The 141,451-nt window shown below is 35.8% G+C and overlaps 16 protein-coding genes across 25 annotated transcripts in view; 5 read left to right on the plus strand and 11 right to left on the minus strand.

Annotated features, from left to right (window-relative positions):
- Positions 1–768, minus strand: part of LOC113771479 — a 1,463-nt gene extending 695 nt beyond the window's left edge. Inside the window, exons 1-2 of the mRNA XM_027316056.1 lie at positions 658–768; positions 1–571 (exon numbers count right to left, since the gene is read on the minus strand). The exon at positions 1–571 is cut by the window's left edge and continues 695 nt beyond it. Of these exons, the coding sequence (XP_027171857.1) occupies positions 1–571; positions 658–768 (682 nt within the window). The remainder of the gene's footprint in view (positions 572–657) is intronic.
- Positions 769–7,952: 7,184 nt separating this feature from the next.
- LOC113771491 lies at positions 7,953–9,214 on the plus strand. Its single transcript, XM_027316072.1, has 2 exons — positions 7,953–8,495; positions 8,588–9,214. Exons 1-2 carry the CDS (start codon positions 7,953–7,955, stop codon positions 9,212–9,214), a joined length of 1,170 nt encoding a protein of 389 aa, XP_027171873.1.
- Positions 9,215–19,685: 10,471 nt separating this feature from the next.
- On the minus strand, positions 19,686–28,134 carry LOC113777897 (protein DGS1, mitochondrial). The gene is made up of 14 exons (XM_027323131.1): positions 27,825–28,134; positions 27,319–27,433; positions 27,030–27,233; positions 25,430–25,567; positions 25,166–25,327; positions 24,607–24,801; positions 22,660–22,760; positions 22,487–22,576; positions 22,029–22,101; positions 21,927–21,955; positions 21,674–21,797; positions 21,249–21,359; positions 20,354–20,454; positions 19,686–20,168 (listed from the first exon to the last, which is right to left on the minus strand). Exons 1-14 carry the CDS (start codon positions 28,121–28,123, stop codon positions 20,048–20,050), a joined length of 1,863 nt encoding a protein of 620 aa, XP_027178932.1. The 5' UTR covers positions 28,124–28,134; the 3' UTR covers positions 19,686–20,047.
- Positions 28,135–30,602: 2,468 nt separating this feature from the next.
- LOC113771501 lies at positions 30,603–31,957 on the minus strand. Its single transcript, XM_027316082.1, has 2 exons — positions 31,673–31,957; positions 30,603–31,622 (listed from the first exon to the last, which is right to left on the minus strand). The coding sequence occupies exons 1-2, from the start codon at positions 31,955–31,957 to the stop codon at positions 30,603–30,605; spliced, it is 1,305 nt and encodes a 434-aa protein (XP_027171883.1).
- Positions 31,958–32,774: 817 nt separating this feature from the next.
- LOC113759802 (cysteine proteinase inhibitor A-like) lies at positions 32,775–34,196 on the plus strand. The gene is made up of 2 exons (XM_027302376.1): positions 32,775–33,056; positions 33,690–34,196. The coding sequence occupies exons 1-2, from the start codon at positions 32,955–32,957 to the stop codon at positions 33,882–33,884; spliced, it is 297 nt and encodes a 98-aa protein (XP_027158177.1). The 5' UTR covers positions 32,775–32,954; the 3' UTR covers positions 33,885–34,196.
- An 873-nt stretch (positions 34,197–35,069) lies between these two features.
- On the minus strand, positions 35,070–39,425 carry LOC113777984 (dr1-associated corepressor-like). Of its 5 annotated transcripts, XM_027323244.1 has the most exons (8): positions 39,247–39,425; positions 38,857–38,924; positions 38,677–38,750; positions 37,955–38,027; positions 37,706–37,799; positions 37,482–37,595; positions 37,333–37,390; positions 36,054–36,939 (listed from the first exon to the last, which is right to left on the minus strand). In XM_027323244.1, the coding sequence occupies exons 4-8, from the start codon at positions 38,007–38,009 to the stop codon at positions 36,472–36,474; spliced, it is 789 nt and encodes a 262-aa protein (XP_027179045.1). In that variant the 5' UTR covers positions 38,010–38,027; positions 38,677–38,750; positions 38,857–38,924; positions 39,247–39,425; the 3' UTR covers positions 36,054–36,471. The 5 variants fall into 5 exon arrangements, with proteins under 5 accessions (XP_027179032.1, XP_027179037.1, XP_027179045.1 ...); XM_027323231.1 differs by lacking the exons at positions 38,677–38,750; positions 38,857–38,924 and adding an exon at positions 35,070–35,712 and having other exon boundaries at positions 36,430–36,939; XM_027323236.1 differs by lacking the exons at positions 38,677–38,750; positions 38,857–38,924 and adding an exon at positions 35,830–35,844 and having other exon boundaries at positions 36,430–36,939.
- Positions 39,426–51,919: 12,494 nt separating this feature from the next.
- On the plus strand, positions 51,920–56,434 carry LOC113764899. Of its 4 annotated transcripts, XM_027308953.1 has the most exons (3): positions 51,923–52,108; positions 53,156–53,246; positions 54,280–56,434. In XM_027308953.1, the coding sequence occupies exon 3, from the start codon at positions 54,304–54,306 to the stop codon at positions 56,269–56,271; it is 1,968 nt and encodes a 655-aa protein (XP_027164754.1). In that variant the 5' UTR covers positions 51,923–52,108; positions 53,156–53,246; positions 54,280–54,303; the 3' UTR covers positions 56,272–56,434. The 4 variants fall into 4 exon arrangements, 3 of the variants coding, with proteins under 3 accessions (XP_027164754.1, XP_027164747.1, XP_027164761.1); XR_003467697.1 differs by lacking the exons at positions 53,156–53,246; positions 54,280–56,434 and adding an exon at positions 52,661–53,149 and having other exon boundaries at positions 51,920–52,108; XM_027308946.1 differs by lacking the exon at positions 53,156–53,246.
- A 601-nt stretch (positions 56,435–57,035) lies between these two features.
- Positions 57,036–64,096, minus strand: LOC113762312 (4-diphosphocytidyl-2-C-methyl-D-erythritol kinase, chloroplastic/chromoplastic). The gene is made up of 11 exons (XM_027305705.1): positions 63,767–64,096; positions 63,576–63,671; positions 63,409–63,477; positions 63,079–63,183; positions 62,932–62,988; positions 62,635–62,835; positions 62,202–62,294; positions 62,020–62,119; positions 61,058–61,157; positions 58,026–58,111; positions 57,036–57,429 (listed from the first exon to the last, which is right to left on the minus strand). The coding sequence occupies exons 1-11, from the start codon at positions 63,980–63,982 to the stop codon at positions 57,329–57,331; spliced, it is 1,224 nt and encodes a 407-aa protein (XP_027161506.1). The 5' UTR covers positions 63,983–64,096; the 3' UTR covers positions 57,036–57,328.
- A 5,533-nt stretch (positions 64,097–69,629) lies between these two features.
- Positions 69,630–77,891, plus strand: LOC113759853 (tyrosine-specific transport protein-like). Of its 2 annotated transcripts, XM_027302448.1 has the most exons (14): positions 69,630–70,027; positions 70,195–70,235; positions 70,548–70,640; positions 70,960–71,034; positions 71,599–71,648; positions 72,716–72,805; positions 73,608–73,664; positions 74,248–74,317; positions 74,951–75,052; positions 75,142–75,194; positions 76,139–76,289; positions 76,401–76,485; positions 77,172–77,300; positions 77,522–77,891. In XM_027302448.1, exons 1-14 carry the CDS (start codon positions 69,691–69,693, stop codon positions 77,704–77,706), a joined length of 1,518 nt encoding a protein of 505 aa, XP_027158249.1. In that variant the 5' UTR covers positions 69,630–69,690; the 3' UTR covers positions 77,707–77,891. The 2 variants fall into 2 exon arrangements, with proteins under 2 accessions (XP_027158249.1, XP_027158294.1); XM_027302493.1 differs by lacking the exons at positions 74,951–75,052; positions 75,142–75,194 and having other exon boundaries at positions 76,119–76,289.
- Positions 77,892–78,960: 1,069 nt separating this feature from the next.
- Positions 78,961–81,607, minus strand: LOC113771509 (putative late blight resistance protein homolog R1A-10). The gene is made up of 4 exons (XM_027316087.1): positions 80,980–81,607; positions 80,155–80,843; positions 79,918–79,975; positions 78,961–79,334 (listed from the first exon to the last, which is right to left on the minus strand). The coding sequence occupies exons 1-4, from the start codon at positions 81,605–81,607 to the stop codon at positions 78,961–78,963; spliced, it is 1,749 nt and encodes a 582-aa protein (XP_027171888.1).
- A 2,408-nt stretch (positions 81,608–84,015) lies between these two features.
- Positions 84,016–88,462, minus strand: LOC113761801 (magnesium transporter MRS2-3-like). Its single transcript, XM_027304942.1, has 6 exons — positions 87,996–88,462; positions 86,771–86,989; positions 86,521–86,649; positions 85,874–86,037; positions 85,523–85,769; positions 84,016–84,536 (listed from the first exon to the last, which is right to left on the minus strand). Exons 1-6 carry the CDS (start codon positions 88,434–88,436, stop codon positions 84,249–84,251), a joined length of 1,488 nt encoding a protein of 495 aa, XP_027160743.1. The 5' UTR covers positions 88,437–88,462; the 3' UTR covers positions 84,016–84,248.
- Positions 88,463–90,845: 2,383 nt separating this feature from the next.
- Positions 90,846–93,072, minus strand: LOC113757484 (probable E3 ubiquitin-protein ligase RHC1A). Its single transcript, XM_027300758.1, has 2 exons — positions 92,915–93,072; positions 90,846–92,184 (listed from the first exon to the last, which is right to left on the minus strand). Exon 2 carries the CDS (start codon positions 92,120–92,122, stop codon positions 91,136–91,138), a length of 987 nt encoding a protein of 328 aa, XP_027156559.1. The 5' UTR covers positions 92,123–92,184; positions 92,915–93,072; the 3' UTR covers positions 90,846–91,135.
- Positions 93,073–102,719: 9,647 nt separating this feature from the next.
- Positions 102,720–106,617, minus strand: LOC113763676 (THO complex subunit 7A). 2 transcript variants are annotated; one of them, XM_027307582.1, is made up of 3 exons: positions 106,490–106,617; positions 105,343–105,967; positions 102,720–103,070 (listed from the first exon to the last, which is right to left on the minus strand). In XM_027307582.1, exons 2-3 carry the CDS (start codon positions 105,934–105,936, stop codon positions 102,939–102,941), a joined length of 726 nt encoding a protein of 241 aa, XP_027163383.1. In that variant the 5' UTR covers positions 105,937–105,967; positions 106,490–106,617; the 3' UTR covers positions 102,720–102,938. The 2 variants fall into 2 exon arrangements, with proteins under 2 accessions (XP_027163383.1, XP_027163376.1); XM_027307575.1 differs by having other exon boundaries at positions 106,460–106,617.
- Positions 106,618–121,630: 15,013 nt separating this feature from the next.
- On the plus strand, positions 121,631–123,489 carry LOC113778884 (F-box protein At3g26010-like). The gene has a single exon (XM_027324398.1). The coding sequence runs from the start codon at positions 121,919–121,921 to the stop codon at positions 123,200–123,202; it is 1,284 nt and encodes a 427-aa protein (XP_027180199.1). The 5' UTR covers positions 121,631–121,918; the 3' UTR covers positions 123,203–123,489.
- Positions 123,490–124,032: 543 nt separating this feature from the next.
- Positions 124,033–127,011, minus strand: LOC113775146 (elongation factor 1-beta 2). Its single transcript, XM_027319908.1, has 6 exons — positions 126,786–127,011; positions 126,560–126,679; positions 126,279–126,354; positions 124,956–125,073; positions 124,515–124,628; positions 124,033–124,420 (listed from the first exon to the last, which is right to left on the minus strand). The coding sequence occupies exons 1-6, from the start codon at positions 126,869–126,871 to the stop codon at positions 124,257–124,259; spliced, it is 678 nt and encodes a 225-aa protein (XP_027175709.1). The 5' UTR covers positions 126,872–127,011; the 3' UTR covers positions 124,033–124,256.
- A 7,078-nt stretch (positions 127,012–134,089) lies between these two features.
- LOC113771539 (U-box domain-containing protein 19-like) lies at positions 134,090–134,872 on the minus strand. The gene has a single exon (XM_027316118.1). It carries the CDS (start codon positions 134,870–134,872, stop codon positions 134,090–134,092), a length of 783 nt encoding a protein of 260 aa, XP_027171919.1.
- Positions 134,873–141,451: the final 6,579 nt, after the last annotated feature.

Below are 141,451 nucleotides of genomic sequence, written 5' to 3' on the forward strand. Positions count from 1 at the left end.
TCTCCTGACCTTGATTCAGTGCCAGCGATTGTGTGACTTGTTCCCACCATAGCCAAAAGTTATGTTGCATACCCATTAATCCGTCCCACCTGACTGGTGCTAGCTTCCATAATGCCACAGCCTTGTCATAGAAGAAGAACAAATGCTCAATTGTTTCCATGTCTTCACCACAGCAACCACATCTACCTTCACCTCTGCGTAGCCTTTTCGACAGCTGTTCATTGACTGGCAGACAATTTTGTAAACACTTCCACATGAAGTGTTTTAGTTTGGCCTTCACCTTCAAGTGCCATAACTTCTTCCACACATTTCGTTTTCGTATCTCCCAACTTGTTTCTGCATCTTGGCCTGTCCTTCTACCTGTTTTTCCTTCCTGTTGCCTTGCTACAGCATAACCAGATTTGACGCTATAAATTCCAGATTTGGAATGCCTCCATACCAACCTATCCTTTCTTCTTCCTGTACTTATTGGAATTCCTTTTATGAGCTCGGCATCTTTTGTACTAAACCACTTGAGAAGCAGTTCATTTTTCCATTTCCCTTCCTCTATCAGCTCATTTACCCATTCCAACTTGCATTCCACAAGTTGTGTGGTTGATGCAAAGCCGGTATCTTAACCAACTATCCATCTGTCTCGCCACATACTGACTAACCTACCATCTCCAATTCTTTTCCAAAGACCATCAAATAGAAATGAGGCTGCACTATGAATACTCTTCCAACACCATGAGGCTGAAGTGGCTGGATTTTTGTCCATCCATTTTTCATCTCTCATATACTTCGCCTTCATAACCTTACTTACTAACAAATTTGGAGCCATTATGAATCTCCAAATTTGTTTTGCCAGTAAGGCCATGTTGAAGGCCTCCAAGTCTCTAAAACCTAATCCTCCTCTTCCCTTAACTTCTGAAAGCTTTTTCCAGCTTGCCCAATGTACACAGGTGTCTTTTTCTCCCTTCCCCCACCAGAATCTCGCTATTTTACCTGTGATTTGTCTGCACAATCCCCTTGGAAGTCTAAAGCAAGCCATCACATAGTTGGCATAGCCATAATCACTGATTTGACCAGTATTTCTTTCCCTCCTTGACTCAAAAGTTTTTGTTTCCAACCTTGCAGCTTGTTGTTAATTTTGTTCTTGACAAATGCAAAGACCTGTGTCTTTGCCCTTCCAATTGCCATTAGGAGTCCCAGATAGGTTCCATTCCTTGCTTCTTTGATGTTTTCTAATTCTTCCCTCACTCCATTCTTCCTTTGATCAGTGGTATTTTTGCTATAGAAGATAGCTGACTTTTCAAAATTTACCACCTGTCCGGATGCTTGACCATATCTTGCCAAGATGCTTTTGACCTTCCGTGCCTCCTGCTTGGTTGCTTAGTAGCATAGTAGAGAGTCATCTGCAAAAAAGAGGTGAGAAACCATCGGACTGTCCTTGCATATTTTGATCCCCGTTATTTCCTTGTTCACCATAGCTTTGTGAATCAAACATGATAGTCCTTCAGCACATATAATAAACAAGTACGGTGATAGAGGGTCTCCTTGCCTAAGCCCTCTACTCGGTTGAACACAACCTATCTTTTGCCCATTTAAATTGAAGGAGTAGGTCACAATAGATAGGCAAGACATAATCCATCTTACAAAAATTGGACAAAACCCCATTTTCATCATAACTCTCCCCACATATTTCCATTCGACTCTATCGTAAACTTTGGACATGTCTAGTTTAAGAGCCACAAATCCTACCCTTCCCTTTCTCCTATTTTTCAAAAAAATGCAGGATTTCATGTGCAACTACTACATTATCAAGGATTTGTCGGCCTGGGATAAAAGCGGACTAAGAGGTACTAATACAATGATGCGAGACCACTTTCAATCTAGTAGCTATAATTTTAGAAATGATTTTATACAGGACATTGCATAAGCTAATAGGTCTAAAATGCACCACAGATTCAGGAGTATCAACTTTTGGAATCAAAGAAATAATAGTTTCATTCACTGCTTTGAGCAAGTGCCCCGTATAAAAGAAACTCTTTATAGCTGCCACTACATCAACCTTGATAATATCCCAATAGTGTTGAAAAAATAGAGGAGACATACCATCCGTTCCTGGTGCTTTATTAGGGTGCATAGAGAACAAAGCTCTCCTGATCTCACTTTCCTCCACTTGCCGTATCAGTTGTTCATTCATATGGCTCGAAATAGTGCTTGGAGTTTCAGATAGGATGTCCTCAAAGCAGTCCGGGTTAGTTGTGGTAAAAAGGTCTTTGTAGTGCTCACAAAGTTCCTCCTCTATCTCATGATCCTCCTTGCACCATGTCCCATCCTTTTTCTGCAACGTACTGATCTTGTTTCTCCTCCTCTTTGCCATGACCGAAGAATGGAAGAATGCTGTATTTTTATCCCCTTCTTTGAGCCACTTACTCCTGGATTTTTGACTCCAAAACATCTCTTCGTCTTCATATGCTTTAGTCAATTGTGCTTTTAGATCATCAACTTGTAATCTTTTCCCATCATCATTCCTTGCTTTCACTTTAGCCAATTTCTCCTTTAACTCTTTAATTCTAACTTTTGAGTTTCCTTGCACATTTTTCCTCCATTCTAGAATAGCCATGCGACATTGCTTTATTTTTGTAGCCACTCTAAACATCCTGAACCCTGACTTCACCTTTGTCCATGCTCCTTGAATCACCCTTTTTGCTTCTGGATTTTGCGTCCATCTTTGATCAAAGTAAAATCTCCATTTTCTCCTTCTGTTTTCTGGGTTTGTATCCACAAGTAGCATTAGATGATCAGATGCTTCAGTTTCTAAATGAGTACACTGTGCCTTCTCATATCTTTGCAGCCATTCGGTGCTACATAAACATCTATCCAACCTCTCTTTCACTTCCCCATCCCCCTCCCAGCTATTACACCAAGTCCATGGCACCCCTTGATAACCTAAGTCAACCAGGTTATTGTCCTTGATAAACCTGTTGAACTCCCTAAAGCATCCTTCAGCTCTATCTCTTCCTCCCCACTTCTCCTCACTAGACCTCAAATTATTAAAATCTCCTACAATTATCCAATCCTCCCCCTAGTCCCTCATCCTATCCTCTTGATATTTCCACTGTTCTTTTCTAATGTTACTATCTGTGCCTGTATATACACACACTAACCCCCAGTAGCCTTTCGTATCCTTGTCCTCAACTCTAGCACTAATGCACCAATCAGTACTTACAATCTGGTCTAAAGTCACCTCATTGTTCCAAAATAATGCTAGACCGCCTGCTCTACCTATCGAGTTCACAAAATAGCTATTGTCATACTTAATCTTCCTTTGTACCTTACCCATAAATCCTTCCTCGTTCTTTGTTTCACAAAGGAACACCACCTTAAGAGAGTGGAAGTTAGTCACTTCCTTTAGCTGGGAAATTGTCAAGGGGCCTCCTGCACCTCGATAATTCCACACCACAACCTTCATTTACACTTTGGAGGCATTCGGGGGTTAGCCTCCATTTCCCCTATTGTACCATCATTTATTTGATCCAACTTCATTACCTTTAACTTCGGTACATTATCATCATCCTCCTCCATTGGCTGTATCCCTTGAAACATACCATCAGCCTTCCTTTTTGCACCCAAATCCTGCGATTCTTGCCCATTTGTATCTGCCTTTAAGGATGTTTTAGCCGGCCTCCCTCTTCTTTTAAAACTGCTTCTTTTTTCAGTTATGTTGTCTTCTTCCCCTGGAGTAGCCGTCTTCCTTTGCATTAGTGCATTTGTCCCCTCCCGCTTTATTGACCCTATCACCGAACTTTCACTTTCCTTTTTTGAACTGTCTATTTCCATTTCCTCATTATCTACTGGTGGGGTTACTCTGCTCCCTCCTTTTGTCCCTTCCTGCTCCCTACTCTCCTTATCCCCATTTCCCTCCACTAAGACCACTGCCAAACTTTCACCCCTTTGGTTTTCCTTATCATACTGCCTGTTGTCCTTTAGTACCTCTTCCCACCTCTCTTCATTTTGTCTCTTCATCATTTTCTCCTTATCCTCCCTTTCCTTCCCCACCAACACTCTACTATTTTTTCCCCCAAGATTTAATGTATCCTCAGACATTTGTACCCCAGTTTGAACTTCACCACTAAAAGACCTTGCCTCCACCCTCCTTCCACCAATTTCACTTTCTCCTTCCAGTTGTCCCTTTAAGGGAGATGCCATTATATTTTCAACTCTCATCCAGGCTCCATATTGCTCCTCCCGCTTCTCCCTCCCACCCTTCCTACCACCGTACAAGTCCTATCACTATGCCCAATGATACCACACCGGTAGCAGAAATCTGGGCAGCGTTCATACCTGAACTCAACCCACACTGCCTGGTTCTTAAAGTTGATCTTTGTCCCTCTAACCAGTGGTTTCGTTATATCTACCTCAGCCATAATCTTCATGTGACGACCCTCTTTCCCACCACTTGCTAGGATAATCACACACCTAACTGATTTAAAGATCCCTCCTATTTTCATACCCACTGCTCTGCTCAACCAATGCACCGGTAGGTTCCATAGTTGAATCCAAAGAAAGGAATGCTGGAAAAAACTATTGTTTCTATCATACCCCTCTACCTACTCCTTCACTATTAGCACCTGGTTGTCCATGACCCAAGGCCCTCCAGATATGATCTTTTTCTTCTCCCCTTCATCTCTCCCAGATGGAACTGGAATAAGTTAGGACCAAACTCAGTCACCTTCATCTTTGTGGGGTATCCTCATGCATGATTTGTAAAATTCTTTAACCCCGTGAAGTTGGCAATTTTTTCACCTATCAGCTTTCCTACCAGACTTCCTTGACACTCAGTGACGCCTTCTTCCAAGTCCTCACCACTCAGGTCGACACCTTCTAACTCTGTTTCAGACAAGTCAAATTTTTGAAAGGCTCTTTCTAGGGCATCCGCCATTCCTGTGTCGTGAGCTCCTTGAGAAACCAAGCACTATTTCTGAGCTATGAGTGACCCACTGACAGACCTGTGATGAATTGCAAAGAAGGACGAATGTGTGTTATCCGTACACCCTAAAAAACCCACCAGAAAGTCAGAGAGGAACTAGACTGAAAAAGCACAGGAACAAGAAGAACGTTAAGAAAAAAGAAAAAAGAAAAACAAATACAACTATCCCACTTCCGACCACATAACACTAAAGAAAAGGGAAAGAAATACGACTATCCAACTTCCGACCACATAAATGCACTAAAACTCTGTCTCAATGGATCATATCTTGCCCAGAGCGTTACTCCTCCAACTGTTGCCGGACTACTCAGATTTAGTCCCCTATTTTGAAGCCGGATTATTCGTGGCTTCTGGACAGAGAACATGAAAGCAAAGATTGAACTTAAGATATGATTTTAGATCTGAAAGGTTAAGCTTTTGAAATATGTGCTGTGAGTTTTTTCCTCACCCACTCTCCTACCCCGAGGAGGGAAACCTCTAAAGTTAGAGAGAGGAGCCCTCAAAGAGAAAGAAGTCACTTCTGGTCTAGTTGCAGCAAAAGTTATTGCATGCATTCTATATATGGTCAAGGGATCTTAAGATGTTCTAGTTTTTCAGAACATGCAAACTTCAGGAAATTCAACATCCCAAGTTCATAAGTTTTGTCCTTTCTATTATTAAGTTTCATCCAATTTTTGTCCATGACCTAAATATAGACATCCAAAACATTAGGACAGTATGCTACTCTATAATCGATCTACATTACAACCATTTTTTGGCCAAGAGTATCCGGATTCAAGAATTTTAACACACAACTATTGAACAAAAGAATAGACAACTTAGCTAATTAATTACTTCCCTAAATGCTTTCTTACACATGCAAATCATGCCATGCTTACTCAAACTTTTCCAAGCACAAACTCGTGCAATTTAAGTGTGTCTCCAATGAATTGGTGTACACGAATAAAATTCACAGTTACGCTAAAAATTGTGATAACAGATACCAAATATTTCAAGAATAACACCAACTAGAACAAAAATTGGACAGAACTCAACCGAACCGCAATTTAAGTGTCTCTCCATTGAATTAGTGTACACGAATAAAATTCACAGTTACCCTAAAAATTGTGATAACAGATACCAAATATTACAAGAATTACACCAACTAGAACAAAAATTGGACAGAACTCAATTGAACCACAATTTTACTTACCTGTAAAATTAAAGGATCCAGTGAATTTAGTTTATTGTGTGCCAACTTTCTTTCTATAAGAGCATCTCCAATGGTAGTGTAATGTCTGACATTGTAATGGGTTATTACACGGTCACCCCATTGTGGCCGTATAATACCCATTACACGTATCATCCTGATGATGTATGTAATGGATGGCCCCCATTACAAAATTTAAGAGCCGGACAAAATTTTGGCCAGCAATTTCGATCAGATTCATTTTTTGCAACGGTAAATTTGCAACGTTAAGTATGGATTATTATGATATCTTCGCATTTGAGGTATCAAATATTTAATTATTAATTAAGTATGGATTATTATGATATCTTCGCATTTGAGGTATCAAATATTTGTTTAATTTTATGCATAATTATTTTTCAAAAAATAAAAATATATTATTTTTGAGAGATAGAAAAAGATATATTGTTCCAACTTAAAAATTAATAATATCATTTTTAGAAAATTAAAAATTCAAAAGGTAAAAAATTTAATGAAAGTTAATACTTTATTTTTTAAAAATAATTATTTTTTAAAAATAACAAAATTATTTTTAAAAATTACTTTATTTATTTATGGGATATGAGTTATGCATTATTAAAATAAATATTTGATTTAATTGTGGACTCATGCTATTACATCTTGTGGAGTATAATCCATTGTGAGTGAAAGTGTAATAAAAGAGGAGAAAGTGGAATGCTGATGTGGCATGTGGATTACACTCTAAAGAGTGTGAACCATTATGGATGCCCTAAGGATTACTATAATACTGAACGTAGATTTACTATTGTCCTTAGATTTCATGTATATGGGATAATGAACAAATGCATTGATTCGCCCAGCATGTTTTGCTTTAGAATATCCTCTGATGATCTGTTGAATCAAAGCTTGTATTTTCAAAGTCAAATTCAGAATATGAAATACCCTAGACGTACTTTCTATAGTGACAACAAGATTAAGAACCGTTTAAGCTACTAAATCACCAATAAACTCTCGAATTGGGAGCTCTCTCTCTCTAACTGAGAGCTTTCTCTCCTCTGGTATGAGAGATTGGAATTTCAAAAAGACCGTTCAAACTTCAAAACCACAATTCACTCAAAAATCCACAAATGCTGAAACCAAAACACCACTAGATCTGCATCTGATATCCCAAACTCTGATACTAAAGCAACATTCATTGGGATGCTGAAGCTGTTAAGTTGAGATGTAGCAAGGGAACCACCAAGCATTTAATAGGCTTCATTTATGAACATCCAAAGCAGGAAATACCAATGCAGGCTTGAACACAACTGGTCGGATTGTCGGATGTGCAGTAATTACTCTTAAAACTCAGTAGTAAAACAAATGAGCCCTAAATATCCAGGTATTACAGTCATTAACTAATCTACCATGTCTTAACACTCACATGCATTTGCATAAGTAGTTTGTCTTTGCCAATCTGGTAGTGTACTTATCTAGTGAAGAAAGCATTCTGGTTTCCACTTCTCGCTGGTTTCTTCAGTTTCTGTTGTTTGTTCTTATATATAGCTAGAGAAACCCCACTTAGATTCGCTAAACTCCATGGCTGATGAACTGGAGGAAGTGTTGAAAAAATTTGCTCTGTCTAACTTAGAGCAGGATGGATCGTGGTTAGAGCTGGATGATATAAATACAGGAGTCACTGAGTGTAAGAATAGCATCATAGGGAAGATAAGAGGAGAAAAAGTGGCAAACTTTACTGGAGTTAAGAATTTTGTGACTGCTGCTTAGGGTTACCCCAAGGACTTCACTATGGCCGAGTTGGGACCTAATCTGTTTCAGTTCTTCATTCCGGATGTAGAGAGTAGATTAAGAATTCTTGATGGTGGACCATGGTTGATAGATAGCCAGATACTCGTACTCCATAGGTGGGAGGCACGAATTGAGGAAAACTTTGAGGCTTTTAAATTCGCTCCACTCTGGGTACAAGTATGGAATTTGCCTATTCACTGGATATCTAAGGATGTTGGGAGAAAGATTTGGAAAGTTTTTAAAGAGGTTAAGGAGGTGCTAATTCCCCATTCTGGGGGTAAGGATGGGAAACATCTTAAGCTGCTGGTGAATGCAGATTTGACCCAACCATTGTTAAGAGGCACAGCAGTTAAGATGGATGGAGTGCTAAACTGGATTAGCTTTAGATACGAAAGAGTGCCTGATTTCTGCTATAAATGTGGAATAATTGGTCACAGTGAAAAGAAGTGTAAAAATGTGGTGAACATTAAGAAGGGGCAACAAGAGAACCAGTATGGGCCCTGGTTGCGAGCTCAAATGGGAAAGGATCCCCCCATAAGGAAGGTAAATCCAGCTTGTATAATCCAGATAAACAAGTGTGAGGATTTCAAAATGGGGAATGGATTAGGAAAAGCTGTGGGACAAGTATAGAACAGGAAGCCTATCCTGTCAGGAATGAGAGTGTTAAGGACCTGGGCCTGACTAGAAGCATAGACATGTTGCAGGGTCAAAAGGAACTGCCTACTGAGAAAACACAGAACTTAGGTCAGGAAAATGAGGAGATCCTGGATGCACAAGAGGTGGACTGGAGTACGAAAATGGAGGAATGGAAGGATGAAGATAAACAGCCTACAGGAACAGAAGAAAGTGAACTGGAGATAGAGTTAATAGCAGTGGAGAATCCACCAGCACAAGGATTAATGGGGAACATGAAGTTGGAAAATAGGATGGAGAATGGCATAATTATGAGCATAGACATGCAGGTGGATGAGGATGATCCGGATCAGCTAAAAGGCAGTGGAGTAAGTAGGAAGAGAAACGTAAGACTCTTGAATAAGAAGAATGAAAGAGTTAGACAACCACTGATAGAAATTCAGAACTTGGAACCTAGGAAAGGGATTAACACTAAAAGGAAGCTACAGATTATGGATGAGGAAATGCTAGATATGGAATCTACTGAGCAGGCAGCCAAAAGAAACAAATCAGAAGGTAAGGTGGAGTGCAATGTTCAGTTTCTAAAGGTGAAAGGGACCAACCCATCATGGTCTCTCAATCAACCATGAGAGTTCTGGTGTGGAACTGTCAAGGTGCAGGGAACCCCTTGACAGTTCCCTACCTGAAGGAGGAAAATAGACTCCTCTCCCCAAGTATTATTTTTCTCAGTGAAACAAAGAACAGAAAAAGTACATGGAAAAAGTAAAAAAAAGTTTGAATTTTGATAATAGCTTTATTGTAGATTGTGACGGCCCCACATCCACCTAGGGTGTACCCCAGGGTTCGGCAAGTCGTCTGCCCAACTCTCGCCGGGACTCACTCATACACTTCAAGTAAAAATGAAAATAAGACAGCCAGAACAAGTGTAACAATAATTCCAAACTTAAAACATATCCTTATATACATTTCTATCTCAAAAGGGATACAACTCAAATATACAAAGATTCTCAATTCTTCATACATCCAACCCTTGTCAAGCGCTAGGGCGAGAACCATTACAAAGATTCAAAAGAACTAGACTCGGCTAGTCTATACAGATCTCTCGTTCTTGCTCGCATCCCTTGTTAAGAAAAACAAAACTAACAGAATGAGCTAAAAGCTCAGTGAGGTTTCAGACACATAATCAACTTAAACAAGGACATTAATCATGTAATAAAAAGTAATCCAACAAACATTTACAATATAAAATAATGATAATACATTCATTAAAAGGATATATGCTCACATGGAGCCCTTCGTTCATTCATTCCACCAACCATTTCCTTATTCTTCCAGCATTAAAAATAATTTTATTTGTAAGTGAAAACCCCTCCATTGTTCTTGCCATTCATTCATTCATTTCATTTTTCCCCTACTGGACACTAGCCAGTCTCTACCAGACTTCGTGGTCATACTCGAGTACACCAAACATTAACCCAGGGTCACTAATCGCCCGACCGATTCCGCTTCTGGCTCGAGTCGACCAGCAACGAAGAGCAATGGCCCAATTCAGCCAAAAGACTTACATTCATATACAAGTAGTATTTAAACATTTAATCATTTAATCATTGCAAATTTCACATTCATTTAGGTCGAATGCGATAAAGTACACACTCACCTAGCAAAATTCATTTTTAGAAATCATTGAAAACATTTAACATTTAATCCAACATTCACAAATAGTCACATTGTCACAACAATCCACATAGTCATTGGAAACATAACGTACAAAGAACACTCACCTATTTAAACAAAAGAACGTCCAAAGTATTCTTCCGGGTGATACCCTCAATCACCAAGGAACCCCAATATAATCAAAAGAACAAATTATGTTTCGGCCATTAAACATTTAAGTACTTCAACGAAAATCCGAATACTTACTAGTACAATATATAAATATGAGTTTTAAAATGAAAAGAGTACATTTAAACCAAAGAACATGAGTAACTAAGAGTTACCCCAAACCAACCACAAAACTACACTCAAAAAAAAAGATTTTAAAAAATTCCCGCGGAAAACAAATAAACAGTCTCACGTCACAATCCGACCAGAACTTGGCCGGATATCCGGCCGGATTAAAGGCAGTGAGCAATCGAATTTTTTTTCTTCTTCCCCTATCAATCCGACCAAGATTTGGCCGGATACACAACCGGATTTGAAGAAACATTTTTTTCAAATTTTCGTAAAGCTTTTTGTTTGGCTCGAAACTAACACATATGCAAAGAAATAACGTATAACAAGTGTTTTGGGTAAAATCATATGAAAAGAAAGATAAACAAACCCTAAATTCACACCCAAAGCCTCGCTTGATAAAATTAGGTTTTGCAACCGAGAAACCCTATGCAACTCTTCTTTGCCTTGGAAAGGAAATGAGTAAACGTTTGAAGTTCAAAACTTGACATTTGTATCTAAGTATCATGTTTAAAACGGTTGTCACATTCACCATGCGAAAATGTACATGTTCAAATGAAATCTAGCTAACCTTTAATCATCTCCTAACACCTTGTAAAATAATATCACTTAACACAAAAATCACTTAGTCACCAAAATTTTATCGCACTAGTGGGTCCCAAGTCTATAATGCACTTCAAATTTAACGTTCACTAACTTATACCAGGAAAATGATTTTAAAACTGTACTTACTTATAAAAATGTATAGAAAATTTTAATATTTTAAAGGACAGTATAAAAATGTAGGCAAAAATGAAATAATGCCTAGAAAATGTGAAAATTTTCGGGTTCTCACACTCTCTCCCCCTTAAGAAATTTCGTCCTCGAAATTTTTACCTTCAGATGACTCAGGAGCTTGTTGGTTGTCTAAGGCATATACCTTTGCCAATACTTTTGTTCGATTTCCTCTTTCATTCACTTGTTTCGGTTTGGTTCCATCCAGTGGTTGAGCACTATTCCCCCTGGGCTGCTTTATCGAGCAACTACTAATTTGGTGATCGCTACTCCACAAATCAAACATTTTCGCCCTTTCCTCCAACACTCATTCTCAGTATGATTTGTCTTTCCACAATATCCGCAGGCCAGGTGAGAAGCTACTTTTTGGCTTTCTTGAGAAATTTTCCCATGACCTATTTGACTTTCTTTGGTAGATCTTTCATCTAGTACTCCTAATGTCTATAGTGGGGGGTGAAGGGTTCACTTTTTGTACTTTAGAAGGCGCTATCTTTTCACTAGATTCCTCAGATACACTACCAGATGCACCTCTTTTCCGTGTTTGGAAGGCTTTTACCTGTGCCTTTGCATCCTCAATCCTTTGAACTTTCTCAAGAGCTTCCGTAAAGGTATTAATCTGAACCGCCGCTAAAGCTTCCTGGATTTTCAGATTCAACTCTTGTATGAACTGTCTCACTCTTCTCTGCTCCGTGGCCACCAATTCAGAAGCAAACTTGGACAGTTTAGTAAATTTAGTCTTATATTCGGGCACACTCTGGGTTCCCTGACGTAACCCAATAAACTCGTCCTCTCTCCTTTCTTGAACTAAAGGTGAGAGATACTTCTCGTTAAATTCCCTTACAAAGTTCGTCCATGTCCATGCAGTCTGTTCTCTTTCCCATTTTGCCCTAATAATATTCCACCATGCTCGGGCCGATCTTTCGAATTGAAATATAGTAAAGTTCACTTGTCTTTGCTCCGTGTAGTTTAAAGCCGCGAAGATATTAATCATTACCTCCAACCACTGTTCAGCTATATTCGGATCAGGCCCTCTATGAAATTTCGGAGGTAGAAACTTTTGGAACCTCTCAAGAGCCCTATCCTCTCCTATCTCAGGATTTCGGGGTTGATTCACTGGCATTTGGCCTTGTTGATCTACCAGTCGTGTTAGGATATTTGTCATTTGTTGCATCGCCGTCGCCATTTGATCTCCGTCCTCAACCCTCGATCCATGTTCTTGCTCGGCCACTGTTTCTCTTTCTTCTCTCGATTCTTGAGCTCGCTTAGTCCCACGTCCGCGACTACGTCTCCCTTCCATACCCTTTTTCTCTCTCTCTCTTTTTTTATTTTTTTTTCCAAAAGGTGATTTAGTATATAACGAAATAAATTGACTAAAGTAACAAGATATCTCACATCAAATACACAAGGAGACACACCATATAAACAAAGAGACATCTGAAGTTAGACAAATAGTCAAAGGCAGCAAGTACTATACATGTAGGTATTAACATACCACAGGCAAAAAAAGTGTAGGAACAATGCAAGGGCAAAACGAAAGAAAACGCGACTTGTCGTCCCACACTCAGTTAAAATCACCCCCGTCCGATCACTTACTTCACTTTCTATCCGAACTAGGTGCCCGTTAATCTCTTGTACTCACTCTAGCCAAACACGAACCTGTTCATGTTCCCCGGAATGAAATTCTCAAGTACATAGTATCGCCCTCAACTCTGCAGTACTGGGGTATAAGAATCCGAAATAAGATGATTCACATCTCGAGCTGGCCAGTACCAAGAGTAAATTATCTACAATCGAGATTCCTACCTGACGTCTCTATCTACTGTCCTCAAATACCATGATAACGATTTAAGGCCTATAACAATTCACAATTCATAACTTATGCTCAAAAGAGCACTTAGTCCTTCACACTTATTCACCACTTGGCCCAAACTCACTCCGCGCAGAGACCACGCGAAGCAGGTTCTGATACCACCTGTGACGGCCCCACATCCACCTAGGGCGTACCCCAAGGTTCGGCGGGTCGCCTGTCCAGTTCTCGCGGGGACTGACACATACACCTCAAGTAAAAATGAAAATAAGACCATCAAAACAAGTGTAACAATAATTTCAAACTTAAAACATATCCTTATATACATTTCTATCTCAAAATGGATACAACTTAAATATACAAAGATTCTCAATTCTTCATACATCCAACCCTTGTCAAGCGCTAGGGCGAGAACTATTACAAAAATTTAAAAGAACTAGACTAGGCTAGTCTGTACAGATCTCTCGTCCTTGCTCGCATCCCCTGTTAAGGAAAACAAAACTAACGGAATGAGTTAAAAGCTCAGTGAGGTTTCAGACACATAATCAACTTAAACAAGGACATTAATCATGTAATAACAAATAATCCAGCAAACATTTACAATATAAAGTAATGATAATACATTCATTAAAAGGATACATGCTCACATAGAGCCCTTCGTTCATTCATTCCACCAACCATTTCTTTATTCCTTCAGCATTAAAAATAATTTCATTTGTAAGTGAAAACCCCTCCATTGTTCTTTGCCATTCATTCATTTATTTCATTTTTTCCCTACTGGACACTGGCCAGTCTCCACCAGACTTCATGGTCATATCGAGTATACCAAACATTAACTCAGGGTCACCAATCGCCCGACCGAGTCCACTTCTGGCTCGAGTCGACCGGCAACGAAGGGCAATGACCCAATTCAGTCAAAAAACTTACATTCATGTACAAGTAGTATTTAAACATTTAATTATTTAATCATTGTAAATTTCACATTCATTTAGGTCGAGTGCGATAAAGTACACACTCGTCTAGCAAAATTCATTTTTAGAAATCATTGAAAACATTTAACATTTAATCCAACATTCATAAATAGTCACATAGTCACAACAATCCACATAGTCATTGGAAACATAACGTACAAAGAACACTCACCTATTTAAACAAAAGAACGTCCAAAGTATTCTTCCGGGTGATACCCTCAATCACCAAGGAACCCTAATATAATCAAAAGAACACATTATATTTCGACCATTAAAGATTTAAGTACTTCAACGAAAATTCGAATACTTACTAGTACAATATATAAATATGAGTTTTAAAGTGAAAAGAGTACATTTAAACCAAAGAACATGAGTAACTAAGAGTTTCCGCAAACCAACCACAAAACTATACTCAAAAAAAAATTTTTAGAAAATTCCCGCGGAAAACAAATGAACAGTGTCACGTCACAATCCGGCCAGAACTTGGCCGAATATCCGGCCGGATTCAAGGCAGTGAGCAATCGAATTTTTTTTCTTCTTCCCCTGTCAATCCGGCCAAGACTTGGCCGGATACACTGCCGGATTTGAAGAAATATTTTTTTCAAATTTTCGCAAAACTTTTTGTTTGGCTCGAAACTAACACATATGCAAAGAAATAACGTGTAACAAGTGTTTTGGATAAAATCATACGAAAATGAAGATAAACAAACCCTAAATTTACACCCAAAGTCTCGTTTGATAAAATTAGGTTTTGCGACCAAAAAACCCTATGCAACTCTTCTTGGCCTTGGAAAGGAAATGAGTAAACGTTTGAAGTTCAAAACTTGACATTTGTATCTAAGTATCATGTTTAAAACGGTTGTCACATTCACCACGCGAAAATATACAAGTTCAGATGAAATCTAACTAATCTCTAATCATCTCCTAACACCTTGTAAAATAATATCACTTAGCACAAAAATCACTTGGTCACCAAAATTTTATCGCACTAGCGGGTCCCACGTCTATAATGCACTTCAAATTTAACGTATACTAACTTATACCAGGAAAATAATTTTAAAACTGTACTTACTTATAAAAATGTATAGAAAATTTTAATATTTTAAAGGACAGTATAAAAATGTAGGCAAAAATAAAATAATGCTTAGAAAATGTGAAAATTTTCGAGTTCTCACATAGATGCTATGAATAGAAGTGGAGGGATGGCTCTTTTGTGGACCAATGATGTTAAGATTTCAATAAGTACAACCTTTACTATAGAGGCAAAAGTGAAAGATGAGGTGAAGAAGGAAAGCTGGTGGCTCATTGGAATTTATGCTAATTGTGACAGTTAAGTGAGGAGAGGACAGTGGGATGTTTTAAACAGAAGGAAATCAGGTTGGGGAGACAAATGGATTATCATGGGAGACTTCAATGATATCACCTCCAATGATGAAAAATAGGAAGGAAGAAAGCGAGATAACAGAAGCTTCAATGACTTTAGGAAGTTTATAAATTATAATCAGTTGGTAGATGTTTGGTTCGAAGGGAAGCCATGGACATGGGGCAATAACTGGTTTGGGAATGGTGAAGTAAAAGAGAGACTTGATAGAGGACTATGCTCCATTGAATGGTCACAATGCTATGAGGATGCAAAATGTACACACATTGAGTCTCATGCCTCATATCACAGCATGCTAATACTAGAAACTCATAAGGAAAGGAAGAAATGGAAAAGAAGGTTCTAGTTTGATAAAAGATGGCTTCAACAAGATGAGATTGAGGAGGTGGTGAAGGAGGCTTGGAATATCCCTTGCGATGGAACTAGATGGTTCAAGGTGAAGCAGAAAATCAAGAACTGTAGAGTAGAGCTGCTAAAGTGGAGCAGCAGCAAGAAAGGAAACTCACTTGAAAGAATTAAATGGTGCAAAAACTAGATTGAGGACATTAAGGCATCAAATGTAGAAAACAAAAAGCAAAAAGTGCAGGAAATGAAAGGACTGTTGAAATTGGCATATGAGGACGAAGAGGCTTACTAGAACCAGAAATCTAGATTAAGGTGGTTGAAAGAGGGGGATAAGAACACTCAGTTTTTCCATGCAACTGTTAAAGGAAGGAGGAAAAGGAATAGACTTCAGAAAATGAAAAAATCTAGTAGAGAATGGACTGCAAATGAAGAAGAGCTGGGAAGGGAAGTAGCTACATATTATGAGGATCTGTTCAAGAGTTCAGGGTCAGGGGAGTTAGAGGAAATCTTAGATGGGATTCCTGTTTTTATAACCGAACAAATGAATAGGGAACACATTAAAAAAGTGGATGAAGAGGAAATAAAGGCTGCTTTCTTCTCTATGGATCCTAATAAGGCTCCTGAAAGTGATGGCATGTCTCCCCTACTTTTTCAAAAATTCTAGAGCATTATTAAGAAGGATCTGATAAGTGCGATCCAAGGTTTTTTCATAATAGTGTCATTCTTAAAGCCATAAATCACAGTGTCATTTCCTTGATACCAAAAGTTGACTGTCTTACCGAGATTAAATAGTCCAGGCCTATAAGTCATTGTCAAGTGATCTACAAAGCTCTAGCTAAATTACTTGTCAACAGACTAAAGCCTTTCCTCTCTAGATGTATTAGCAAGAACCAATCTGCATTTGTTCCAGGTAGGCAAATTTTAGATAATGTCATTCTATCTCATGAGTTGATGCACTTTCTGAAAAATAAAAGACATGGTAGAGATGGTTCTATGGCGGTGAAACTGGACATGTCAAAGGCCTATGACAGGGTGGAATGGGATTTTTTGAAAGCCATAATGGGTAAGATGGGATTCTGCTCCACCTAGGGATGGATTAATGCCTGTATTAGTTCACTGACTTACTCCTTCAACATCAATGGGGAGCAAAAGGAGTACATCACCCCCTCTAGAGGCATAAGACAAGGAGATCCATTCTCTCCCTATCTGTTTCTTTTATGTTCAGAGGGACTATCTAATCTGCTACAGAAAGCAAAGGTGGAAAAGGAGCTAACAGGAGTTAAGATCAGTAGAGGGGCACCTACAATCACTCATCTGTTTTTTGCTGACGACTCCTTAATTTTTTGCAAAGCTAATACTCAAGAAGCTGGGAAGTTAATGATGATCCTCAAAGTATATGAAAAGGCTACAGGGCAACTAATCAACATGGACAAATCCTCAGTGTTCTTTAGCAAAAATACAACCATAACAGTGAGGAATGAAATTAGTCTCACAATGCGGTCAATCCAGCAGGTAGGACAGGGCAAATATCTTGGGCTGCCTATGATCATCACAAGATCCAAAGAGCAGGTGTTTGGCTTTATTAAGAACTCCATAGATAAGAAATTACAGGGGTGGAAAAACAAATTATTAAGCCAGGTAGGGAAGGAGATAATGCTTAAAGCAGTGGCTATGGCCATGCCAACCTACACAATGTCGTGCTTCAGATTACACACTAAGCTGTGTAGAGATATTAGTGCCAAAATGGCAGACTACTAGTGGGGGGATTCAGAAGGGAAGAAAAAGATGCATTGGATTGGCTGGAGGAAAATGACTGAGAAGAGAAGTATTGGAGGAATGGGATTCAAGGATTTGCAAATGTTTAATAAAGCTCTACTGGCCAAACAAGTCTGGAAGTTATTAACACAACCAAACTTGCTAGTCAGTAAAGTTTTAAAGGCAAAATACTATCCCAAACAATCAATCTTTAACTGCAAAGTGCCTCAGAATGCTTAATGGATTTGGCAAAGCCTATCAGCTGTCGGAAAAGAAGTTCAAAATGGCATCAGGAGGAAAATAGGAAATGGTAAAGGAACTAGGATCTGGGAGGACAATTGGATTCCAGATAGGCCTTACGGGAAACCAACTTCTGAAAAGCCTCAGGGGTGTCAACTAAAGCATGTTTCTGAACTGATAATCAACAACAGATGGAACACAGTCCTGATCTTCAAAACTTTCAACTCACAAGATGCTGAGAGGATCTTGAGAATACCTATAAGTCTAATAGGAAAAGAAGACTGCTACTACTGGATGCATTCTCAAAATGGACAATACACAGCTCAATCTGGCTATAAGACTTGGATGAAGGAAAAGGAGATGGAGGGCACAAGAAGGAGGAAGGGAGCTGGACCAAGCTATGAAGGAACTATTACTCAGGTCTGGAAAACACTATGGAAGCAGAAGGTGAATCAAAAAATGAAAGTGTTCATTTGGAAGTGCCTGCATGGTGGACTACCTGTTAGAGGAGAAATCCACAGAAGAACAAAACAAGGGAATCCTATGTGTGCAGGGTGTGGAGAAAAAGAAGAGTCAATTGAACACCTTCTGCTCCAGTGTACCAAAGCTAAGGAAATATGGAAGATGGCACTAGTGTAGTGGGATGGAATACAGCAGCTGTCGGATTGTTTCATCAAATGGTGGGCTGCAATCATAGAACCTCAAGAGGACAGAGGAGGGGAAGATAAGGTGAATCTCACTATCAACATTCTCTGGCAGATATGGAAAGCCAGGAATGATAGGGAGTTTAACCAAAAGGATAGGCAACCTCACAAGATAATTCAGAAAGCCATGAAGGAATGGATGGAGTTCGATGAGGCCAACAAAAGAAAAGGCTCAAGAAAGGACACTCAGGAAACAAGAATACATCAAAGAACTAAGGAAGAGCAGGATCAGAATGAGAGCCAACAAAGTTTGCTGATCAAGGTCTACCCACCAAGATAAAAGACAAGCAAGGGTGGGAATTGGGATCACTGCAACTGACTCCATGGGACAAATACAAGTAGGATGGACATTGAGGGAAAGAATGTCAACTGATCCACTACAAGACCAAGCTGCTGCAGTGAGATTAGCACTACTGAATGCTGTCAACCAAGGATGGAGGAGTATCAAGATGGAACTAGACAACAGGGAGTTGGTGGAATGCATAAAGGACACAAGGCACACCAACCAACTGCTGGCTACTCTAATCGAAGACATCCAGTTCTTAAGTAATCTGTTTCATAAGTGTTCTTTCTCTTTTGCTAATTCAGGGAAAGTAGGTAATATTGAATTGAGGTTGCATGCTCTAAACATCTTTTTAGATGAAGAACGGGTGAACCCCAATCTTAGGTGCTAAGCACCAATGATTTTTGTAGGACGGTTGTCCTTTTGATTGGACCTTTGTCCAAATACTGTAAAGTTTACGATGATATATATAAAGCTAACGTTTCGACAAAAAAAAAAAAAAAAAACTAAATCACCCCATCCAAAATCCCAAATCCACAATTTTGCAGTTTTTAAGTCTCTTTTTTGTCAAGTAAACAACCGTATGCTTTTTTTTTTTTTTTTAACCAACGGAACAACCAACAACCGTATGCTTGATTGAAGGAATCAATCCATATAGCAGACTAGAGCAGTAATTTCGTTCCATGCATTTTGTAAATTTGTTGCCACTTGGGTTTGGACAGCGTACTAAATAATTAGACAAAGAATAAGTGTCATGATTTATTTCATCTGAACCATTTTTTTGTTTACTCAGATAAGCAGTGATTGAACATGCTTTTTTATGTGCTTGATTGTATTATGACATCTTTACAATCACATCAGTTTGGTACATACTTTACCCTTCTTTAAAGAAAAAAAAAACCAAATATTATTTGCATAGACCCCTCATTTCTCTGATCTCCCAAAGCTATACTAGAGAACATATTCAAAAGCAGCTGTAGTTGTCCGAGTAATTTGTAGCCAATAAACAAGAATCCATCTTCTAACATTCTTTAGTCAATAACTTGGGTATATACCGCCAGAAAAGTGAGAGGAGAAAGCTCAGTTCTTTGCTATACCAAAAAGATGATGCCCCTGTGCTGCAACTCTTTCCAAAATTTGCAGCTTACAAATTACTAAAGCATGTCGGTAACAAAAGAAAAACCATCTATCAGTTCTCTACCAAATGAATGTCTTGCGTAGTCTTGCAAAATTTTGTGAAAACAATGTAGGTTCATTGTCGTTTTGGTGAAGGAAGCAAGCAGTCGTACACCCGCTCCATGCGCGATGTAATCCTGAGCTTATTTGCAGATTGAAGGCCTGGCTTCGCCAAATCATATATATCCTGTCTCAAACTGTTTAAATATACAATGATTAGCTCCATAATTGAGTGAGTGTCCTTTTGTCACTCTCTTTAATGCACGCAAAGATGAACAAAAACCCAGATGTTCATACGCCCAAATATGCAGACACACTGAAGAAGGACGAAAAAAGAAATATAGAACATCTAAGAGAAATAAAAAGATGAACTAGAACTAACCACATCCATTCACCGGTTGCTTTTGCATGCCTCTCCACAGCACAGTATAAGCGATCCAAGGAATACAAAACCAGCCCAAACATGCATTCAGCATCATTTTCCTTGAAAAAAATAGAGAAGACAACCTTAATTTTGTACAAGTCGAGGCAATCAAAGTTGTTTCTAAAGAGTAATTACCATCAAAGCAGATTTGTCTACGACTAAAGGAAATAAAGCAAATCAATCAATAGTAAAGCAGTTCGAAACAAAGCAGCATGCAACCAACCTAAATTCAGTAGTGCAGTCACAAGCTAGCAAGCACATGAACAAGATTTTGGAGGAGTATTCCAATGAAATATAGGAATGAAACAATTGAGAAAAAACAAAGGTTCTAGAAAAACCTAAGCAGTAGTCTGTATGACATAATGAATATTTCTTAAGGGGATCTATGAGGTGCGCCATGCAGGAATGTTTCCTGAGGGTATAAATGGACAAGAATGTGTTTGAGATTTATTAACAATTTTGTTACTAAAAACTTGATATGATTATTGAGGCAGAAATTACTACAAGCTTGTTCTCAAATAATTTAGGACCCTGAAGCAGAAAAGCTACTTTCTTCTGTTCTCATTTCCTTGCTTTTAGTTTTTCTGCCTGCAAAAGAGCTGGAAATCAGCAGCAGCACAATAGGTGCTTTTGGCTTCCGATTCTGCTTCTAAAATTAGAAGCAGTTGAGAACACACAGTACAGCAATGTTGAATTAGAAGATTCCTGCTACTGCACAAGTTCAGAGATTTCCAAGCTGAATAAATTTTATAATCAAGTCTGACAGTAAATCTGGACTAGCAATAAGCAATTGGTAGAACACAATCAGATAAATAGTTTGATGTCCGGACAAAACAATGAAGAGAGCAATTACCAGCCCTTGATCTCTGCAAGTCTGAATTTGCATAATCCCTCTCTCAATCTCAACTACAAGCAGCCTTCTTTGAATCCGAGCAACTCTCCCCCTACCTTCTGCTCTTGTATCCTATTTCAAGAGAAACAAGTACAGATATAGCGTTAAATAGTTTCGTAACACCTGATATAATTGTAGAATCGTAATCTTGGAATATGAGGAATGCAGAGTTCAAAACTATGCGCAATGCATGAACTTGTGTGGAAGTGGCAAGAAATGCCGTCAAAAGTATCTTGGCGTGTTCCATGGCCAGCGAAGTTTTGAGCTAGATGAAAGGGCTAGAGCATTTATACCAGGAACTATCTACTTAATTCTAACATGATACACCAAAACAAGCAAGCAAATTCTGTTGAACCTTTTCTAACAATAGAAAGAGTCATTCTGACCTGTTTAAGCCATGCGCGCACCAACATCAGCAAAATAAGGGAGAGAGCAAATGCTGGTAAAGCAGCCAAAATAGCAAAGTTGATCTCATTGGCCCTGAGAATCTGGTCTAACTCGAGCATTGCTCTGTTTAAGAATTTGGTAAAAAAGGTTTATGAGTGAGGGGGATAGCAAGAAAGAAAGGAAGAGCGACCCAAAATTCTAGTGACATTCTATTCAAACATTTCTACTCAAGATCTCAGTTATTCAACTCACGTCTCAATGTCCAGCTTTAGCTTCTGAACCTGTCCACAAAAAGGAGCTAAAGTCAAATGCTAAGCCAAAACTTACCAAATGAAACAGGTTAAGAGGACTTGCCTGTATAAGGAGAGAACGAACAAGTTCTCCCCCAACAAGATTCTGGATCGGATGCATAACTTCTTTCTCATACCTAAATACAGATGGATAAACTACTTCATGTCAATGGACAAGAGCAGGGTTTAGGATGGTGAGGTATACACATCATGTTGCAGATACTACAACCAGTATAGAGTATGCTAAGCATAAACATTAGTAACAGAGTAAGAATCCAATGTGCCCACTAATAATTAACAAACCTTATCCTGTTCACTGTACACAGCAGACTGTAAGTTCACGATATATGGGATACTAGTAGCAGACAACCCCAAGACTCTTCCCATTTAAAAACTAAAAGAAAAAATGAAATTTAAGTTCCATGTGAACATTAGTAAGATTTAACTACTGCCCACTGCAATGATCCACTGCCTACCATGAAGTTTCTAGCTAAACACACATTTAACTGGAAAAAAGCACACCTGCCCATGACAATTTCAAGCATTTCCTGGTCTGACGCATTCTGTGGCAATTTGTGACCTTTTGTCTGCTCACTGAAAGCTAATAACATTCTGAAGAGCATCAGTGGGTAAGGTCAGTTGCAGATCAAAAACAACATAGTCCATAAGGTACAATCATGGAGTCATTAACTAACCTGTGAAGAGAGTCAGCAGTAAACTGTACTTCTTCACGTTCCATTACACCCTTTTGCCTCTTCCTGAATGTCTCAAAGAGCTCATTCCTTATAGACAGAAGCTGATGAAAAAACACTCAATTAGTTGAACAAATTTTAAGTCTAGAAGACTATTATTGCAATTCATAACCAGAGAATGAGAGAGATGGAATGAGAAAAAGTACCAATTAGTTCCAAATTTGCAATATTATGAAATTATATAGTTAAATAATTCTTAACAGTGAGATAAGCCAACAGAAGTGAAATCACATGAGCTACAAATCAACACTTGAAAAGAAGCAAACATCTTTCATGGTCCACTGAAACTCCAGGTTCCAGGAAGACAGAAAGCTTACTTACCTGGGAAAGAAAGTAAAAGCAGAACAATCTCTAATTGAATACTCATAAATAAGTGACATGCAACCATATTTAAAAACAACACTGAACACTTCCACTTCAACAAAAAACAGTTGCACGTCAATAGCATAAATTAAAAAATAGATTAAATTCATCAAATTTGCAAAGCCAAAACAGTTTTCCAACTCATCCAAACCAGTTAACCACATTCAAACATTAAGACATGTTAATGCCTCCTACTACTGTTTATTCAATTGAATTTGTCCGGGAGGAGGAAGACACTTTTTCTTTGTTCATAGCAGTCAGAATAAGGAAAACAACCCAAACAAGCAGATCAGTGTGCTTTTTGACTCTTTTATAAGCTCTGCAATCTATTGGAAGCATATAGAGGACAAGATACGGAAGGCAGATCTCAACATTTCTAACCTCTTGTAACAGGTCAATCTAATTCAGGAGACAAAAAGAAAAAAAATAAAAATAAATGAACTTAGCCAAATCTGGCTTGTGTGGCCCTCTCCACCCCCAAGAAACTGGAATAGAGCAATACAATTTCCAGAAGGATTTTATTCAAGTTTATTAGTACGGTTTATGGAGCTGATGAACCTAATAATCTCCTTGATGATTACTAGCAAAGTATTTTGAAAATGTCTAATTTCTCCCTGAGGCAGTGCCCAAACTTAAACCGTTACTGTAAAAAAGTCCTAAGATTCATCATAGTGCCTAAACTTAGTCGTAAACTTATAAACTTAGTAGCTTAAACAAATTATGTAGTTCTCTTACATGGATTACCTTCTAAATAGGGAGTTACAATCTTTAATCATTATTTATTGACCAACTAAATTTAGGCATCTACTGACTTTAACGATAATATAACACAAAACTGGTCGAAATTAAACTATACTAGAGCCAAAGTGCACAAGTCCAGGCTGTACCAAGAACGAATTCATAGAATGAAAGAGGAGTTTAAATTTCTTTTGGAGTAATACCTTCTGAAGACAGTTATTAATAGAAAATTCTGGCACAAATTACTTTTTCAGACCAGAGAGAAGACTCATAATTCAAGATAAATAAGACAATAAATAACTGATTTTGTCGATTTTAAACAAACTTAATCCATGTGGTGCATCAGGATGCAAAGGAATAATAAGCTGCCAATACAAAGGAAAAGAGAACCAAGTACCTCTAGCAGGTTAAGCAGAATAACCTTGGTTCAGAAAATATTAAAAAAGATCAAGTAAACCTTAATTCTTTCAGAATTATCACCTTGATTTCAAACTAACATGCCAGTGATATTTACTAGCAATGAACGTCGAATCATGTACATGTCAAACCGCAATATTAAGGTCTTAACGATTCCAACAATAATCCAAGTCCTTGTTAGTTATTTTATTCCTAGTCGGCATTAAACAACCCCATGTATATCTACAAACTATGAACTTATACTCGGCAATACACTGAATGTCCACAAAAAATGTAAGCTAAATCTTGATCTTTGAAACTGCACATCCAATAAAGTGCAAAAAGGCCTAAAGGTTGTAAAAAATATACAGAAGAAAACCAGAGAAAGCTTACTGGCTGTTCTACATGATCATTCCAAAAGCTTAGTGTTGAATCCTTTGCCTCACTTATCCAATTATCAATATCAGAGCTCCCCATCAATCGACTATGACGAAGAAGCCATAACGAACAAAGAGAGATGCCAACAACCCCACCGGTATAATGCATCCAATATAAAGTCATTTTCTTTGGCTTTCGATGTTTGGTAACCTAGGACAGTAAATGCAAGGAGAATTTATTAAATAAGACAAACCACAAAGCTTATTGACTTTCCTCTGTCAATTATATTGTTGCCACAAATCTTCACTAGCTAATAACCATTCAAGGGACAAAATACATTTTTGATAAACAGGGTCAATGACAAGATGTGATGAAAATATTACTTGATGGAGTATATAGAGGCAATGAATATAAAATCAAATATCCCAAACTGACTTCTAAAGCAAATTTTCCATCAAACATCTTCAAGCAATTTGCAGTGAAACTATAACTCCTTATCCACCCAAAACATGAGTATCAAATAGATAGAAAAACATGTGAATCAGAAAGCACAATGTAGGGTACAAACTCTTACCAGAGTAGACAAATAAGAGTCCAATTTGTGTAGATTTTCACAGATCAAGTTAATAGCGTCTGTGGTTTCACACTCTGTCCACTGTGAGCCTTCCTGGTTTACTTCTGGAAGTTTCTCAAACATTAAAGGAAAGGAATAACTTCCATCAACAGACGAATCACCCTGCAAAAGGAAGTGAAAGAAAACAAAAGCACGTCATAAATTAATCTGTAACTGTACACATTTAGATTTAAGGATCCACATGGGTTATTTATGTGTCGGAACCTGACGCATGGCATGGAAATGGCCGATTGATGCCTCCAATTTCAAAAACAAGTCATTGACGGTGACCAATAAAGATGGCACCGACTTCTCAGGCTCCTTAACTAAATCCTCTCCAACTCTATCAGTCTCTGTGTAAACCTATTTGAACAGTAATCATAACTTGGTAAAATTGGCCAAATGAAGCCCCATAATATCAAATCCCAGTTCTGATAAATATAACAATCGGCAGATGCGGAAAAAAAATGCAAGTTTCACTTCCACAAAAATGATCAGTTCGGTTAACAGTAAAAGATTAATCTGATTCTCAAAATTTATCACAAAGAAGCATGAACTGTCTTTATACAGATTCTACATAATTTGAAACTTGGCCTTTAGCACAGGCTCCTAAATCACTCTAAGAACAGCCCCTAAAGGATTAAAACAAAGCTTACAACAAAACAAGAACAAAATACTCAAAAGCAATACTTTGGAGATGAACACTTCACAGGTCTGCAGTAAAGGAGGTCAACTAAATTTGAATACTAGACTAGCAAGCTAGTAGGCAATGGTCAAGTGGCAAAACCATATCTAAGTAGCTGGTTACGTGGCTGGTGAATCTAGAAATAGCAACTTGGTCTAACAAAGACATTAGTGCAGGTAAGCACATTTTCTAAATATACGTGATCCATAACTGTGAAAAATATATAGAATTGCTATTTAAGAAAATACATCAGAGCTAGAAAAAAATTAAGTACAAAGAAAGAGAGCAAGCGAGTAGCTTATTCAAGAACTAGACAATTTTTATAAGTGCAGTCACAAAGAATGACATCCAGAAGCAATATTATCACTCCAAGATCCTTTAGAAATCCCTTGCCACAACAAGAAGCTTTTTTTAAGCTAATAGCCTGTAAAATTATGACAGGCAGTTCGAATAGCCTAATAACGTCTTCACTCTAGATCAAACAACATAACCAGCGGGTAAATTCCTCAAAAGGTTCAGGGGAATCAGGCCAACAACAAAATAATTGCTTCGCACCAACAGCAAAATTTCATTATGTAGTCCCAACAGAAAGGTGCAACTCTTTCTAGTTCTCAATTGCTACACAGCCCTCTTCTTAAGACAAGAAGCAAAATATGCATGTGCAAACACACAAGTTCACAGAGAGAGAGAGAGAGAGAGAGATCAGGGAGGAAAAAATCCATCAACTATATAGCTCAACCAATTGAAACTGTAAAAGGAATCTCAAACTCCACCAAATTATTTCTTTGGCAAGCTGAAAGCTATAATTTCTACTGCCTGCAGAGAACCATGTTGCAATGGAAGTTGAATAAAGTCTAAGCATATGTACATAGGATCGTTACTCATTACTTCTGACGTCTGCTGTTTCTGAAATTTTTCAACAGAATATCTCCAAGAATGTCATCTCTTTACTCGTCTGAATGAATTTCAATATGGCTCTTAGCAGCACAAGAAGGCTTTTGTAAATAAATAATCTAATTAAGCTTAACGCATGAAATAATTCCATTTCCAATAAAAATCAGAAGGCCCTATCTGATTATAAATTAAAATCAATAACTATGCGTTCATTGCAAAGAGCGCCTACTCTTAATAGCAACAAACCTGTGCCAAAAACGCAGCCAAAAAGTATCTTAGATTAGTAAGGACAATAATTCTCTCAGACATGTAAGAAGAGGCTGAACAAGACATCCGCTGCATCCCAGTATGCTCTGCAAGAGAATCACGCATCAGCTGTATTACGCCATTGACAAAAGCATTTGGCCCTCTCTCACAGACCATGAAGTATACTTTTTGAGCATTTGATCCCTGAAATGAGATAAGTGATAACAGACCAAGTTAAGTACACTAAATAAAAAATCAATTTTTCACCAAGAAAACCATAGGCACTAACCTCCGCTCTAGATTGCCAGAATTGTAAGTTCTTCTGTATGTAATGCAAATTTAGAAAGACACACTCCATTACATCCTCCAACACATTGCGTATCTTAGATGCTTCTACCGTAAGCCTGCACGTATCAATCCACTCTTAACAAAACCACATGCTAAATGACTTTCACAAGATTACCTTCTGAAATGAAACTGACTTGCATACAATACTTTCAAATGAGATACAAAACCGCATAATCCATATTCTGAAATTGCAATACAATGACAAGATTGGATTTTACAGAATCATTCTAACAACAAAACATGTGAAATATAGCCACCATTGAGGCCCTTCAACATCTACTTGGTTATATCTTTCAGTAACTTTCTCAATTTAACTTCACTTTTCCAATGAATTAACATCCAAATAAACAGATATCAACATTTGTACAAAAACATTGTACCAATAACTTAAATATTATTACAATCACTATGTAAATGATGTATCTATGAACTGAATGGGAGGCCTACAGTGAAGAAGGAGAGTCCGGCGAAGAAGCCGGAGGCAAAGGGAGAGGAAGGCAAGTGGTGCGACGGCGTCGCTTGGAGCTTCCGCGAGTAGTACTAGTAGTAGAAGAATGATAAAAACTGGAAATTTTGGTGCGAAAATTGGAATTTGGATTAGGAAAAAGGCTGAGCAATCGGTTCCAGAAATAGTTCGAGTACAATGAGACTAAGGCTTTGACGTCCTTCATCATCGTCGGCGATAACGGCGTCACCGGCGACGGAGTCTTGGTTTTAGGTACCGCTGACATGCCCCCTTCCTCCATTAGTTTATGTAAAATTTTTTGTTACAAAGTGGAAAAAGAAGTGAAAAAGAAGAAAGTGTCAGCTGTTTGAATAGGAGCGAAGGGATTTATGATATTGACCTTGTCATTGGTGTAAATTACTAAATCTGCCCAATCCTACTAATTAATTAATTATTCCCTAGGGTTTAGTGTTAGTCACTTAAACCAAGTCTCCCTAAATTGATTACATCTAGACCCCTCGGATTTTGACTTGATAGCCACTAGAGCCCTTGAGATTTGAGTCTTTACCTCTTTTCTTTGCTTATAGTTATAGCTTTCTCAATTTCTTCTTTTCCTTTCACTTCAGGGCCACCAAATCAGGCCTACAAGTTTACCAATTCTATTTGTTAAGTCTAGGGTTGCAAGCGAATTGAATCGAATCAAACTTTGATTTAATCGAGTCGAGTCTTGCCTTAATTTTATCGAATTCGAACTCGAGTTCGAGCTCAACGAACTGGCAATTTTGAAGCTCGAGCTCGATAAATAAAAATAATTATTTTTTAAAAAAATAAATAAAATAATATTTTTTCTTAATAAATAATAAAATATTAATGATATATATGTAATTTTACTATTAAAATAAATAAATAAATATATATATATATATATACTCAAACTCGCGAGTTAAAGAGTTTAATATTTTGAACTCGAGTTCAACTCGACCCGTTTGAACTCGACTCGAATCGCTTGCAAGCGGCTCAATTCGTTTGCACCTCTAGTTGAGCGGTTGAGCCTTTATCAGATGCTGGCTTCGATTTGACTTCTCTATTTAACTATTTCTGATTACTAACTTTGTTACATTTATTGAGGACGTATATGCTTAGTAACGTTACATTTGGGAGATGAGAAATGGACACTGAGGGAATGTTTTGAATTGAAAGTAATATCCTTAGACAAAAAGAAAAGAAATTGAAAGGATTTCACTTCCATCCACTATCAAAAAGTTTTCTTGCCAAAAGTGGGTAGATTTTGAGAGAAGATAATAAGATTTTTCAATATGACATCTTTTTGTCATATATGGCCTTTATTATTTAACTAAAATTTTTCTAACGGGTATCTATAAAACATTTGTTAATACACATGACATCTTCCTAACCTACCATATATATATATATATATATATATATATATATAGACACACACATACAAACATATACTAATAATTATTATCCTCCCTTATATTTATTTACTTTTCTTAATTAATCTTATATTTTAAAAAATATGATGCTTGAAATATATCTTGCACCCGTTAGACAAACCCTTTAAAATGGCACATTTGTAAAGGTAGACATTAAGAATCATTTCTTTCCATTTTTCTATAACACCTCTACAAAAGGAAATTATTTATTTCTTTTCTTTTCTGAACTCCCGAACAACCTTGAAAGAAACTAGCTCTAACCTCTAAGTTTCTTTCCATTTTTTTGTCTTATTTTCTTTTCTTTCCTAACCGATCCTTTCTTTTCTTTCCTTTTCTATCCTAAATTGCCGAACCAGCTCTAAGAGATAGTATGAGGGTGTTTATTATAGTGGTTGTTTTCTTTTGGCTAGTAATATTATGAGGGTGTTTATTAAGAGATAGGTGTTTATTATAGTGGTTGTGAGCCACAGAGGGAATTGTAATTTTCACTTTACATCAGTAGTGAGTTTTGTGGCAAACATTGCCAGTAATAACTAACTCTATTAGACTGCCTTGGAACAAAAGTAATTCGGCAAGTACCAAAAGGATCCAACTCCTCCCTAATTCTATCTGCTACTTCTTTGCAATCAGAAAGGACAAGTATAGATGCTTAGTTTCTGTTTAATGCATATACCATTGCAGCTCTGATTGCCAAAGCCTCAGCAATTTCTGGATCTTCACAGTAGCTAACAAGTATAGCCCAAGTTGCTGTCAATTGTCCCCCAAGATCCCATATTCCAATCCCTAGGCCAGCAGTGTTTCTTAACTTATCAATTGCTCCATCTGCAAACAAGTTCAGTGCTTGCTTATCTTGACATGATCTTGGGATTTGGTTGCCTTGTTCTTGCTATCTTGTCTCCGTTGAGTTGGTCACCTCCAAGTTTGCTGCCTAAAATCATGCCACTCATCAACAGCAATCGTAGAAGTCCAGTAAGCCTTCTTGATGTGTCAAATTGAAGGCTACCTAATTCCCGCTTTCCATATTTGCCATAACAGATTTGCTGTCATAGCTATGTAGTCTTTCCCATCTTTCCTAGCTGTAGCCTCTTGCAAATGCATCCACCATTCCCAGAAGTTCCATCTGTGTTGCATCAAGCCATCCCATTGGAGTGAAAATGTTTTTCATGTATCCTGTACAGTTCTACAAAAAAAGAACTTGTGGTCTTTGGTCTCTATCTTTCTTTTTTTTTTTTTTTTCGGAACCGATAGATGAATTTTATAGCAAACCAAACTTTGCAATATTTGAGCAACGGCTCAACCACCTACACAAAGTGTACCATGACACTAAGAAGAGACAAAAATTCTCTCTTCATCCAAAACTATGCTTAGAGCATAACGACTAATGCTTTGACATAGAGACATATTACTATTTTTTCCTACTTCAAAAAAGCACATTTGAAACAGATTAGCTAGAGCAAGTATATCATCCACTAACGTGACTGTGTTCGGATTGTCTCCTTTCCCACTTTTCAGCATAGCAATAAGATGGTGATTGGCGTTTATGACTTTAATCCTGTGCCAGCCAAGCTGCCATACTTTGATGAGTGCCAATCGCACTGCTGCAGCTTCATCTTGTATTGCCAGTTGCGAAGTTCTGTCCACTAGCACCCAGTCAGCTATAATTCTTGTTCCATTCAGCTTGGCCACAACGCCAATTCCCATCTTGTGTCCCTCGGTTGCTTTCTGTGTTGCAGTGTGAAGTTCCACCAAGTCCCTTACCTCCATTCCTTCCTCCCTTTGCCTTGCATCTGCTGCATCTGTTTCTGATGTACTCCTAGCTTCCTTTCCTGTACCAGCTTCCTCAAACTCCATCCACTCAATACTTGCCTTTTGCACTACTTTAATACCATCCTTCTCTTTCCCTTCAAATTCCAGCTCATTCCTATCCTTCCATAGCTGCCAAAGTATGTTAGCAGTCAAAGCTAAATGTTGTTTGCCTTCCTTCCTACTCCTAGCTTGAGTTAAAGCTGCCCACCATTGCATAAAACAACCAGTTTGAGTCTGAATGCCGTCCCATTGAACTGGTGCAAGCTTCCATACCTTCTGAGCCTGTGCACAATGAAACAGAATGTGTTCCACCGTTTCTATCTTGTCTCCACATCTCAAGCAGCATGGTGAGCCTTGTTTCGTTCTCCTGAATATTGTTTCCCTTGCTGTTAATGTGTTAGTAATACACCTCCAAATGAATAGCTTAATCTTATGCTTGATATTCAGACCCCAAAGAGTTCTCCAAATTTGGGTGTTGGAGTCATCATAACTAGAACCTGAATCCCCTCTTACTCCTACTTCCTTCCTCCTCTCTTCCTTCAACAAAATTTGATAGCAAGACTTAACTGAGTACTCTCCATGCTTACTATATGTATCCAAAAGTGCTGGTCTCCAGTCCTTGAAAGGCTAATAGGTATCTTTACAATGTTCTCAGCATCCTCTTTGTTAAATCTTCTGAAAATGACACTCTTGTTCCACCTAAAGTTTGAGATCAACTCTTCAACTTTCTGCTCATCCGCATTGGCTGGAATTGGAGTTGTTGACTGTCCATTTGGATTGTTTGGTATCCAGTGATCCTTCCATATGCTTGTGGTTGTCCCCAACCCAACTCTCTTCCAAATGCCCCCTTCAACTGTATCTCTCGCTGACATTATGCTTTGCCAGAACCATGAGGAATTTTTGGGGATCTCACAGTTCAGTATATGTGCCTTGGGATAATATTTGGCCTTCAAAATTTTACTGACCAACAGATTAGGGAAACGTATCATCCTCCTTTGGTCTCTATCTGCTCCCCACAATTTTTGCACATTGGGATTCCTTTTTGAGTTCTCTTAAAGACAGTTTCGACTCGATTATGCTAGAGTTCGACTTGATTCAATTTGTTTTCAGTCCTAATTAAGAGAATCTTTTTAGATGGTATGCTTGACCTTCTCAACTTTGAGAAAGTTGAGGATTTCAATATGTGTTTCTATGCCTTACAAATATAACAATCTATTTCAATCAAAAACAAAAGTATGCAATTACAGGTTCAACCGCACTATAAAATTAAAGATCTAAGACGTAAAAACTCAGTAGATCTGCGCCATTGATTTTAAAATTCTGCAAGGCTGTTGAGGTACAAACATATGTTACTTTGACAAGTAAAGGATTTTTTTTCTTTTTTTTCAAATAAAACTGAGCTCCAACGTCTTTTGGCATTTTGTTTTCCAAAACTTATGGCATAAGGATAAGGCTGTCTCAATTTCTTCCCTTCCCTTTGAAAAAGTGGCAAAAGCTTAATACTTAAGCTAGCGCGTAGGAGATTATTCTGATATCCAAAACAAAACAATGGGCCATTTAAGAATCCGATCTAATATCGTACTTTTGCATCCTCCCAACCATTCGAAGCTACACGTGGACGGTTCCTTTCGTCCCGTCGAATCTGACCCGCGTTTCGTCCGTTTTCCGTTCTTGATTCATCCCACTTCACTAGTTTACTTCTCAATGCTCCCCAGCCCTCTATAAATAGGCTACTTCTACGCCTGAGTTCTCTCACTCTCTTCCTTGTCCTACTTTTTCTCGCACTAAGTTCACAGAAAAAGATAAGAAGGCTCTGTATTTGGGAATTTTGTTGAATTTTCAGTCGATTTTTTGTTTCTTAAAGAAGGAATGGCAAAAGTTGGTGGGATCAGTGAATCTAAGGGCAATGAGAACAGCCTTGAAATTGAGAGCCTGGCTAAGTTTGCTGTGGATGATTACAACAAGAAACAGGTGAGTAAATCAGAATTTCTTTGAATTTTCTTTTAGTGGGTGCTTTTCTGATGAATTAAGGAGGTCCTTGTTAACCTCTTTCACTCAGTTAGGAAAGGGAAGGGCTAGTTTTGGAGAGTGGAGAGGGAGAAATGGAAGCTGGCTGTTGTGGATTTTTGGTTTATTTGCGAATTTTTAGCTGTAGATTTGATATAATATTGTCTTGGGAGCTTGTCTTCATACCAGAGTAAATTCTAGTACAAGAAAAGGGCTTGATTATGGAAGGGTTGCTGTGGATTTTGTATTTATTTGTGAATTTTTAGCTCTAGATTCGATCAAAATCTTGTCTTGAAAAAAAAAAAAAAAAAAAAAAAGAAAAGAACTTGTCTTGAAATCAGAGTAAGTTTTAGTACAAGAAAATGGCTTGATTATTGAGCCCTAGTAATTTATTAAACTTATTATTGAATCAAAATGATCTCATATGCCTTCGGAGAATATAATCTTTCCCTCCTAAACTTGATCGTAGGATAATATAAAAAAAGAATATTAAATGGCAAACGTGATAATAATAGGCGTTTACTTTTTAGTGTCAGTTGATCTAGCAATGTGAACTGGCATGACATGTTTGGACTTTGGGCGTTGGATTGTTTGCAGAATGCCCTTTTGGAATTTCAGAAGGTGATCAACAGTAAAGAGCAGGTGGTTGCTGGTACCGTGTACTATCTGACCATTGAGGTGAAAGATGGGAATCAGAAGAAGCTTTATGAGGCCAAAGTTTGGGTGAAGCCATGGTTGAACTTCAAGGAGGTTCAAGAATTCAAGCCTGCTGCTGGTGATACTAGTGCCTGAATTTGCTTCTTAACAATGCGCTGTTGCCTATTTGCCTAGTAGAAATAAAGCTAACGCGTAAATGTCTTTCAGTTGGAAAGATTGGAGTTTCAAACTTGCTTAGTTTGTATATGCTATAACTCGTAATATTAACATGTTAGTAACATGTTATCTTATGTTGGATAGATGTTAGAGCAACATAATCTTCGCTGATGTTCGGTTCGATGTGATCTGATCCTGTGGTTTTTATACCACTCTGGCTTGAGTATCATTACCCTTTGCTCCTCTATGTGGCTCTTATTGTTGAAATAAAAAGTCATATTTCTCTTTTCACTGGTAAGCACTTTCATAAGGCAAGATGAATCCCTGAAAATTCTCTGGTCATTTAGCATCCCCAATGCTTTATGTTCTTCATTAAAGAAGTGTTTTAGTAGACTGTTATATCGTTCTATTAATGCCTTGAGCAATACAACTAGTGGTCCTTATCCTCTTTTTGTTACTTCAGAACTTGGAATTCAATCTGCACATTTTCTCACATCATGAAAATGCCAGGCGTCAATATGAATAGAAAATTAGGAATAACTCTTTTAATTGCTCCTCTGGAAACCTATGCCCCTTCACTTTTTAGGATGGATCGATGTCTTTGGCATTTTTCTTCCTTAGGCTGTAACAATGTGTAGAATTTATCTGTCTTGCAAATAATTGAACAACACTTGACGGGTAAGTCTTCTCATTTCTTGATTCATCAAGTATTCTGAACTTAACCATTTTGCTTCACTTCAAAATTGACAAATTGCTAAACCACTGTACCACAAAGTTGCAAGTATACACGTTGCAAATAGTTCACAACATGAAGTGATAAGATGGAAGAAGGCCAAAAATGTAGGCAGGAAGGTCTCTTGAGGGATCACCACATGATTAAACTTGGGGTTAACTTGCAAGCTTCATCTACAGTACTACAGAATTTCATGGCCAATAACGTATAAGTGGAAGAAAAGCCCTTTATTGTTTTGTTGTCACGACCAAACCGCATCAAACAAATGAACAGATAGATGGTGGAAGTTTTGAGTCTGTTTTCCCTCTCGCCCTTAATACCTGTATTTGTAGTTTGATGATTAAAGGAGAATCACTTCTTGCGTATTGACTCGTGTAAACAGAAATTGGAAAAACAGCCACAAGCCAAACATATTCTACGTTGGTGCAAGCTGTATTTGGGGGAAAGCTGTTTGTATCGATTAAAACATGAAGTATAATTGCAGTGACTGCAAGTTGGTTTGCTGTTTGAAGTCAGTAACAAGTTTTTGTTTGCTGTGTCACCTTGAATCCTTCCTCATCGAAGGATTATAAATCCATATTCAATCTGAGACTTAATTTACAAATACAGGGATCAATGAAGCCCAACAAATGCTATTTCTCTAATTCTGTCTGTAGTAGTAGGAAGAACAATGTGAAACTCAAGGCAACAACTTTCTTCTGCACCATTTATAACCCGTCAGGTTAAAGCACTTCGAAAAGCATCAGTTCAGGGGGCATTTCAAACAAGAAAATGCAATTTCCTATCAGTGTAATTCCATCACATGCACGTCCAGATGAAGTGCTACTGTTGAGGTCCTTGAATTTAGTTGAAAGCGATCTATCTTCGCTTGTCCGCTGGGTTCTAATTTCGCTTGTTCTTTGGGTTCCAACTTCAACCAAACCAGGTTGCCAAAGCGTCTTCCAAATGCAGTCTTGCAACTCAACCAATACTCACCCTCTGTGAAAATCTGCAATACAATTGATCCTTGGTGTGATATAAGTGAAACCAAACTTGTCAGGTCACGTTGTCCATTCTCTCTCGTGCTCATCTTGCCTGTGTCATGTAAATCATACAGCACAGGTACAGCTCAACTTCCACAGAAGAAAGCAAATTCGTCTTAGCTAGTATGGACGAATTAAACCACCTGCTAAACTAATATTGTCAAGCTGCTTCGTGCATCAACCCCTGAATGGCAGGAAAATCCATACTTGCAGTCTAACTAATTTAGTGAAATATAACTTGCTTTAAATCTCCAAGGAATGAAAGTTATAAATTATACTACTAGCACACCAGGCATTTCCTGACACTTTAGTAGTTTCCAAATCGTAAGCAATAGAAGCAAAAGCAAAATGGTATCACAGTGTTGATGACGAAATATGCATCGCCATTTGAAATTGAAAAATATTTAACGGAGGCCCAGCTTATACAAATATAAAATTGACATCCAAGGCAAATATTTTTATGGTTGAATCGATGGTTATCAACTATCATGTACTCAAAGGAGCTACAAATCTTAAATCTTAGGCAAGATAATTACAGAGAACCTAGGATACTAAGAAAAACTTGACAAAGTTAGATTGGTAGTAGCTGTTAGAGAGCACAACTACAAATAAAAATACAAAAGCCTAAGAAAGACAACCTCATTTCCTAATTCCTAACATGTCTAAAATACTTAACTAAGTTGTACCAGTCACCATGATTTTCTAATGCCAAATAAGATTTTCCATCTATGTCATGTGAACACTACCCAATGTCAAGGATAACAACTACCTGCTACTCCATGTTGACTATCAAAAGCAGGACAGCAGCAAGTTATCCCTCTTCATCATAATCTTCCTCTTCTTCCTCTATCCTCTGATTCAGTTTAGCAAGTTGAACAGGATCAATAGCCATCGATTCCATGTCAGCAAGGGACCAACCAGGGTACTCTTCAGGCCTCACCTCCATAGGAGGCTTTGCCGATGAGGTAGAAGGGGTTCCAGCTGGTATGGCTGCGGAATCTGCATTTTCATTCAGGTCCACATTAAGATCAAAATTTCGAACTGGTGCCTCGGCATTTTGCGCAACCAAAGAGATTTTCGTATCATCTGGATTTGCTCCATTATCCATTCTTTTGATATTTATACTTTTCTTGTCACCATTTTGTAGCGAAATGTCTAGGTCGTCTTCATACTTTTCATGCTGAGAAATTGATTCTTTCTCCAAAGTCCGATTAGCTCTACCACGACCTCTCCCTCTTCCTCTTCCCCTTCCTCTCCCACTGGTGTGGCCAGTCTCGGACTGCAGTCAAGAATATTTACCAATTAGGGAAAACAGGCATCAAATGTCATTACTCAAAGCTCCTAACTTCTTGTCAATCTTTTTTCTTCCTTCCCATTTTGTTTTAATAGGCACATTAAAAGCTACAAAACAGGATTAAAATTTCACGTTTTATATAGACTTAAAGTTGCAGAAAAATAAAGAATATTAAGTCTTAATGGAAAAGCTAGGAGATGCATCTTATTGCAGTGAGTACCAAACTGTGCACCCCTTATGCTTTTAGGGAATAGTATCAAAGTCACATCACTTATTGAGTACAACAACTCAAGAATCCCAAACATTTAGCATATCGTGAAACATTAGAGAAACCAAATAAAGAAACTGGATCAACAGATGCATGAAATATAAGCTCACCACGTGGCTCTTCTTGGCTTCATTGTCACTGTCGTTCCCTTCATCTTCAATAGCCTTCCTGCATGACAAAAGGTATTAGCACACAGCCCAAAACTTCGCATGTTAAAAATTTGCTTAATGAGAAACCAAACTACTAAAACCTCAAGTACCTTTTTCTAGCGGAAGATCCCTCAGCAGCAGCTTCTGAACCACCTAGGTCTGGTACCCTACTCACAATATCCCTCAGAAAGTCAAACACATTAAAGCTCTGCACACATTGTTTCCTACAAGTTAATTATGAAGTGTTATTATAAGAGGAACAGTTGCCAAAAAGTGCTTAACAGACCAGTGTCCTATAAATAAACTAAAACACAAGATACAGAAGAAAGCTTACAAGTGCAAAGAGTTAACTGTTTTTGCACCCCTCTTAAGAGTGATCTCATACGTTCGGTCACAAAGATCTTGCAGAAACAACTCCAAAGATTTAGCTGCCAATTAAAAATTTTAATTTACATAAAAACCAATACCATATAAAGGAAAAGCAAAATAAAAAATAACAAACAAAAAATACAAATCTAAATCATACAAAGAAAGAGACACCCTTTTGGGGGGAGGGGGGGGATATTCTCCCTTAACTACTTACACACTAGAAGAGGTACAGCCATAGCAATCTTCCCTACATCTTCATCAGCTTGCATAATTTTCTTGATCCTAGCCTGTGAAAGGAACAAGACAGTTAGATGCCATGTTCAGGAAAGGGCAAATTCAGTATGCAAACAATCTATATGTAACTCAAAAGTCTGTTGTACGGCAAATAAACAATCTGTTCTTAAGATTACCAAAGTTTGCAACAGTGAAGATTGAATACAAAAAATCCTAGTTCAAAAAGAGAATTTGTAAGCAGATGGTACTCCAAAAATACACTACTTTACTTAAACCTCGCAATAACCTCTGGCCTGTTCCTAGGCGTCATAGGAAAGAAAGGCAGAAATAAAAAATAGATTATTCCCTGAGAGCTTGTCCAATACCACCAGTACCAGAAATGAATCTCCTTCGCCTCCGAGATACTTCTATGCCAGCCGAGAATTACGAATCCGCTATGAAAGAAGCGGCAGACAGACTAATTTGGACGGTATTCCCTAATGATTAGCTTTAGGAGATTAAGGTCAGCCACTGTATTTAGGTTTCCTTATCTCAACAGCCATGAAGATCACATACTGTTTCTCCTTTAAAGTTACCAAACATGCACCAAAAAGTTGAAACAACCAAGATTGGAGAGAAAAGCCCTAGTTCAAAAATATCTTCAAAGCAACTGGGTGGTAAAGTACATTCCTTTACCTTAAACCCTAAAGTACATTCCTTTACCTTAAACCCTAACCTCTGGCAGCCACTATACTTGGGTAATCCTATCTCAACAGCTCCGAAGATCAAACACCAACCTATCAAAATCATAACCACAAGAGTACAACTCATATTTAAGCATATCTAAACTCGAAAAACAAAATTGCTTCTCCAAATTCAGCTTTGCGATACCTCTGAGCATACCTTACTTTACCTGCTAAAGCTTTCAACTTGCAAAAACAATAATCCCTCCATTCACCAGCTCCCTAAACCTACCCCAAAAACCAGAAGGGGCTCTCATAATTTACTTTCAAAACATACGCAAAAGGAAAAACCAACAGAACAAAAGAAAATTGCACAACAATTCATGGTTAAACTTACTACCAAGCTGCCTAAAATCCGGAAAACAAAAAGTATTCAAAGCTTCCACTTAGCTCTAATGCAAAACTTAGCCCTAATTGCTCTATTTCTCAACAAATTTAACAAATTCAAAACTAGAACAAACAAAAGGAAAAACTTAAGAACAAGAAAAAAAACCCCACAAAAAAATCTACCAAAATAGACACCAAAAAGCATACTGAAAAGAAAACTTACGGCTGGGAAACGAGTGTCGAGTTTCTTCCTCATGGCTTCTTCAAAAATCTAGAATTTTTGCGGCCCCCACAACCACAAATCGAAGTTTATCAGTTTCTGTTCCTTCTTATCTACATATAATTCCGTTTCCTGAAGGACTCTGTTTCGAGGTTTATACCTACAGCAAGAAGCCTTTTGGGAAGAAGAATTTGATTGGTTTTTTTTTAAATTTTTTTAACCCCAACTTTTTGACTTAGCGAAATTTATTTTTTCTTTTTTTTTTTTGGGTATTGCTTAAAATAGTAAAGACAAATAAATAAATGAAAAGGGAAACAAAAGTCAGTCAGGGGGTTTCACAGATTCGATTTTATCGGAAAAACCCCTATTCTTGATGTCATCAGAAGTCAGTCCTCCTCTTTTTATTTATACTTTCTAGGCTCTTGTTTTTATCTTTTCCTTGTTCTTTAATGAGTTAATTACAATTACATCCCTAGAGTTTCAAGTAATTACAAAGTAGTACTGGTATAAACTTGTTTTGGAACCATTTTTTTTTTAATTTCAAATTTCATGTTTTAATGTTATTTCATTCTTTGTGATTTAATTGCAACTAACTTCTTGTGAACACTCTGTGTGTGTGTGTGTGTGTTTTTGAACACTAATTACACTTAGTGTAATGACGTGATGATGATTGTGTAGAAATCAGTTAATTCACAGTTAACTTTTGTCAATAATAATGATTATCGACATATTATAAACAAATTGAGAAAATTTTCAAGGATGGTAATAGAAAATTATAATTATGCCAAAAGCATATTAGAATATAGGTGTTGGATCAAGTAAATAATTACAATTAATATTTGGGTAGGATTTTTATAACATGATATGTAAAAACTTTAGGAACATGAATAGCACAAAACACAATTTAAATAGAAAATTTTCATACTTATGATAAATGTTACAGCAAATCGATGTAATTTGTCAATTTTTCTTACTATGTTACGGAATATACTGATATTGTCTTCCCTTTCTTTTTTTTTCCCTTTTGTGAGATTTAAAAAGTGAGGAAGGAGAAAGGGGATTGGATCTCAATGAGCTCTAAGGTCTCAACCTTAACCATTAATACTCTGTTATTATTGTTCTTTGATAGTTTTTTTCTTTTTCTCAATACTTTAAATTGGAATGTCATAGTAGTAATTTTCCATATTTAAAGGAAAAGTAAATAGTAGAATATTTGGTCTTAGTATGCTTGCTAAGATTCTAGGTCTATAACATGGTTCTTATCAGTCACAAAATATGTAACAAGTGGGTACTTTCTCACAGATTTGGAGACTTTGAAGTGGTACATGGATACCATTATTTTTGCCTAAGCATCCGCCTCCTTGCGCAGTTTCACATCTTTAACAAAAGACTTAATCCCAAAAAAGTCCATTATAGTATTACTTTAGTAGCAAATTGCCTCCTGTCTTCAAGAAAATACAAATTGTCTCCTCTAAATTATGAAAGACAATCATGTTTATACACACATATACACACGCACGCACATATATATATGTGTGTATATACATATGTATATATGCATATATATATACATATGTATATACATATACATAGGATCTGTGTGTATCTGTACATATGTATACATAGGATCTGGAGTAGAGGATCTGTGTATATATATACATATGTATATACATATACATATATATATACACATACACATATATAATATATACAATATATATATATACATATGTATATACATATACATAGGATCTGTGTGTATCTATACATATGTATACATAGGATCTGGAGTAGAGGATCTGTGTATATATATACATATGTATATACATATACATATATATATACACATACACATATATAATATATACAATATATATATATATATACACATATGTGTATATATATATATTTCTTTGACATTTTAACATTTTGGCTCTCAAATTATGTTTTTCTTTTTCATTTTACGGAGAATTGTTAATTCAACAAAGATAAAAAGTCTCATGAATGATTAAATTAGACACCAAAAAGTTAATTGTTTTTTTTTTTGTTTCAAAAATAGGTTTATAGTTTTAATCTTAACAAAATCTGTCTCTTGCTTCCTCATACTCAAAACTCAAGAAAATCCGTGAAAATTCTACCGATGGAAAGAAAACTCAACATTTTAATTGGGAAATGTTTCTTTTAGTTTTTCCTTTTCTTCTTCTCGAAAAAATATATAAGTTGTTTTTGGCGTCTAGCTTTATTATTCATGAAACTTGACTCCTATTAATATAACAATTCTCCATAAAACAAAAAAAAAATTGGAGCCAAAATGCTAAATTTGGTATATAAAATTGGTTCTTTGGTGCCCAGAGGAAGAATTTGTTGCTGCTAGTTGTTGCCGAAACTGATAGGCTTGAGCCTTGATGGCACTTTGTTTTGCTTTTGTTATATGGGTTGAACCTTCATTATTTTGTTTTACTTTTATTAAGTTGCCATTGACTTGTTGAGTGAGTACTTTGTACTCATTACCAAATGACATGTGACCGAGCAATTTTGTTAATGGCTAGAAATGCAATTCACAATTTGTATTCATGGTTATAGTTCATTTTACTATGTTTTGTATTAAAATTCAGTTTGGTTGGTAAGTGGGATTGTCAAAATTAAGACAAAACTCTGCCGAAACTTTCCCAAACCTTAACACGATATAAAGTTATATCACATAGCATATAAATTATGACGTCAAACAACAAGAATAAACAGCTGCATCTAATAGCTAGTTTGGGAGGAAGGAAATGGATAGAAAAGAAAGGTTTTGAAAGGATTATAAATTTTTTCCATCTTTTGAGAGCAAAAGTGGGAAGGAAAAGAAAGGATTTGAAAAGACTTCACTTCCCTTTGTATATTGGAAAACTTTGGGCGGAAAAGGAAGGAAGGCCTGGTGCTTTAAATGAATTTTTCAATATGATAATATTGCCCTCAAAATCATGATACAAAAATTTTTAATTTCCGATGAGTCCCTTAACTTACTTAATTCATATTTGTTTACAAAAAGGGCAAATTTGTAAAGTAACTTATTTGAGTATCTTTTCTTTTCATTTGTTTTCAACTCCCAAACAAAAGAAAACTATTTACCTTCCGTTCTTTTTTAAAACTCCCAAACAACTTAGGTAGAAACTTGGATCCTTTCTCATCCTTTCTTTTCTTTTCTAACTTCTCCTTTCTCTTCTTTTCTTTTCTATTCTAAACTACCAAACTAGCTATAAAAGGCTATTTTTTTCCAGCAAATAGACCATTTTTAAAGTAACATTTTTGAGTCCCAGTACCACATGCCTTCTTCTTGCATTGTCAATCGACATTGCCAGTAATAAGATGTAACAACCTACCAATGCCAGTAGCAAGATTTTGGTTTTTCTTTTTGTTAATTTTTGAATTTCTATCTTCATTTCCCTATTGTCTCCCTCAACTTTCCTTAGTTCCCTTAACAATTAGACAATCGTGTTCTTAGCATACTTAGCTGGCATAGATAGATCGTACCATAAAAAGAATGAGATGTCTACATTCAAAATTATTGCATCATTAGTAATAAAAAATAAATACAGCCCAATTACAATAATTTAAACATTTGGCGAGTCACATTACACCGTAATTTTTACATCCATGGAACCTTTTTGATGGATTTGTTGCAGTCTAAGAAGACACTAGTACTATTTTGCACGATTCTTCACAACAGCACTTCACAATTTCCTTTCTATTGTAGTATTCATCCTTTCCTCAACTGAATCCTCTAACATGCAAGCTTCCATATGTCTAGCTCGATTTGCAGCTAAGGTTAACGACCCCATATCCAAATTTCTCCATTTGTTGTGCATTTCAAAGGAAGAATTTGAAGACGTTTAGTTGGAACCCGCAATTAGGGGTAGTTGGAAGAACCCTAATTTCTTTCTCTATTCTTCCACTGCCTTTTCTCCATTGGTGCTTTTATTTGGTCACTTGTTTTGTTTCCCATACATGAACCTATTTTCTTCCTCCAAACTACCCCTGACTTGTTGCTGATAAAGATTTTAGCTAAAAGACTTAATTCATGTGATAAAAACTTTTAGGGACCAAATCGGTGTTAGCGAAAAAGTTTCAGGACTAAACTGGTGATTTTCCCTACTTATTTCTTTCACAGTTTTAACCTTTTCACACTAAAAAATTAAATTGGTATACCAAATTTAATCTTTTGGCTCCAAATTTTTTTTTTTTAATTTTGTGGAGAATTGTTATATCAATAAGGATAAAGTCTCATGAATGAATTAAGCTAGTTACCAAAAATCTGGTTTTTTTTTTGTTAAATAAAAAGCTTATAGTTTTAATCTTAATAAAATTTGTCTCTTGCTTCCTCATACTCAAAACTCAAGAAAAATCATGAAATTTTGATCAATAGAAATAAAACTCAACATTTTAATTGGGAAATGTTGCTTTACTTTTTCCTTTTTTCCTTTTCTTCTTCTCAAAAAAAAAAATATAAGTTATATTTGGCATCTAGCTTTATTATTCATGAGACTTTGCTCCTATTAAAATAATAATTCTTTGTAAAACAAAAAAAATACATAATTTTGGAGCCAAAATGTTAAATTTGGTATGTAAATTGGTTTTTTGGTGCCAAAAGATTAAAATTGTCAAAGAAATGATTATATAAGGATATGATTGTCTTTTCATAATTTAGAGAGGCAATTGTGTGTTTCATGAACACGGAAGCCATTGCCCTTGTGGGGTTGGCATCCCACATCGGTTCTTAGGGGGGTTTGGGGTTGGGTTTATAAGTCCCCAGGAGGACCTCAAAAGTTGCCGGCTTTTGAGGTTTCTTCTGGGATTAGGTTTATAATTCTAACTTTCGTAAAAAAAAAATGAACACGGAAGCCAATTTGCAACTGAAGTAACCTTAGAGGGAGGCATTTTGGGATTAAGCCTTAACAAATTAAGTGTTTCTTGTCCACCGAACACAATAATAGTATATTTCCCATTTGGAGTGATTGTAATTTATTTGCCTTTTTATTTTTCTGCTTAATGTAGTATAACCAATATTTTTTGTGTCTAATCTTTCTCATTATTAACATAGGGACCTTTTCTCGTTTTAGTGCTCTACTTCTGCATCTCCTCTTGTAAAAAGTAACGATAATAACAATATTTAGTGTTCCAAGACATTGAAAGCATTGATTTAAATGTTAAAAACCTTTGTACCCTTTCACTTTGGTGGCATACCAAAAATATATGTAAAAATTAGGCTTTTCAAGACCTTCAAGGATTCAATTAAGTGTAAAAACCCTATTTAATCTTTAATAATAATAATAATGTTGAAGGTGTAATTAGCTACTTATATTCACTTCTCATATATTCTTTCACCAAATATAAATGAAAAAAAAATTACTTTACTTGTGAATTTAAAATGTGTCTACTCATTAAGAAATTCGTACTTAAAAAAACCTCCAAATAAATACCTATTAATTAATGTTATCAAACCACCATATTAATCCTATATAACACAAAATGCCTATTCCAACTTCACAAGTGAATGCTCATGCAAGAAAACTTGCTACTCCGGGTCTGTTTGCTTCAATGTAAGGAATTAGTCTAAAAAGGTGTTTACACTTCTTTTGTTTTTTAGTTTTTCTTTTCTAGAAATCATGGAAGCCCTAGTAATCTATAGATATGGTGAAGGTTTTGTTATCATGCAATTAAATTAGTTGTAACATATATGAATTCCAAATACTATCAATATTTCGGGTTTAATTGATTTGTTTCGACATGAGGGTTTATTAGTTCCTAACAATTGAAATGAGTGGGAATTTTTGGATAATACCTAAAAACTAGTTGGGATACATGTTGTTGCTGTACAATTTAGATAAGAATTTAGAAATAGCAGATTTTCTTTTTGTCCTCCCTTCCTTGGCAAAAGTGACATTTGGTTAGAAGGAAATTCAATAAGGTTTTGAAGTCCCAACAAATGTCTCATTTTCAGTAAGCATATAGCAGTCTATATCCAAGTCTAGTTGCATGTCTGCCCTACAGGTTGTTTGAAATTGTTCTATTTTCCTAATCCTATCCCAGTGAATATAAGTCAATCCATGTTTGACTTCATCTTTTTCTCCCTTTCCAACAATGAATTTGCTGTCTATTGTATGAAATTTAATTTTTATGGTGCATTCAATCTGCATTAGAGCTGCTAGTTGTTTTTTTTTTTTTAGAGCTGCTAGTTGCTTATCTAAGAATTACATGGCTTCATCAATGAAGTATTGGTTAATCATGTGAAATTTTTGCAAAGTTGGTGAAATTTGTCAACAATCTTGCATTTTTGACAAATGCATTTTGCATTCATTTTACCTCTCCTTTTCTTTTTCTATCATGCAATTTAATCACAAATGTCTCAATATTATCATCATCAAATAATCATCATTTTCATCATAAGAGTAGTTAGAAAATATCTCATTATTTCCAATAAATAGAAATACCATTTGAGCCATTTCATCTTCTTTTTCAACTTTACTTTCTGAATTGCAATCGTTCCAAGTAATTTTGAAGTTGTTGAAGTTTTGCGTTATATCTCCTCTTGTTTCTTTCTTTTTCTTCATTGGGCACTCATTTATGTAGTACATCATTTGACCACATTCGTACCATTTATCTCCTTACTTCTTGTTGTTGCTTGATCCTCTTTTTTTTTAAATCTTCTATTATTGTTAAAGATTTTCTTAATGGTTTTGATCATTTTCATCATCTTCTTCTTGTAATGCTTCTCGTGAGAGATTTTGAGTAAATCATCTTCTTCTTGAGTGATTTTGAGTGCAATGCTTCTCGTGAGTCTAACTTCCTCTTGATCTTGCAGTTTTGATTTTAACTTCAATTCATAAAAGATTAGTGAATTGACAAGAGATTCAATAGGTATGGAATTCAAACCTTTTGCATCTTCAACAGCCATAGTTTGAGGCCCTCTTTGATAATCCAATTTAGCACTTAAATTTAATAAATTCAGATCTTAATATGTTCGACACGTTTGATAACCAAAAATTAAATATCTGAAGTAATTAAGTGGCACTGAATTTTTTAAGCAAAACCTACTCCCAAAAATAAGTCATAAGTTATCCACTTATCACTGAATGTGATATATACTCAAATATATTTAATTTAATATTTAACAATTCAATAATTTAATGAATTCAGACTTCATATTTCAGTTTTTAGATTTCAATTTTATCAAACGCATCCTTAGTTTTCTAATCCTTAAGCAAAGTATTTAAATTTTTTTAATTTCTTTCACCCAAAGAGTATTCTTTACCAAGCACTTTAAGTTTTTTAATAAAGTCATTAAATCTATAATACACCTTATCATTATTTTTATGAGGTTCCAAATTAAAAGATTCATATTTAATAACAAGTAACGACTTCTTTAGTTCTCTAGCATCATTCCTACCTTCATAAATTTCTTTCAACTTATTCCAAATCTCTCTGGTCGGCGTACATTCTTTTGTCCTTGTAGAATCATTGGCATCTGAAAAATTATACAAAACATTCATGGCATTAGCGATGTGATTAACTTTGTTTTGAGTACTCAATTCATTTATAGTTTTTGGCCTAAATCTATCTAAATCTGCATCTAAAATGGTGGTTGCATAAGGTCTCTCATCAACTATATATCACAACTTAATATCTATAGATTGCAAAAATATTTTCACACGTTCTCTCCAACTAACAAAATTTACTCTATTAAACATAGGAGGTCTAGTAATAGATTGTTCCTCTGAAAATAAAGTATTATTTGTTACCATCTTTACTCCTAAACTGATTGAGTTTAATCTCTAGAAAATCAAATTCTGATACCAATTGTGAGGCCTAAAGCAACCTAAAATAGTGTTGTGTATTAGGTTGTTCATAAATCAAATTAGTAATATCAAATATTCATCTAATTTTAACTATCCAAATTAATCTAAGTAAGCACACACTTAAGTCAAGAAATAGCAAGTAACGATGGAGTAATTAAACTAGACACGACAATTAAATGAAAGAAAAGTAAAATAAACTAAAAGATAGATAAACTAATTTATAGTGGTTCGGTTCTGTTGCTGGCACCTACGTCCACTCCCAAACTTCACCAAATTTGGAATTCAATCCACTAAGAGATTTTTCCAGTGTTGGTGAAGAAAATCCAACTTGTACAAAAAAAGAATAGAAGTTGGTGAAGAAAATCCAACTTGTACAAAAAAAGATCATCCTTAAAAAAATGTGGGTAGGAAAACATTTACAACATATCAACAAGCACTAAAAAGAAAAGTTAGAAAATATTTTCACTGACAAACCAAACACCAAAAAGTTACAAAAAAGGGTATTTGGAAAATATTTTCAATGATTAACCAAATACTGAAAAATTATAGAAAAGAGAGTAATTTTTCAAGAAAATAACTTTGATGGAAAATATTTTCTTATTTTCAGTCCAACCAAATGAACCCTAAAACATAAGAAAAATGCACATTCACACATAACGCATCAATTCGAAATGACTTTACTAAATTTTTTGAACTTAGCAACTTGAAAATCTGAAAAACAACTGGAAATTGAATCTTTTCCCTCTTATAGTTTTTGCTAGCTACAGTAAAGCCTCCATAAAATAATAACCTTGGAACCATACAAATTATATTAATTTAAAGAGGTACTAATTAATCGATAAATTAATAATTTATTATTTTATCTAGTTTACTTACAATTCAAAGAAATACTGATTTAATCAACTAGAGTTTCATTTGTTTTATAAAAATATGAATTATTCTATTAATAAAAGAAGGATAAAAGTCCGAGAAATATAAACCAATCAATATGTACCTAATTTGCTAGTATAATTTAATTTTATTAATGTCTTCAATGTACATATGTAACTAATATAATTTTTCTATTATTAAAAGGTTAAAAAGACTTAGGAATACTAAATGACGGATGTCTACTTCTATTTTATTAAAAAATATGAATTTTTCTATTAATAAAAGAAGGCTAAAAGTCCAAGAAATATAAACCAATCAATATGCACTTGATTTGCAAGTATAATTTAATTTTATTAATTTCTTCAGTGGACGTACGTAACTGATATAATTTTTCTATTATTAAGAGGTTAAAAAGACTTAGGAGTACTAAATGATAGATATCTACTTCTATTTTATCAAATGGATATTACGTATACAAAGGACGAGGAAATCTTCTTATAGTTAACAAATACAAAGTGTTCTTACATATCTCATTGTTAATATATCATTTTCATCTAAAAGGTGCTCATAAATCAATCATGACTGATCAAATGTATCAAGCATTATGTGAGTATAATAGAGAGCATTCCACATGCACTTAAAAAACATTTACAACAATAGGTTTAAAAAAAAATAGACTCATATTTCAATAAAAATATGATATGTAATTTTAGTGAGTTATTAATTTATGATATGAATAGCACTAAAGGAATATGTAAGATTTTCAAAAAAATTATTATCTCGTTATTTTATTAAAATTATTAATTTAACTCGTTAGCTCAAGTTGGCACAGAAAAAATTATTATTTAATAGAGGTTATTAATTTATTGAGTATCAATTTATAGAGATTTTACTGTAATTTTATCCAAAATCCAAGCAAGCTTATTGTCTAAGTAGCTTATTCTATGTATCCTTCATGCTTGATATACTCTGAGGAGGTTACAAAATGAAAATACTAGAGGTGTCAAAATGGGTGACTTGGGCGGGTTTGGGTTGGGTAAAATGGGTAATGGGTATAAGTGAGTCAACCCATTTATACCCATTTAATTAGATGAGTATAGATGGGTAAGTCAAAAAATGAATTGGGTAACCCAATTACCCATTTATAACCCATTTATTTTAATTTTTTGTAAATTCATTTAAATTCATTTTTGCAAACTAAGTTATCAATTTATACCGCTCTTTGTACCCATCATTAGTTTTAAATATTTACTTATAATGTTCAATAAACCTAATTACCAAATTTTTTTCATTTATACTCTATTTCACAAAATTACATATTATTTAATAATTGAATAATAAGAATATAAAAATTTGAACTAAGTACTATAAAAGTTAATATAAAAATTTAATCCAAAAATTTTTAACCCCTAACATTTTTTCCATATATAAATTTAAAATTTCATTTTAGAAAGATAAGAAAAGAGGCTCAAATTTATCATAAATTGGTAATGCCGAAAAATGAGCAAGTTAACAAACTAAGAGAAAACAAAATAATAAAATAAAACCAACAAATAATAATAATAATGAAACAAAAGTAGTTAACATCATGACAAAATGAAAAATTTGAAAAAAAAATGGGTGGGGGAAAAGAAGAGATTTAGGGGAAGAGAATTTTAAATGGGTTAATTGGGTTTGATGGGTTATCCAATAATACCCATTTATTAAATGGGTATTATTGGATAACCCATTTATACCCATATACAAAAATTTAAGATACCCATACTCATCTATTCATGGGCGTGTATGGGTAAATTTAGTTAAGTGGGTTGATTTGCCACCTCTCAAAATACTAATAAAATAACAGCATGTATGAACAATAAAAGAAGAGGTTAATGTGTTCCAAACTGAAATACAAATTTTAGCAAAATTTTAAAAAATTTTGTTGGTCATACATTTTATTATGCTGAAAAGAAAAAAAAATTATTCAAGTTTTTTTTAAAGAGATGCTCACTTTCGCGAGAAAGGATATAATATCCCTTTCACAAAATACGAAAAGCTTCTCATATGAATAAAATACCCTATTTCCTAAGTTATATGTGCTTGATTTGTTATTCAAGTTGTAAATTAAATTTTAATGTTTACAATATCTCAAAGAAAAAAATAGAAAAAAAAAAGACAAGGAAAAATCTTACCAAATTCTAGATTAGAGATCTTTATCCAAATTTCTCAAGATAAAGATTGTAAATTTGTAATACCTTTATCCAAATTCCACGTAGACAGGTGTCCCATTTGTTACTCTTCGTTGCCACCAAAATATTATAAACTGATTTTCGTCATTTTTCATTATGTCTAATTGGATTGACTTCCCTAAGGGCTCATTATAATTACAAAAAACACCTTTTAAAACTTGAAATTGCAATAATATCCTTTTAGATTGGGATAATGATATTTAGACAGACTCTTCTTCCTCACACATTCTCTTAATGTTTTCTTAGGCCAAATAGACAAGTCTATAGAACATAAAATCCATTAAAAAGGTGTGCAAAAAGCATTTTAGGTTGCATAATATAATTGTCCTAAAGTTATACCATAATGCTGCTGAGACGTACTCTGGAGATTAATATCAACCTTAGCAATGATAAAAAAAAAAATAGAGATTATTGAAATAAAATGAATGAATAATCTAGTTAGTTATTATTCTACTCAAAGTTGAAAACTTTACCTACATTGGATTTGCTGTAAAATATCACTAATTTCTCTTAATTTAAAGATTCATCCCAATTGGATTGCTATTTTTTTGAAGTTTTTGTAAAAAAAAAAAAAAAAAAAACTGTATTCTAACAATTTGATATGTGTGAGATAAACAGGTTATTGATAAATATGTTCTCTTAATTTAAAATTTTTTTAAGAAATAACAGCAATCCAAACAAGGAGACTATTCCCCTCTCTACGTATCATATCATATAAAAGAAAAAATGCATAAGATCGTGCATATCATTCTTTTTGTCTAGTTAATTTCGTTTAATTCAATATCTACTGGTATAGTTTTTAACTTTTCTTTAAATTACTTGTACATGGACGCTTAATCCTTTTCTAGACCTTATGCTTAGTAAACTAGACTTAAATCTTTTTTTTTTTTTTGGAAGGAAACTAGACTTAAATCTTTAAGCACAAATACTAATAATGTCCTTTCCATGTGGTTGCACCACAAAGCTTGATTCATTGACAAGCAAAACTTAAAAATTCATTGAACAAACGAGTTCCTATCCCAAATAAAAGCTATCTCAATAGTTAAATTCCAATTGTTAAAAGTTTAAGTACAATTACAATTGGAAAATTTCTACCCCTATGGTATCGATTCTATCTAGCCAAGTCATGGAGCAATGTAAAGCTCACAAGCAGTCCAAACTATTCAAACCCTTAAAAAAAGCCAAAGATTGATCATCTAAATAAAAAGCGAATACGAAAAAATAGAACGAAGGAAAATCTTAGGGCAATTGCAGATTCAATGAAGGTAAGAAATAATCTTTGTCTAAATTCACAAGCTCAAGAGGTAAATGAAAATGTCGTTAACAAATAAGGGAATGCGATTACGATTAACAATCTGTTTCGGTTTTTCACCCCCAAATAAACCACAAATGTATGCGAAATTTTTTGTAATTAATCCAAAAATCAAGGGCAAAAACGTATAATAATAATAACAATAATAATAATAATCAAGCCCAATTCTTTTTTCAATACCACTATGGAGTAAGCTTTAATTTTTTCCCCCCAACTCCACCCTCCCAAAATGCTAAATTCCCAATCACCAAAATTCAATCAATCAATCCATCCAATCTCTCTCTCTCTCTCTCTCTCTCTCTCTCTCTCAATAACCAAAAACCCTAATTCCATCGATTCAGTTTCATATCAGCCTCGCATTAGCTATCCCACCCCCCAACCCCCCGTCTTTCTACTACCCCATATCCCGCCCCCCAATTCCCCTCCCCCCCTTTCTATATCCATATACTCATTCATATCTTCTCTCTTTTTTCTTTAATTTTTCTCTCCTTCTCTCCACCTCAAGCCCCCGTGCCTTCCTCCTTCAATTTCTTCACATTCATTCACACCATCACCGACTCAATTTTTCGATCGATCCGTCCCTCCATCTCTGCCATCTCTCTTTTCCGTTTCAGGTATCCAATTCCCCCCCGCCCCACCACCTGATCGATCTTTTTCTGTTTTGCCTCCTTATTTTTTTCCCCTAGGGTATGTGTATGCACGTGGATTTATGTAACTGTTGTTTTCTTTTTGTTTCTGATTGGTGGCTTCTGATTCCTTTTTTCTGTTAGCCTTTGGTGGTGTGGGAACTTCTGGTTTTTTTTTTTTTTATTTAATTTGATCGAATCTTATATGGTGGAAAAGTTGGTGTTCTTTGATCCGCATGCCCATGCCGCAGTTGAATTGCTTGTGTCGTGTGGCTAATTGTGCGATGGATCAATTTTTTATTAAGGGGAATTTTGATTGATGAATTGTTGAATAGGCGTGTTTGCTTGTAATATGCAATTGTATCATGTTAGTTTGCTTGAATTTAATTGATTTGTTGTGTTCTTCTGAGAATGTGATTGTTGGTTGCGAGTTTTTTGATTTTTTTGGTCTAATTTATGGTTATAATCGAATGATTTTGATTGTTTTCATTGTTTCTTGAGGTGGGCAGCTATTTTTTTTTTTTGATTGATTTTTTTTAGTTTTGAGGTTCTTAGCTTTGCTGAGGAAGGACGGCAACAATGGTGATGCAGTTTCTTGACTTTTTTTCCTACACGTGTATACAGTCAGGTACACGTGTATACAGTCAGGGGATTGCAATGTGTTCTTTACACGTGTACATACTCAGGAGATTGCAATTTGTTTATTTTACACGTGTACAGAGATTGAATGTAGACGTCGACCGACATCTAGTTGGTGCTTTAGTTACGTGTCTTGATTTTGTTGATGAAGTGAAGGTGGGGGCTCCACTTTTTTTACCCATTGATGTGTGTGTCAGTAAGTTGTATGATGTATGTTAGGATCATCAGCTATACGCTTTCTGTTACTTGGCTTCTAGAAAAATTTGTTTGACCAAACAAGTTCAATGTGCTTTAGATCTATGAAAAGCCGAAATGTTCTATCAGATAGCTGTTGGTGGATATAGGAGGATTTTAGGTTTGTATCTTTATAGAGGATATTCAAATGTGGGAATGCAGGCGTGTAAATGTTTTATAGTGTTAAATTTCTTTGGGAAGGAATGACACTGGCATCAAGATAGAGCCTCCTGGATAAGGCAGAATTTGCTTGGTAAGTGTGACTAGTTTGAGACGTCAATACGGAAATCCATTTCTAATCTTATCTCAGTAACAGAAGTTTGGCCTAGCATATATGCTTTTCTACCTGCATAGTTATATAAGTATGCTAAAACAAGTATGTCACTGAATGTAACGGTGGAGATAGTTGCACAAATAGGTTGTTTATTTAGCTGGATTTTATTCCGAGTAAGCATGCTTTTGAAAATTGGAGCGCCATGTAAAATGTAGGTAAGGAAACTTGTGAACTTTTGAATTTGAAAGCAGTTGGGAGAGTTGCAGTTTTTATGGGAGTAAGTAATGTGGAAAGAGTACTATTTGAATATTTAACGAGAAATTGACTGATCATTGGGAATAGGATGGCTAGTATACTATGGTAAAAAGCTGACTTCAATGGGTGTGTATGTCTCTGGATTCTTGATTAGTTTCTTATTGATTCTTCTATATTGCACACAATTTCTGTGGTGATCCTGTTTTGTGCTTATTTTTTATGTCACACTCACTGGACTTCATCCATTCCATTGTTTTTGCTTCAGTAATGACTACTTTTTAATACTTTACTCTTACGGGTCACATATGTACTTCGAAGTTATTTAGAATTCATACTGTTGCTATAGACATCAGTAACCTGGTTATCTGGAAAAGAAGCTGGGTGGAAGCAGTTTTGCATTCAAATCTTGCTTCTGGTTTGCTATTTCTGGTGTTGACATTTTGAGCCCTAGTTGGCAACTGAATAATTTTTGGTTTCCTGTTTGTGAAAATTTAGTTTTGCAGGTGTTACTTGTTATTTGTTTATTTCTGTCCTATGTGGCATCAGTTTGCAGAATTAGCACCACTCTTCTCGTAAATGTTTTTCATCACATCCATGTATGCACTTTTTTTTGTATTTTCTAATAGTTGCTTTTACTGAACTATGACATTTGTTGGAAACTGAAACTGAGATCTTGTAAATACCCTGTTCATTGCAGCCTCTTTTGCCCGTAGTTTGTTGCAGTTAAACTAAATTGGGTCTTGCTTACGGTGTGCAGGAATTAGAAATAGAGGCCGAGGAGATGTCTCCAGCATCCAAAGCTAAATCAAAGGACAAGAAGGCGGTAAAGGAACCTTCAAAGGCTTCTTCAAAGTCTTCAGGCCATGCTAACACAGGAGCTGGGGTTCCTGCTAGTGGATACAATCCACTTTTGGGAACATTCCACACAATTGAGACAGCACCATCATCATCCCCTGCCCCTCTTCATGTTAATGGTAGATTCCGGAATATAGATGAGACTGATGATCACAGTGGGAACTCATTTGGGACCGGTGTTGAGTATGATTCTGTTTCTAACAACGGTAGTTGGTCTGGTGAGTCAGAAGATCACAAGGAAAAAGCATCGCATCCACCTACCCGTCAGGAAACAGTACCTGGAGCTGACAATGATAAGCGAGAAAAAATTCGTCAAAAGAATGAGAGGAAGCATCAGCGCCAGAAGGAGAGGCGAGCCCAAGAGTTGCATGAGCGGTGCAGTGGCTATCTCATGTCAAGAAAGCTAGAAGCATTGGCTCAGCAGCTTGTGGCAATGGGTTTTTCTCAAGAACGGGCAACAATGGCTCTCATTTTAAATGAAGGAAGAGTAGAGGAATCAGTAGCATGGTTATTTGAAGGAGGTGAAGAAGCAGATAAGCATAGGGAACATAACCTTGATAGTGGGAGTAATTTGAAAATTGACATATCAGAAGAGCTTGCTCGAATTGCAGACATGGAAATTAGATACAAGTGTTCCAAGCAGGAAGTAGAAAGGGCTATAGTTGCCTGTGAGGGTGATCTTGATAAGGCAGAAGAATCTCTGAGAGTCCAGAAACAGGACCCTCCTTCTGCCCCACCTAAGCCAGAAGAAACTGGTGATCCACCTACCATAGGCAATGGCAAGCTTCCAGTAGCTGCAAGTCAGAATCCATTGAGGATACAATCCAAACCTTCTCCAGCAATTACCATACAGCAAAAAAGAGATGAGAAAGATTTCAATTACACCAGAATTGCAGTTACAACAGGGCCTCCACTGGATCCTGGAAACAAGAACCTGCAGTCGTTAAAAAGGATTCAACCATCAAAAATGGAGTGGGCCAATCCGCAACAAATTGGTGTTCCGGCAGAGAAACGGTGGCCAATTGCTGGATCAAATCCTTCTGTTTCTTACTCTTTGGCGTCATCATTGCAGGCCTCACCTGCACCTTCTAAAGTGGAAGCTCGATTTGTGACTCTTGGAAGTGAACTGAAGAATCTACAGATAGGGTCTGTCAGAGAACCTGTAATAGTAATGCAGCGCCCGCAGAACATGAATGTAAAGCAGACGCCTAGTACAAGTGTAAGTTCATCTTCACCTGGGACAGCTGTGGGATGGTATCCAAATAGTATGGAAACTTTGAAGCCCAATGGATTAATGCCCCCTGTTTCTGGTGCAAGAAGTTTAAGTCCAAACAGTGCAAGTACAAATCAGCTGTACAACCAGTTTCAGTATCAGCCTCAGCAGCAGTTTGTGTCGAGCAGTGGCCCGATGGAATCCCCAGGTATAAGCCGTGGAAATGGTTTATGGAGCAGAACAGGAGCATCTCCGACACTTGCTCCTGCATCCAATCTGGGTCTTTTCTCGGGGCTAGGCACTAATGGCTCGTCAGGCTCCTCATCTCCCGTGGACTGGAATACAGGTGGCTCAATGATGCAGTTAGATTACACCAACATTGACTGGAGTTTGGATCGTGGGTCTTCCATTTCAAGGCCGGGTGGTTTGTGGCCTGGGATGAACTCATTCATGCAAAATGAGGCTCCTCGTACATATGATTCATTTTCTTCTGGAATGGGTGTAAAGTCTGCCATGAGACCCGTCCTGTCCAATGGGAGTAGGGTTCCAATTGCAGGGCTGCAGGATGGAGTAGGTCCTTCTGAAACGTCAACGAGTGGTTCTCGTGAGTGGACTTCCCCCTTTGAGGAAAAAGACCTTTTCAGTTTACCCAGACAGTTTGTTTCCTCCCCCTCTCTGTAGGATGGCTGGGAGGACCTAAAACAATAAAAGGAAAAAGAAAAAACAAGAAACTGTGCTTGAATTTCATGTTGGTGTTGGTTCTGATGCTTTTGCCCGTTTGATTGTCATTGGTCAACCTTAGTGGAAAAAGCATCTTAAGTCTTCGTTTATTGTTCTTCTGGTCCTTTTCCTTGTCTCCAATTTTTTTTCCCATTTGTTTTTGTTTTATATATTTTATATTTGCCATAGCGTCAAAAATCATTGCATCTACCAGAGCAAAATAATGCTTGTTTCACTGATGTTCGAATTGTGCTCTGGAAGAGTGTAGGGAAAACCCCTATTGGCACTCGCATCATTTTGGCTTTTCTGGTGGTTTAGCCAATTTCCCAAAATTGAGGTATATTAGGTTAATGATTAATTGTTAATGGTTGCAAATGCAATTTTTGAAACTTAACGGCTACTCCCTTTAGTCCTCGCTTCCTAGAGTTGGTGGGATTTGGATGCGTTCGGGTAGGTTTAGTTGGTACATATTAGGCATCAACAATTAGTAGAAATTAGGTGTTTTTCTTGCCTCGTTCAATCACGATATTGACTTCAGGTGCCTATTGATGCATGATTGCAACACGTTGTATATCTTTCGTTTCTTTCTTCATGAGAAATGGGATTGAGCCATCCAAATCAAAGCAAAAGATTTGGTTGAATAGTCAAAGGGGAGACTTAATAGAATAGCAGCTTAGCAGAATGCAGCAACCTGGGTACTCGGATTTTCTTCAAGACAAAAAAAATACATGAGAAGGGCTGAACCTGCATTGAAAACTTTGCTGTCTTGTGAAAATCAAACATATTTAGATAATAGAGTATCCATATTTAAGTGTCCTTTTCAAAATGGCTCTTGGACCATTCCATTTTGAAACATCTCCTAAAGTTCATGGTAGGCACTATATAAATGAATTTCACAAATCTATGCAAATGAATTATGAGATGAGAATATTATGTCGACCCCCCTGCAGCCCCTTGAGTTCCATTGTCATGATACAGTTGCATTGTTTCCTTTGAAGCCAATTGGAAAGAAGCAAAACTATTCTGCTGTGCTGGAGAATTCTGTTGCTGAGGTGGTGGCATTTCTTAATACAGGTTCAGAGTACCACTGATTAGCTGGCCTAGTGATGAAATGGGCTTCTGCAATCAAATTGATCAGGTGTCAGAACAAGCTTAAGAAACAGACTCTTAAGACAAGTAGATTAATCTATTTTAAAAGCAGACAATCAAGAGGTCAATATGTAAGACTCCATCCTCCAATAAAAGTCAGTTACTTAGTAGGTAGAATAACACTTTAGGAGATGAGTACAGATGCTAATACATGGATACAAGAAATCTTTTAGGAGGCGGCATCTCATTTCTCAAGTGTAGGAGAGAGGAACTAGAGTAAATAACTCTTAGTAGATTGCATGAGCAGGTGATATTTTGCTTCACTTCAGGCAGGCTAATGTCATGCCCTTTCTATGATCTCTCTGAGGGTTAAGGGCATGATCGCTTTTCAACACCCTCAGATTCTTCTTTACTATTCTCAGTGCTCATCGTTCTTCTAAAATAAGATTACCAATCAGCTTACCCGACCGATAAACCTACCTGAAGCTGATAGTATGATCTCTTTGAAATGATATGAATACGTACCTCATGAAGTGCAATATAAGATGACTATGCATTCCATTTGTGCATGCAGAGACCGGATTTAGAATTTACTATGTGACTTTGATTGATTTGTTATGTCTCACCTGACAAGAATACATCCTTGTACTCATCATCATCATAGACAAATTGTGGGGGATCAGGAGAGCCAACTCCAACTATAGTGCTTCCGCTGCATAATAATTTGAGAGATGGTTATGCTTCTTATTCAAGGGTAAAAGTGGTTCTTGTGAAAGTACTCTCTGGCTTTTGCCAATCAAGTATTTAGGGTATCCTTAGCAGTCAATAAGACAAACAGAAGAGTTATACAACACAGTTGTACGTATTGCTGAACAATGAAGAGGAACAGATAAACAAATCGAATACTGAATAATGTGCTTTTTTTTTCAGTAGAAAAATAATGTGCTTTCAGATGAAAAAATGTTCGTGTTGAACATAGCCCCTTATATTTTGAGGTACTTGAACAGTATATGTTTGTTTTTAATTCTTCTGTCCATCGGACTCACACACCATTATGCTATCTTACTTGCAGCATCTTTACTCTTACAAAGCAAAAATCTAGGTTACACACACCTTTATGCTATCTTACTTGTTTCTTGGTCTCTCATGTGAATAATGTTTACACTTTATTTTGGACCAAGAATTCAATCAATCCTTAGAACTCAAGACTCAGCAATAGTTTAACTTTGATTAAACTGCATGAGAGGCAAATTGTCTTCAATATATTGAGCTAAAATTAATTCTTATGAAGGGGGAGTTGGGTGAAGATTAATAATGCATTTTTATCATAAAAAATATACCAAAGAGCAGAAAGAAGGAGAAGAAAATCTCAACATAGTATTCAAGAATGAGATTTTCTCCAATTTGTGATGGTGCTGAAATTTAGATCCCAATGGGGATGACTCTTGATTATTACACCAAACTAGGGAGATCACATTCTCCATATTATGCATGTATTCACTGCATGTCTACCTTACAGAGTATATGAGTCCCACCACTATACACTCCTCCTCATGGCAAGTAGCAAGATTAATGAGAACAATTGCCATAGCTGATATTCTTCTAACCGTATTATATAGAAAAATGAGAATACAGAACATGTTTACAGCTATAGTTCTACTATGTGTACGGTGTGTTCAAGCTAAGTACAGTTAACCATGCTAGAGCTTGAGATCAAGAAAGACTGCAAAGAACCAGTTTCTCGCATGATTCAAGGAGGACCGGCAGGCCCACATTTGAGGGTTTTTTTTTTTAAAAAAAGCATGGGAGGGGTGGGGTATAAGAAGTGGGAGGGGGAACTATTAAAAGAAATATATTAATCTATATGGAGCACAAAACTGTGGTATGATGTATTACACATTACATTATATGTGTGTGTGTGTATGTATATGTGCATGTATGTATGTATAGTAACAGAACTTGTTTATGACAGGGCATGGTTGCTGAGGTTTGCAAATATTTTGAACTGAAGTTACTTATATTTGTTCTGACAAATCAGAGCTCAAGTTTTTCCATCATGAACTTAATTTAATGATTGTCCAGTATTAACAATCTTGAGTTGCATGGGGTATTGAATTATTTCAGAGTATCTCAGTTTGTTTGCAGCCATAATCATATTCAGCATTCAATGCTGATCACCGCACTAGCATCATCTGCTTGTTAGGTGAGCATAATGCCACACTTATTAGGATATTAGATGACACTACAAGATTATTACACATTATTCGGAGGTGAAATTCTTGCCATGTTAGCCTCAGAAATTGACCATCTCCCAAGGCATAAGTAATAAGCCTGATTGAATATTCTTAAGCCTTGAGGCATTCCCCCATAATCTCATTTGGATCTGGATCAAGTGAGGCAACACAAAAGAAGAAGTGCACAGTTTGAAGCTAGGCCCTATCAGAATTAAAATTGGTTTAAAGAACTAGGTTAAGAGGGATACTTTTTGTGCCAAGAGAGTAACTCAAATGATATCAGGTAGATGTGCATAGTTCAGCAATTCAAGTTGCATTTTCAACAAGACCATAAGAAATACTTTCTCAACTTCTCACATAGAGGATCAAGCTGATTATGAACACTTATAGGCAAAATAACTATCCCTTATTTTTCATTTCTTTTTTGTGATGTTTAACAATTTGAATCTCCACTTATACTTCTACATGGAAGAAAGAGGAAAAGCTCCTTGTGTTTCTTCAATGTTTGCAGAGGACCTAAAACTTGATGATCCGGATTATATTCAATAAAACTTTACCAATCTGAAACAATGAACACAAGTCTGCATCTAACATAATAGCATTGCAGACAAACATAAGAATCAACCTAGTGCAAACAGGTTACCAACATTTAAAGGGCTCCTTCCAGAACCTATTGCTTACAAATACATATTAAACTATCCAGCAGGATGATACATTTGTTTTTCCAGAAATATTAACCACAGTAGTCATCTCTTTACTATAACGCACTATACCATAAATCAAAGAAAAGCTTTGGTTATTGTGATAGAAATGACATTTGTCTTTAAGGATTGAGGTAGTTGTGCCCCAAGTAGATTGAACAAGCTTGGATCATAACAGGAACAGCCAGGTTTTGGTTAAATTTGAACCAGCATAGCTGTTCTTGTTAGTGAATCAGATGTCAGCCCAGGATAAGGTTTCAAAGAAGTACATCTGGTTTTCTCACAGATAATTAGTCTGGAGATCATAAAAAACTCTAAGTTTTGCAGAACCATCTATAAAGTGACACTAGCAAGCATCACGGTTTTTGGGGCTATGACCATGTCTTCCTTTGTTAAGATCAATTCCACATCTAAAATAGGCAGTCTAGAATGCGTGCACAAACAGATCTCATTTGAGATCATAAGAGTTCTAATCTTATTGTTAAGTAATTATGTTGCGTGCACAAACAGATCTCATTTGAGATCATAAAAGTTTCTGATCTTATTGTAAAGTAACTGTGACTCATTAACTGTTAAATGAACTATCAAAATGGAAAGGAAGTAATTTTGATCATAAATAATAAAAAATATGAATGCTAAAAATGAGACAATAGGATACTTTAGATATGTATTGTTATGTGCAAACACTTGAAGGTTAAGACATCAACGCGAGCAATGTTTTACCTCCCAGACATAAAAACGGCGTCATATTGTCCTCGACCAGCAGCACCTACACGCTGCTTCAATCTTTTCAGAGAAGGCAGGACTTCAAAAGCAGGAGGTTCTGCAACAGAGGCATGAACAGATGTTTAATCAACCAAGAAAAAATAGTCTAATTGAATATTACATGGTACAGAAGTATGCAATCTGTTTTGGATTTTAAATGTTTTTCTAACTGCAGGCGTTCCAGAGTTGTATGCCATGGACGAGAATTTGGTGCATAAATTCAGTTGCGAGTTCCTCTAGATGCAGCTAAGCTTTCATCTCACAGTATTATAAATCCAGATTCTAACTTATATGAAAAAGGTCCTTACAAACTAAAGCTGTTCACCACAGGATCTGTCTGCAGAAAAGGACACATGCTAAGCTGCGGCTTATCCCCCTAACCTTAACTCCATACTGTTGTATAAAAACTTGCAATGTCAATATGATCTTCCATGGAATCAGTGTCCGAGATTTGACACCTCAATGAAAAATTTACTAAAAATGACCACCTTTTCCCTCTTATATGAGCTCAGGAAGTACACATAACTGCTTAAGGGTCTTCTAATCATGCATAAAGTTTTCAAGACAGTTTCCTTCAGTTGCACAGTTGCTTCAAAATGTGAGCAGGCCTAAATTGGAATTTAGTGGACCATTATTACAGATACATAAGCAAAGTCTAAGCAACTCTTCATCCAGTCTAAGGATGATCCATGAGCATACATATATTGCATACCAGATTATGGTTGATCACCACCCATCAGCAAGTCATAGCATGTACCTAGACTAAGTAAAAGAAAACAATTTCCTTTTTTGTCATAATAAAGACATTTCAGTGAAAAAAGAGTTTAAGAGAGCAAATAATTTTGCTTACCAGAATTAAGTACATCAAAATAGACACCTAGATGCAGGGGGATGGGAAGATAACTTCTTTGAGTTCATACCTAGATCATTGACACAAACATCTTGAGATATTCCTCCTGTTGAGATCTTTTCTAACAAGATCAATGGGTCGATCTTGCTAGTTTCATCCAACCGCAGCCGCTGAGGTATAAAATGTTGTTTTGTCAAGATTCATCCAACCTACTGCCATTAAAGAATTTTCACTAAGTTTATGACTTACTACCTTGTAAACTTCAGCTGTAGAACATGCTTCTGGAGGTTTTATCAGAACCATTGGAATGTCATACCCTATCGGTGAGGGAATATCTTGAACAACCTGAATACATGTCATTGTTAGGGAGTATTCTGAGCAAAGCATTGACTTTCCTCCTGGCAAATATGCCATTATGCGTGCAGTTAATATTCTTTGCATGATAAACAAAACATACACTTCATAGGGTAGCCATAACAACTATGTCAAATTAAACAAGTAAAGGATCATTAACTGCAAAAGAATGTTTTTTTCAGAATGTGGAAAGTATTTGTTCAGGTTCTTGGGGGATAACATGCCAAGACTAGGTTGCCAGGAAATGCAAAATATGGACTTGGAGGTATATGTATGAAAATCAAAGGACAAAATTTAGTAAACACACTGTGCATGTCCAACTCAGACGTACCTCGCCTCTGCCTGTACAATAAGCTGCTCCATTGGAGAAAAAGAAAGGAATGTCCGAACCAATCTCACTTGACCATTCTTGGAGATCCTTTTCACTAGCAATACAACCAGAGAATTGATTTGCTGCCCATAAAGCAGTTGCAGCATTACTGCTACCACCACCTAAGCCCGCTCCAGTGGGAACCCTTTTATCAAGATGAACCTGTTCAAAATTTAAAAAGATAATTCACTCAAATTCAGCTATAAAACTTATGTGCAAAAGAAGTTATCAATCAGAAAAACTTATCACAAACTTTACCCAAAAGAAGTTGTCAGTGCCAGTCTTTTTCCTATATAGATTTAGGGCCTTTATTATCTGCGCAAGGGTGGGGCAAGAATGCGAAATTACAACATGAGACCAAAAAAAAAAAAAAACTAAACTCAAGACAAACGCTTTCAAGCTCACCAAATTTCTATCATCAAGGGGAACTCCTGGAGCATTGGTCGATAATCTGTCATTTGATTTTGACGGTGCTAGAGAGAACTTAATTTTGTCTCCTAGACTAATAACCTGAAGGATTGCAGAAGTCCAATCAAACCAACATTAGCAAACCATTCAATAATCTAAAATCACAGAACACTTGAAATACATACAACATAGGCCTTTCTAAGTTCTGTAAATATTGATGTGGTTATTTGGCGTTGTTCTAGTTAAAAAGAACATCTGCGTATATTTTTTCTTTCTTTTTGTTGAATACTAGATTTGCGAGCAATAGGAAACGGAAGGTACACATACATGAAAGAGAGATGCCAACTCATGATACCCATCTTCCCTTTTGCCAGTTATTCTCAGAAAAACATTTATCTGCATCCCAAAGACAGAAGATTTAAAAAGTAAAACAGACAGATTGAAACATAATCAATAGAGTCAATGCTGCAAGCAATAAACTTAGTTAACCTTACCTTGCAAGGTGAAAACAGAGTTAGCCTTGTAAGTCCAGCATTCTTATCCACTTCATCAGCTAACTTATTAAATTTATCCTCAAGATCATACACTATCTAAAACAACATTTGAAAAAAAGCCCACAGCTTTATTGTCAAATCTAGGCAAAAATACTGGACAAGAAAAGCAATCCACTAACTTAAAACCGTACCTCTACTTGCTTCTTGCCAGAAGTTGTTGAATCAGAAGAAGCTTTGACTACAAGGGTCCTTCCAAATTGGGATTTTTGTCCCAAAAATGATGACCCTTTTGGCCTATAAGTGGGAGATAGAGAAATACTTCCTTTCTTGAAAGAATTGAGTTGGGTTCTGCCATTTTTGCAGGAGATGTAAAGTTGCTGACCGCAGAGAAATTGAGCGGAAGCCATAACTGGGACAGAGATTTCTCCTGCAATGCTATGCTCTACTGTTTTGGGGTACTGAAACACATGGAAAGTAGGTGGGAATTTTGTTAACTAAAGGACAATTCAATGAGTCAATTGATATATGCTTTGTTTGAATATCCTGTTGGACTTCAAGTTGTATTTTTGTCCTATCCTCTCAGCTCCCAAAAAATAAAATAAAATAAAATAAAAAGGAGCAGAAATAATTGGGATTTGGGAGTGTGCAACTCGTGGGCTTTAGTTTAACTTTAGGGTTAATCATATTTTATCCCCTTAAAAGAATATTTCATTTTTCAGTTTACCCCATAATCTTTAATTTTGCTCACTTAACCCCCTTTAGGACAAAATTATCCTTGCATTATTTTGACTTTTCATTTACCTTGTTTTCCTTTCTTTTATTTCTTTTTCTCTTTCTTCGTTATTTAATTCTTTCTCTTTCCCACAAAAATTTTTACCTTAATGATTGAAATTAAAAAAGAGAAATTGCAAAGATCTATCTTCTCCTTAAATGATTAAAAAAATATTCAAATCACTTTCCTAAAATACAATTTTTTTAGCCTTTCAATTCTTTTAATTATGGGTTTTCCTCTTTCCTTTCTAGTTTTTCATTTTATTCTCAAGAAAATATCATAAAATGAAATTATTTTCCTTTCTTTTATTTTTTTTTCTCTTTCTTCTCTCTTTCATCCTTCCCAATAGAAATTCCATTTCAACGAAAATTTTTGTTTTGAGTTTGTAATTGCATATTTTCGGGTGAAGGTTTAAAAAGGCATCAAAAACTAATTTTAATTTTTTGTATGATGCCACATGTCACAAATTTCAATTGATGATTATTAATCAGGTCACAATTTCATCTTAAGATATTTTCTTGGGAATAAAATGAGAAATTAGAAAGGAAAGAGGAAAACCCAAAATTAAAAGAATTGAAAGGCTAAAAAAATTGTATTTTAGGAAAGTGATTTGAATATTTTTTTAATCATTTAAGGAGAAGATAGATCTCTGCAATTCCTCTTTTTTAATTTCAATCATTAAGGTGAAAATTTTTGTGGGAAAGAGGAAGAATTAAATAAAGAAGAAAGAGAAAAAGAAATAAAAGAAAAGAAAACAAGGTAAATGAAAAGTCAAAATAATGTAAGGGCAATTTTGTCCTAAAGGGGGTTAAGTGAGCAAAATTAAAGGTTAGGGGGTAAACTGAAAATGGGGTATTCTTTAGGGGATAAAATGTGATTAACCCTTAATTTTAACCTTGCACAATCAACAGTGGATAATCAAGGAGGAATCAGTTTCTTCCTTGGACGGGTATCTGGTCTGGTCATGTTTGTCCTCGTTCATCCTCTCTCTTAAACGTGACTCCGTGACTGTTAAAATTTTTATCTTGTGTCTTGGCTGTTGAAAATTGAAGTTACTGTAGAAGTTTAATCTTTAAGATTAAGAAATGAAAAATCCACTTAGGGCTCGTTTGGAATTGCGGTAGCTTATTGAAAAGTACTTCTCTAATAGAAATTTTAATAAAAGTACTTATAAACTGTTTAAATACTTTTAAAAATATTGTTTGGAGATATAGTTCAATAAGTACTTATTGTATTGGATAAGTTGTAATTTGAAAATTTTTAAAAATATTTATCTCTTTATTTGGTTCATAATATAGAATAAAATAATTAAATTTGATGTTTTATTTTTGAAATCGCAAAAACTATTCTAAAAGCTCCAAATTTGAGTTTTTTGCTAAAAGTGCTTTTAACACCAAAAGCTCTACTATTAATTTTATAGGATAATGTTCACCAAATATTTTAAAAATATTTTTAGCACCTAGAAGTGCTTTTTTATTAAAAGTACTGCAACCCTAAACGGGGCCTTAATCTAGATCACAAGGATATAATTTGAATTTACCTAATTATGAATCAAAATTTGCGTGCAGAGTTTTTACAATGCTATTTAAGGATTTTTTGGTGCAATTTTATATTCATTGTTGATAAGTCAATAGTTATATCCGATTGCGTGATAGGGGAGGAGAAAAAAACAATAGCTGTATTCCATTTTAAACTCTTTTATCTAAAATGTTTCTGCAAAAATGAATTTCTATTTCTTAATTTGTTGCAAATTTATCTTTTTAAGTTATTTAATCCACCAGATTTGTATTCTACACAATTGTATCATTTTGATTACACCATAGAAGTTAGTACTTACTTATAAAATTTCCTCCTCAAAATTCCTAATTTAAAAAATTAACTATTCAAAACTCGAGAAGTATCATTTATTAGAAGGAAGAAAGAATCATAGAAACAATAGATTCGAAAGAGATGAAAATTGATTCATTAATATAATTGACGGAATATAGATTTTATAAGAGATAGAGCCATTCCCCATGTAAGAAAAAGTAAATAACAGTTAATACATGTTAATTCAGTTAGTATGAATGAATCACTTCCTCTATGGAGATTATATTCTCAAATCTCCTTGTAAAAAAAAAAGAGTCTAGGACACATTGAGAGGGTTAAGTGGATATTTGATTTTAGGGGAGGCAAAATCCAATTGATAATAGTTCAAGGGGGTATGGAAAATTTACCTCTATTTGTTTTCAATGTATAATTAACAGGCAACAGTATAATACATTCTTCAAGTTGCAATAATTATTGCACTATTTCGTGTATTTTTTTTGCATTTGGTTAGTATAAATTAATATTTAGTGTACAAGTTATATCAAATATTAGTTTACACAAATTCATCGAAATAATACACCAAATATTATTAAATGATTTATACTATAACGAACGAAGTGTAACATAGAAATGTGTAACAGATCATGCGGGAACCTAATTTACGCAGTACGAGGGACTGCATATGCACTTTCACCATCCGTCTTACATAGTCACATTTGTATATACGGTGACAGATGAGAGTTTGATTTCCCTTCTGGTAAAGACGGCTTTTGACTTTATTTCAATTGCAAGGACTACAGAAGCAAATCAATTTACAACTTAGTGGGGTCAAACTAGTTCATCTCCGAGCAGCTGAGAATAGTCTAGACCAAAAGTTTGATTAAGTAGATAAAGCCAACCATTTGCAGTCAATAATTGTAGGAGTTTCCGGCTTTTTTAATGCACTCAAAAGAAAAACAGCAATATATATATATATATATATATATTGTTTTTACTATGTTTATTTAATGTTTTTTTTACTCCTTGATGGCTCGAATTCGTAATATTCGATCCACACAATTCATGCCGAATTGATGACTTCCATCACGTTAAGGTGACATTCAATCATTGAGTTGTATCCCTTTCCTGTCCATATCGAGAAATAAAACTGTCTAATTTTAAGTCAAAGGATCGAGAAAATCAAAGCCATTATTTTTGAACAACTTGGAGCCAGTATGTTTGTTTTTTGGGAATTTTTTGGGGGATGATAACAAAAGAAAAATGAGAAAGATGTCTATGATCGAGTCAATAACCATACAAACGGATAGATCGTGTCGACTTAGAAAATGGAAGATTTACAGATAAAATGTTTTACCAATTTTCTCGTACTTCATTATCATCACAATAGTTATAATTAACACGTTAAACTACAATAGTTATAATAGTTTTTCTTACTATGTTAAACTACAATAGTTATAATTAATTTAGTCACCACAATCCTTGATGTAGTTATAAAAAAAAACTCTGGGATATGACTGTAGAAATCATTGGTTATATTCAAAGGTAAAATGTCAAAGAAATTGATTTAAACTATTTTTATTATTGATAAAAAGATTTTGACTTCTTCAAACTTTGACAAGTACTTGGTTAACAATCTATTAGATCAAAAGGACAACAAAATAGATTAGCAAATAAGAAATTACAGATATTGCACTAATTTTAGTAATTTAAGTAGGTAAATTATCCTAACTGTTATCACCGACTCGAAATAAAACACAAATCAAGATTTAATTATCCCTAGCACGTCAATGGCCTACGTCCCAAACAAAAATGTAGGCCATCATTACACACACCCAGATTTCTATTATTAAAATTATTACCCTCTTCCTAAAGATAGTTCCATTGTTACAACTCAACAAGAGTAAAAAGTGAAACCGAACCATTTTTAAATCATGTGTCCATAAGATATCAAATAGAAGTATCCATTTCAAATATTAAGTACTACCCTTCATATTGCGTATTGGAAATGACAGACTGCATTAACAGACGAAACTTTCAAGTTAGGTCCAAATTTATATATTCAAAATCATCTACTATTACCAAAACAACATGATTTCTTTTTCTCTCGTGTTAATTTTACCTTCCTCCACAACTTTTCTTATTTAACCAAACAAGACAAAGATTAAGTATTTGCAACAAAGCAATCCATCCTTTCCTCATCCTTCAGTTCCACTTCCCTATCCCATGGACTATGTAGAGAGGAAGTGGAGCCGAATAGGGTGGTGAAACTTTGAAGGTTACAAGCTTTGAGACTTTTTTCAGTGTGTATTAACCCTGGTAAATACACTCACTATTGTTCAAAGTCATTATCTTTCTTTTCTATGAGATGGACCCTATACTTTTCGCCCTTGAAATATTGTGCATCTACTTCACCCACTCTTACAAATATTAAGCTGGCATTTGCATGTTTGTTGCACAAATCCACTGCCAATTTTCCTTTTTCAATCACCCAATGATCCCTTGGTTCTAAAGCATGCCAAGAAGTACCAAACCTAGCTTTCTATGTTAATGCTGCCCACCAACAGTGCTAGTAGCATTGTGAGTACTTTTTTATTTTTTTCCAACAAACGTCAATATATATCAGTATGTATATTAACACTTGAAAGTATAAGAGTTAATTACAAAAAGGGGTTTTAGGCCTCTCATCCTTCCTAGCTGTTTCTATTAACCAAATTGGGAATTCATTTACCCCATTCTAGGTCATTAACTAGCATTGTGAGTTCTAGAGGGTAAATTATGCGTAAGAGCCATTTTGGTACCGGGGATGAAAATGAGGGGCAATTGTGCATATGTTTGCATCCTTTTGTTATCGTGTCATCAATTGCCAAACCACAAAGCATGTACATGGTTCGTCTAGTGTGGCTCTAGCCAACCAAAACATTAGCTCATCACTTCCAACCTATTAACTTGGGAGTTGGGAGACAATAAGCAATTTGTTTATTGTTTATCCTGATTAAATTTTTTTTTCTCAACCTTAGTCTAACATATATTAAAATGACTTAGCACAATCTATAATATTTTTTTTGTCTAGTATATGATATTTATACACTATTCTTACTCTAATTTATATTAAAGAAGAGTTTGACTGTACAGTTTTTAAATTGAAAACAGGTGTCAGGATTTGAATTCCTTCCGAATCTACAAGTATAGGACTGCATTTCATACTTTGCTTGATGGCTAACTCATCTAATGGGAGCTTGTTCCATTGATTGCCCTAAATACAATTACAAAATTGCTCTTTATAATAGATAGTTTAAAGTTATGCCTTCTTTTCTAATTAATCATGCTAAGATGCTCCTTTAACTAAAATTATTCAAAAAGGGCAAAAAAAAAGGTTTTGGTACCACACTATCTTTCTATGTTTCCTGTACTGAGTTCCTGGCAGTGTACCACGTCAATGCAATTCTGCCACTCATTTTTGCCGCTGAGGACTCAAAACCTCAACTGAAAATTGAAAATACAGTTATAGACAGACCAGAGCAAGAAGGTGAACAAATGGCTATGGCCTTCTCCCTTTTTTCAAGCCCATCATCTTCTATATCATTATTTCGCCCAAAATCTCCATCCCATTTCAGTTCATCACCTTCTTGTATAAGAATTATGAAGCACCAACCTTCAATGGAAGCTTTTCATCCATTGCCGTTGCCAAGAAAGCTGGTGATCCGACACCGTTTTGCAGGTCGTCTACCTATGCAGTTCAAATCCTTCTCGAAAAGACAATCCACTGAACAAATAGAGCAAGCCAAAGCCGCAGAAGGAGAGGAAGAAAAAGTTTATGAATTTGAGAGGCTTTTTTCCAATCTTAATCAAGCAACTTTAAAAAGGGACCCCGGTAATTATTTTTCCCTTTGCATGTTTTCATTGCATTGCGAAGTTGATTATTTTCTATTCTTGAATTTTGCATAGTTAAGTTGAATTTTCACACATTTTCTCCCCTTCTTTGCAGTTGATAGTAGTGTTAATTTAGCTTAATCTGTCTTTGAATTTTGTTTTCTGTAGGAAGTCTTAGCAGTGCTATATTTCTAGTAGCTGGCACAACTGTAAGTAATTCTTCTACTTGGGGTTTGATTTTTGAATGCTGTGGATTTATGCACTACACGCCCAGATTTCTTGTCTTTAATTTTTGCTATAGAAATAAGCATAAGATATTGAATTACACTAGTGAAACATTCTCGGATAATTCTTGCTGGATAATGCAAGAAATTTGGAAGTTGAAAACTATTCAAATTTTTTGGACCTAGATTAAGCATCATTTGGGGGCTTTATTTACAATTAATATTTTAATAATATTTTTTGGTTAAAGGTTACAGGGAGATTAGCTCACATGAATTGAATTTACAATTTTTAAATAGGTAGGCGCAGGGATACTTGCAATTCCTGCAGTTACTCAAGAAGCTGGATTTTTGGCCTCTGCCATTGTCTGCATTCTCGGCTGGATATTTATGGTAACTAGTTCAGCTCAACTTCTATGACTATTCTCTATGAATAGCATTGCTTTATGTCTATGCTAAAAAGGCCAGTCTTGCTAGATAAGTGAATGAGACAATGTATATATATATATATATATATATATATATATATTTTTTTTTTTTTAACAATGCATACATTTTACCACAACATGGGAACCAAGAACATTAGCGATCTGCCATGTGAAGTTAGATCGAGGCCTCTCCTGCTCCCCAACCTCTAGGATTCTGCAACTTTTTGACACTGTTTCCAAAGGAATTATGCTTAGTAATCTTTCATAAACCTAAATCAATGCAGGTTGTGACTGGATTACTCATTGCTGAAGTGAATGTGAAGACAATGTGTGAATTGGGTTCTGGTGGTGTGTCACTGGTAATTTTTCTAACTTGCCTTGGCTTGAGTGGGCAAAATTTGGTAAGCTTATGTTGGCTAATAACTCTTTCATCAGGAATATATTCATCATAGCATGCAGCAGATAAGTTACATTACCTCCCACAGTTTTCCACAATTAGAATCCCTGCTATGAAAAAATTATCCAAATATGGTAGAGAAAGGTTCTCTTGAGATTCCTAGATTGTGGGATGAACATATTCTCGCTGAATTGATGAGAAGTAGCTAGCAAAAAACTTTATACTCTATCAATGACTCTGGCAAGTGGAAGACTAGAGACTGACTGCAAACTTAAAATGAAAGTTCTTTTCACCCACATAATTTAAGTCACTTGAAGGTGGAATTTTAGCGATGTTTAAAACAGTTTTGGCTAGTTAGACACATGTATCCTAAAGTATTACTAAGTTTTAATCTACCTATGTTTCCTTTATTTCTGCTCACTTATCAAAAGCTGTTGTCCATATATTTGTAACTGAACTGGATTACACTGTAAAGTTGCAAAAGCGGTAAGTATGCCACTCTTATAATTTCCTTTGGAATTTGTAGGTTTCTATGGCCATGAGAACTCTTGGGACTGCTGGTGTACAAATAGCTTGGTAGGCTACATCACATTGTTCTATTCTAAAAGGACAAATGCCTTGTTTGAGTTTCATCTGGTTATGTATAAATGGTCATGTGCTGTAGCAAGCATTTTCGTAGTACTAAATATATATATTTGTCTCTCGTCAGTATGTCATGGAAAGAGATATGAAACTTGCCAATGTGATTCCTGGAAGTGATTTCAGATTTATTTAAGTTTTTGTTTGGTTTTAGTCCTTTTTTTTTGGGCTTAGAGTTCTTTATCACATATGTTTGAGCAATATATGCCAAGTGAAAACAGGAAATTCTCAAAATACTTTAATTTAGAGTATTGTGACAAGAATTTGCTCAAAAAAAACACAAAGAAATAGATGTTAATGCATGTCCAGTACAGAATTTTAACAGATACACGGGATTTTATTGAATGTGTTTCTTCACTTATTGACCTTTCTAAATTTACTTATTCTGTAGTACTTCATCTTTTTTTTTCCCCATGGTTAAAATGCCCTGTAACTTATCGTAAATCTGAAATGGACATGCTAATACATAGATGGATAAATGGTATCTTTACATCGGGATACTGCATATGTTTTTATCAGATTGATCGGTTTAAGGCATGGGATGGTCAGGGAGAATAAGAGACTCTAAATCCTACTTGCCCTTCTAGTATGGCCTATAACTGAAAAAACACAGAACAAAAATTGGACATGCTCAGCGATACTGTGACATTATTTGCCAGTTACCATGTATTGGTATTTTGCTCTCAAAAAATGGTTTGACTGAATGTGTTTGAAACTGTGAACTTCTGTATGGGAGATTTCTTTCAAAACTTTATCCTCAATTGGTTCTCTCTCTCTCTCTCTGTGACATACTAGCTGTTTGATACTTACCATCATGCAGTACCATGTGATATGTGATGGAATAGCATCTTAAAAATATTTAGGCCTTCTATTCTGTTTGTAACTGATTATACTGTATTTTGTAATAATTTTTGCCTTCTAAATTGAGATCAATCTATCAATACTGCTTTTGGTACTCATGTTGCAATTTAACTTTTCTCACGACTCCTCTTCTTTTGTAACAGCTGGTCGTATATGTTCATTCATTATGCCCTACTTGTTGCATATGTCGCTCGTTCATCAGATATTTTGACAAATTTCCTAGGCGTTCCGGTGTATGTTTAGATTTTACCTTTACTTATATTTTAATACTGCTATTCACTTCAAATGCACTTTTCACTTTCTATGTGTCATCAAATAGCCAGGATTCACCATACTGGAAGCACAGTTTTAAAGGAAGCATCTTCTTCCTATTCTGAGAAGTAAAAAATGTAGAAGTTGGAACCTAATTAAAGTTTGAGGTCATAAGTTTTTTCAGAGATGCAGCTACCTTGAAATTTTACTAAGGCAATATCTTGTGCCACGTGGAGATTTTCTGCACATATGACCGAATTTATAATTTTGATTTCACTCTTATTATTCATTTTCTGTTATAGAAATCAATGGATAATATGCTATTATAAATTGATTTCTGGGTTTAACGTTGTGTATTACTCAGGTTTGAGTTAAAAGACAAATTGGTGCTACAGGTCCAAGAAAATTTTTTTAAGCATTACAAAATACAAACCCTTTACCCTGTGTAAAATCTCCTAAAGAAATGATATCTCAGAATTAAATTATTCTGGGAAATAATATATTACCTAATTTTTCATAAGCGGACAATGTTCATTTATGTCATGGAGTGGAAACTGAGTCGTTGGATTGGTCACTGATGGTAACTCCATGTGAGCCAATAAACCAAGGGATATCTAAAACGCAATGAACTTATTGCAATCACGAGTTATCTTACAACTTTCAATCTCCTAGAACAATTTTTAATGCACTAGTTTATATCTTGTAGTCTAAAAACTCTATTAGTGGATATAAGTATAGTGTTATATGCTTGTTAGGTGTTGATGGGCAGCATTGTGATTGCAGATGGGAAACTGCAACTTTGTTTTCACTCCTTTTTGGAGGAATTTGCTTCTTTGGCAGGTTGATATTACTTTGCCCTCTTTCTTTCTGGTGCAGCACTTTTCATTCTTGTCATGGTTCAATCTTCAAATTATTCCTTCTAGCCCTATAAATGACAGTGCCAATTTGCATATGCAACAAACAGATCATGAAATTTTATTAAAAACCATTAGTCCTTTCATCTATCAGCTTAGGCTTATATATGCCAGTCATGCTTGAATAATGTAAATACTTGATTATGCACTTGATAATGCCGTAAAAAAGGCGTTTATGTCTCTTCCCATGAAAAGCCCTAACCATCTTACTGTTGATTCACTCAACTAGAATCACAAGATGGCATTTGATTCTAGAGGCAGATCATGTTGCTCCTAAAGGTGCCTTTGAAGCTCTGACTACATTTGTGCTGTACTTCATTCTTGTAATTTTGGTAGCAGCCTTGTGTAGGAATTGCGGTGAACCCTGGCTCTTGACTAGTCTGTGTATGGATTGGTTGACAAAATTATCTCAAAATTAATATATGAACTCCACATAAAATTTTATATATCAGTGCATATCAACTATGGCTTTGCTTTGAATGTAACTCAACATTACCACCTTATTGTAGTCAGCGGCTTATTGGAGCAGTAAATGGTGCTCTTGTTTTCGGTATCATTGCTTCTTTCACCGCTCTTGTGGTAATTCCCATTCTAACTATTTCAAGCTGTTTTATCAGATTCTTCAATATGTGATCTTGCACGGATATGATACATTTCGATTCATGCAAGAAGAAGAAATTATTTGGATTTGAATGCAGTTACACACATGTGTTAAAGTGTCCTAATATTTGTTATGCCAATGATTTCCTAAGCAATTTGGTTTTTTTGCTATAAGCCTGAATTAAAAAGGTAAGTTATCATTCATCTGCATTCAAAGTTATGGCAAATTGTTCTCCAAAAGATAAGTAATTGCATTTTAATACCATGATCCTAGTGTGCGCATAAAAGATGCAAAATTCTTGGTGATAGACTTGCTCAAAATCTTTTCTTTATTCATGATTGATCTCCCTTCTTCTGAAGCTTGCTTCCAGTTCTGTTCTCAGATACTTCATCTTGATTTGGTCAGAGTACCATGATGACATCAAAAGCTTACTCAGATTAAAAATTAAATACTCAAGGAAACTTAGCAGTCTGTAGTATCACAACCAAAGTGTTACTTATCAAAAAGGTTGCTCTCCTAATTCTATACATGTTCAAGATAAAAATCTGTTACTTTTGCTTCACTACTCTTGTCTTGGCCAGATCCCATTAAACAATTATTGTACTATTTAGGTTGTTGCTAGTGGGGATTTGCACTGGGAAGCTCTTTTAAAAACAAACTATGAAGCTGCTCCTCAAAGTATACCCATTATAGCTCTTTCTTTTGTTTACCAGGTAAAATAACCAACCTATTAATGGATCAGTAGTAATTTCCAATACAACATTGTTTCAAGTTGATTCAGACAGATGCTCCTTTGTTTCAGAATGTAGTGCCAGTCATTTGCACAAATCTGGAAGGAAACATGTCAAAAGTTAGGTGATAACTCCAATCACCAGTACTTAATTGCCACATTTTGCTGAATTCATGCTAATATGGGTGTCAGATTACCAGAACATGTTATATATCTGTATAAATCCATGGACCTGAAACCTTTCCAATAAATCAAATATTATGGAAATAATTTAATAATGTAAATAAGATGATTCGAGATCTTGCAATATTCCCATACTTTGTTTCACGGTACTCGGGATTTAGTTCCTGACAATGTGCTGAAGTTTCCAAATTATACCATTGTGACTTCTATCCAGCCAAATAGATGTCGAACTAGTAAATGTTAACATCTATACATCTATGTGGGAGTTTATTCATAACACATGAGGATATAGGACCTAGAATTGCATTTGTGGGTAAAATGAATTGACCCTTTACTTGAAACGATAAACATTACTCTGTTGATGAGTAGCAGAAATTTCTGCAATTATAATTTGGAATTTGTCTTGATATGTGTTGCCTACACCTCATCCTCATTTCGATCAATACTTGGCCAAATTCTTCCATTTATTGATAAGACTCCTCATAATTGGGAATAGTATTTAGCTTTAGCTAAAGATAATGGGTTAAACTATTGTTCTCGACAATGTAAAACTGATGAATTAGCTATAAATTTGATTTACTGAGATTTGAATCAAAACTTAAATGGGGCGCTAAAATCTTTTTTTTTTTTGAAGAATCCTGTGCATGATTTCCTTAACTACAGCCAATGCCATTCGTCAAATATTAAGTGGCTGTGATCTTGATTACCTTGACTTTTTCTTCTTCTTCTATTTTTTTTTCATGGTTTCATAAAGATTTTACTTGACTTGGTTACCTTTATATGGTATCTATTCTTCAAGCAATCTCCGTATGGTCACAGCTAAAGATTTGCAGTTAAATTATGGGTGGTTATCTCAGAGACATTAGTATCTGCTATTAACTTGTAGGACAGCCATTGTGCTGGGCACAGCAATTCCCCTTGCTCTTTTTCTTATATGGAATGCAGTTATACTTGGAACAATCCCAGCTCTTGAAATGGGCTCAGACAAAATTTTTGACCCTTTACAACAACTGCGGTCCACAAACGGTGTTGTTGGGGTAAGTATTTGAAACATCCTTTTTTTATCCTTCTGTTGTCCATGTTGGTTGTCTGCTCTTAGGTCTAACCAATCTCATTTTTCCTGTCTGTATCAAAATGAAATCATGCAGCCTATAGTTGACATATTCTCACTTCTTGCAATTGCAACTTCCTACATTGGATTTGTTTTGGGTCTTACAGACTTCCTTGCTGACTGTAAGTGGTCCTTTTGTTCGTACCATCATAATAAGAATCGTGTTATCATAGAATGGAAAGATTAGTGTTTAATTTGTTTCAAGCTTACTTTACGTGAAATAAATTGACAATAAAGAGAGAGCATGATTTTATATCATCCGCATTGCTGCTTATAGTTTGTAGTACCAATGCTTATGCATCTCAATTTCACTGAAGGTGGGAGAAACTGAAATGAAAATAAAATGGATTAGGAACTTTTTCTTGTGTGCATGGCTTCAATTGGGATCATATATCTATGTTTTTCATTTAGGCACAATTATTGCAGTTCCATAGGTCAAAATGCACAAGTAGAATGTGAAGGGAGTCTAGAGCATTGCACTGGCAGAGAATGATTAGAACAACAAGAAAAGGGAACACATGCTACACTGGTGTCTGTTCTGTATACATGTACATAATGTTTGCAAAACATTTTTCTGCATTTTGAATCTGCCACACACCTGAACAGAGAATTTTGGGGTTAGCAAAGTCAAAAGTGTGCGCTTTTAGCTTTTATGACAGATAAAAATGGGCTGCTTTCTGATTCAGTCAAGCTAGGCTGCCTCCTCTGAAGTTTGTTAGCTGATGGAAATTGATGCAATTATACTGTTGAACAATAATGAAATATATGATAGTAATTTTCCTGTTGGTTGCCAATGCATCTAATGCAGTGCTGAAGTTGCCTTCTGGTCAGAACAGTCCTTTGCCATATATACTTACATTGGTTCCGCCATTGATACTGTCATTGCTTGATCCAGAGATATTCTTCAAAGCATTGGATTTTGCTGGAACATATGGAGGTATAATAGTAGCATGAATAAAATTCAAATTCTGATTCAAGTAAATTTTTAGTTGGACAAGTTTTGACTGGACATCACTAAGTTATCTTATGTACATGGTCCATTAGTGTGGACTTATTTATAAACATGTAATCAAAAGCATTGCATAAACCAGATTCTCCGTTCGTCTTAAAACACTCGTGTCCTGACTGGTCAGATACTTTTCGTTCATGGTTTTGCAGTTCTGGTTTTGTTTGGAATTCTACCTGCTGCAATGTCCTGGTCAGACAGATATTCTAAATCATCAGAGTCTCCCAAGCTCCCCCTGCTGGTCCCTGGAGGAAAGCTCACCCTTTCACTTGTGATTGGAAGTGCAGGGTATGTCATTCTTTCAGAACTAATTGAGAATCTTGGGCACCAGTTGTGAGAATCAAGTTGAAGTTCTTTCTGTTAGTGGGAAGAATTAACTGCTCACTTGAAATATCTGTAACATCCAATGTGGTAAACTCTCTCAAATTTAATAATTTTTGCTTCTCGTTCAACATTTACAACTCCAGTTGTGTTCCATATCTGGATTCTTTCTTTTCCCTGAGTGCCAAGCATATTTGGATATTATGGTTAGAAGGTAGCATAAGTGGAGAACTAGGGACGACTACATACGTGTTAAATGTTCATCGAGAGAGACAGAAGCTTCAGAATTTGAAACTCTCTTAGAGGATGCTGTGGAGTACACCTAAGTACATGGTGCAATATCAGTATGATTGGTTTTCAGCCCATCAGGCTCTTACGCAACAAGAAGTTATGGTCCCATCGTTCCAAAAGAGCAGGTTGTTAATGAATTAATCACAAAATTGTAAAATCAATTGACGTTCTTGACTCTGTCATGGCTCAAGATCATGCAACACGTCTCAACCTTATCACATGACTTGAGATGCAGTAACCGGTCTTATACATGTAAGAAGATGAAATAGGAAGATATTAAAAAGATTTCAAGGCAATTAGCACATTAGCCATTCTGTCTGATGCAAAAAATGTAACGATGCAATGACAGTCTGCTGGTCTTCTTTCATTTGAAGAGTACAGCAAAAAGTTTCAGATGCCCAAGCTATGGTACTTTAGTAGTGGTTACAAGATGTAATACTATGCCCACTGTGTTTTGCAGTACGTCTTACCTGCATTAGTTTTTGAAATACTCAAATGCTAGTATCTTTGGCCTTGTTGCCATAGGAACCAGTATGGGGTTATGGTTCTCCTGAAAAACGAGCCTCAGGCTTTTTTTTTCACCTATGAATCTAAGCTGTTTTTTCACCCTCTAAAATCTTGTCCCTAACTATGGAAAAGCACTATTTTTCCCATGATTGACTAATGAATCTGTGGCCAGAAAAGTTTGTTTAGTACGGAACACAAGACTCAGGTTGTGAGACTTATGGGTAGCACAATGTTTTCCTCATTCGAAGACTTTGGCAGGCCTTTAAACTGGATAGAATAGCATGTATTTCACCACAATGGATCAATAAGAATGAACTTCCAATGTATTTCATGTTTCCAACATTTTCTTGCTAACATGCGATCATCTCCATTTGATGGTATGGTAAGATAATTCACTTCAAACGCTTTCTACGACTAAACACTAATATTACAATAGTTGCAGATTTACTATCTTAAGCAAAGTAGGTAAAGGTTAATACATCCATAGAGGTTTCATAAGCACCTTGAGCCCATAATTTCCCATCTCATTTTGTTCTTCCTGAATTTGCTTTACTGATTTCTCAGCAGAGCAGCTACACCAGTGCACCTCAATCATTTCTAGTGTTGTTATATCTCCTAAGCTAGATGGGACCCCGTCGAGTTGCCAGCATTCTTTTACTAACAACCGCAGCAAACTAGGGAAAGGGTCATCAGAAGCATTCCAGAAGACAATGTCCACCCTGTCCAATTCCAGGAATTTGAGATTGAGGAATTCTCCATCCTCTACCACCCATTCTTTGCCCTGGAAGGCTGATCCATAGAGTTTAAGGACCTCAAGGTTGGGTAGTTTACCTGTCTTTGAAGTTTCTGTACAGGAGAGAACAAACTCTACCAATGAGCTTTTTCAGATTTTAGGGGAAGTTAAACTCATAGGGACATTTCAGCCTGCCAAAAGAAAACACCTTGAGTGTTTCAAGTTTATGTAGAAAATCTAATTCTGGAAGCTGATTGCAGCACCACGAAGAATCCCACGAGTCCAAAAACATGCAGCTTAATTTTTGAAGACTCGGTAGCCTTCTTAAAATCTTCTCCATGGTGTCATCGCCAAAACGAAGAGATGGTGTTGCAAACGTGCCTCAAGCTTGCCATCTTCCAAAGAGTATCTGGTAATTCTGCTCCATCTAGTCCTTGCAGTACTCGGAAGGAATAAAATTCACAGATCCTTGAATTGCAATGTACCTTAGATGAACCAGCATTTCTATTCCATTAGGGAATTTTTCCAACCCTGATGTTCCATAAATCCAGCACTCTAAGAAGTTTTAAAGTTTGAGCAATAAATGAGACATCACCACAGTAGGAGTACATTGATAAACAGACCTCAATTTCATCAGTGGCAACCATTAGCAATGACCGGACATCCCTGCTAGAAGGCCTCCACCTGTTTAAGTACTCTGCATGAGAAGAAATACATATCCCCTTTTGGTGAAGATTTGACGGGTAGGCATTCTCTAAATTAAGATTGTATTGTAAATCATTATCATGCCTGAAGTTTAGTTCATCCACTTTCAGCAACATCAAGAAATTTTCTTGCTTGGCTTTTTAGGTTTTTCCACACAGAATTTGCGCAAAGGTCATGAATTTGGCATGCTTTGACCCCTCCATTGCTTCTAGTTTTCGAAACCATTACCAGGCTTCGACCAATTAGATCCATCAGGAAACCCTCTGCTAAATCTTCCAAGCTTTTCATCTCTGTTGTTCTTACAAATCCTTCAGCTATCCACAACCATATTAATCTCCTGACAGAAATTTCTCTGTCCTCTGGAAACATCCCAAAATAAAGAAAGCATGGTTTCAAATGACCTGGTAAATGCCTGTAACTCATTTCCAATGTGTCCAAAGCCTTTCCTCCTCCAATATGTTTGCTTACACTTTCTGCAATTTCATTCCAATGATCTTCAGTCATTGTTATTTTCCTGAGAAGTCCAGCTACCAGAACAACTGAAAGAGGCAATCCTCTACACTCTATTGCAATTTTCTTTCCAACATTACATAGTTCTGGAGGGCAGATCTTTTGTTGGAACACGTTTTTCTGAAATAATTCCCAACTTTCTTCTTCAGTAAATAAGCGAAGATGATGTGGGGAACCACCAGGGTTTGCTAATAAAGCAATGTCATGGACTCGACTTGTGAATACAATTCGGCTTCCATTATGATCATCTGGGAAAGAGTTTCTTAAGTCATGCCACGCCTGAGGGTTCCATATGTCATCCAAGACAATGAAATACATCCTTCCTTTAAGACTTCTGGACAGGGCTTCAGCCAAATCATCAATGCTCATTTCCCAAACTTTGTCATTAAGCAAAACAATTCCATTACCTAATATGTCAAGCAATAAATTTCTCCTTACACAGTTGAGAGACACAACACCATGAGCAAACGTGGAAGTGAGAAATAATTGAAGGATGGTTGTAAATTTTCCTTGCCAGAGTTGTCTTGCCAAGTCCAGGCAGACCAGTGATGGAGATAACACCCAGTTCTTTCGAACCTCTTTGAAGCCGGTCTATTAACTTTTCTGCCTCATCTTTGAAGCCCACCACCTCTTCATCAACAAATTGATAATCTCGTGATAATTCATTATTAGAAGGCTTCGCAATTCTGTGAACAGTTTTCTCGTGCATCTTTGCATCATAGATATCTGTTACTCGTGGCCTCAAATGCTTAAACTTTTCTATGACATCCGATAACCACAACACATGATACCAGAGAGGGCCATCACCTGGAGCGACTAAATCAATGACATATTCTGCCTCATATGCTGCAGCTACAACACGATTCTCTAGATCTTCAAATTCTTCAACCTTCTTGCAGTGCTCTAGTGTCTTTCTGAGGAATGATCTCAAGAATATCAGCTCACTCCGTACTGTTTCAGTCTCATTTTTCACATAAGCAATCAGATCAGCCCTACATGTCCGCAGGTCGTCTAAGGCTTTTAATAAAAAATCGATGAACCCCAAAGTAGGAGTCTTGGCAAAAGTAAATGGTGATGACTTCAGAACTTTGTCATAAATTTTTCTGATCTCAGCCTTCACAAGTTGTGCATGAATCTTCAGCTCATCATTGATCAGTAAAAGCGTTTGCATGTCCTTTTCGTCTTTCTTTGACAATCAATTGCTCCTGCCTCCCTGGCCGCAGCTTCAATCTGTATTAAGAGTGAATTGAATATGTCAACCTTCTTGTACTGCTGCAACGGAGGATCCATTAGAAAACTTTTCAGGAAGCCGAGATCAGAGTAAAGGATTGCAACTTCATGATCTTGAGGTGGAACTGTGGGACCAGCATTGCACCTTAGCAGTCCCTGCACTTTTCCTAGCACAAAATCCAGAGCCACAAGGCTTGTAAATCAACCAGAATATCTCCTGAATTCTATCATTGAATCTTTTAGGACTTCCACATAAATCATTTTGATCTCTGGATCAATGTGTTTTATATGTGATATCAGATCAGAAAGCTTATTCTTAACATGTATTTCTTCCTGTAAGCTCTCCTGCCAACACAAGTAAGACACTACTGCTGCATCTCCAACGAGAACTTCAAGATGAGTCATGACATTTCTTAATCTGTTTTGCATCTCCAGCTTTACTGTTGATTCTGTAATCTTCTCTGCAATCTTCAGGAAATTTCTTTAAAATGTCAGCTGTTCTTCGAGTTTTATGACATGTCTCTCCAGCGAAACTAGTTAATTTGCTTTACGATAGCTAAGTACTTCAGATTCTTCAGCAATGGATTGATCAACTCTACTATGTGTTCATGAATATACTCAACATCTTCATCAGTTATAGGTATATTCTGTTGAGAACAAACATAATACCTACAAGATGAATTCATTGAAACATCTAGCCAACCAATTATTTCTAACATACCAAAAATCATTTCATCCACGGTCTTACCATCACTTGTTGGTCAAGATAGGTGCAATGCAGCAGAATTTACCACTTCTTGTATGTCTTTGAAAAAGTGAAGTGTAACCAAACTGTCTCCCTTGAACCATAATCCATCCAACAAATATTTTTATGAACTTAAATTGAATTTTAAGGTCTTGAATATAGTTCTCTGCAACATCACTTAACTTTCCTTGGTTCTCTAGCTCCTCAAGACGCTTTAGGATATCATCAATGGCATTGCTGGTCATGATGTTTGAATTGTTGATCAAGTTAAAAAACCTGCAAAGACCAAAGAAAGCACATAGAGGATCAATGTGCTCAATCCCATGTGGGATTTGGAAAAGCTAAATAAATAAAAGTAAGAAAGGATATTAATGATTGGATACTTACTATACAGCATATTTACTTTTAACTCATAAGTACCGAACCTCAATTAAGGAAAACCAAAGAGAAGAAAAGAACAAAGATACACACAACTGCTATGCTGCCGAATTATGTGCTCTTTAAACACAAGTTGTTGAAAGTTGTGTTTGGTTATTTTGCCAGAATTGAATTTGGGATTTTATTCTTTGAACATATTCCTCAAATTAGTTTAATCCAATTCTGATTCTCTTAAAGAACCTAAGACAGCATAAGTTTGGTGTGCAAGTAATTGAGAACCTATGACAGTGATGCAGCAAGAAGAGATGACATTATTAACTTGCTAAGCTTTACTAAAGACTGTAGAGGTCAAGTTTACCTGTATATTCTGAGAAGCTTAATATCAGTGATCTGAAGTTTGAAGAAAATGCAGAAGTGCTTCTAACGTATGCTACACAACCTGGAAGTTCTGCAATGCATGCAGAGGCAACTTTGAAAACAAAGCCATTTGGAAGCTACAGGCTATTCATAGATTGCTAGCAATATAGCCTTGGTCAATGCAAGTTACTGATCAGACATATTATAGTTCATTTTTTCTGTCACCAATGTTTTTTTTTTTCATGTAAAAACTGATATTGTTTTAGTCAACCTTGTTGAATAGATTAAAGTTTGGTTTATATGCTTTTCTTTTAGAATTGTAGGTGGAAATATTCTTACAATGATATTAACTTCTGTGTAATGTCTACCAAAAGTTTTTTTTCTTTCCACTGAAGCAATGGAGGAGGCAATTTATGATTGTTTGGGGCGACTACAAATTATAATTGCAGTAAAAAATTAAAAGGTTTATGGTTGACTGCGAATAAAAGCTAGAATGCATCTTACTTTAATACGTTGAGAGAACTGTAAATTAGTATTTCTTAAAATTCAATGTTTTTATGTGTCGAGTTTTGGCTTTCAGAGGTTCCAAATTTTTAAAATCTCTCTGAATGGATGAGACTTTAAACTCTACCATTGAGGGATGTAGCTTTAGTTCTTAAAAATGGTCCACTGATTTTAACCTACTTTGCAATTTTTTTTCTTTTGTTGGTCCACTGGATCAATATCTGTACTAATTGGTGCTTGCATGCGCAAGGTGCCAAATTTGCTGACAAGAAGCACCAAGCCTTTCCCTGCAGAGAATGTATCGACCTAGTAAACAAGGCTACAGAGTATGCACAGAAAACTGCAGACAGAGAAGGTAATCTGGATACACGAGGGACAAGATCTCAAGCTATTAATATTACCAATCTCTTGGCAGGCACAAAGAATTTATAAACCAGATTTATCGCCTGAGCGTCTGAGCATTGCATAGCTCTTATGTCAAGGCATAATATTTTACAATCAGCATGACATAAGCTACAGAAGTGTGTAAGTGAGCACTTTTTGCATATACAACATAACATACAGCTTTCAGAAAAAGGCAGTTTTATGCACTCCACGGTCACTCTATCAAGCGTCTCTGCTTGTACCAGATCATTGCAATCACATACAGGAATATGGTACCAGTAGTGCCACCGCCTACCGTCCATAGAAATTGTGGCATCCCAGCCTTGTCCTCGTCAAACAATTCAATATGGATGTTCATGCCAAAGATCCCAGCCACGACAACAAAAGCACTAACCACCAGGGTTGCAGTTGTCAACATGACCCCCATTTGCAGGAGATGGTTTTGTTTGTCATCCAGCATGATGTTGATGTAGTCTTCAGTATCATCTACATACTCCCTCAACTTCAAAAAACACAAATATTGTAAAATGTCATTTAAATCTTATAAGAAACTGGCTCAAGATTCAGGAACTGAGTCATCAAGGCTTGAAAAGCAATTTTGTTCTGAAGGAACTCAACAGCATATAACATTTTACTTATTTATGACAAACGACATCTCAAAAGGGGAGAAGAGACTCAGATGTAGACGATAGCAAATTGAAACCATACCAGAAGGAAAAACTGGTAGTAGTAAGTAAAGTAGTGCATATATAACCATGTTAAATTACTCAAAAGAAAAAAAAAAAAGGGAAATCATGCAGTGAATTGCATAAGTAGTCATCCAATGATCATATATCCTCATTCTTATACTTCTTCTTCTTTCTTTTTTTTTTTGGGGTCAATCAGCAACATCTACTCTCCTCCTATTCCTACTCTAGCCTAACATAGGAGAGGACCCAATTGGGTCATTGGGAAACCGCTAGAGACTAAACCACCATCGGACCAGACAGATGTACTATACACCCGTATGTATGCATTTGGAGAAGCCACATGTTAGTAGCAAAATGATGAGAGGCAAGGTTTGAACCCTTGACCCCCTAGCTCACAAAAACTTGAGTCTTTTGTGGTGGCCAACGCCCTTTGGGCCATTGGTTATCCTCATTCTTATACTGGCAACCATAATCATAACTAATATCAAGACGCATACACCTTTTCCAATTCTAGTGACTTGAGAAACTTCCCAGAAACAGTAGGGTTCAAGATCTTGTTTTACGGTTTTGATCGAAACCTTTCCTATCAAGTCGGAAGTGTAATACTTTCTCATTTCTATTTTGTATGCTAAAAATATTTTCTGTTTGACATCAGTTTGTCATGACTTAAAGATTAAGTAAATTTTCGATTAATGGTGAAGGTCTAAACTAACATTTGATCTTTTACTATTGTTTTCCTTCTCTTCTTTTCTCCAACCAAAATATATAGTCTTACAAAAGCATCAGTAGAGTTACATACCGTGGAGAGTTTATTCAGCGTGCCATCAATCTGGACAAAGTATGCTTCCAGAAGCATTTCAAGTTCTTCCACATCAAGTTGCTTGCTTATAGCACTTTGAGTTGTACTGGTACGTGTCCCACGACTATCTTTGCTAAGCGTCCGAGCAGCAGCAATCAACTGCTCCCGGGTATTGTCCATATTCTGAAGACCAGCATCATAACTGGTGGGACCCCCATTACCTTCATATGAAATGTTAGCACGAGTCCTGATATGAGAAACGAAGATGTCATTTCTAACACTTACATATGACTAAGGCACAAATAAAGAACATAAAGTTACATTTTATCCACAAACAAAAAGAATATACACCTTTCGTCAATATCCTGTTGATTAGCTTCATCATCCAATTCATCTTGCTCATTTATAGAAGAAACAGAGGAATCATCAAGCTGCTGTTGCTCAAGCTTTTCAGTCAGATACATCTCAGCCATATCTTCATCGTCATCTAGTAGATGCTCCAACTCATCCCTGACCTGTGATGTACGTGCACAATTGACCAGAGAAATCAACTAACAAAATTAATAGTTAGGATGTGTGGAACAACATTCAAGGAGGACATCGAAGCAGGATTAAGAAGAAATAATGAACTGAGCTCAAGATCACATGTCAGGCACAAGAAGCAACAAATTAAATCACAAAAAGACTAGGAAAGCTACAGAAATTAACAATTGTTATAGAAATGAGGAAATAGGATAATGCAGAAACAAGTCAAGTGTAGATCTAACCCATACAAAGAATAGCCACTAAAAAAATGCAGAGAAGAAATGGCTTGCAATGTATTAACCATTAGCATGGAAAAAATATCCACAGAATCATTACCAATAACATGCAGAAAAATCAAACTCCAAAGCAAGCATATTTAAAGAACAGAAATCATGCGCATTATTCAAGCAAAAGTAAATCTTCAACATAGACCGCATTTTCTTTGTGTAACTGCATCATAGAAATGCACCGACCTTTTGAACACGTCCAGTTATTGCAACCAAGCGACTCTTAATTTGACGAACTCTTTCCAAATTGAGAGTACTAATTTTTGTTGTCAACTTATCCAGTGCAGGATGAGCTTCTTGCTCCAATGTCCTTGCCTACATATATGAACACAAACAATCAAAAGGGAATCTACCTGTCAAAAGAAGCCTCCTACCAAATACCATTGATGGGAAAGGGAAGCAGAAGAGAAACAATGTGATAGTATAAATCTTTTACTTCATTGTCCAAGACACTGCAAGCAGCCTCAAGGCACGCCTCCAATGCAACAAACTCGAATGGAAGTAGCTTCAGTCCATCTCGATTTTCTGCATTTTGTTGCTTCCCTTCTGTCCTACCCTCTTCGTCCTTATTCGGGAAGCTAACATTCCTCGTCTGTGGCTCTTCCAAATCATACAAGTTTGACCAATCCACATCATTACCATTACCTCCAGCTTCCTTCACCAGATTCAAAAGCAAATCGCATTATACATTCACGCCCATAGCATACATATAGATATGCAAGATATTAAAAAAAAATACCATTCAAAGATACAGTTCTAGTTTCTCCCAAAGCAAGAGTGACTCATAATTTACAGATTATGCAAAATAGAGTGAAAAGAACATAACACACGAATAACGATGGACATAAACTAAGAATAAATACTAGAAGAAAACAAAGAAGTGTAGTTTTCATGAACATAAGCTCAAGATTACCATATGAAAATTAAAGAACTGCATGCTGCATCCCAGAAGCAATGGGACACCATCCCTTTGAGCTTTATATTAGTAGGTAATCGAGGAACTATTCATGTGCCTGAACTGGAGTGAGTGCTGACAATAGTGTATACTGATGTCGAAATTGAGATAATTGTCAGTAAGATACAAGACAACTATCACAACATATTTTATTTCCATTATCTTTATGTTGTTCACAAAAGACTTCGAATTCAGATACAAGATTTTCAAGAAAAATTTTATGAAAGAGCACAAGCAAATTTAAGATTCAATTCTATAATACATCATCCGATAAACTATACTTCATAAACATTCATTGCAATTAGCTTAGACAAACCCAAAAAGCGGAAAAAAACTATAACGTGGTGCTTGCTGTCCACACTCCACAGGCATACAAGTGCCCTAAATGACTAAGTTCCTAAAATTAAAGAACAGCCATAAGCCATATTATACAGACTTTTTGTACCATCAAACTATGTTTTCTTTACTAAATAATATAAATTAAAGTGCTAGTGGGAAAAAATCTTCAAAATTTCAGTGCAGCAAACATTAATAATTTCTTTAATCGCTCTCATAACCGAGCTGAATACTATAATTCTCCAAACAGGAAAAAACAGCTTGAAGATTATTCCAAATAAACAAGGAATTCAAGAAACCCCAACAATTGGTTTAAAATTAAAAAATTAAATACATAATAACATATTAGTATGTGAATAAGAAAACACACCTGGGATTTGGCTTGGTGATGACGCAAGATTCTGCGTTGAAGCTCTTCAGTGAAAGAGGTGACAGAGGGGCCTTGGGAATTGAGGAGGACTTCTTGGGCAGTGATGATGGCTTTTATGTGCTCCAGATTGATAACAATTGCCTTTTCACGGCCCAATACGGTGGAGGGGTAGGAGAGCAATGGATCAAGTATCCGGAGATCCCGCGCCGGAAGCCCCGTCCGCCGCATGATGGCGTGTTTTCCGGCCTCCACCACTTGGGTTTGGCCGCTGGAGTCCAATAGTAGCCATTGTCGGACCCCAGCAGCCTTCTTGCGGATGCCACCAACCCCGACGCTTGCGCCGCCTGGGTTGGCAGGGGTGATAGGCCGGAGAGATTCGCCGCCGCCACCGCCGTCGTCTTCCGGCGGGATTGTCCCGTACTTTGGTGGAGGGCCCCTCATCTTGTTAATCCACGTCTGACTTTCCTGATTTCCTATAGCAGTCGCGGGCTTCTGGTTCTCAGTGAATTTTCATGGGATAATTGCAGAAACCTCCCTTGAGGTTTCTCGTAGTTACACTCACCTCCACTGAGGTTTTGAAAATAGTATTTATCTCCTCTGAACTTAAGTTTTGATAGCAGATTTAGCCTATGTCTGAGAAAATGCTATTAAAAAAATCTTTTGAGAAGTGAAATAATAATTTTATTATATTTGTACCTTTTTTTATCTCTTGTGAGGTTGTATTAGTAAAAGAACGAAAAACATTAAAAGGTGTAAATAGTTAGTGAAACTGAAGAGTATATAAGGATAAAGAGAATAAGTTGCATTAGCAACAACTAGAAAAAGCAACTCAACGTATTAAATTGAGATGATAAATGATTGCTTATCTATTGTCTTTTGATTGCCACAAATTTTGAATAAAAAAATCCTTAGATTTTTGCCTTGATTTCTGTTTTCTTTTTCCTTCCGTTTCATGAATGCTTAAGATAAAATGAATTCAATCAAAATCCTATGTTTTTAGACTCAGACTGGGTATCGACTCGGCCGAGTTCAGGGGTTAGGGGTCAATGGGTTCGACCGAATTCGATCGGGGTTAAACCGGACGATGTCATAAATAAAAATTATTTAAAAATTAAAATATTGTATATAAAATACCTAAAAGTATGTTAATATTAATAAAGGTATATTCATATGTATTTGATATTTCAGATATATTTAACAAAAAAATACAAAGAAATTAGAATAATCAAGTAGCAATTTATATTATTTAATGAACGTTAACCAATTTAGAATTAAAATTATGGATTTAATTGAAAAATAACATCAAATTTTAGGACAACATTTATAAAGTATGAAATATTTGAGGTATATTAATAAGTTTTAAAAATTTAAGGGTCAAAACATAATATTAAAAAATTTAACCTTTTTTCAAAAAAATTGCTTGGTTGAACTGGTTTTTTCGATTTTTTCCCCGTCAAACCTGATTTTTGACCGGATTTAACCTGATTTTTAGTCTTTCGATTTTGAAGAACAATTCAGACCGGACACTTGATTGGTTCTCGGTTTGATCAGGTCGGACCGCCCGACCCGGTCTGAGTTTAAAAACACAGCCAAAACCATCTGCACTTATTCTCTTATAGAGCCTTGTTTGGAAGTTTCTTTCCCCTATATTTTCTTCTTCTGCTTATTTTCTATGCAGATAATATACAACTTAGACTTTCCTTTCAAGTTTGTTTGGATTGTGAATTATTAGAGATATTTTTACTGTAACACTTTTTGTGATGTGATGTATGTGAGATAAAAAGGTAATTGGGAAGATAAAAAGGTGTATTGGAAATTGTAATGATGATGTAAGCAAATAAATTTGGGGAAATAAAGCCCAATCCAAACAAACCACTGGAGCATCAATTAGCGCCATTTTGTAAGTGCACTTACATTGTCTATTCAGCCAAGAAATAACTGTTAATCTTGTTTAATTAATTATTCAGAACTTGTTTATTACCTTAATTTTTTTGGCCCCAAATTTGTTTACTAACAATCTTAAACTCTCAGGATATATAAGTAAATTTGCTCTATCTTATGTCAGTTATAGGTTCCAAATTCATGCTAAAGAAGGTTAGTGCTATTTTTAAAATTTTAAGGGAGGTGAGTACAACTGTCAGAAACTTTGGGAGAGGTTCTACAAGTATCCCAATTTTCATTTGTGTATTGCTTAGGAGACACTAGAATTCGACATGAACCATAAAAGCTATTCAAATTGAACTATAAAAGCTAGTTTGTTTAGCCCGCCAAGCCATATTTGAGTAGCAATTGATGACAACCTTAGTTATATTTTGGCTCAATCAACATAAAATTAAAAATTATATGTGAAAATATAAGGTGTTTGATCTCGACGAAAACTCTACTTGATAAAAGTTTCTTTGAACATGATTCAATACAAAAATAAGTTAAGACCGAACGCAGTATGAAACTCTTTAAATAAACAAATAAGTTTGAGGATTAAACCCCATTTAAACTAGTCTTGTGTCTCCCACTTGTTTAAATAATTTTATGCCTCCACGGCATGTGTTTGATTCTTTTTCCCCCTTGTTACGTGAATAGAACAGATTAAACTTTCCAAACCCTGCATCAACATGGATAAATATCCAATTATTAGAAAAGCAGGAGATGTCGTTCTTGAAAAATTTTAAATTTCATAACCATAAAATCCAAGCTATCTGAAAGTACCATCATGAGCTCGTTTCTCGAGCTCCTGTTATCCCTTGATGCATCTATAATGAGAAGAGTACGTCTCATTAAAGAGTTTTCACATCCCTTGCTGCATCCCTTGATTCCAGCCAAATTTTGTATTTAATTTCAATACCCCAAGGATAAATAGCAATAATCTGTGAATTATTCAGCCACACACTAGAGACGCTTGATATCAACCATTATTTTCTCAAAAAAGATTTAAAAAAAATTACACAAGATACAGTACTAATAAGGACAAATGACCTTTGCCATACCTTACCTTTGAAAGCAGACTGAAGTCCAAGGCAAGGCAAATACAAAACTACACACAAACCAGCTAGATTATATACTAAGTTATAAAGCAGAACTTGACACAATGGAGTTTCACCACAAAGTGCTGCCACAAGAGAGGGAGGCTAGCTGCAGTAGACTCAATAATTAAAACGCCATCCAGGGTAATATGACCTATTGTTGTTCTCTTCATTCATAGTGGTTGAGCTGGTTGCTCCTGCTTCATCAAAGTTCTGACTGCTTTGGTTTGATGAACGAAATGGCCACAAGAACGAGAATGGATTCCTCCTTCCCTGATTCTCCCCACCATTACCGTTGTTGCTCCCTCTACCGTTGCTTGGGTTAACATTCCTTGAACTCCTATTAGTACGAGAACTTCCAGAACCCATTGAAGGAAGCTCATCACGACAGACTGGGCAAGAATTGTGTTGAACCAACCACGGAACAATGCAGTCAGAATGGTAGATATGGTTACAGGGCATCTGCCTCGCTTCAGTACCAAGTTCAAACTTGTCTTTACATACGGGGCAATGGGTGTCGATGTTAAGATGCCTTTGAGTGATCTTAATTGTAGGCATCGCATCAATAGCGGAACGAGGAGCAGGAGCTGGACCCTGCCTGTCATGCAAGGCGAGTTGTTCAATTAACTCTTCCAGTCCAGGTCCCATAAAAATATCACGAAAATTACGCTGCCCCATCCGTGGACTACCATTGAATAGCAAATCAAGAGCATCATTATTGGAAGCATGAACAGGACCTTGACGGAATATCAACCATGGACCACGACGAAAAGCCATATTATGTTCAGGGACCATACCTGATCTTGATCTAATATCAAAATTGGTATTCCCACTTACCATTCTCTGCCTTACAAAAGCATCAAGTGCATCCATAATTTCAAATCCAGGACCTGAAAAAGGTTCCACAAATCTATCCTCAGAATCTCTATCTCTTCGAGCTCTAAAATGCTGACTAAGTTCTTCTACATCGCGGAAATTATTGCTTCTGACCTCATTAAGTTCTTGAACAAAACCTCCATCGCAATACGGACATACAAGATTACCACTTTGAAGCTGAACTGGTTGACTGCATTGGTAGCACCAGTGTGTGTTTCTTTGACTCGACATCCTTTTATCCAATACGTTAACTAGCCAAAACCTAAATCACAAGCACCCGTGCATAGGCCGTCCTGTACCAAAGAAATTAGAATTGAACTACAACTGATAGACTACAAGCAACCTCAAGATAAACAGGAGAGCAGCTAAACGCATGTTACGTTGCTAGGATTAACTAAGATTTGTAAAACTATTTTATAAGCAAAAATCATGTACATGCAAAACAAGAAGAATAAAACACAAACACACTGACAATTTACTCACTTCATCCACATCCAAAGACGATTTTTTTTTTCAATTAAAAACCTAATTTTATAAGCAAAAATCATGTACTAAAACGACTACCAAAAGAAGGTACAAATTTTGACTAGATATTCGCAAAAAATGAATGTTATGAGTGTCTATAACAGCAAATTTAAACATTTCCTCAACATTTCTAAATAAATCCATAATCAAAATGCAAAAAGGAAATTAGCTCTACAAAATCACAAATATACTAAACGTATCATTACCATGACTTCCCCCAACAATCTAAATTCAGACCTGGACACTATAAATAATTAATCACCACTCAATTTCAAAAGTTTCCTCCTTTCACAGAGAAAAGAAATACAAGAAAAAGCTTATCAAAATCGAAATTGAACTAAACAACTGAAATAAAAAATTCGAGTTATTTTCACACGCCATCGCAACAGCATATACATATATGCATGAATGAATGCATAAAATTGAGTATAATTATCAGAAAAAAAAAAGTAAAAATTGTAGAAATTTAGGGGGGGAAAAGGGGAGTTTGCGAGTTACCAGAGAGAATATCGAGGTCAAGAGAGAGTTGACGGCGACTGAAGGGGAGAGTGGTACCAGGATTGAGAGCAAAAGAGAAGAATTGATGAGATGATAGTGTGAGACTTTATTGTGATTTGGTAGCGTTTGGAATAAGAAGAGAAGATTGGGTTTGTGCGGTTCCAGAACTTACCGCTTGACTTTTAACGATTAAGGCTTTGTTTGGGAGTTTAGGATAGAAAAGAAAAGAATGGAAAACTTTAAGTTGTGAGAGAAAAGAAGAGAAGGGGTTCACATATTATTTGGGGGTTTTGAAAATTAGTGAAATGATTTTGGGTATAAAAGTCATTAAATATTTGTTCAAAATCTTTTTAAGGACAAAATAGGCATTTGAAAAAATTTTACAAGTTTCCTCAAAATTTCCTTCAATTTCCGTCCAATTTGGGAGTAGTGATGGCAACGGGCTACTCCCCCCAACCTGCTCCGCTTCCCTCACGAAGTACCTGCGAGGTTAATAAAATATTATTATATAATTTCATTATAGTCAAATTTTAGTAAATAATTAAGTATTAAAATACCAACATATCACCAAATTATTATTTATTATAATTTTACAATTGAAACTCATAAAAACAATCAAACAAAAGTTATTGGAATACAATTCAACATGATGAAACAAATACAACTAAAGTAGTCAAGTTTTCACTTTTGACACAAATACAATCACTAAGTCATTAATGTACTTTTTTTTTAGAAAAAGTATTATTGTATTAAGTGTAATTAGGAATTTAGTATAAATGTATTAATAAATTTAGTATAACTAATTAATAATTTCTATTAGTAGATATGTATAATTATTAGTATAATTGATAATATCAATTATTTTACAGATACTAATATATATAATACATATAACTAATAATATCATTATTATAAATTTGTAATTAATTAAATTAAATATTATATATAATTATGTACACACACATATATATTTATATATTTATTAATTTTTTCTAGCAAATGGCTGGGTGAGGGATGGGGGCGGCCGTTTTTAAACCGGGGAAAATTTTCGGGCACCCGTCTCAATTGTCATACCTATTTTGGAGGAAAAGTTTTGACTATTGTAGTGCTACATTTCATTCTCTTGAATCTTTCCTTTCCTTTATGTTCTTCCTTACTAAAAACTAACTAACAAAGGAAAACTACCTTTCTCTTCTTTACCAACTTACTGCCTCATGGGTAAAAGCAAGATTACACCAACATATGATTATTTACTTCTTTTGACGCTTTCTTTTTAGTGTAAATGGGAGGTGTCGGAGTTGAAACCTTTCACTTATATTCTCTCCCCCGTACCACTCAATTCATCATTTCTCGTCTTATGATTATTTACTTAATTATTAATAAGTTATTAACTGAAGAATTTCCCTATGTGGGTATTTTTCCAAAATTATGATTAAACCTTAACATATAAGCTCGGCAAAATTATGTATATAAATTGTGCATATGAGAATAAATGACTACGTGTAAAATTACCGAACTGAAAGAAAGAGTAAATTTAACATCATTTTTTGGACTTCACGCTGCATTATAATTTTAATTCGTATTGTCATGCATAAGACATTGAATTAGTCAGACTCTTATGTTGTTGCCTTCATGTACGTGTTTATATGAGTTTTTTGCCAAAATAACATTCTTGCTAAAAAATATTCCTGATGTGATTCACTTTCAAATTTTATTCCCATAATAATATTATTGTTGCCATCTAGTTATCCTGATTGCCATTTTTTAAATGTATCAAACCTATTGCATATGTTTTTTCAAAAAAAAAAAAAATTTAATACAAAAATTGCAATGAAATTGTAAGCTATTACAAAAATTTCAAGGCTATCATATTTGTTTATGCTATCCTTCCTACTCCTTGAAAAGACAAGAAAATAATTTTCATTTGTCTTGAAATTATCAACTAAAGAAGAATATTTTTAAGATGCTATTAATATAAATATTAGTTTCTTATAATTACGTTTGACAAGAGAAAGATATAGAAAGAAAAAATGCGGGAAGGCTTAGAGAGAAAATTGAAGAAGATATTAGATGGAAAGAGAAATGGAGGGTGTTTCTATCTCCATCTTGATATATATGCAGCCTAAGTGGCAAAAAAAGAATTATAAAGGTAATAAATTTTAAAATTAGATTACTTTGAAGATATGTTTTGGAAAAAAAGTTATTTTGGCAATAAACTCTGTATATATATGTGTGTGTAGAGAACTTATGATATAAAAAATTCATTGTTAGTTTTGGAAGGAAAGAGTTTGAAAGGTGTTTTACTCCATTATTTGAATCAAAAAATCGATGAAACATACATAATAAAGAAGCTTTTCTTTTTAAGTTATACTTAAGATCCTGAATTAGAACACAAGTTTTTATTCCCACCATAACATATTTTAATTATACCGAACTTATAACGTGAATATACAGTCATGACTATTGTATACCTTCATGTCGACACTTTTACAAGTTAATTATATATATTTTTTTTAAAAATAACACCTGAAGTCTCGAGTTCGGATACCCGTTAAAATTAGGCATAATAGTAACCAATGCCGTGGCTGGGACAAATTTACGGTTTTTATCGTACTTTTAATTATTCACGAAATTATTATAATAGAAAAAGACAAAATTTTCGAGTTGGATTGTTTCGTCAGAGAAAAGCTGCAGCCATTGTCATACTTTAGAAGTAGGGATAATTGCAGAAACATCCCCTGAGGTTTCAAACAATTGCACTCACCTCCTTTGAGATTTGAAAAATAGCACTAAACTCCCCTAGCATGAATTTGGGGCCTATAATTGACATAAGATAGAATAAATTCACTTCTATACCCTAAGAGTTTAAAATTGTTAGTAAACAAATTTGAGGCAAAAAAAATTATGGCAATAAACAAGTTTAAAATAACTAATTAAATAAGATTAACGGTTATTTTCTGTTTTATTAGGCACTATAAGTACAATTACAAAATGGTGTCATTTTGATGCTCCAACATGGTGTCATTTTGTGATTGACAACACTTGAGAGGACAATGCAAATCATATAGTTTCTACATAGAAGAGAAGCATAAACAAGAAAATGTAGGAGAAAAAAACCTATACATAAGACTTCATAAACGATTAAGTTTTGGTAGTTTTGGTTGAACTTATTTCATCATATGTATTTATGAAACAAATGGAGAAAGATAGCAGAAATCAAGGCGAAATCGAAGGATTTTTCTATTAAAAATTTGTAGCAATTAAAAGATGATAGGTAAGCAATCCTTTATCATCTAAACTTAATACATAAAGTTGTAGGGTTAGTTATAGTAGGATGAAATTGTTGTATTTATCATGAAAGAACATAACTGTGTATGAAATATGGTAAATAGTATGAGATCGATATACTATAAAGCATGATAATAAGAAACTCTCTTATACTGATTAAAATTGAATTTTTTTACTTGATCAACAATCTCTTTATATACTTTAAAACCTCATATTTTTGAACATATATTTGTTGTTTCTTCCAAATTTTACTGCTACCCTTGTTCTCTTTGCACATAGATCCTCGGAGTTTCACTAATTATTTCCATCTCTTAATGTTTTTCATTTTTTTATTAATACTACCTCACAAGAGGCAAAAGAGTACAAATAGAACAAAATTATTATCTCACTTCCCAAAAAACTTTTTTAATAGCATTTTCTTTAGCATGGGCTGAAGTTGCTATCAAAATCTTAAGTTTGGGGGAGGTTAGTGCTATTTTTCAAATTTCAGAGAAGATGAGTGCAACTGTAAGAAATCTCAGAGGAGGTTTCTGCAATTATCCCTCAGAAGTATTTGACGGTATTAAACAAAAGGCTCAGTTACAGAAGTAAGCGTCTGTCCGTATCTTAAGCGGATCTATTCATTCCATACTACTGTGTATACAAGCTGGGCTAGTGGACACGTGTTCATTCGCATGAGGATACGTGATCATTTGCAACTAATCTACCATAATTCACACACTCAAAATTTTTTTTATTGTATTTAGATATTTTCTTAATTTAATTTTTTTTAAAAAAAAAGAATGCCTAAAGACCTTTTTATTTATTAATGTATGCAAATGGATAAGAATAATTGTCTAAATATTTTTCTAAAATAGAGTAAAATCAAACATTTTAGACAAAAAAATAAAAAAAAACTCACTATGGAGTAATTTTTTCTTCTTTTTTTAAATAAAATCAATAGTGGTTCCCTACTTATCCCATCACTATGGAGTGATTGATTGTTCTTAATGCTGAAATTTGTCATTCTTTTTACACAAAAAGGGATTTCAGATCCTTTGTTGATTTATGGTACATAAGTTTTTAAACTGTTGAACACATAATTAATAATAAACCGTTATTTTGTTGGATTAATATTTTATGTACTAACGGTGTAGTAATATTTTCATAGTAGTAGTTTTGAATGTATGTTACATGTGTATAATTTAAAATTCAAATTTGAATTCATATTATGTGGTGTGATCTAAACAAACTAGTATTAAAAAAATTATACACTGACAGTGTATAAAAAAATTATCATATTTCGTTTATAAGAATACATGTAATATCAACCTTAGAACTAATTTTTAATATCTCAATCTTGATCACTAGATCCCATAATAATAAACCACAGTTCAACCAATGACCAAAGTAAAAGTGGTAATTTTTTCTTCTAGAATACTTGCAGTCTGATTACACTAAATATAATAAAAAAGTAAACCCACTCATATTCCCACCCCAATGTGCTTCACACAACACGCTTCATGGTCAAAAGGTAGACAAGAAAGGAAAAGAGTTTGCACCTTGCACTACCTTCAAATATACTACATATATATGATTTGTTGTGTAAAAAAGATAAGCTACTGATAACATAGAAAAATGGCTAAGGGAAAAACTATGGAATATTATCAAGAGGATATTTTAAACAAACAGGGAACACATTGTTGGTAAAGTGAAAAAGACGTGAAAAAGATTCTTAGAAAATTGTTCCAAGATTGTCATTTTCCTAGGAAACATCCTTGTCTTACGTTTTCCCTGAATACATTTTCCAATCAACTTTTTACCTCACATATATCAAATCGCTACTGTAATTTTTCTACAAAAAAATCCAGAAAAATGCAATCCAACCATGATGTGACCGATCACAATATACTAACAGCTAATTGTGAATACTTTTCTGTGGACAAGATGGTTTTGAGGATTTAATATCATACTTCCAAAAATTTAAGGCATTAAAAATTGAAAATGTTTAAAGAGATGGTTATGGTTGTTGGTCCTTTAGCTTCTTTGGTTCGTATTGAAATTTGAAGGTTCTGGGAAATTTGATAGCGTACTCTCAAGCAATAAAGCGAGTTTCATGTAGGACTTGGGTGTTGGACTAGAAGCCTAATTGAAAAAATTTACAATCTATTGAGGAAAAAAATGATTTCAGTATCTTGGGAATTTTGATAACTTATTTCCCTATTTATCAAAGATTTGCTAGTAGAAGCATCGGTTTTTCCTTTGGGAAATTTTTTTTATTGATTCTTGGATTTTATTGTTTGATTTTTGTATAAGGTGTGGATTTAGAACAAAGTGACATGGATTTAATCATTCCTTAATTTTAATATGTAAAAATCATCATAAGATATATTTGTCTACTAAAAAATTAAATAGTTTAAAGGATTTCAAATAGGGAAGTGTGTTTTTGGTCTTAACCTTTCTGATTCTGGTTCCAATGGTTATATTAAGTGGTTGGACAAAAATACCCTTTGATTCCGACTGCACTTACCACTAAAATGACCAGAAGGGTTAAAAGCATACACTTTGTTCACGAACTATTCTAGACAAAATTTAGATTAAGGGCCAAAACTTGATAATAAAAATACTTTAAGGGCTTTTTATACACCTTTTTTAAATGTCTCTTTTTTTTTTCTAAGGGCTTTCTTTACACTTTTACTCATCTTCCTATTTTGCACTGACGACTAAATTTGACAGAAATCCTTAAACGTGACACTTTTTTCATTGAGAAATTTATTTATGACAATATGTATTGTTGAGGAGCCAAAAAAGTACAAAGGAAATAATTTCGGAGTTGGATGGATAGTTTTCTCCATGCTGTATAGCTTTGGACTCGGCACTCTTATCAACAACAACAACCACACGAATACTTCCAGGAAAGAACACTTTGGAAAAACGCAACTTCTCCGGTTGGTAAATTGACTTCACGGACCCGAGACTTTGACTGCGGTCAATTGCTTGAGTGTCCAGCACGGCCACAGGGCAATTCTTAGCAAATTACTAGATTGTTATTGGCCAATCATATGGCATTGTTGGAATTTTCTTCTTTTGAAGGGATGATAGTGAATTGGAGTGTTTGACGATAATTGGAAAATATGATTGTGGCTTTTGATTACAAAAAAATCACTATATTGTTAGTTGTTACCCATAAACAAACGACTTTCATGGTCATCTTTGTTAGTTGTTTGTAAAAGCTTAAGATTCCGCTGACTAAAATCTAACATTGAATTAATTGAATCCATTATGTTGGGATTGTGGTTTTCCACAAAAAAATTTCTATTTTTTCCGGAAACGCATTTTTTAATCACCTTTTTATTTTACATATATCAAATCGTTACAATGTATATATATATTTTGTGAAACTCCTAAAAATAACAATTCCAACAGTCTTTAACCTCTTTTCTACCATCATTTATCTTATTGGAAATTGAATAGCTAACGGTTGTATGATAAATTTTAATTTAGTATGGCATCACTTCACCTCAAGGACACCGTTTGGATTGAAGGGAAGGGAAGGGAAGGAAAATTGGGAAATTGGAGGGATTTGATTTACGCTGTTTCGATTGATTCTCAAGGAGAGAAACAAAAGGATAATGAGGAAAAGGATCTAATTGTTTTGATGAGTTATAGTTTTTATTCAAAAGTGGGCAAAAATACAAGCAAATTACATACAACACAACCTTCATTTGAGCCACATGAAATTGAAAGTTTAAGAAAATTAAACATAGCATTCCCAAGGACAAAGCCAATGAATGGGGTCGGCATACATTCTCCAAGTGAAAAGCACGATTTTCAATTTGACAAACCAAACCCAAAGCAAGGAGTTAGAAAAGAGTTTTCTTCCCCAAGACCTTGTATTTTGCTACTGCATCGACAGAGCCAAAATTTTAGTACAAAAGGAGTGCAATTTCCTTATTTTTCTTGTATTTTGAATTCTATGGCCAATGGTTTCAAAGTACAGCTGCCCTTTTTCTAACAATAGAATCTATTTCCCGTATCAGTCATTTCAACAATTTTTGAGCGAAATCACGGGTTCAAAATGATTAACTAAGTTATTTAATAGCGTATAGGACTCGACTTATATTCGAGCTTATTTCTTCTCCATCCACAGAAGATTCTAGGGGGTTTCATTTGCATTTTCATCTAATCTCTGCAGGGTATTAAAAAGATCAGATCAGACTGGAACCTCTTCAAAAAGAAGAGTTAGGAGACAAGAAAAAGGGGAACTGAACAAGAATTTAGATATGTGCAACTTTTATTTGGACAATTACATAATGGGCTCAAAACCACCAATACCACAGGGAAAAGAAAGAACTCATGGGATCTTTACTATAACAGAGCACTCCATGATTGGAGGAAAGAAGCTCTTGGAGTAGTGGCAAGGCTGTGAGTGAAGCATTGCATTGCAACTTTCTCTGTACAAATAATGATTTGGTGCAATAAAATCACTGCAATGTCCTTCACTTTGTAATCAACTCATTACCTGTAACAGACTTTTAAAAAAGCAACATAAGGCTTTGTTTCGATTGCATTTTTATGGACTTTTTGCAGAAAAATTACTGTAACGATTTGATATATGTGAAGTAAAAAGGTGATTGAAAAATGTGTTTACGGAAAATATAGCAATTTTTCTTTAGAAAATTGCAATCCACTGTAACCTAAGTGCATAAGAACTTGTACAGTAATATATTTTTAGTTATGGTGACAATTAATATAACAAAACACTTTCCTAAAAAACAAAACATATAACAAAACACTGTCCAATATAACATGACAATATGCAGCTTTATCTCCATGATGCACAAATGCCTTAATCATTCAAAAATTGTACATCTCCAATTTTTATTCAATCTAAGATTGTTGATTAGCAAAAATTTAAAATTTGTTAACAAGATTGATATTGATATGAAACAAAAGTGGTGCTATTATGATAGACGAGTCCTTATTGCTTGTACTTGATTCATGCTGGGGAGAATCGAACAAGATTTGCTAGCAAGCAATTCGAAAGGTACAACTCAATAGTGGAGGAAAAGAAGAAGAAGAAAAAGTTTAGGCCCGCATCTAAATTCTCGAATCACCTTACTTCTTGTTATATAGGATCAACTTTTTTTAATGAATAAAATTGGAATAATGTCCATTTTGAGTTCTTGGATGGTAGTTATGTTACTTAAAGTTTTGAAATGAATTCTAAAAATTGGTACCTCATAGGGGGGGTTGTTAAATTCCTTTATTTTGATTCCAATTCCTAGATAATTTTCATTTCACATTTTGTTATCCATTGCCCTTCTAAGTCCTTTCTTTTTTTTTTTTTTTTATATAAATATAACATTATTATAATTGGTCTTATACTCGGAGAAAGGAGAGGAGGATAGATTTATCTAATATATTGAGAGATTCGAAAGACGCTAATAACCTTCGGCCATGATTCAAAAAATTCTTGAGAGAAAACGCAGCTAGTAGAGTTCAACCCCCTAACCTACGCTTAGGGAGGGACTCAGTCCCTCATCTGGTGGCCAACTGAGCCAGCTCAGTTGGTTCCCTTTTGAGTCCTAATTCCCCTAGCCATTGGCTCCATCACCTCCTCCCCCTCCTCGCTTCTAACCACTCATCTCCTCCTCCATGGTGTCTCAAAAACTGTCCATTGCCCTCGCTCCTATCCATCCACTCCATCCTCACCCCCAAAATCCGAATGTGGCCCTCCAAAATTCATCCATCACGGCAAGCTCATGTACAACCTTTGTCTCCTTTTTCATGTCCATCACCTACAAATCTAGATTAGCATTCGAAAATTACTACCGCGATCTTGAGGACTTCAATTCTGACTTGAGAAAAGAAGCCACCACCATCATCCATGAGGCTGCTAGCTTGGACGTTGAAAACCTCGGCAGTCAGCTTGAAACTGGTCCCTGTGCACTCAAACTTGCCTTGATTCTATCCGCCTTGTTATTAACAAACTCCTGGTTTAGTTAAGGTTCCAGTTGACAGGAAATACTAAACACCAAGTTGCTTCATCATCAGATATGACTTGCGAGTTTCTGTTGGTGATTGGAGATAAAAAGAACAAAGAAATAAAAGCGGCAAGAAGGTTTTGATTGGCGGTGGTGGGATGGTGGCTGGTGCTGGTTGTTGAAGACTTGAATGAATCCAGCAAAGAAACGAATAATTTAAAAAAAATGAATAACAATTTTGATACCCATTTTAGAAAGAATTGTACCAAGCAATAGTAATTTCAATAATTCAAGTAGCTCATACCCATACTGATTTTATGCATATAATATAATTCCATATCTAATTCCAGTTCCAGAGCAAGAACCAGGCGCCTCCTAAGTTTATTCAGAAAGCCCTCCTTACTAACACAAGAAGGCCTGGGCTAAACAAGCCGGATTAATAATGACTATCTAATCTGGAGGTAACAATACTAAATAGTACAGATCGGAAATGAAATCTGAAAAAGCTTTGAAGATGTGTAGTAAGGTGGAAAATGTGTGGACCCATCAAATTGGTAACTTGAATCTTATGAAGATAGGGAGGCACGTTTGGGGATCTACCTATAGTATTCAAAAAACAAATGGCAAAGTGGACTGTGTTTTGAGATTGATTAAAGAGAAACTATAAGAAATTCAATTTGGACATACAGAAACAGGAAACAGTCAAACTAAAAGTACCATGAGATGAACAAAGAGAGAATCATACAAGCATCAAGATGCAATGTATCCCTCTAGTCTACAGTCATGGCTTCAGGACCGCCATTAGCATCCTCCACCCCATTCTTATGCTCATCAATTACCATTCGCATCTCCTCAACCAAACTACGCTGCTCTTCCTCTATCGTGTTTTGGAGCTCATCCACCTGCAAAAATAGTTTGAAGGTCACGATTAAGTAAAAGAACAAGTCACGCAATACATTGATTGTTACTTGGAAAGGCGCCAAAAAGCTTTAGGTATCATGTACGGTAAAAGTTCGTAGACAAAGATGTGAAATCAATTATATATCCTACTGAGTGATTTGCAGGATGCCAGAAGCTGAAGAATCACATTTACATTCTCAATAGTAATGACAAACTAGAACACTACAAAAATTCTGAGAACTTATTGACATCCTTAGCAATGTAGTTGAACATCAAATTCTTGTGGTTGATGATACCATAAAGAGACAAAAGTTTAAGCAAGTAGTACAACAGCCACAATAGTGATGTCTAAGAGGATGATTTGGAATTGACACTCATGTCAAAATAGTTCAAAAAGTATTAACAAAAAAAAGTGATAAAAGCACAAGAAAAAGCTACATGTCAAAAGAATCCCTTAAGAGACACAAGTTTCTTGTAGCTGGTTATCTTTTTAAAATCAGCCAGTGGAGTTAAACACATCTAGAAATGCAAAAAATCCAATAAATAAAAAAATAAATAAAAGTATGAAAGAGAAATAGGAGCCAAGGAGAATATTATGTTATCATGCCAAAAGGAGATTAGCAAAAGTTACAGGTGTCACAGGACAATAAACATGTATATGATGTCATCAATATTCAGTACATTACAAAGTATCCTGTTTCAACTGCTATGCCCTCACTACTCATATACCTCAATGTTCTGTTACTAATGCTTATCCAATTCTTGCAAGTGATCATGAAGATGGCCAAAACTTCATTTACATGGTTATAAACAAGATTAACATTACTGCAGAAGACTATCACTACTGTGTTGATTGGTTGGAGAAAGAAATAATAAGGCTGTACAGCCCCTTTCCCACAAATGTTGAGCACTTAGCACCTATCCTGCTACTAGTAGCTAATCGTCAACATTAACCTGCTTCACTGTATTTTGGCCCTCAGTATATTTTGCATAACATCGTTATGAAGCCCCATAGTTTTGCTTTTTAATTGCAGCAACAACTTATGTTTTGAATTCAAACTTAAAAAACATCAAATTTCAGCATCCCTGGGCTTTCCTAACCCCAACACTTTCATGTTTTCATTAACCTAGACAGTGCTGTCTTCTTGAATTTCCAACCATAGTTTTGCACCAAATCATTCACAAGAGACAGCCAAGCAGCAATTATTAGCACCTATGATTCCAACTCATAATCTGCACCAAACCATACACCTTTGATCTGTGACTAACAATTCTACAAAGTCTCGATTTCTGAAATGGAAGATATATATAGAAAACATAAATTCCCTTTTTCTCTTTTTCAATGCATAAAGGGAGAAAGGGCCACAATATCCAAGACCACTATAAAGGCAGCTTCATTTGACTTGCTAACCCTTACCTTCCAAAGGCTCAAGTTTTTTAGTTCTTATCAACAAAGCAATGAATCTACTCCAACCTCATGAGCTCTTCATCAACAGATTAATTTGAATACAACAGGTAGTACATAAATACAATGTTCAAATAGTGGCCCTTTGATTTATTGATGCTTTCTAATATCCCAAGAAATATAAGTGCCTCTATAAGTCCCCTTTTTGAGGGGGAAACTTCCAATTTTAACAGTTCAGAATCAAGTAAACCACAACAAAAATTTAGCCACACCCAATTAATCCATCTGCTTTCCTTAAAACTTTTCTGTTTATGAGATCTTGATATCCCAAGCCCTCCATTCAAAAGAATGAACAATAATACTTACTAAGGTAGTGGTCAGTTAACTAGCATAACGGATTATTGATTTCCAAAAGAAATAGAGCATAAAAGTGTGTTTCGCACAATGCAAGCTAGCTGGTACATGGATCAAAGGGTGATCATTACTGTACTATTTGAACCAAATCAGCAACTCTAGAAAACATTTAAAACAATGGCATATCCTCCTAATAGATAGAAAGTTCTTATATTACAGCAACATAGAGGAGGAGAAACACATAACAATGTTTTGCAATTTGTTTCCTCTCTTTCCCTCTCTCGCTGGTTGGGGTTAGGGAGAGTTTTACCATAGAAAGAATACTTAGCTACCATCTAAATTAAGTAGGATTCCCATTGACCTAATTAAGAGAATCACAAAAAGGACAACCCCAATCAGCAAATTAAATTTTACATGCAAGCACTAAGAAGTGTTTTTAATTTCACTTGCGCCTGCAAAATTTACACAATGAAATACAAAAAAGCACGAATTTTCTACAAATCACTATCACATACCACATGCAGTAGAAGTGCAAATTGCTTTTTCCGAAGCTCCAGCGTCCTTGAACCAGCAGTGTTCTCCGCCTCCAATAACTCAATCTCTCTCTCCAGCTCTGAGATGACCTTCTGAGTTTCTGACCTTGGTGGTTGCAAAGCAATCAACCTCCTAATTGCCTCACACTCCTCTTTATGCTGCCTCTCAATCTTACTCGCTTCAAGCTGCTTCTTCAAATCCTCAATATCATCTTGCGCTTGCAAAATCTGCTTGTTTATATCATCTTTCAACTCATTAAAATTCTCCTTCTCCCTAACATTTGCATCTATAACCGCTTTACTCTTCAGCAAAGGTATCTCAAAAGTATTTAACTCCTGCAAAAATGCTTTCGCAAGTCTCTCACAATCACCATAGTTATCCCCCTCCTTCTCAACCTCCAAAGCAAAAGCTGTAAATTTTTTTTGTAATTTCTTCAATGGTGGTTCACCCCTTGTAGTTGTCGTACGAGTTAAAAGCCTATGCTTTATAATAATATCATCTTCAAGCGGGCCAAAAGCATAATGTGCTGCCACTGCCTCTCCTTTACCAGCAACTTTCCTGCCCTTAACCAACATTTAGCCTATTCTTTATATTTTTACAAAAATCCTGCAATAACACCATTTCGCTTCCATCAACACACATATCAACCATGAACCTAACAAAACTTCAACAATATACTAACTCAAAGTATAACCAAAAAAAGGAAAAAAAAAAATGTCCCTCTTTTTTCATGTTTTAATTTCCATTTCCCCAACTTGATTCTATTAAATGTTATTTATATTTAAATAACAAAAAAAGTAAAATTGACAAGTGCGTGATATCAAGTCTTTTTTTTTTCCTGTCCTCAAATGGAAAATCAAAAACCCAGATAAAACCCTAACCCCCAATTTGATAAATCTCACCAATTAATCGAAAAAAAAAATTTCACCTCAGAACCCAGCTGAATTAAGTCTCATAAGTAATCTAACATAATTGATAAAACAAAAAAAAAAAAGAAAAGAAAAACACCCACAGATACAAATGAATGCGTACAAAGCAAACAATCCAAACAGCATAAACATAAACGAAAGAATAGAAAGGAAACTACTTTTCAAGTACCTCGGGTTTGGGAAAGGGGTTTTGTCATACCAATAGTGGAGGAGAACAGAGGAAGCTGCGGAAGAGGTCGAAGGGACAATGAAAGCGTGAAATTGCTTACAAGAGATTTTTAACGATTTACTAAAGTTAGCTATCAGGAGTTCTTACTTTTGGGTGGAGAAGATGGGGTTAATGGTCCTGATGGATGCCGGGTAGGCGGTACAATGACACAAAAGGGGTTAATAACACTTTGCCCCCTGAACTTAGTGGGTAATTATAGTTTACCTTCTTTCACTTTAAATATATACACTTTATCCCATGAAGACTAGTTAAAGCTAGAAGTACAAAAAAGTGAGTGCAATGATTTTATTAACTTTTTATTCATGAATTTATCTATAAATTAATATTATTCCTTTTATTGTTAAAAAAGTATGCATCTTCTCTAGTGTATCAACTATACAACAATCTCTAAGCAAAGCAAAAAAAAAAAAGTTTGTATTTAGTTTATATCCTTAAAATTTTTTCCTGTTGGGTTGATATTCAATTTTATATATGTTTTGTTCAATTTATTATACTTTAAGTCAAACAAAAAGGATAAATAACATAATACTAAAATAAACATAATTGTCAAATTTCATTTTTGGAAAAAGAGGTAATACTAAACTTGTTTTTTGTTCAAAAAAGTAATTTTTTATTATTTTAGTTTAGGTGAACTTTTAGGCTAATACTATTTTTATTTTTTGTTGATATACTTATAGTATACTATTATTGCCTTTTCTTTTTTAAAAAATGAAATTTGATTTAATCTCCATTTTCCTTCTCTAGATTTAAAAATAAAGCATATCAAATATTTTTTGTCACTTTGATTAGGAATTTAATATTGGACTAATTTGATAAATAAAAATGACAACAATATTAGTCTACAAGCTAAAGAAATTAAAATAATAAAAGACTACTTTAAAAAAATGAGTATAGTATCACCTTTTTTTTTGAAATTTTTGGCAATTGTATTTATTTTTAGTATTGTGTTATTTATCCATTTTGTTTGACTTAAAGTCTAATAAATTGAATAAAACATACATAAAAGTGAACATTAGTCTAACAAAAAATTTTCAAGGATATAAACCAAATATTAACCGTCTTTAACTTTTCTTAGTATGACATTTTTATACAATTAATACAATAGAGAAGATGTAAATCTTTAGTAATGAAAGGAAGTGATACTAAGTTATAGATAAGTTCAAGAATAAAAGGGTAATAATGTCATTGCGTTCACTTTTTTTTTTTTTTTTTTGTATTTTTAACTTTGATTAGCCTTTATGGGGCTTAAAAATACATACACGCACACATATGTAGTGGTACTAAGTTGTAGATAAGTTCATGAATAAAAGTAAAATGTCATTGCACTCACTTTTTTTTTTTTTTTTGTATTTCTAACTTTGATTAGCCTTCATGGGGGTTAAAAATACATACATACATGCATATATATATATATATATATATGTATATAAAGTTGAGAGGGATAAAGTGTGACTACTTCCTTTGTTCAGGAGGCAAAGTGTTATTCACCCAAAAAAAAGAAGATAATAACTGAAGCATACTTTTCTTTCAATTTTTCCTTTTTTTGAGATTTTTATATCGTTCAATTATAAATAACTCTTAATTATAATGAAAAATTTGGTAAATATGTGCGCATTTCTGTGTGTATATGTATGTGTAATTTTTTTTTGAAAGAAATTATGATCAATGCCTAAGCTCTACTTAGGTAACAAACAAACAAAAATACCAATAACATGAAATTTCTCTTCAATGGTTTTAATTGTTTGGATTCCAAAGTTATAATATAGTAAACTCAATTATTATAAGGGAAAATGACATGTTACATCCCTCACATTTCGTAAAAAATTTTTTTTCGTCCCTCACATTTAAAACGAAACAAATTGGTCCTTCACATTTAAAAACCCAAGTTTTTACATCCTAGAAATCAACTCTCAGTTGTGAATTAAACCATCTAACAATCCGGTTACAAATTTTAAGGGTAGAATTGGTAGATCACTCGCAAAAATATATTTCTAACAAATAAATTAAACAATTAAAAAATCTTAATTAAAACCTACTTGCTTCTTCAAAAGAACAAAATAGTGCCAAAGCTCTCAAGCCCTAAACCCTTAGAGCAACAAAACCAAGGAATATTGTTGATGTGTTGTCAACTATAGTTCTTATTAATCTAGAACGTATTAAAGTGGTGAATCCTTGTAGATGGAAGGCAACGAAGGGGAAGAAACGGGGTGGTAGGCACCAGACTATGGTAAGTTTTTATGTTAATCGGCAAAAATTTTGTTGATTTACGTTAAATGGGTTGTGGTGCAATAAAATACAACAATTATTGAATGATTGTGTGGTAATCTTGATTATGGTGTAATTTAAATGAAGAACAAGAAACTGGGGTTTTCTAATATGTTGTTGTGGTCGTAAATGGACGATTTTTTTTATCTGTATGCAATGGAATATTTAGGGAGTAAAAAAATCCAATTTTTGTTTTGATGTTGATAATTTATTGAAGATGAGACAAATCAGAGTTATAAATTAATGGTTATAGCATGTGAACATGTTCACCTATTATGGTCCCAAGTGTTTAATGGCCTCAATAATTATTGGCAGGAACAAACACCAATCTTTTTTCTATTAGGGTCCATCATGGAGGTAAGCTTGAAGTTACGCATGAGAGAGCATACGTAGGGAGTTTGGTTGCAGTTTATCACTATTGTAACTTAGAGAGATGGTCTTTGTGTTCCCTCGATAAGATTGCAGAGGAGCTTGGATATGAAGAACATTCTATAAGGTACTACTACTTGCTGCCTGGTCAAAGAATGCAAGATGGCTTGTTTTACATGTTCTCTGAAGAGGATGCAACGGAGTTGGCAAGGATTGGGGAGTGGAAAAAGATGGTTGATGTTTTTTGTACAAGGATTCAACACTTTAATACGTTCTAGATTAATAAGAACTATAGTTGACAACACATCAACGATATTCCTTGGTTTTGTTGCTCTAAGGGTTTAGGGCTTGAGAGCTTTGGCACTATTTCGTTCTTTTGAAGAAGCAAGTGGGTTTTAATTAAGATTTTTTAATTGTTTAATTTATTTCTTAGAAATATTTTTTGTGAGTGATTTACCAATTCTACCCCTAAAATTTGTAACCGGGTTGTTAGATGGTTTGATTTACAACTGAGAGTTGATTTCTAGGATGTAAAAGTTTGGATTTTTAAATATGAAGGATCAATTTGTTTCGTTTTACATGTGAGGGACGGAAAGAATTTTTTTACGAAATGTGAGGGATGAAACATGTCATTTTCCCTTATTATAAAAGAACCAACTATTCATTTATGACTCTAGACAATATATGACCTTTTAACATTACTATACTCATCAAGGTGTATATCATGACATGCTAGCAAAGTTAGGTAGAAAGTTTTGTTTTCTTTTTCACTTACTTGCATCCCTCTTTGCCCAAGATGTAAAAGGAGTTGCACTCATTACAAATGTTGTATTACGCTAAATTAAATTTACAATATGATATGTCTCTATTTTATCAAAAAGAAAAAAAAAGAAAAATCAAAGTGTAAATCATGATTGTAGATGTATTGTGATAGAACCTTAGGGTGAAATTCAGTTTTGGAAAATTCCATTTTATGCTGGTAGATGTATTATATATCCCTTTTTACAAAATTGCTCGAAATTTGATCGGTATAACCTAGAGATCTCAAAACCATGTGATGTTGGAACTCGGATAACAGCTCACAAGTCCAATGCCAATCTTCTTAGATTCTAAACTACCCAGTATGACATTTAGAAAATGACCAGTAATAGGCACAACTTTATGAAATTTGGTAGGTAAAAAACAAAAATGTCACTTATGGTTAAGTGAATATACAAAAAAGCTCACTCTCCGTAATTTCAAAGCATACAATCGAACATCTTGTGTTTTGAACTAAACTGAAAGATGACGGAAACCATCAAAACTAACGTGAATAGACAAAATTTCCAACAGATATTTAGTGTTATTCAAAATTTTGAAGTTCACTATCCTTCACTTGCACTTCAGGTTCAACAGGTACAACTAGAGGTGTCAAATAAACCCATTTAATTAATTTTACCCATACTCGCCCATTTATAATTGGATATGGGTACATTAAATTTTTATATATGGGTATAAATGGGTTACCCAATTATACCCATTTAATAAATGGGTATAATTGGGTAACCAATCAAACCCAATTAACCCATTTAACTTGCATTCCCAAACTTCTTTGTATTTTCAGTTTTCACCGTCAATCTTCTTCCCCTCCCCACCAGCAAGCCCACCGCTTCCGCCCTCCCTTCTCTTCCTCCAGTCTTTGATTCCCCTCTCCCCGTCTCTGCTTAATTGAAGGTTTTTGCCCCTTCCATGTCCGATTCCTGAGCTGATCTATGAATAAACTTGCGGTGTCTTGAAAAATTTTTCCGGAGAAATGTTAAGAGTCTGGCCGCTGCTCACCACCTCTGCAAACAGGTACCCACAGCACAACCACGACTATTGCCAAACTAACCATCTACGTTTCAAGTTCATGATACTTCATGATTCGATTTCAGGCGTTGGATGTGACGGTTCTTGAAGGTGGCTACGAATTTGGGCCCAAAAATAGAACTCTTGCTCTAGATGATGTTGGCATTCGAGGTGAGATTATTCTTCAACTTCTCTACTCCAGATGATATACCAGTCGATAATGAAGCATTCTTGAAGTTTTTGCTCTTGATATAAGGAAATCAAAAGTTAGTCAAGGTTAACTGATTTATTTCTGTGTATTGAACTGGTGGGTGTAGAAAAAAGGGGAGGGTTGGGTAAAAAGTGTTGATTACTGTTGTAAGGTCCTCCCATTAGAAAGAGTCAAAAAGCTAAAAAACCAAAGTGGCAAGGAACTTTTTAAAGTGCTGAAAATTGAAAGTTGTTGAAACTTGAGCTTGGCTATCAAGTCATTGAAACTGGCAAGTGCAGTCAGCACAATTAAGTCTGAGAGGGCAGGGCAGGACAAGTTATATGTAAGGCTAAGAGTCTTAGACAGGAAAACATCAGATGAGGTGTACATAGTTGGTAGTATAGATAACAGAAATGCTATCCCATCTTGATCCAACAGATGAGTTGTCAGAGCACATTCAAGAACAATGTTCTTATGCAAGCCAAGAGCCTGCCAATACAGATGAGTTGATCCAAGGTTCTTCTAAGCGTTCGAGACAGCTCACGTCATTGATTTGGAAGAAATTTGATATATTGTATGTTGAACCAGATGGTTCACAAAGAGCACAATGTAAATGGTGCAAGCGTGATTATGCATATGGTGGAACAACCGGAACAAGCAACTTATGGCGTCATCTTTCAAATTGTACTAAGCGTGGACAATCTGATTTTGAAGAACGGTCTCCAATTGACCAAGAAATTTATCGGGAAAAGATGGGAATTGCTATTGTGAAGCATAACCATCCTTATAGACTGGTGGAGCAAGAAGGAATTCGAGACTTGTGTGTATACTTAAATTCAGATGCTTTACCCATTTCGAGAAACACGATAAAGGCTGATATTGAAAAGATGTACAAAAGGGAAAAAGAGAGAGTAAAGACAGAATTAAATTCAATTTCAAGTCGAATTTGCCTTACTACAGACTTGTCGACATCTATTGCAACAGATGGGTATTTGGCATTGACGGCTCATTTCGTGGATGAAGATTGGATTTTACAAAAGAGGGTTCTAAATTTTCACCACATGCCACCACCACATGGTGGTCCAATATTAGCTGAAAAAGTCATAGGTTTATTGAGAGATTGGGCTATTGAAAAAAAAGTTTTTACTATCGCATTGGATAACGCATCTTACAATGATGGTATGGTGAATCTGTTGAAGCAGCATTTGAGGCTAAGAAATACACTATTTTGTGAGGGTGAATTTTTTCATGTAAGATGCAATGCACATGTGCTAAATTTGATTGTCCAAGATGGTGTCAAAGTTATTTCCAAACCAGTCTCAAAGATCCGAGATTGTGTGAAATATATCAGAGCTAGTGAATCAAGAAAGTTGAAATTTGCAGAGTGTATTGTTCAAGTTTCTTTGCCATGCAATAAGAGGGTGAATCAAGATGTCCCAACCAGATGGAACTCTACATTTGTGATGCTGGATAGTGCACTTGAATATAAGCTTGCCTTTCATCAGTTGCACGTGGTTGATCGTAGCTTCAGCATATTTTACCCAACTGAAGAAGAATGGCTTAGGGTGCAGAAATTTACAATACTGCTGAGGCCTTTTTATGACCTGACCACCTTTTTTTCGGGACTAACTATCCAACTGCAAATTTGTATTTTCATGGTGTCTGGAAAATTAAAAAAGTTATCACGGAAGAGATCAATAATTTAGACATTGAAGTGAGTGAAATGGCCAAGCAAATGAAACTGAAATTTGAGAAGTACTGGGAATGTTATAGCTTGGTTTTGAGTTTTGCTGTCATTTTGTATCCGCGCTTCAAAATGGATTATGTGGTGTATGCTTTTAAGAAGCTATATCCTTTTGATTATGAAGAACGTGCTAAGGAAGTTCGGGATAAATTTTATTTACTATTTGAGGAGTATGAGAATACTTTTGATGGTGATTTGCTAGATGGATCAATAGCAGGCTGCTCTGGTGGTGATTTGGGCAATGACAATGATGATTTTGCTGAATTTGAGAGTCAACAACATGCAAACAAGAGGAATAAATCACAAGTAGACTCTTATTTGGATGATACTTGACTCCTTTCAACTCAAGAATTGGATGTTCTCAATTTTTGGAAAGAAAACAAAAATCGGTACCCTATTCTTTCTTTGATGGCATGAGATATTTTAAGTATTCCTATCACTACAGTGGCCTCGGAATCAGCTTTCAGTATTGGTGGTAGAATTGTGGGTAAATTTCGTACTTCGCTCTTACCAGAAAATGTGGAGGTCTTGTTATGTACTAGGGATTGGTTATATGGAGTAACAGGTATGTTATACTTTTTGTGCACATGATCTTGTATTTTACATTTTTAGTCACTTATTGAACTTTACTTTTGATTTCAGCTTCTGAAGATGAAGAAGATAGAGAAAGACTGAGTATTGACTTTGCACCTTTAGTTGCTAAACTTACTAACCTTCATGTTTAGGTAAGCTGCATTCTTATGATCATCTGGTAGTAAGTTAGGCAGGAAGGCTAGGAGCATTTATCTTTTGTTTAAGCTTTTAATTATTGCATTGAAATTGATGATTTAGAATGAAAAGGATTTTCTGATGTTTGTTTGTAAGTTCCGTTTAGCTTCAGAAGGAAATATGCTAGTAGATTAGAGTTGACTTTTGCAGTATCAACCCTTCACTGTCCGTTCACACTTCACAATTCTGAGCCTGACTGCAAATTTTTGTTTTGTTGATTGTCTTGATATATGGAGATTGTTAGAAATGTGGTGAAAAGAATTTTATCTTTCTGTCTAGATGAAATTTAAGTAGCAAACAACAGAACTTTGAATTTGGTTTTGGTTGCCAGGAATCTTCTCTGTTTTGTGTTGAGCCAGCAGCAAACTTGTGTTGAGCCGACAGCAAACTTGTGTTGAGCCGGCAGCAAACTTGTTGGCGGATTCCAACAGTGAGCTGGAGGAGTTTTATGCTATGCAGTTGTACAAAGCTTGAGAAGCTGAGTGCTTGTTAAGTATTTTGATAGAGCTGGCTCCACCTGGATTTTGAAAAATGAGAATAGGCTTTTTTGTTGCAAATTTGAAGTACTATCATTTCCATTTACTTATTCTGCTTCTGCTGCCAGTCTTTTTGTTACAATCCTTGGTAGGAGTATTAACTTGTAAAAGTTTCATGGATTGTAAGTGTATTTATTTCGTCTACCAATTTGTGGGAATTCAAGTAGCTATTGTTTATTCTGGTACTGAAGGTTGGCAAGAAGTTTTGGCCATGTAACCTTTCATTGTTCTATCGGTTATTCCTATTTATTGAAAATTTATCTTTGTTTGTATGCTAAATGAAGTGATTGCTAATCCTCATCAGGATTTTCAACTATTTTTTATGTTAACTATTTTTGTTTTATTTATTATATTTATTTGTTGGTTTTGTCTTATCGCTTTATTTCCTCGTAATTTATTAATTTGATCATTTTTTAGCATCACTAATTTGTGACAAATTTTAGCCTCCTTTCTTACCTTTTCAAAATAAAAATTTAAATTTATACACGAAAAAATACTAGGGGTTCAAAGTTTTGGATTAAATTTTTATGTTAATTTTCATATTATTTAGTCCAAATTTTTAGATTCTCATTGTTCAATTATTAAATAATATGTAATTTTGCAACATAGCACGCGGATGGAAAAAAATTGATAATTAGACTTATTTGGCATAATAAGTAAATATTTAAAATTAATGATGGGTGTAAAATGGTATAAATTGATAATTTAGTTTACAAAATGAATTTATATGAGTTTGTAAAAAATTAGAATAAATGAGTTATAAATGGATAATTGGGTTACCCAACTCATTTTTTGACTTATTCATTTATATACCCATCTAATTAAATGGATATAAATGGGTTGATTCATTTATACCCATTACCCATTTTATCCAACCCAAATCCGCCCAAATCACCCATTTTGACACCTCTAGGTACAACTGATAATAGGGTCAAAATTACTGTAACTTATAAGTTATGTCACATGTGAGAGTCATCAAAATCTTAATATAGTTAAACAGTTTATGCAGATGTTGTCTAATTTAGGGAAAATGGCCAATTTAGTCCCTATACTTTTATACTTGTGTCGATCTAGTCCCTTTATTTTATTCTTGGCCAATTGGATACCTTAACTTAAAATGCAAGTCCAATTGAGACCCTTTGCGGCGGCGCCACCACAAAATATCAAATGGGCGGGAAATTGACCACATAATGAGGGCTACTTTTGGAACTTCACTTATGGGCTCTAAAACGGTAACAAAATTAGAGTCTGAACATCACTTATTGAAAGTGACGTATGTAGAAAATAATTAGGGTTATTTGGGCAAAATTGCAGTGATTGATGATGGACAAGAAAGAGGAGGCCGATGGGATTGCAACAACAGACAAAATGGAGTGTGAATCGAGCATGAAAGGCGATTTCGATAAAGGACAATCAAGCAGAAATAGTAAGTTCAAATGTTTAGGAATCGATTTTATTCCTTTGTTAACTTGTTTAATGATATGAAATGTGGGTTGGTATGCTTGCTGTTGTGTTTATTACGCAGCATTTCTGAAATGGGTCATCTGATGGGAAACCAGAAAAGGTTTAATTTTGTTCAAAATTTCTTTTTGAAAAAAGAGGATTCATTTGGTGTGGGGTTGGTTTATTTGTTAACTGATTTAATGGTATGTGGGGTTGGTGGGCTTGGTTTATCTGGTTCCAATTCCGTTTATTATACTATTGCATTTCTCGAATGGGGTAAAGTGGCTTCAGTTTTTTGTTTTTTCTTAAAAAAAAAATCGTTCATGTGGTCCCTAAGGCTTTATTTTTGAGAAGTTGCTTTCATGTTGCTCAAAGGGCAGACAGGAGCATGTGTCGACAAGGGTTTAACATATATTTTTTCTTTGTCGTCTGTTGCAATACACAAGTCTGTGAACAGCTGGATGTGTTTGACCTGGCCATTTACTATGGCGGGGTTTATGTTGAAGAAACAGAACAAAAATATGTAGGGGGTAGCATGGAGCTTTTTGAAGGGATTATTGTCACAAGAATGAACCTGAAAACTATGAAAACTTATTGTGAGTATCTTGGGTGTACTGATGATTGTAGATACATGTATAGAATCCCTTCAGTAGATGGCAAGTTAAGACTTAGAGAAATACATGTTGAGGAGGATGTGTGGGAGATGACTTGTATAGGTAAACATAGCGGTAAAGCTGAACTTTATGTAGTTCGTGAGTTTCATATCAGACTTTTGAATGTTGGCAAGGACTGCTCAACTGCTGAAAATAAAGATTTGTTGACAAAAGTAGATGAAAATGATGCTAGTAAAGGCTGCTCAACTCAAGAAAATGAAGACTTTGTTAAGTTTTTAGATGAAGACTTGTTCCATGTAGATATGACATTTGATAACTTCTTTGAGAGTAATGAACTTCCAGTTCATGCAACACCAGAAGAAGTTGATGGGGGTAAAGGGAAAAAAACAAAAGAAGAGTTAGTAAAACTGTAGAAGATGGTGATGAGGCTGATGACAGTGATGATAGTTATGATGATTTTCATGACAGTGATTATGATTTTAGCAAAGATGAGGATGATATAATATACAAGAATTGTACATCCAATATTGATAAGTTATTTGAAAATCAGATTGGCAATCTTGAGGTTGGTATGCAGGGAAAATGTTCAGAGACAGGTGCTAAAGAGAACAGAAAAAAAGCATACACACCTAAACAAGAACATGCACAGGTGAGAGAAGCTTATGCTGCTGCTGATTTGAACATTTATGATGGAGAGCAGATTCCTGTCCAAGAAGAATCAGACTCAATGAACACAGAAGAGTTAAACAGCCATTATGGGTCCTCGGATGAAGAAAGTGGACCAAAGAAGCCAAGGTATGTTCGGTTTAAACCAGAAATTGACATGAAAGATCCAAGATTTTTTGTTGGGTTACTGTTTGATACAAAGAAGGTACTCAAAGCTGCAGTTGATTATTATGGGGTGTTGTGGGGCAAAGACCATGGTTGGAAAAAGAATGATGCCAATAGAATAAGGGCAAAATTCAAGAATGCCAAGTGCAAATGGTTCCTCCATGCGACCAAGGAACCAGATAGTGATGCCTTTGTCATACGGACTATGGGGCCACAACATCGTTGCGGAAGGACATTCTACCATAAGCTGGCCAATTCTGGGTTTCTAAGTGTACATTACAAAGAGTTCTTGCGGTTGAATAGGAAGATTTCAGTTGGGGAGTTTAAGGAAAAAGTCCATCGAGAATTGAATGTGCATATTACCAAAGATCAGGTTTACAAGACATTCGCAAAGGCAAAGGTGTTGATCCAAGGGAACTACAAGGAACAGTACAAAAGGATGTGTGACTATTGTGATGAACTACTGCGATCAAATCCAGGATCAACTATTCATATGGAGACAGAGATTGATGAGCTTAGTGGAAAAGAGCGATTCCAAAGGTTATACATTTGCTTCGCAGCATTGAAGAAAGGTTTCAAAGCCGGCTGTAGAGTTGTTGTTGGTGTAAATGGCTGCCATCTACGTGGTCCACACTCGGGAGTTCTACTAACAGCTGTAGGGATAGATGCAAATGATTGCATCTATCCTATTGCATACGCAGTTGTTGAGGTAGAAAATAAGAATTCTTGGATGTGGTTCATCGATTTTTTGAAATTTGATCTCAGCATCCATGAGCAAAGCAAATGGACATTTATAAGTGATCGACAAAAGGTAATGCATACGACCATGGCTGATTTTTAAATACCATATTACTTTAGTTTATGATTGCTTAATTTTTGGCATTTATTGATGGCAGGGATTGGGTTCAGCCATGCATGATATTCTTCCAAATGTGGAACATAGGCACAGTGTGAGACATCTACACAACAACTTCAAGAAACGGCATCCTGGCGAGACAATAAAGGGCATGTTTTGGGGCTGTGCAAGGGCAACATATGTAAACAGATTTAAGGCCGAGATGGAAACCTTGAAACAATATGATGAGAGTGCACACAAGTGGTTAATGGATAATACATCGCCCCGACATTGGTCAATGTCACATTTTCGGACTACAGTTAAATGTGACATTCTTCTGAACAACCTTTGTGAAAGCTTTAATTCAGTGATTTTAGATGCAAGGGAAAAACCTATTCTTGGCATGATTGAAAATATTAGAATATATCTTATAGAGCGGCTTCGGACAAAGAGGGAATGGATGAGAAAAATGAATGAAGAAATCTGTCCCAAAATTCTAAAAAAATTGGAAAAAGCTAAGGATGATGCCAAGTCAAACATTGCAAGGTGGGCTGATAATGACAGATTTGAGGTAACACACATGTACGGAGGCACTTTTGTAGTTGATATGAAGAGAAGGACATGCACATGTAGGCGGTGGGAACTTACCGGTATTCCATGTTCGCATGTTGTGTGCTGTGTTGGACTGCAGCAAAATGAGCCAGAGCATCTTATGGATCCTTGTTATTCAAGAGATGCCTATTTGAAAGCCTATGAGCCAGCTATTGGACCGATTAATGGACCCAACAACTGGAACAAATCAAAGAAGGACCCTATTAATGCACCAAAAAAGTTGAAACTTCCTGGGAGGCCCAAAAAGACAAGGAGACGGGAACCAAATGAGCAACGGTCTGATTCCAAAGGCTGTACAAGACTTTCTAGAAAAGGTGTTACACAGATTACTTGTACCAAATGTCAAAAAAAGGGGCATAATATAAGAAGATGTCCATTGAACCATGCAGCTGATGCGGTTCCTCTTGAAGGTAGTGGAACGCAACCTCCTTTGAACTCCAACAAGTGCAGAAAATGCAAAGGACTTGGGCACAATGTCAGGACTTGTCCATTGATTGTCTCAGGGACATCTAATACCCATGCAACACAAGAAACACACGTGTCTGCGTCTACAACAATCACTGAAGTTGACAGTGAACCTTCCAAAAATATGGCAGCCACAGAGTCCAATTCAGGTATATTTTTTAATTATTGAATCTTGCATATTTCTTTAAACTTCCTGTGTTTAAATGGCATGCTTACTACATGTATGTTTCATTGCTCAATAGTCAATATCCAAGCTGGTGAGGTGGCTGAAACAATTCATGTGCAGTCCTCAGCTCCAGAGTTAAGTTCAAAAAGAGTTCGTCGTACTGCCTGCTGTCTTTTCTGTCATGCTCCAGGCCAAACCAAAAAAACTTGCACCTGCGCGCGAGCCCAACCTTGGAGATCCATGATAGCTGGTGTTGTATCTCCAGGAAAAGGCAAAAGAAGAAAACAAACTGTATGTTTTTTGGCATTAAAAACTCGGTCTAATTTCGAACTATTAGCCATTACTCTTTTGCTGGTTCTCATTTCAAATGTATTTTGCAGGCGCATAGGCTGTTGGATGAATTGGATAACTTCATGGACAATAATGAAGACAGTTGAAGATAGTCATATGTTGCTGAAACATGTTGATGGCAGTTAATTTTTGTTCATTTAGTTAGTTTTGACTACTTTTGAGACTTCTTGTAGTGGAAGGGTTAAAATATGTTGGCTTCATTGAACCAAGTTGCTCAAACATTGGATTTTATGGTATTAGCAGACAGCTTGTTTCTATAAACGTTGGCTGTTGTAGTTATTTTTAGAGGCACTTTTGGCATTAGAAGACAGCTTGATTGTGTAATTCTGACTGCATAACCTTTATTTAACTGTAAGCTATTTTGTTGAATTAGTGCCCAATGGAAGGGTCAAATGACATGCAAAATTCTGTCCTTTACTATAACAACTTTATTGGCTGAATTGTTAGATATTTCGTTGAATTGGTTCCAGGTGGAAATGTCCATAAACAGGCTTCAATTTTGTCCATTTTCTTTTTTGCTTCCACAAGTTTCCAGTGACCAAACCAATTCCCAAACAATTCAAAATCAAAAAACTAGTGCACTTGAAGGATCTATCATTCAGATTCAAGTTTACAATGAATCACATTTCTCCTCAAAAGTTCATAACATACTACCATATTTCTCTTGACAACATATACAAATTTAGGAGAAATTATCAGGAGAAATTAGCAGCCATGTATTTGAAGGATCTACAACATTTCCAAAACTAGTTCAACATTTTCAACTCCAACACACCTTGCTTTTGTCTTCCATTGCCAGCAAGCACAGTAGTAATTAAAACGTAGCAACATAAACAAACACATGCCAATATCATTAGTTTCACTTTTGTTCTCAATTTTCGGATATCAAGTTTCAATGTTACATTTTCTGCTTCCACACGTCTGAGGTCCCTCAATGATGAAGCAATTACATTCTTCATCTTCTGAGGTATGGGTGGATCGTACCATAGAAAGAAATTACAAGCTCCAGATTTCTGCATTCACAATTAATTCATAGTTTACTTCACCAAAATTCATTAAATTTTCAGATTTGAAATATGTTTACCAAGAACCAAGAAATAGTACCCCATAGTTTTTGCAGCCGTGAAATCTTCTTGAAGGATTTGCTTCTGTCCATGAAGTAACTACTCGACACTCTTCAAGGCAGCGGCAGCGCACAACTAGGTCTCCATTGTAGTATTCATCCTTTCCTCGATAAATCTCCGTTGCTGTTTCAAATCGATTTGCGCCATTATTACTTGAAACGCTACCTGAACTTGATGCTGCTTTGGCCCAATTTCTCCTTACCTGCATTTGCAATGATTCTGTACACAATCTGAGAATTTACACAGACTACCCATTTCTTGGATGAACCCTAGCTCTCCAATTCAACTTAAGCTCCTCACTTTGATTTCAGAGTCTAAAGCTCCTCATTTTGTTACCGTTTTAGAGCCCATAAGTGAAGTTCCAAAAGTAGCCCTCATTATGTGGTCAATTTCCCGCCCATTTGATATTTTGTGGTGGCGCCGCCGCAAAGGGTCTCAATTGGATTTGCATTTTAAGTTAAGGTATCCAATTGGCCAAGAATAAAATAAAGGGACTAGATCGACACAAGTATAAAAGTATAGGGACTAAATTGGCCATTTTCCCTCTAATTTATGGATGGGAAATTTTCTTAATCTATTGAAGCCAACATGAATAAAGCAGATTCCTTATTATGTTATTTTAGAAGAAGTTAATTTTTGTTTCAACCGAAAAAGGAAAAAAAAAACTTGTGCTATAAACAGGGTGACTGTACATTGCACTGAACCCCTTTCTTGATTTGTACAAATAAACCATAACCAAATATCAATAAAGTATTCAAGTAAAAAAAAATAGAAATTAATAAAGGCATTGGATCTCCATAATAAAATACTCAATAAAAGGTCAATCCATAATATTTAATAAAATATCAAATGTCCCCATCCACACCAATGCAGTTTCTTTATTTAGAAAGCAAGTGAACTGGCGTCCACAAAACAATCAAATAAAGTATCCAATCTTATCTTATCTCTCAGACACCCCGCCAAATTCGCAAGTCAACCTCCTTTCTCCTTTTGCCCCTAGCATTTTGTTGACTTGTAATTCTGTTCTCTTGTTCTATTATTCTTCAAGATTGCGATTCTTGGCTGCCTTTTTTCTTTCTCACCTTTCTTGGTAGAATCTACATTAAGCCTATACGTTTAACATTTTCTCTTGACCAATATTCTGATCAAAGCATCCAGATTTCATTGAACCTGAATTAGATGCTCATATGTTGTTTCTACATTAGTACTACAGCATATGTTGCATCTAATTGTTGTTACAACGGGAATGTTGTTCAAGGATGCTCAAGAAAATGACACATAATATGTGGTTCAAAGATGGTTGTATGCCTGACTGGTTCTTGATTGAGGTCCTCTGCAGGGTTCCTATCAAGTCTGTCTTTAGGTTCAAAAGCGTCTCAAAACAATGGCTTTCTCTGATCTCTCATCCATCTTTTGCTCGTTTCTACATTTCTCAAGCCTCAGCTTTGCCAGGGCAGTGCCAGCAATGGGTATTTCTCTTCAAGAGAATGCATGTGGAGGGTTCTACAATATCCCACTTTGCTGATCAGCATAATAAGCCACTAGCGAATATGTATTCTTGCAATCCTACTTCACCAGATTTTCACATACTCCCTTTACCAGATTCTCAGGAAGCGAAGGGGCAAACCTGTTTTATCAGAGCAATTCACAATGGATTTTTGTTGTATGGTTGGTTTCAATATAAGCCATATTTATACAACCACATTGTGGAATATTACATTTGTAATCCTGTTACCAAGCAGTGGTTTGCTCTTCCTGCACCGAAACATCTCTTCAAACAGGTCAATGTGGGGTTTGTTACACAAGTTGAGGCAGGAATATTAAGAAGTTATAAAGTTGTTTTAGTTCATTGTTGTCCTCAGAAACGAGGATTCCTCGAGTTTGAGATATTTTCTTCTGAATCTGGAATATGGGAGGACTTTGTTGTAAATTCCGGATGTGCAATAAGAATTTCCTGTCACCACAAGCCTATCTTTTTCGAGGAGAATCTGCACTGGAGTGATAGTGAACTTGGAATTATAGCCTATGATCCTTACAATAATCCTAATGAGTTTCGCATCATTGAGTTTCCAACTGATGCAGACGGGGAATATAGCATGTCAAGATATGGTTTCAATTCTAGTATGTATGGTGTTCATCAAGGATATCTGAAGTATTTTGAAGTTTCTCGTCCACTGCAACAGGGATTTTCAGACTTCAAAATATGGGTTCTTGAGGACTACAACTCTAACAAGTGGTTCCTACAACACACTGTAAGGAATGAAGAAATTATAGTTGATGATAGTCTGCATCTTCGCATGTTAACTGCCATACCGGTAGCCTTCCATCCATATGATGCAGATATAGTTTATCTGGGGTGGAATAACAATTTGGTCACATTCAACATCCAAACCAGGAGATTAAAATCGCTTGGATTTCCAAACAACCCCAAAGAAATATATCAGATCTCTGGTGAGGCTTGCTGGTCCTGCTTCTTGTTTGTGCTTCCAATTTGGCCAGTTCGCATTCCACTTTCCCTATCTGCAGGAGCCGATAGTCTTTAATTTGTTGTGGTTGAGTCAAGATGATCATTTCATTATTGATGTAATTATGCCTTAGAAGTCGATCATTAAATTGTTTAGTTATGTCCATTATATCTGAACTGTGGAATAGAAGATGGAGCAATCTGCTCTTCTGTTTCATTGCTCCATTCTGGTTTTGTTGCTTTGAATGTGAGTTTGGCAATTCTGACCACATGTTATCATATAGTTGCAAGATCATTTCTTGAACACTTCTTTTCCTTTTGCATGAAAATTATATTATTGCACGCTTTCCCTTTTCTATTATTCAATCTTAGCTTTTTAAGATTATATATGTTCCTCAACTTGACAAGATCTATACAACTTAATGGGTGAAGTGAACAAAACAGCTTTCAGTTTGTGCATCTGGAATTTGAGTGTGGAATGAGCATTGGATCTGAGGCGTAGTTTAACGCAGAATGTAAATGAAGTGAAATGTAGCTTTATGAGTTTGAGACATGAACTTGGAGATCTTAAATTTGACATGGCAAAAAAATTACTGACATTTTGGGTGCCTACTAGATTCAATAATACTCCCATTAATCATTGCATATTAAATTATGCACTGAGATAAGATGATGAAAATTTGTACTCTTCTGAGATTTGTGGTACACTTCTTTGGAAGGTTGGCAAACCCCATACCTGCACATTTCATACTGATGATCTTTATTTTGCCCCATGCCTCCACTTCAGAGCACCAACCAAGCAGATGAGGATGGGCTCAAACTCAAAGGAAAATAGAACTGTTATGCTAGTCAAAACATCAGGTCCAGCATGCTTCTGGTTTATTCAGGATGGGTCAATTAAAAAAGAGCTAGTCTTGTCTAATCCAAATGTAAATCAACACGCATCATGCTCAAACTTGGGATGGTTTAAATAGCTCAAGTATCTTTCAATCTTGCAAACAGAAGAGCCGACAACTAATAGAAAAGTACGTTATATCATAAACATAGATTTAAAAAAATATATATAAAACTAAAGAAAGTAACAAAATTACAGCCCATAATCGTTAGAGCTGGTATGTCCACTGGCACTGGTCTCAGATTTTGTTGAAGGCAACAATGTCACAGCTTTGCACATACTCGCTGCATGGCTCAACTGTGAGCTGGTCCTCAATGAGATCATCAACTGAGACAAGGTCATCCACTATGGTAAGCATGATCTGCAACTTCTTTATACCGTAACCGACAGGGACCAGTTTTGCTGCACAAGACAAGAAATGGGGATTTTTAGTATCTTAAAGAAATATTCAGGCATACTAAATGAGAAATCAACAAAGGTTAAAAACAAAACATACAGGCTCCCCACAAAAGCCCAGGCTTCTCGACTTTGCGAACTTCCTCCTCGAGCTTCTTCATGTCTGTCTCATCATCCCAAGGTTTAATATCCATAAGAACGGATGATTTTCCACCTGGAGATAGGATTTACGAAATACATTACATGACCAAACAAATGGGAATAGAACCGTAGATGTTCAAATTGATTATGAATTCAAATTGATTATGAATTTATCAGGAAAAGTTCAATTTTGATTCAACAGGTACAAGGCAAAACTCACACCTTAGATTCCTAAGATCAAGTGTTTTCTTTGGATCGATAATTTAGTTGTTAACCACTATGGCCAACAAAATCTCCAATTTTACTAGTGTCAATCGACAATATTCAAACCATCAATAAGTTATTTTTAAACAAAATGATCACAAGCACATTGCCAGAAACCATCTGAAAAGAAGCTTACTCTCTTTCTTCTTGGTGGATGCTTTAGCAGCCTCCCTCTGTTCTGCTGCCTTCTTTTCTTCCTCTGTTTCATCACCAAAGAGATCAAGGTCATCATCATCTTCTGCTGCAGGTGCTTCCTGCCAAAGATCAAAGTCAAAATTTTGTCAAGAATAATTTGCACATATAAACCTCAAGCTGCGTTCATGAATGCATAATGAAACCTATGCCAAAACCAGCAGCAGTTCATGGTCCATGGCTATTATTACGTCACACAAGTTTGTCCAGATGCATGGATACAGACACAAAACATGGACCTGATCCTACACTTATCAACAAGGACATCATCTCTTGCAGAAGTGGATATACATAGTTTCAGCAATGATGAAATTATCAACTATCATATATAAGAAAAAACACGTAAATATTTAGTATACCAGGTTGTATGTTGTGCATTCAAATGTGAAGTATTAATTCATGTTTAAATATAATACTTCATGCAGTGCAGATTCTACAACAACAATCAAACATCATGCATAAAGCAGTCCTTACACATGACTGAAAAAGAAAAATAAGTTATGCAACCATTCTGAAGCACTTTATCCAAAATAAAGTTTTCTGTTCTTGTATATGACATCTGTCAACAATTTTGCTTCATGTTTTTGTTTGTTACCCTAAGAGGATTTTAATTTCTTTCCATTTATGCAATTTCACATCTGTCGAGTTGTTGCCCAAAAAGATGGTACCATCTATGGGGGCGCCATTACGTGTTAGATAAATTTCAAAGCATCTCCGAACTAGTGTATTTTAAAATTTAATGCCAAGAAAGAGAGCCGACTATATACTCAGAGTCCATCTTTGTCTGTTGAACACTAGAGTAAAATTTATTACGAAGGAAACTGACCATGACTTCTTGAGCGTGTTTGTGGTTCTTAGTAAGTCACAGAACAATGCATTGCAATCTCAAAGATAGACTATTTCACATTGCCAGTGGTGCTTTCAAAAATTAAGATAAGATCTACCAACAAAAAACTCAATGATCTGGACCCTTTCAAGAGTAGAAATTCATCCTGGAACTCATATAGTCTAGAATTTTCAAATTTAACTCCTTTAAAGGAAGCCTCAAGATTAATTCTACTTCTCCAAATAATAAAACTTGCTATTTTGATATGCAATTATTAACTATCGACCATAACATATTTAAGATCCGCACAACCCCATCTCCATCAAAGTTCTCTCTCATATGAAATTTAAACACAGACGTGGAGATTAAAAAAAAGTACGAAAAGCAAACAAGTCAAACAATAAATTTACTAGCTAAGTAGTTAGATGTCGAGGAGACTACCTTGGCCACCACAGCTGGAGCAGCTTCTGCAGCAGCACCTTGGCCAATTCTCACTCCAACAGCTTTTCCAGGAAAGCTAAAAATATGACAGAAATTGTCAAAATGCACAAGTTAAAATCCATTAAAATTAAATAAAATTTCGAACTTTATATAAAAAAAAAAGCGAAAAACCCTTAAATGAGGATATTAAATCATCACTAAATAATCTTCAAATCCACAATTTAAGCAAAACCCGCGTCAAAAAACATAAAAGTATTGCAAAAAAGAACAAAAAATCATACCTTGGGGCAAGTTTTGAGGAGACGGATTGGTACCATTGGCTAGCATTGGGATACAAATCAGCACTGGGCTGCTTCAAAACGGCAGCGTATACCTTCACATCATCCTTTGTAAGATGATCCCTGAAATCAATCCATTCAAATTGGCTCAAAACAAGAAAAAGAACATTTTTTACACAAGAACAAGAGAGCCCAGTAAAATTATCAGTTAATTCCAGATTATACGGACCCAGATACATAAGTTTTGCCAGCAAGAAATTCATCAAGGGCTTTGAGGCCAGCCTCTGTGTGGAGATCTGAGAAGGTAACAGCCATTGATTCCCCAAATTAATGAAGAAAAATTGAAGGGTTTCGAAAAAGGGAAGACTGAAACCTGCGGAATCGGGAGAGAGACGGCCAAAGCGAAGGTAAGTGGTGTCGTTTTTATATGGGAGTTGCTAGAGAAACCCTAGATTTTGGGGTATATTCGTTTGCTTTTCATCGATTTCTTCTGTTTCTTTTAACCGCGGATTGACCCCTTTGATTTTATAGATTTTGCAATTCACCCCTCACAAAAATGGAAAAAAAAAAAAATTCCTTAGAGCACTAGATTAGTAGACTACTACTACTATTTTTCGAAAGAGTAGTCCTAACAGTGTCTAATCCAATCTCACCTTATTACTCACTAAACAAGAACACTTGTTAAAATAGGTTGGCGAAAGGGATGTAGACATGTTGCGCAATATCTAATAAACTCCTCTTTAGCCCCAACGGGTAGCTCGGCCGAAACTGGTAAGTCCGTCTTTGTGGTAATATCCCGTGTTCGACCCTCATTGTGGTAACATGTCACGGCCTCGAGACTGATTTCTGGAATTGTTGGAGTTGAGATGGAATTGATCAAGAGGAATCGAAGAAATTGGGGATTGGAAAATAATTGGGAAGGAAAACAGAGAGAAGAGAGAGAACAAGAACAAGAAGGCAATAGCAGAAATGTGAACAATGATCGTAATGCTTCAGTACATGTGGGCCCCTCTTTATAACCAACTCTAACAGACTTGCCAGATATCTACAACTGGATTTAACTACCTAATGACCTTATTAATTGAAACGACATCGTATGGCCATTACTTAAGAACACCAAAACTGCATCGTTTTGCTAAACCACTGAGCTAACTAACTCTGACTCTAATTGAGCTATTATTGCGTTTAAGGACCTCTAGCTTACAGCCTGACAATCCCTTCCCCTTAAGAACAGACTTGTCCTCAAGTCTGGAATGCAGGAAACTGTCACTCAATGAAAGACCTATCCTCCCAAGAAGCTTCCTCGGCCTCCAATTGACTCCATTTGATCAGGAATTGGATGACAGGTTGCCCATTGCGCAAAATGACCCTTCTGCTCAAGATTGCCTCTGGCTGCAATGGACATTGATCTTATATATCTAATTCTGGCAGATTAGTAGAACTTCCTTGCAATGTACCCAGCTTCTTCTTGAGTAGTGAGACATGGAACACAGGGTGTAATCTAGTGCCTGCTGGCAACTTCAATTTGTAAGCCACTGGGCCAACTTTCTCCTCCACTTCGAATGGTCCATAGTATTTGGCAGACAGCTTCAGACACTTCCGTACTGCCACTGTTTGTTGTCTGTATGGTTGGAGTTTCAGGAACACCCAATCTCCAACAGCAAATTCCCTCTCCGTCCTGTGTTGATCAGCAAAATACTTCATCCTTTGCTGAGCTTTAACTAAGTTGTCCTTAATGCAATTTGAGATCCTATTTCTTTCCTGGAGCATGTTAGTAGCTGCAGGTACCACAGAGTCTAAGTAAGGCCCCAGGGGCAGAGGCACTGGCTTATATCCAAATAGTGCTTCAAAAGGTGTCATTTTGAGACTGGAATGATAGGTAGAATTGTACCACCATTCAGCCATAGGTAGCCATTTGCTCCACTGTGATGGCATTTCCCCAGTCATGCATCTCAAGTAGTTCTCTACACACTGATTGAGCCTTTCACTCTGACCATCAGATTGGGGATGGTAAGAGGACGTATAATGCAATTCTGTTCCCATCACCTTAAATAATTCCTTCCAAAACCCACTGGTGAAGACCTTGTCTCTGTCTGTGATGATGGACTCAGGCAGTCCATGTATTCTGTATATGTTGTCCAGAAAAACTTGTGCTACCACCTTGGCAGTGAAGGGATGAGTGAGCCTAATAAAGTGGCCAAACTTAGTGAATCTATCAATTACCACCAGTATAGTGTCATACCCTTGAGACTTAGGCAGCCTCTCAATGAAATCCATGGAAATGTGAGTCCAAGCCTGTGTGGGAATGGGAATTGGTTGCAGCAGCCCAGGATAAGGTACATGCTCAGATTTATTCCTTTGGCAGGTGTCACAGTTCTGTACGAAAGTGATCACCTCCTGTTTCATCCCTGGCTAGTAAAACAGTGACTTGATCTTCTGCCAGCAGCTCTTCTGTCCTGAATGTCCTCCTACTGCTGAGCCATGAAGCACTTGAAGAATCTGGTTTCTAGTGTTATTGGCACTTCCCACATATATCTTTCCCTGGTATCTCAGCACCCCATCCACTAACTTATAGTCAGTGTGAGCAGTGGAATCCAAAAGCAGCAGAGCCATGATTGCTTGGCAATGATCATCCATGTCATAACTTTTCTGCAATTCTTCCATCCAACCTGGTCTTACAGCAGTAATAGCTAGGCATGAGTTGTTTGTATTGACTGACTCAATTTCATGCCTCCTAGATAAAGCATCTGCAACTTGATTTTCAGAGCCCTTCTTATACTGTATCTCATAATCCAGCCCCATTAGTTTCGTCATCCACTTATGCTGGAGAGCAGTGTTCAGCTTTTGATCCAGCAAATATTTTAATGACTGATGGTCTGTCCTGATTACAAAGTGGCTTCCCACCAGGTAGTGTCTCCATTTTGTGACCGCTAACACTAGAGCAAGAAGTTCCTTTTCATAGACTGATAGTCCTAAGTTCTTAGGTGACAGGGCCTTGCTCAAGAAGGCAATGGGGGTGACCTTCTTGCATTAGAACTGCCCCAATTCCTCCTCCACTGGCGTCTGTTTCTATCACAAATGCCTTCTTGAAGTCTGGTAGACTAAGAACTGGAGCTGAACACATTAGCTCCTTCAAGTGCTCAAAAGCTGCTTGTGCTTGTGAACCCCATTTGAAGCCATCTTTTCTGAGCAGTTCAGTCAGAGGCTTGCACACCTGTCCATATTGTTTTATAAACCTCCTGTAATAGCCAATTAGCCCCAAGAACCCCCTCAACTCCTTGACAGTTTGAGGTACAGGCCACTGTAAGATGCTACTAACCTTGGAGTCGTCCATCCTAACTCCTCTATCAGTAATGGTATGCCCCAAATAGTCTATTCTTTTCTGGGCAAATGCACATTTGGATTTCTTCACATATAATTGGTTATTTTGCAATAGGTTCATCACAATTCTCATATGCTGAAGATGATCCTCTAGTGTAGGGCTATACACTAAAATGTCATCAAAGAAGACTAGGACAAATTTTCTTAGATAAGGTTGGAAAACCTGATTCATTAATGACTGAAAGGTGGCAGGAGCATTTGTGAGGCCAAAGGGCATCACCAGAAATTCAAAGTGTCCACAATGGGTCTGGAAGGCTGTCTTGAAAGTGTCCTGTGGCTTCACTCTGATCTGATGGTAACCTGCTGTCAAATCCAGTTTAGTTTTGAACACTGCTCCTGCTAGCTCATCCAGCAATTCATCTACATTGGGTATTGGAAATCTGCCTTTGACAGTGAGCTCATTCAACTTCCTATAGTCCACACAGAACCTCCAGGTTCCTTCTTTTTTTTTGACCAGCAATACAGGGGAAGCAAAAGGGCTGTTGCTGTGCTTAACAATGCCTCTCTGTAACATTTTAGTCACTTGCCTCTTTATCTCTTCCTTGTGGCAGTGAGGGTATCTGTACGGTTTAAGCTTGAAGGGTTGAGTATCTGGTTTAAGTGGTATCTCATGATCCACATTCCTGGCAGGAGGTAATGAGCTGGGAGTTTGAAATACATCTTCAAACTCCTGCAGTAGTTCCTGAACTGCCTGTGGTATGGAATCCAGCATGCTCTCTTTATTCTGATGCGAGCTCATGGCCATGCACATCTGTCTTTTGTATTCAATAAATGTTCTCAAGTCCTTTCCCCTGATCAAATCCATGTCACACTTGTCTGCTTGACCATGCAGGTGAATCTCCCCTCCTTCATAGTGTAATGAGATTCTAAGCTGTTGGAAATCAAAGGTGATGGGGCTGAAGTGGGTCATCCAGTCCACTCCTAGTATGATATCCCATCCCCCCAACTCTATGGCTTTGAGATTGAATTTGAATTGATGCTAGTTGATACTCCACTGCACCCCAGGACAGACAGCATTGCTGGTAACGCAGGTTCCATTTCCCATGACCACAGAGAAAGGTTGCTCCACCCACTGATATTTGAGATCCATCCCAATGACCAACTCACTACTGATAAAACTGTCAGAACTTCCAGTATCCACTAAAATAAGCACCTCCTCTCCATCCAGAACTCCTGTCAAGGTAATGGTTTTTCTCTTTAATGCCTCAGATAAGGCATGCAAAGACATTTCCATCGTTTGGCCAGGATTCCCAGTCTGCTCGTCTTGTTCACCCAGAGCATCTTCAAATGCAGCTTCCTCATCCTCTTCTAATGTTAAGCAGTTCATGTGACTACTCTTACACTGATGCCCCACTCCATATTTTTCCCCACATTTGAAGCACAATCCATTATTTCTTCTGTACTGCATCTCCTGTGCAGAGAGCCTCCTAAATTCTTTGGTGCCTTCCTGCATACCCCCCGACTTAGAAGGTCTCTGGCTGTTGTAGAAGGGAAGCTTATATGAAGCAGTTCCTGGAGTAGTAGTAGTGCTTCTGGACAACCCCAGCCTGTTTTCTCCCAGAGGTTTGACATTCTCCTTAGAACTCTTATGCTGCAGTTTCAGGGAGTACTCTTGCCACTGTGACAGTTCAAATGCTTCAACCAGGGTTGCAGGTTTCAACATCTTAATCATAGGCTTGATTTCCTCCTTCAGTACACTCATAAAACTAGAAATGAAGTAGTTTTCGTCCAGATTTCTATTTTTTAGCATCATCAAGGCCTTTAATTCCTCGAATTTCTCCTGATAATCTTCCACACTTCCTATTTATTGCAGTTTATTGAATTCTTCTACTATATCTCTACACGTCCTATCATTGAATCTGAGGCACAGTAATTCTCCAAATTCCTCCCAACTAAGTTTAGGTTTCTCAATTTTGATCCCTTGGAACCACCTATCAGCCCTGCCTTCTAAGTACATTTCAATCACATCAACTTTGTGTTCTTCAGGAACTTGATAGTTTAGGAAATATTTGTTGCATTTACGTAGCCAGTCCCTAGGATTTCCTCCCGTAAACATTTGCAAGTCAATCTTAGGAGGATTCGGAATCTGAAACTTACTCCAATCCTTCTTGAAGTTCCTCTGAGCCTCATACTCCACTGATAGCCTCTGATAGGCTGGTGGTGTTGGTAGCAGCGGCGGCTGATCTATCATTCTACTACCTCCTTCGGTTGTTTTCTCCTTCTCATAGGACATCTTGATCAGTAGGTCTCTGAATTTCTGTTCAAGGACTTGATTGAAATTCTGCTCTATTCCTGTTATCAGACTCTCCATTCGTTTGTTATTTTCTTCAAGCTCCATCTTCAAGTCCTTCTTAACCTGCTGGTGCTCTGATTTAGACGCCTATATGGCCTCCACTAGCTCCTGGAGCTTAGCTTCTTGTTTCCTCACCTGTTCTTCTATGGTGCGGAATCTGGTACTTTCTGCCATTGATTGTGGTGCAGTTGCCGAGGATCAACTGCTCTGATACCACTTTGTCACGGCCTCGAGACTGATTTCTGGAATTGTTGGAGTTGAGATGGAATTGATCAAGAGGAATCGAAGAAATTGGGGATTGGAAAAGAATTGGGAAGGAAAACAGAGAGAAGAGAGAGAACAAGAACAAGAAGGCAATAGCAGAAATGTGAACAATGATCGTAATGCTTCAGTACATGTGGGCCCCCCTTTATAACCAACTCTAACAGACTTGCCAGATATCTACAACTAGATTTAACTACCTAATGACCTTATTAATTGAAACGACATCGTATGGCCATTACTTAAGAACACCAAAACTGCATCGTTTTGCTAAACCACTGAGCTAACTAACTCTGACTCTAATTGAGCTATTATTGCGTTTAAGGACCTCTAGCTTACAGCCTGACATAACATTGCTGGTATTCTTGAGCAGGGTTCTGCTGACCTTAGGGGGATTAGTCTGGCCAAAAAAAAAAAAAGATTGGAACACCCCCTAAGTGAAAAAAAATAATAAACTCCTCTTTAATTTTGAATAAAGTAAAAATGGACCAAATGCATCTCGAATACCAGGTTTAGTTAAATTTTATCCTTATTCAAATACTAAACACAATGAGGCCTTAACGACCTCAAATAATATAACCAATGTTTGGTTGAATACGAAATCAGAGGGATAATTAGTAGATTATCCTATTTATATTTCACTTGTAATTTTGTCGTTTCCAAGAAAACAAATACTAAATTTACATTCAAATCCATATATTCCTAACAGTGTACGAAGACATTGTAATTGAATTTTGCTGATGATCAAGAATTAACTTTTAATGCGTACAATTTGTCGCAATGGTTATAAGCAAGCTTCGAGTATATATAAATGATAAATCACATAAGGAATTCAATTCTGTATGAGATTATAAGAATGTAAGGGTAGAGCTAGATCCACACTCTCCCATTCTACCTATATTAATATTTCAAACACGAATATGAAGTTTTGAAGCCCTAAACATCTAGGGGGTTTCCTTCTAACTTTTTTCAATTCCAAGTTTATTTTTTCACACTATAGAAATAATTTTCCTTGCACTAGTCTTTTAACTATTTATACCATTTTTTTCAAATGCTTTTCATTTTACACTCTCCTGATTTCTAAAAGCTATTTGATATCAGTGAATTTCCTAGAAAAAGTTTGTAGGCTTATAGCTTTATGGGCCTATACAGTTTCAAATGCAATCAGATTTTACAGAATTATGACTATTCCTTGTAAAAAAAAAAAACACTAATGTTTGACATTTATGTGTGGTACCATTAAGCTTTTAATTAAATATAATCAGATATAATAGTTCTAGTGTTTTTTTTTCTTTTGAAGTAGTACTAGTCTTATGGATCAGTGGATGATCCTTTTTTTTTTTTGGGAAAAGAGTCTCAATGGATCTCCAACTCTTTCACAGGTAAAGTTTTAGCCCTCCAATAATTAACAATAAAGGTTTGACCCTCGATCTAATAAAATAGCATATTCGTGGCCCCTCTATCAAATCCAGTAGTTAAAATTAACAGAAAGTATTATCTTGTGAGATGCGCGACCAAATATCAAGGGTATTATAATCTCTGAATGGTTTACCAAGCACCTCCGCCCCACCAACCCCTCCACCACCCCACCACCTGTGTCACCACCACTGCTGTCGTTGCTCTTGCTTCAGCAATGGGACTAATCCAGCAACAAACACTCTCCTATGGTTCTCAGGACATAGGAGGAGGCCGAATATCGTGACAAGTGCATTCTTCTTGCCACGATCTGTCCCATCCCTGAGGAGCTCCACTAGAGAAGGAATTGCATCTGGAATCTCCCCAATTAGTTGTCGGTATTCTTCAACTGAAGCAAGGTAAAAGAATGCACCAGCTGCATGCTGTCGAGCTTCCACTTTCAGTCCGCACTTCAAAACATCAAGTATCAAAATCAAACCTCTATTCTCAAAAATTCTTTTCCTGCTTTTGGAAAACTTTGAAAGATTTAACAGAGATGCCATGGCATTCTCTTGCAGCGATGGATCGCATGAAAATAGAAGATTCAACAGAGGCGGGATTGCACCAGCTTCAACCAAACAAGACCGATTAAAAATGCTTGTTTTGGTGAGCAAATGAATCTCATAAGCAGCTCTGTTCTGCTCTTGATTATTGCAACGCACAAGCCTGCCAACGAGAAAATTAGCGAGCAATCGCACGGCCTGCTCAGATACTTTGCTACCCGCAACAACTGCCTTTGTAACATCACGGCTACGCCCAACTGAATCAGCAAAGTGGATGCTTTTTTCTAAGCAAAATCCCTTGATAAGCTGCTTCAGAGCTGAATTGGGCACAAAATCTGTGCAGAGAAGCCTCTGGCCTGTCTTGGGACAGGTGCGGTTACCAGTTCTGAACCATCCTGAACTTGTTCCTGGGAAAGAGACCATAATGCCCTTATATTTGATCGCACGTCATACGAGATAATGCTTCCTGTCAATTTTAACTGCTGGATTTGACAGAAGGGCCACGAATATGCTATTTTATTAGATCGAGGGCCAAACCTTTATTGTTAATTATTGGAGGGCTAAAACTTTAGCTGAAAAAGAGTTGAAGGGCATTGAGACTCTTTTTCCTTTTTTTTTTGTCCCAGCATTAAGGATCGATGAGATTTTTGTGGTTCATTCATAGGACAAAAATGTTCCTCATTATAATAGTTTTTTGGAAGATGCTTTATGTAGTAGAAGTATTAGAAAAAAAAAACATGAAACTTAATTTGGAAAGAGAAAAGTAGGAGATAATTGAACGAAGAATAATACAAAGGTAAATTGTTTTTATTGTATAAAAGGATAAATTTAGAATTTGCAATGTGTACTACTAATTTTTTTTTTAGTGTAAGTGAGAGCGATCAAACCCTAGACTTCTCATTTATACTCTCTCCTCTCGAACTACCCAATCCATCTCTCATTCTCTCTGCTGCTCAACTTAATAAACCATAGGGGTTTTAGAGAGTCTTATTACAATAAACTCAAATACTCATCAAAAGCAAAAATTAAAATGAACCCATTGCCTAATAACAGGATATTTTTTCTTTTAAAAAAAAAAAGTTCAAATTCCTAACTAAATTTCACCCCTCATTATATGTCCAAATTTATTATGAACAATCTTAAGTTGTTTTGTTGCGTTGTAACATTAATAGTTGGCTAGAGCTTGTTTGTTGATGTCACTTTGTTTATTTGACTGATAGCACTTACTAGCTTAGCTTTTATTGTATTGATTGTAACGCACATTTTACTAATTGAAAATAAACTTTAATTTACCCCAAAAACAAACAAAAACTCAAGCTGTGAGTTTTTGGTCATGGACAATTAGCATTTCTTCCTGGTCCGCCATGGTAAAAGTAATTTCCCCATGCATCGCTGCGCTTCTCGAGTAATATCCTATAGCAATTTGGGTTCGCAGCGAAAGTGTAAAGGGTACCAGGACTCCTCAAAGTCTTCGATACATCAACTACTTGAAGATTCTTGAAGTAACTTGCCCCTTTAAACCCTTCTTCAGGAAAATGGCCACTGCCCATTTGAGTTGTGGTGTACTGCCCATTTGGTTTAAGATTTATCACCTCTCCGCCCCATTGGATCGTTGAAGCACTGTCAGCTAGGTTTGTAAACAAGGAGGTAGGCCAGTAACCAACTACGTCATTCCCTAGTTGCAACCACCACACAGCAAATTGTTCGTCCTAACAAAATGTGGGTTCGGTCTAATTAGGTTTAATTTGTAGCTAATAATATGTTGCACAAATATGTTTTAGGGAGTAAGGGGTAAGGAAAAAGCAAGAAATAGGAGAATGGAAGATGCAAAGAAGAGAAAGTCTCATCCTAAGATGATACATGCTTGAATAGCAAGTTGATTAAGATTCATAGATGAGATTGATTTTTGAGTATGTTGATCTACTTGTGGAAATAAAATTATTCACACAAACAGATTTTTTTTAAAAATAATTTAGTTGTATAGATAAATGGAGAGAAAAATAATGAAGGCGATCTCATCCCATTTTAATTGTGTGAACGAAGACAACAATTAGTATATTTACAATTTTACATAGCAAAGTTATATCAAATAGTATAATGAGAATTCATTAACTAGACAAAAAAAAAGAGAATTCATTAACTACAATGAAGTCCAGACCTACTACGCCTTGGCTGCATCTCCATACAAGAAACTACAATTGACCTACAAATTTTTTAAATGATATGTTTTAGCAAGTAACTGGCGAAGAAAATGCAAGAAAAAAAAGGGGAGAATGGAGATGACAAGAGTGGAAAGTCTCATTGTGAGATGATGAATACTTTTAACCAAAAACCCAGGTCAGAATCTGGTTTTCATTTGTTACCTTCACTATATATAGGCTGATTGTTGGCTTGTCAAACCAGCAAAAATAAAAGTTTCTACTCTAAAAATATGAATTCGAGTGTAGCGGTGAGCAGGGTCGTATCCACAAGGACTGGGTGATTTATTTCTTTGTGAAAATGGGGGATTAGGAGAAATTAGCCAAATAGCTCACTTGAATAAAAATAAAGACAGTATCACAAAATTAAATAAAACTAAATCAAGAATAGGCAACAATCTAGTCGAAGGTCTAATTTCCACTTTGGTTCATTTAACTGATCATCGATGCAAAGGTGAAATCACTTATTCATAAATAAACTGGTTATGGTTGTCAACACGCTTTGACAACCTGTCTCTCCTTACTGTTTCGATAACCACAACACGCTCTGTGGCTATTTCTCTTGCCAATTAAGCAACCCTAAACAAGCTCTTAGGATTTAACCTATTGACAGCATTAATAATTAGAAAAGCTACCAATTCTAACCAACAAACACACACGCTCGGTTCATTTAAATTAGATTATATATTCCCGTGACATAAATTTGAAAGTCTCTTTTACAATCAAATTATATCACTCGCCACAAATACTAAAACCATCAAACAATTACGGATTTGATATTTTAGATGGCACTAGACTATTTCGACAATTAAATGTTGATCAGGTATTTAACTGTAGCAAATAATCATAGTCATGAATGAACAGAGAATATATAAATACTCATAAATAAATGAAGCAAACAAATCAAATTAGATCTCACAGTATTGCAGAACCAAAGCTTCAATTATCCTTCAACTAGAGAAGAAACTAGCCGCTCCTCCCGGTAGATTCGCGGCCACCAGAAATACTAGGGTTTATTGTAGAGAAAAAGAGGAAAAAGAATTAGAACTAGAGAAAGAATGAGAGCCCACGTCTGTTTTCTCCCTTATTAATAAGGATGGGCTTTCCTTTTCCTTCTAGGACTCCTACTTAAACTAAACTAACCAACCAAGACCTATCAATTGGTTTTCCAAAATAATTACATCTAGTCATGGCCCCTCAAGATCTCCAATTCCGTGACTAATATGTAAAATCATGAGCTGCAACTGGCTTCTTGATCAATTGACAGATTGATCTCGTGTCCTGCGAACTCTTGACTGCCTTGTCAAATAAGGCGTGGGCACGCTTAACAGACCGGAGTCTTCTGGATATAGATTTTTAGAAGCACCATTTTGCGTTTGACAGAGCGTGGACACGTTTAACAAGACGTCTTCTGGAAAGTCGACTTTTAATGCGTCTTTTACTTCATTTTCACCAACAATTCCTAAAAGCAACACCAAAATTCAAATATGAGTGAAATATATCGATTAACGCCATATTTTAGCAAAATAAAGGGGAAAATATTCACCAATTATATGCACAATTAGCCACTTAACACTGATGTTGAATTGAGGACATGGTAAGTTGAAACAGGGGAAATGTTGGCCCCCAAGGCAATTTTTGTGCTGGTTTGAACAAAGCCAGGGCAAAACATGTTGTAGCATCCAGTGGATCCATAATGATCTCTCTGTTACAGTAGCCAGATTTTAGTACATATCTATGATATCAACATATAGAATCAAACTTTTTTTTAGTATAAATGAAAGGGCTCGAATTCGAGATTTCTCACTTATATTTCCTTCTCCCGAACCACCCGACCCATCCCTCTCCTTTATAGATTCAAACTTATGTAAGTAGAAGTTGTGTGCATTGAAAAAAATTGATTGCCCAAACATACTAAGTGGAAAATACAGTCCAATACCAAGCAGAAGTTGTTTTACTTACAGTCCAATAAGTGAAAAGTCTTGGCTTGTTATCTCCAAATACACTAGGGTCTACCTGTTATTTTAACAATTGAAATAAGCAAACCATATAGTATGAGCTAAATACCTACATATTTACAATTCACAAACAAGATGAATACTACGTTACTGATATTTTAGAGAAGCAATACCGTCCAACTAGCTTCAACGGTGTTGATAGTCGAATCATGACCTCCAACAACCTAAATCTGAGATAAGCTAAATTCAATTCTGTTCTGAACGTAGGGTTGCCAAACGTTTATTGTTGCCTTTGCTCCATGATACTCGTCACCTTGAACATATGCAATTGCATACTACACAATTGCAAAAGAAAACAAATATACAAGAAGATGAGACTACAAGTAAAAAAAGGAAAAAAATGAGAAATTCAGATTAAAAGAAGAAAAAAATCAATTCAAAGAGGGGAAAATTACAATAAAAAAAAAGAAATCCCTCCAAGGTGTAACATGATTCTCACTTTATTCTCTAACATAATTGTTTGTTTCTCACTTTGTGAGACCCAAGATCATTAGTGATCAATTCTAACTTTACATAATGGCCACCTTTCAATAATATTTTTACTTAGGATAATTTAGTTGATCCACTTAAGGTGTAGTGTGTTTTGTACTTACCCCTTAAAGTCATCTTTTTTTTTTTTCTATTTTTAACTCCAAGAACGTTATTGAACTCTAATATTTTATAACGGTCATGACAAATAATGTCCGAAGAATTTTCTATTACATTATACTATGAATAGAATAATATACTGAAGGATTTGGATTTAGTTAAATTTTGTCCCAAGATTACACTTTTTGAAGATGAAGGCAACGTGTTGCTTATTTCATGTGAAAATGGAAAAAAAATCTAGAAAACCATAATCTAAAAATTTAAAGTGTAAAAATATTATAAAAAAATCTATAAAAGCCTATAAACGGTCAGCCTCACTTTACAAGAATTTGGAACTAAAAAATATGAATATGGGTGCTTGTATTTCTTTTAATAGTTAGAGCATCCATTTTATATATATGTATGTATGTACGTACATATGTATGTGTGTGTATATATGGTTGTTGTATACTTAGAAAAAAAGGGAGAAACATGTTGGGTTTGACTGTGAAAGCTTCTAAGTTTGTTTTTTAATATACTGTGCCTATAGGTACTTTTGTCAAATTTAGGTACGTTTCTCAAATTTTGCGGTTTACGTGACAAGGGCATTTTGGTTGTATTGATGAGTTTATTAACAAAGGAAGCAAAGTGAGAAAGAAAATATAAGGGCTGACTGATTCCACTTTGCATTTTCAAACTTATATCACTTTTTTACTTCATATTTTAAACTTTAATTTTGGATATTTTGCACCATAAATTCTTAATTTTGAACACTTTGCATCTTAAACTTTTAAGTTTGTCTCATTTAAATTCAATCAATGATTATGTTCGCAAAAATTTAAGAGGGGAGCTTTTTGTGACTAATTGTTCAAAATGCTTCAATTACTATGTTCTAATGAGAATTCACTCCTACAAAGTTGCCAAAACTTTTTCACATTTTGATACACTCAAAAAGTAAGAGTACTAAATATATGTAGATAGATATCTACGTATGTGTAACAAGAAAATAGTAACATAAACATAATATACTTTAGTCGTTGTTTCAAGTGTCTGCACCATATGTATCGAAACTTCACAATTTTAGAAAAGCAAAAAAATTCATGACATTATCTACAAAAGAATATTCCTATTGTTTGTGGTACCTCATGAGTGTATGGGTCAAGAGACTTCATGTCATCATCTGAAGAAGACTGGGAAACAGTTTCGTTCTGCTTCATCACATATTTCTTGGTTTTTCTTGCATTTTGGTTTCTCAAAATAGGAATAGTATTATCCGGGCATTTCCCACTCAACTGCCATGACTGAGTAATTGAATTTGTATTCTCTTGGCCATGAGCATTGAGTAGCTCTGAGCTTGGATGAAAACTAGGCCTCATCTGCAACATCCAAACATATATACATGTATGTAAATATACAGTTTTATATTCATCCAATAACAAAATCATGTGTACATATTTGATTTTCTATGTGACAGGGGGATAAAAAGACTCACCAGAATGGTATGATTTTTCAGCAAAGGATGGTCAAATGCTGGTTGATCATAAATATGAATACAGTCAATGATATCACCATCTGGGCTCTGCCATTTCAAGGAACTAGATTTATGTGAACCCTCAAATATGAAAATCATAACTTTTAAATTTATCGTGCCAAAAAAAAAATAACAAGATTTGAAGATGCACTAAAAAAACAAAAGCACATGGATCCATACAAGGAGGGACTACCTTGATGGACTTGATGGGGGTCTTGTTTGAAGCATCACATAAACTCATCATGAATAACAAAATGAAGCAATAGAATTCCTTCATTTTCTTCTCACTACTAAACAGCCTATCCACGATTTTGTTTTGTTTTGTTTTGTTTTGGAGCTCCCTATGCATAGTTGATTCAATTGGTTGGTTAAAAATGTAACTATCCACCCCAAATACGGAAACCATTGTTGTCTTGTTTTTTTTTGTTTTTTTTTTTTGGCAAAGCCCTAAATTGGGGTCGGGATGCCATCCCTTAATTTATTTATATCGAAAAAGAGTACAGCGAATTGGAGGGGGGCCAAACCTGACCTCTGTTAAAGTAAAAGAGACAGCTAAGGATTAGGAATAATACGACCATATGGAAAAAAAACTGCTATTCTAAACACATAACAGATGAATTGAAAGAAATCATCCACATGAAGGTGCCCCGCATTTGTGGGATTTTGAGTGAGTATGGGAATTTGGTTT

The sequence above is a fragment of the Coffea eugenioides genome, chromosome 1 (assembly GCF_003713205.1).
Source record: "Coffea eugenioides isolate CCC68of chromosome 1, Ceug_1.0, whole genome shotgun sequence".
NCBI lineage: Eukaryota > Viridiplantae > Streptophyta > Magnoliopsida > Gentianales > Rubiaceae > Coffea > Coffea eugenioides.

Excerpts from the sequence above, each read along its gene's own strand:
- LOC113759853 (XM_027302448.1), top strand. The coding sequence starts at position 69,691 with ATGGCTATGGCCTTCTCCCTTTTTTCAAGCCCATCATCTTCTATATCA. Across the intron at positions 73,665-74,247 it reads GGAATTTGCTTCTTTGGCAG|TCAGCGGCTTATTGGAGCAG; the intron begins GTTGATATTACT and ends ACCTTATTGTAG. Across the intron at positions 74,318-74,950 it reads CTTCTTTCACCGCTCTTGTG|GTTGTTGCTAGTGGGGATTT; the intron begins GTAATTCCCATT and ends TGTACTATTTAG.
- LOC113777897 (XM_027323131.1), bottom strand. The coding sequence starts at position 28,123 with ATGGAGGAAGGGGGCATGTCAGCGGTACCTAAAACCAAGACTCCGTCG. Across the intron at positions 24,802-25,165 it reads ACTCTTATTTGTCTACTCTG|GTTACCAAACATCGAAAGCC; the intron begins GTAAGAGTTTGT and ends TTACTGTCCTAG. Across the intron at positions 20,169-20,353 it reads GCAACCGGTGAATGGATGTG|TTTGAGACAGGATATATATG; the intron begins GTTAGTTCTAGT and ends ATATTTAAACAG.
- LOC113757484 (XM_027300758.1), bottom strand. The coding sequence starts at position 92,122 with ATGTCGAGTCAAAGAAACACACACTGGTGCTACCAATGCAGTCAACCA.
- LOC113771501 (XM_027316082.1), bottom strand. The coding sequence starts at position 31,957 with ATGTCAGCGAGAGATACAGTTGAAGGGGGCATTTGGAAGAGAGTTGGG. Across the intron at positions 31,623-31,672 it reads AGCACTTTTGGATACATATA|GAAGAGAGGAGGAAGGAAGT; the intron begins GTAAGCATGGAG and ends ATTTTGTTGAAG.
- LOC113761801 (XM_027304942.1), bottom strand. The coding sequence starts at position 88,436 with ATGAGGGGCCCTCCACCAAAGTACGGGACAATCCCGCCGGAAGACGAC. Across the intron at positions 86,650-86,770 it reads GCAGTGTCTTGGACAATGAA|GCAAGGACATTGGAGCAAGA; the intron begins GTAAAAGATTTA and ends TCATATATGTAG. Across the intron at positions 86,038-86,520 it reads TAACTGGACGTGTTCAAAAG|GTCAGGGATGAGTTGGAGCA; the intron begins GTCGGTGCATTT and ends CGTACATCACAG.
- LOC113764899 (XM_027308953.1), top strand. The coding sequence starts at position 54,304 with ATGTCTCCAGCATCCAAAGCTAAATCAAAGGACAAGAAGGCGGTAAAG.
- LOC113771539 (XM_027316118.1), bottom strand. The coding sequence starts at position 134,872 with ATGGTCTCTTTCCCAGGAACAAGTTCAGGATGGTTCAGAACTGGTAAC.
- LOC113775146 (XM_027319908.1), bottom strand. The coding sequence starts at position 126,871 with ATGGCTGTTACCTTCTCAGATCTCCACACAGAGGCTGGCCTCAAAGCC. Across the intron at positions 126,680-126,785 it reads GGCAAAACTTATGTATCTGG|GGATCATCTTACAAAGGATG; the intron begins GTCCGTATAATC and ends GATTGATTTCAG. Across the intron at positions 125,074-126,278 it reads CTCCAGCTGTGGTGGCCAAG|GAAGCACCTGCAGCAGAAGA; the intron begins GTAGTCTCCTCG and ends GATCTTTGGCAG.
- LOC113763676 (XM_027307582.1), bottom strand. The coding sequence starts at position 105,936 with ATGTTGGTTAAGGGCAGGAAAGTTGCTGGTAAAGGAGAGGCAGTGGCA. Across the intron at positions 103,071-105,342 it reads TTGCACTTCTACTGCATGTG|GTGGATGAGCTCCAAAACAC; the intron begins GTATGTGATAGT and ends CTATTTTTGCAG.
- LOC113762312 (XM_027305705.1), bottom strand. The coding sequence starts at position 63,982 with ATGGCTTCCGCTCAATTTCTCTGCGGTCAGCAACTTTACATCTCCTGC. Across the intron at positions 63,672-63,766 it reads CTGGCAAGAAGCAAGTAGAG|ATAGTGTATGATCTTGAGGA; the intron begins GTACGGTTTTAA and ends ATGTTGTTTTAG. Across the intron at positions 63,184-63,408 it reads AGTTGGCATCTCTCTTTCAT|GTTATTAGTCTAGGAGACAA; the intron begins GTATGTGTACCT and ends GCAATCCTTCAG.
- LOC113759802 (XM_027302376.1), top strand. The coding sequence starts at position 32,955 with ATGGCAAAAGTTGGTGGGATCAGTGAATCTAAGGGCAATGAGAACAGC. Across the intron at positions 33,057-33,689 it reads ATGATTACAACAAGAAACAG|AATGCCCTTTTGGAATTTCA; the intron begins GTGAGTAAATCA and ends GATTGTTTGCAG.
- LOC113777984 (XM_027323231.1), bottom strand. The coding sequence starts at position 39,279 with ATGAGGAAGAAACTCGACACTCGTTTCCCAGCC. Across the intron at positions 37,596-37,705 it reads ACAGTTAACTCTTTGCACTT|GAAACAATGTGTGCAGAGCT; the intron begins GTAAGCTTTCTT and ends ATTAACTTGTAG. Across the intron at positions 37,391-37,481 it reads GGATCTTCCGCTAGAAAAAG|GAAGGCTATTGAAGATGAAG; the intron begins GTACTTGAGGTT and ends TTTGTCATGCAG.
- LOC113778884 (XM_027324398.1), top strand. The coding sequence starts at position 121,919 with ATGCTCAAGAAAATGACACATAATATGTGGTTCAAAGATGGTTGTATG.
- LOC113771491 (XM_027316072.1), top strand. The coding sequence starts at position 7,953 with ATGGCCGAGTTGGGACCTAATCTGTTTCAGTTCTTCATTCCGGATGTA. Across the intron at positions 8,496-8,587 it reads AGGATCCCCCCATAAGGAAG|GAAGCCTATCCTGTCAGGAA; the intron begins GTAAATCCAGCT and ends AGTATAGAACAG.
- LOC113771509 (XM_027316087.1), bottom strand. The coding sequence starts at position 81,607 with ATGCAAACGCTTTTACTGATCAATGATGAGCTGAAGATTCATGCACAA. Across the intron at positions 80,844-80,979 it reads GGGTGTTATCTCCATCACTG|GTAATGGAATTGTTTTGCTT; the intron begins GTCTGCCTGGAC and ends TTGACATATTAG. Across the intron at positions 79,335-79,917 it reads TGTATTTCTTCTCATGCAGA|AAACTTCAAAGACAGGTAAA; the intron begins GTACTTAAACAG and ends TCTCCTGTACAG.